The sequence below is a fragment of the Oncorhynchus clarkii genome, chromosome 9, assembly GCF_045791955.1.
Source record: "Oncorhynchus clarkii lewisi isolate Uvic-CL-2024 chromosome 9, UVic_Ocla_1.0, whole genome shotgun sequence".
Lineage (NCBI taxonomy): Eukaryota > Metazoa > Chordata > Actinopteri > Salmoniformes > Salmonidae > Oncorhynchus > Oncorhynchus clarkii.
The window spans coordinates 43,959,248-44,085,480 of record NC_092155.1 but is presented as its reverse complement, the minus strand read 5'-3'; the positions used below and the strand labels follow the sequence as shown (position 1 = coordinate 44,085,480).

Here is a 126,233-nt window from a genome sequence, read left to right as displayed (position 1 = left end):
ACCTATATTTTACATTAAGTTCACTGGTAACACTTTCCATTAATGTACACTGTAGCCCTGTCCTGCAGTCAATCACCAAAAGCGCCCTCTTTGGCCTCATGGGTGGAATTGTATTAATATTTTTCATAATTTCATAATTAATAAAGCTTATTGTAAAAAAAAAAAACGGACAAATCCGATCTTTCTATGTCAAACAGTTTTGTTATATTTCAGTCTTCTGTGATGTATACAAATATTAGGATGCAAACTCAAATTTGTAATGAGTCCTGTGTGTAGCTGGTGAGGGAGTCAGGCGCAGGACAGCAGATACGAGTAAATAAACGTGCTTTACTCAAAAAATACAAATATACAAAGTAACATCTTGAGCACACACAGATGGACCGAAATTACAAATAAACAATCACTCACAAAAACCATGTGGGGAACAGAGGGTTAAATAATGAACAAGTGATTGTGGGATTGACAACAGGTGTGTGAAACAAAGACAAAACAAATGGAAAATGAAAAGTGGATCGGCAGTAGCTAGAAAGCCGGTGACGTCGACCGCCGAACACTGCCCGAACATGTCAACTCTATATCTGACATGGTACAGGTGTCTTCTTTTTTTAAGCCCATACATGTGTGTGTGAGGTATATACTTTTTTTCAAAATAGATTTGTTGAAAACTAGCAAGAATCACAATGATTTAGTTAAGGGGTTGTAAATGTTTTATAAGTCATTTATACACATGCCTCCATACACCCTGCCTATACAATACTAGCTGTCATGTTCTGTGTTAGCAAAACACATGATCCACTGGCAAAATGAGTGAAATAGAAAGACAACAAGCAAATCCAATCTTATGTTCATAACTGTCACTTTTCAATTAATTGTCAATTACCCTTTTTCTAAGAACACGCTTAAAATGTATGCAAAGTCATATTGGGTGAGCCTCCTCAAATCACATTTGACAAGATCCCCTGGTCTAGATCTGCCAGACTGAAGCAGCATCTGGTTGGAAGAGGGCATGTTAAGAGTTTAGAGTTCCCTCAGATGGGACTATAACGTTGCCCCAGGGCCTGAAACATGTCAGACAGTTTGAAGTAGCAGCACACCACTAGACTCCATCCAGATTTCCAACCACCAAGGTAGTAGAGGAATGTACCATAGTGTATAGCCCTTCCTGAAACAGTCTAGTCTACCATCCTGAAATATTTTGCTTAATAGTGTCTCTTCTTACTAGAGCACGCAATACATCAGGTGAGTGGGAGGAGCCAGCTCTCACAACATCCAATCAGACCTTTTCTCCTCATGGGCTCACTGCTAGTGGGAGTTGCCAAACCATGAGCGTACTTTCATCTGGGACCCCATTGGCTGCTGCAGTCCACTCCCGAAGCCTACGGGACCCCCTGTGGCAGCCGAGGTCACCCTGACTTTCCCGCTCCTGGGGGGAGGAGCAGTCCGGTTGAGCATGTCTGGGGACAGGGTGCTGGAGGTGGCCACAGTGAGTGTTTAGAGACGTCATCCCTTTACCTGTGGGACAAACAGCACACAAGGCCTCGGTTAGAAAACACAGGTTGATTGGTTGATTGGTGGGTGGGTTGGTTGGTTGGACACAGTCAAGATGGCGCCGACAGAGAGGGCTGCCTCGCTTATAGTTCTAAGGAAACTTTGCAGATGTTTTTTTTATGTATTATTTCTTTCATTGTTAGCCCAGAAAATGTCATGTCTTATTACATACAGCTGGGGAAGAACTATTGGATATCAGAGTGGCAGTAACTCCCCAGCACTACCAGCATTGCAACCAGGAATACGACTTTCCCAAAGCGGATCCTTTGTTCGCACCACCCAGGGCAATTGAACTGATTCCAGAGGCCAACCCAAAACAAGGCCGACTTAGGAGGTGCGCACACCACCCACCGCTTCCGAGTATATTACTTGCTAATGTTCAGTCCCTGGATAACAAAGTTGATGAGATCAGGGCAAGGGTTTCTTTCTAGAGACATCAGGGATTGTAACATACTCTGTTTCACGGAAACATGTCTCTGGATATACTGTCGGAGTCAGTCCAGCCATCTGGATTCTCTGTTCATCGAGACAACAGGATACACATCTCTCCGGGAAGAAGAAGGGCGGGGGTGTATGTTTCATGATTAACGACTCATGGTGTAATTGTGATAACATACAGAAACTCAAGTCCATTTGTTCACCCGACCTAGGACACCTCACAATCAAATGCAGACCATATTATCTCCCAAGGGAATTTACTTTGATTATAGTCACGGCCGTTTACATCCCCCTCAAGCCGATACCACGACGGCCCTCAAGGAACTTTACTGGACTTTATTCCAACATGGAAACCATTTATCCTGAGGCTTCAGTTATTGTAGCTGGGGATTTTAACGAATCAAATTTGAGGAAAAGACTGCCTAAATTCTATCAGTATATCGACTGTAGTACTCTGCTAAAACACTAGACCACTGTTACTCCAACTTTATCCGGGATAAATACAAGGCCCTCCACCGCCCTCCTTTCAGCAAATCTGACCACGACTCTATTTTGCTCCTCCCTTCCTATAGGCAGAAACTCAAACAGGAAGTACCCGTGCTAAGAACTATTCAACGCTGGTCTGACCAATCGGAATCCACGCTCAAAATTGTTTTAATCACGCGGGCTGGGATATGTTCCGGGTAGCTTCAGAGAATAATATTGACAAATTCACTGAAACAGTAACTTAGTTTATCAGGAAGTGTATAGGAAATTGTACCCACTGTTGTACCCACTGTGACTAATAAAACCTACCCTAACCAGAAACCGTGGATAGATGGCAGCATTCGTGCAAAACTGAAAGCGCGAACCACCGCATTTAAACATGGATAGGTGACTGGGAATATGGAAGAGTACAGAGTAGTCATTCCCTCCGTAGGGCAATCAAACAGGCAAAACATCAGTATAGAGACAAAATGTCACACTGCAATGGCTCAGACATGAGACGTATGTGGCAGGGTCTACAGACAATCATGGACTGCAAAAGGAAAACCAGCCACATTGCGGACACCGACACCTTGCTTCCGGACAAGCTTAATACGTTCTTTGCCCGCTTTGAGGATAACACAGTGCCATCGCGGCCCGCTCTCCTTCTCCGTGGCCGATGTGAGTAAGAGATTTAAACATGTTAACCCTCGCAAGGCTACCGGCTCAGACGGCATCCCTAGCCGTGTCCTCAGAGCATGCGCAGACCAGCTGGCAGGACTGCTTACGGACATATTATATCTCTCCCTCTCCCAGTCTGTTGTCCCCACATGCTACAAGATGGCCACCATTGTTCATGTACATAAGAATGCAAAGGTAACTGAACTAAATGACTATTGTCCCGTTGCACTCACCTCTGTCATCATGAAGTGCTTTGAGAGACTAGTCAAGGATCAAGGATCATATCACCTCCATCTTACCTGTCACCCACAATTGAGAGCATCCTGTCGGGCTGATCACCCCCTGGTACGGCAACTGCACCGCCCACAACCGCAAGGTTCTCCAGAGGATGGTGCAACCGCGCAATGCATCACCGGGGGAAAACTACCTGCCCCCCAGGACACCTACAGCACCCGATGTCACAGGAAGGCCTAAAAGATCATCAAGGACAACAACCACCCGAGCCACTGCCTGTTCACCCCGCTATCATCCAGAAGGCGAAGTCATTACAGGTGCATCAAAGCTGGAACCGAGAGACTGAAAAACAGCTTCTATCTCAAAGCCACCAGACTGCTAAATAGCCATCACTAGCACAGAGAGGCTGCCGCCTAAATACACAGACTTGAAATCATTGGCCACTTTAACAAATGGAACACTTGTCACTTTAATAATGGCACTTTAATAATGTTTACATTTGTTCCATTGCTCATCTCATACAGTGCCTTGCGAAAGTATTCGGCCCCCTTGAACTTTGCGACCTTTTGCCACATTTCAGGCTTCAAACATAAAGATATTCCCATTCCTCCTTGCAAAACAGCTCGAGCTCAGTGAGGTTGGATGGAGAGCATTTGTGAACAGCAGTTTTCAGTTCTTTCCACAGATTCTCGATTGGATTCAGGTCTGGACTTTGACTTGGCCATTCTAACACCTGGATATGTTTATTTTTGAACCATTCCATTGTAGATTTTGCTTTATGTTTTGGATCATTGTCTTGTTGGAAGACAAATCTCCGTCCCAGTCTCAGGTCTTTTGCAGACTCCATCAGGTTTTCTTCCAGAATGGTCCTGTATTTGGCTCCATCCATCTTCCCATCAATTTTAACCATCTTCCCTGTCCCTGCTGAAGAAAAGCAGGCCCAAACCATGATGCTGCCACCACCATGTTTGACAGTGGGGATGGTGTGTTCAGCTGTGTTGCTTTTACGCCAAACATAACGTTTTGCATTGTTGCCAAAAAGTTCAATTTTGGTTTCATCTGACCAGAGCACCTTCTTCCACATGTTTGGTGTGTCTCCCAGGTGGCTTGTGGCAAACTTTAAACGACACTTTTTATGGATATCTTTAAGAAATGGCTTTCTTCTTGCCACTCTTCCATAAAGGCCAGATTTGTGCAATATACGACTGATTGTTGTCCTATGGACAGAGTCTCCCACCTCATCTGTAGATCTCTGCAGTTCATCCAGAGTGATCATGGGCCTCTTGGCTGCATCTCTGATCAGTCTTCCCCTTGTATGAGCTGAAAGTTTAGAGGGGCGGCCAGGTCTTGGTAGATTTTCAGTGGTCTGATACTCCTTCCATTTCAATATTATCGCTTGCACAGTGCTCCTTGGGATGTTTAAAGCTTGGGAAATCTTTTTGTATCCAAATCCGGCTTTAAACTTCTTCACAACAGTATCTCGGACGTGCCTGGTGTGTTCCTTGTTCTTCATGATGCTCTCTGCGCTTTTAACGGACCTCTGAGACTATCACAGTGCAGGTGCATTTATACGGAGACTTGATTACACACAGGTGGATTGTATTTATCATCATTAGTCATTTAGGTCAACATTGGATCATTCAGAGATCCTCACTGAACTTCTGGAGAGAGTTTGCTGCACTGAAAGTAAAGGGGCTGAATAATTTTGCACGCCCAATTTTTCAGTTTTTGATTTGTTAAAAAAGTTTGAAAGATCCAATAAATGTCGTTCCACTTCATGATTGTGTCCCACTTGTTGTTGATTCTTCACAAAAAAATACAGTTTTATATCTTTATGTTTGAAGCCTGAAATGTGGCAAACGGTCGCAAAGTTCAAGGGGGCCGAATACTTTCGCAAGGCACTGTATATTTCCCCACTATGAGGTTGGCATAATACTGTGAAATTGTTTAAGTTATGATACTGCCCATTTAGTGTAAGAGTTGTTTGAAAAGACTGCCTGAAATTTCTGCCTGTTTTGATGGGATGGAATTTTGGCCTGCCTGGTGAATGAGTTAATAGACCAATAGGAAAGAGAGTTCCAAACATCTCTGCCAATAACAGCTAGTTTTCCGTTTTCCCCTCCCCACTCAGACCAGAGAGATTGCTCTTTGCTAAGAAGACAATTTTAGTAAAAAACAATCTCAGCAAGGTACTTAATTGTTACCCAGAAATGATTTGATATTGAGATAAAAATGACTGCATTGGACCTTTACCATTAGAATTCAAATTAGATTTGGTTCTGGGTGCTGAGATTACAGGGTCGATTCAAAAAATAAGTAGTGTAACTTGTAACTTAGTGTAATTTTAACATTCTGTCAGGACGAGCACATGTTCAACATAATAAAAAAAACATGGTTTCCCATCTCAGGAGGTAAAATAAAAAATACTATATTAAGTGCCTATTAAGTGCCAAATAAAATAACAGGGTTAACGATGTAATCTTAAATCAGCCATCAATCCCCGTGTGACAGGGGGAATGGAAGCTTGTCGTATGCAACAGGGAGGGGCAATTGAATGCAAGCTTCACAAAACTTTTGAATTGTTAAAACATTTCTAGCCTGTCCATCTATGGCAGGTCTGCCCAATTCCAGTCCTGGAGGGCCAAAACACTTCTAGTTTTCATCCTCTCCTTCTAATCAGGGACTAATTCAGACCTGTCACACCAGGTGAATGCAATTAACTACCACGTAGATACAAAAACCAGAAGCACGTTATGCTCGACCCACTCAGTTTTCCACAAAACAGGAAAAAGGTCAAAAAGAGTAGAACCAACTCACCTGCTTTTACACTATGATTTGACTATTAGATGTTCAATGTTTCTTTTGTAAAAATGAATTTATATTTTACTTTCACCATTATAAAACGAGAGTTCAGTTCATGTTACAGGGTTGACCTTAAAACAAGGGACAGTTGTTGTTGTTTTTTTACCTTAAAATGAATCACTAATCACATGAAATAAATAATGATCTTCTGAAATGACTTTGTCAGACCAACAAAATAACTAGGGCTTTACAATAATGGTGAAAACTTAATGTTGCGGTTAACCGTCTACTGCAGTGGGCTAAATCAGGGTCACACAGAGTGTTTCTTGGTAGTCTTGGATGAATCTACTTTGAAACAAAATTGTCTACACATGGTTATGGGCTTAAAAAAAAGAAGACACCTGTACCATGTCAGATATGGATGTTGAGTTTGCATCCCAATATTACATCACAGAAGACTAAAATATAACAAAACTGTTTGACGTAGAAACACTAGACTTTCGGGGTAAAAAAAAAAAAAAATGCTAATCGTGAAAAATATTAATAACATTCCAACCATGAGGCCAGTAGGTCAGTTGACTGCAGGAAAGGGCTACGTGGGTTAAGGTTTTCCGAAAGGTCATAGAGAGCACACAGGGGGACATGTCAAAATGTTGGATTTTTAGCACTTTAGCAGATTTATTGACTTTTTCCATGTGGTCTATATTAAAAGGGCACTTTATTTAATATAACAGGCTTTTTAAAAAATCTAATATTGCTGCACAATTTCTATCAAAGGGATGCAAAAGGGACTCATTTCGTGGAACGAACCTACACTCTGAGTGGCAGATTGTTTTGTTGAATACTCGTATTGAAACAAGCATTTATATTTGCAGATAAAGACAAATGAGATTTCCGATGAGGTTTGATGGGACGAGGCCCGATGGTATTAGACGAACAGGGATAACAAAACAGACATAGTGGGGTTGAGCTGCAATATGATTACACACACTCACACACTCTGGGTATCAGTCAGAATGAAGACATAAAGAGTTTGGTCACATTACTAAGCTACATATGGATGAAAATTGGAACATTGTAGATCAAACACAGGGACAAGTTCATCATCTCCAAGCACCCTGCAGAGGTTCGCAGTCTCCAGGTAACTGGCCTCTGCCACTGCTTCTGCATTTCCATACAAATTGTGTAAATGTATTTTCCTTTGAGCTTGCCATCCATCGCACACAATTTCTCCTTTCAGAGACGGAGGCATCTGAATTTCAAATAGTTAAGATGAAGGGAATAGTGGTGTCCAGTATGTAAGAGGTCGGAGGAGCGGAGGGAGATGGAAAGAACACTGGGATGCATCCAAAATAGCATCCTATTCCCAATACAGTGCACTACATTTGACCAGAGCCAGCGCACTATACGGGAATACGGTGACATTTTGGACGCAGGCTGGTCTGTGATTTACTGTTTACTTGTAATGTATGCAGGAATATGTATGCAGGAATATGTGTGGGACATGGGCCATCAGTCTTTCAATCTCAATTTGGAAAGATTCATTTGAATACCATCCAGCAGCATTTGCCTCGCTTTATGGATTATCGTCAGGACTCAATGGCCTCAGCCGAGTCACCAGAAATAAGGTGCTTACCCTTTGATCTCTCCTCTATCCCTAGACACAGAGACTGTGAAAGAGGGGAAACTGAGAGAGAGTGTGTTGATACGGTATCGGCAGTATATGTGTTGAAAGGGGGGGGGGGGGCAACACAGATTATCACTACATCTGACAAATGACATGACTCCAGATTAAAACAAGCCATGTCATTCATTTTGTGGGACTTCCGAGGCTGTGGGGGATTTCACTTTGCTCAAACAATGAGAGAGAATAATGATAGCATCCCATCTCCTCTACAGGACACACGTAAGCATGCATGAATGCATGAGGGCACACACACAGGCTTACTTTCACTTTACAGAAGGTTTCCTTTCATCTTAACTGCATTATTCTATTATAATGAGTTAGTTTTGCACATTCACAGAGCCAACAGTGCATATTTGATATCCTCTTCAACATCCTTTGTTACTTTAACCCTGCCAGGCAAACTATGTGTTAGCGCGGCATAATAACTGGAAGAGCACATAATATCTTTCATCTTAACATACCTGCCTTTTACTCGGTAAAGAGCTATTTTGTAACAGCTTGAAATACTGCTTTAGGTTATAGTGCTATTTTTTGCCCCTCGGGGATATATGTAGGTAAGACCAAGGTCGCATATCATTATACCAATGATGTTATAAATGAACTCAACTCAACAAATGTTGAATTATAATAAACCCACTGGGCAAAAACTGGTTGACACAATGTTGTTTCCAACATGGGAAACTGATTGGATTTGTAAAAAGTCCTCAACGTAAGGGATTTTTTTTTAATACAAATATATATATACATATATTCATATACAGTGCATTTGGAAAGTATTCAGACCCCTTGACTTTTTCCACAATGTGTTACTTTACAGCCGTATTCTGAAAAATAAAATAAAATAAAAATCATCAATCAACACACAATACACCATTGTGACAAAGCAAAAACAAGTTTTTTAGATTTTTTTTTGTGCAAATTTCTTAAAAATAAAAACAGAAATACCTTATTTACATAAGTAGTCAGAGCCTTTGCTATGAGACTCGAAATTCAGCTCAGGTGCATCCTGTTTCCATTGATCATCCTTGAGATGTTTCTACAACTTGATTGCAGTCCACCTGTTGTAAATTCAGTTGATTGGACATGATTTTGAAAAGGTACACACCTGTCTATATGAGGTCCCACAGTTGACAGTACAGGTCAGAGCAAAAACCAAGCCATGAGGTGGAAGGAATTGTCCCTAGAGCTCCGAGACAGGATTGTGTCGGGGCACAGATCTGGGGATGTGTACCATAACATTTCTGGAGCATTGAAGAATACAGTGGCCTCCATCATTCTTAAATGGAAGAAGGCTCTTCCTAGAGCTGGCCACCTGGTCAAACTGAGCAATAAGGGGAGAAGGGCCTTGTCCAGGGCGGTGACCAACAACCCTATGGTCACTCTGACAGAGCTCCAGAGTTCCTCTGTGGAGATGGGAGAACCTTCCAGAAGTACAACCATCTCTGCAGCACTCTACCAATCAGGTCTTTATGGTAGTGGCCAGACGGAAGCCACTCCTCAGTAAAAGGCACATCAGTAAAAGGCACAAAGTTTGCTTGGAGTTTGGCAAAAGGCACCTAAAGGACTCTCAGGCCATGATAAACAAGATTCTCTGGTCTGATGAAACCAAGATTGAACCCTTTGGCCTGAATGCCAAGCGTCACTTCTGGAGGAAACCTGGCACCATCCCTACAGTGAAGCATGGAATGGCAGACTGGGAGACTAGTCAGATTGAGGGAAAGATGAACGTAGCAAAATAGCGTTCCTTGATGAAATCCTGCTCCAGAGCGCTCAGGACTTCAGACTTGGGTGAAGGTTCACCTTCCAACAGGACAATGACCCTAAGCACACAGCCAAGACAATGCAGGAGTGGCTTTGGGACACGTTTCTGAATGTCCTTGAATGGCCCAGCCAGAGCCCGGACTTGAACCCAATCTAAAATCTTTGAGACCTAAAAATAGCTGTGCAGCGACACTCCCCATCCAACCTGACAGAGCTTGAGAGGATCTGCAGAGAAGAATGGGAGAAACTCCCCAAATACAGGTGTGCCAAGCTTGTAATGTCATACCCAAGAATAATTGAGTCTGTAATGTTGTCAAAGGTGCTTAAACAAATTACTCAGTATAGGGTCTGAATACTTATGTAAATGTGAGGTTTTTATTTGTAATACATTTGCAAAGATTTCAAAAAAACAGTTTTTGCTTTGTCATTATGGGGTATTGTGTGTAGATTGATGAGGGAAAAATACAATTTAAGTAATTTTAGAATAAGGCTGTAACGTAACAAAATGTGGAAAAAGTCAAGGGGTTTGAATACTTTCTGAATGCAGTGTTATATATATATAAAATGCAAGAAATAACAAAGGGTGTTGTTTTTATATATATATATACTGTATCTCAGGAGGTTGGTGGCACCTTAATTGGGAAGAATGTGCTCGTGGTAATGACTGGAGTGGAATTAGTGGAATGGTATCAAATACATCATACACATGGTTTCCAGGTGTTTAATGCCATTCCATTTGCGGCTGCAAGTTTCTCTGAATAAGAGCGTTTGCTAAATTACAGGAAATGGCCAAGTAAAACATTTTCCTCTGGTAATTTAGTGGTCTCTTAGATGAGCAAGGACTGCTATTCTCCTCATGTGAGTGAAGGATTCCATTTTCTTTATCAAACAGCTTCCACAATCTTATCAGTCAATTTGGCTGACTTGTCCAGCTCAGCTGCCAGGAAATGTTAGAGATATCGACACTGACTGAACGAGATGTAACCTGCTAATCATAGCCTGCGACACACAAAGGAATCCCAGTCACACTACTCTAATTGCCAATTATTCTATTTTTTTCTGCTCTCTGTTCAAGCGCAAATCCACCAATGTACCAGATACCTTCAGAGGAACTCAAACTTCATTTCTCACTTTACTTTATTACAGTGTCATCTGACCCAAATTGTTTTCTTCATAAAACCATAAAACATGTCTTTCCGTTGTCTACGATCGCTTTCCTACTCTCTTAAATGGCATAACTTTGCTGTCAAAATATGTCCACTCCACCACTGAGCTTCCTCACAGCTATAGCTGCTTACCTCTAGGTCTTGAGTTTTGGGGGAAAAGATGGGGAGTAGTCAGGCTAGAAAGGGACACCAGAATGGAGGTCTAGTCTTCACAACATCCTCCGCACATACCCAGCCCGGCGTGTTCTCTTCCCCTTGGTCAAAAGAGATACGTTTAGCTGTACACCTCTACAACATCCATCAGTGGGCAAAACATATACGATGACCAATATGCGACAAAGCTTAAATATGTATTAGGTCTGTATTAGGAGTGGGCTAGCTAAGCTCGTAGGCTAGCTATACTGTTAAAGATTCACCCAGGAGAACTTGCTGAGGGGACTGGCGTTGTTGGAAAACCATTAAACTGACCGGCCGTCCAGATCCGAGGGACAATAAAATAAATGCATTGACATATAGGCATACAGGCTCACACGTGTCTGCAAACAGACATAAACAGACAATCACAAGCAAGAATGATGCAGATGGGAATGGAGAGGGGCTTTGTGAACATCCAGACTATACTCCAGGTCTCCCTGACCTAGCCCTGACCCTGCATTCTAGGGCTATGAGCTAGTGGATCATGTTGCTAAGGCTGGACCTTGGATTGCTTTAGTAGAGAATGAGTTTCCATCAGAAACATGAAAAAAAGCACTAACTGCCTATTTGGCATTTAAATGACTGGCTGTAGTTGTAAAGGGCACCAATATTCCAATATCAAACCACACAGGAATAGACTAGCCACAGCTTGGCAGTAGACTAAGAATGTGCCAGTCCATGCCACCCACTCCAAGCTGCCCTGCCATCTGCTACCCACCTAACCAAGGGAGGTCCCAAAGACCAACCACCCACGCACACACACATAGTAACACAAGGAATAAATACACAATGAGTAACGCTAGCTTGGCTACATACATGGGGTAACAGTACTGAGTCGATGTTCAGGGATACAAGGAAATTGAGGTACATATGTACATATAGGTAGGGGTAAAGTGACTAGGCAACAGGATAGATAATAGACAGTAGCAGCAGCGTATATGATGAGTGTGAAAGTGTGTGTGTTTGTGGCGAATGTGTGCCTGTGTTTTATGTGTGAGTGAGTGTGTGTGTGTGTGTATGTGTTGGCGTGTCAGTGTAAGTATGTGTGAGTGTGTAGTGTGGGTAGAGTCCAGTGGGTGTGCATAGAGTCAAAAAGAGTTAGTGCAAAAAGGGTCAATGCAGATAGTCCTGATAGCTATTTAGTTAGCTATTTAGCAGTCTTATGGTTTGGGAGTAGAAGCCTTTTGATCGCAGAATTGGCGCTCCGGTACCACTTGCCTTGCAGTAGTAGAGAGAACAGTACATGTTTTACTTCCTCTGACACCGGCTGGTATAGAGGTCCTGGATGGCAGGGAGTTCGGCCCCAGTGATGTACTGGGTTATATGCACTAACCTCTGCAGCGTCTTGCGGTTGAATGTCAAGCAGTTGCCGTACCAAGTGGTGATGTAGCCAGTCAAGATGCTCTCAATGGTACAGCTGTATAACCTTTTGTGGATCTGAGAGCCCATGCCAAATATTTTCAGCCTCTTGAGGGGGAAGAGGCATTGTTGTACCATCTTCAGGACTGTGTTGGTATGTTTGGATCAAGATAGGTCCTTAGCGATGTGGACACAGAGGAACTTGAAGGTCCACTACAGCCCTGTCAATGTGAATGGGGGGCGTGTTTGGCCCTCCGTTTCCTGTAGTCCACGTTAAGCTCCTTTGTCTTGCCCAAGTTGAGGGAGAGGTTGTTGTGCTGGCACCACACTGCCAGGTCTCTGACCTTGTCCCTAAAGGGTGTCTCATTGTTATTGGTGATCAGGCCCACCACCATTGTGTCAAACTTGATGATGGTGTTGGAGTCGTGCAAGGTCACGCTGTCGTGGGTGAACAGGGAGTACAGGAACAGACTTAGCACGCACCCCTGAGATCCCCGTGTTGAGGATCAGAATGGAAGATATGTTGTTGCTTACCTTCACCACCTGGGAGTGGCCCGTCAGGAAGTCCAGGATCCAATTGTAAAGGGAGGTGTTCAGTCCCAGGGACCTTTGCTCATTCATGTGCTTGGAGAGCACTATGGTGTTATGTACGCTGAGCTGTAGTCAATGAACAGCATTCTCATGTAGGTGCTCCTTTTGTCCAGGTGGGAAAGGGTAGTGTGGAGTGCAATAGAGATTGCGTCATCTGTGGATTTACATGGGCCGTATGCAAATTGGAGTGGGCTTGTTGGTGTTGTTGTGAGCCATGACCAACCTTTCAAAGAATTTCATAGTTACAGATGTGAGCGCTATGGGGCGGTAGTCATTTAGACAAGTTACTTTAGTGTTCTTGGGCACAGGGTTGAAACATGTAGGTATTACAGACTGGGTCAGGGAAAGGTTGAAAATGTCAGAGAATACACTTGCTAGCTGGTCAGCACATGCTCTGAGTATGCGTCCTGGTAATCCGTCTGGCCCTGTGGCCTTGTGAATGTTAACCTTTTTAAAGGTCTTACTCTCTCGGATACGGAGAGTGTGATCACACAGTCGTCCAGAACAGCTGATGCTCTAATGCATGTATCAGTGTTACTTGCCTCGAAGCAAGCATAGAAGGCATTTAGCTTGTCTAGTAGGCTCTCATCTGGGTTTCCCTTTGTAATCCGTGATAGTTTGCAAGCCCTGCCACATCCGACGAGCGTCAGAGCCGGCGTAGTAGGATTCTATCTTTGTCCTTTATTGACATTTTGCCTGTTTGATGGTTTGTCTGAGGGCGTAGCTGGATTTCTCCTAAGCGTCCGGATTAGTGTCTCGCTCCTTGAAAGCGGCATATCTAGCCTTTAGCTCAAATCAAATCAAAGTTTATTTGTCACGTGCGCCGAATACAACAGGTGCCGACCTTACAGTGAAATACTTACTTACAGGCCCTAACCAACAGTGCAAATTTTAAGTAAAAAATAGCTATTAGGTGATCAATAGATAAGTAAAGAAATAAATACAACAGTAAAAAGACATAGAAAAATAACAGTAGCGAGGCTATATACAGTAGCGAGGCTATATACAGGCACCGGTTAGTCGGGCTAATTGAGGTAGTATGTTCATGTAGGTATGGTTAAAGTGACTATGCATATATGATAAACAGAGAGCAGCAGTAGCGTAAAAGATGGGTTGGGGGGGGACAATGTAAATAATCTGGGTAGCCATTTGATTACTTGTTCAGGAGTCTTATGGCTTGGGGGTAAAAACTGATGAGAAGCCTTTTGGTCCTAGACTTGGTGCTCCCGAACCGCTTGCCATGCGGTAGTAGAGAGAACATTCTATGACTGGGGTGGCTCGGGTCTTTGACAATATTTAGGGCCTTCCTCTCACACAACCTGGTGTAGAGGCCCTGGATGGCAGGTAGCTTAGCCTGCCCTCTGTAGTGCCTTGCGGTCGGAGGCCAAGCAGTTGCCGTACCAGGCAGTGAGGCAACCATGCTCTGGATGTTGCAACTGTAGAACCTTTCGAGAATCTGAGGACCCATGCCAAATCTTTTTAGTTTCAGGATGCTCTGGATGTTGCCGCTGTAGAACCTTTCGAGGATCTGAGGACCCATGCCAAATCTTTTTAGTTTCAGGATGCTCTGGATGTTGCCGCTGTAGAACCTTTCGAGGATCTGAGGACCCATGCCAAATCTTTTTAGTTTCCTAATATATAGGCTTTGTTGTGTGCTCTTCACGACTGTCCTGGTGTGTTTGGACCATTCTAGTTTGTTGATGATGTGGACACCAAGGAACTTGAAGCTCTCAGCCTGTTCCACTACAGCCCCGTCGATGAGAATGGGGGGGGGGGTGCTTGATCCTCCTTTTTCTGAGGTACACAATCATCTCCTTTGTCTTGATTATTTTGAGGGATATGTTGTTATTCTGACACCACCCGGCCAGGTCTCTGACCTCCTCCCTATAGGCTGTCTCGTCGTTGTCGGTGATCTGGCCTACCACTGTTGTGTTGTCTGCAAACGTAATGATGGTGTTGGAGTCGTGCCTGGCCACGCAGTCGTGGGTGAACAGGGAGTACAGGCTGGGACTGATCACGCACCCCTGAGGGGCTCCAGTGTTGAGGATCAGCGCGGCGGATATGTTGCTACCTACCTTCACCACCTGGGGGCAGCCCATCAGGAAGTCCAGGATCCAGTTGCAGAGGGAGGTGTATAGTCCCAGGATCCTTAGCTTAGTGATGAGCTTTGAGGGTCCTATGGTGTTGAACGCTGAGCTGTAGTCAATGAATAGCATTCTCACGTAGGTGTTCCTTTTGTCCAGGTGGGAAAGGGCAGTGTGGAGTGCAATAGAGATTGCATTATCTGTGGATCTGTTTGTGCAGTATGCAAATTGGAGTGGGTCTAGGGTATCTGGGATAATTGTGTTGATATGAGCCATTACCATTCTTTCAAAGCACTTCATGGCTACGGACGTGAGTGCTATGGGTCTGTAGTCATTTAGGCAGGTTGCCTTAGTGTTCTTGGGCACAGGGATTATGGTGGTCTGCTTGAAACATGTTGGTATTACAGACTCAAGCAGGGACATGTTGAAAATGTGGACACCAAGGAACTTGAAGCTCTGCCAGTTGGTCAGCACATGCCCAGAGCACATGTCCTGTTAATCCATCTGCTTACGGAGAGCTTGATCACACAGTCGTCCGGAACAGCTGATGCTCTCATGCATGCCTCAGTGTTGCTTGCCTCGAAGCGAGCATAGAAGTGATTTAGCTCGTTTGGTAGGCTTGTGTCACTGGGCAGCTCGCGGCTGTGCTTCCCTTTGTAGTCTGTAATAGTTTGCAAGCCCTGCCACATAAGACGAGCATCAGAGCCGGTGTAGTGCAATTCAATCTTAGCCCTGTATTGACGTGTTGCCTGTTTGATGTTGCCTGTTTGATGGTTTGTCGGAGGGCATAGCAGGATTCCTTATAAGCTTCCGGGTTTGAGTCCCGCACCTTGAAAGCGGCAGCTCCACCCTTTAGCTCAGTGCGAATGATGCCTGTAATCCATGGCTTCTGGTTGGGGTATGTACATACAGTCACTGTGGGGACAACGTCATCGATGCACTTGTTGATGAAGCCAATGACTGATGTGACGTACTCCTCGATGCCATCGGAGGAATCCCGGAACATATTCTAGTCTGTGCTAGCAAAACAGTCCTGTAGCTCAGCATCTGCTTCCTCTGACCACTTTTTATTGATCTAGTCACTGGTGCTTCCTGCTTTAATTTTTGCTTGTAAGCAGGAATCAGGAGGATAGAATTATGGTCAGATTTGCCAAATGGAGGGCGAGGGAGAGCTTTGTATGCGTCTCTGTGTGTGGAGTTATTTTTCCTCTGGTTGCACGTTAATCATGTTGTTAGAAATTTGGTAAAACAGATTTAAGCATTCAAATCCTCGGCCTCTAGGAGCGCCGCCTCTGGGTGAGCGGTTTCCTGTTTGCTTATTCCCTTATACAGCTGACTGAGTGCAGTCTTAGTGCCAGCATCAGTCTGTGTTGGTAAATAAACAGCCACGAAAAGTATGGATGAACACTCTCTTTGCAAATAGTGTGGTCTGCAGCTTATCATAAGATGCTCTACTTCAGGTGAGCAAAATCTAGAGACTTCCTTAGATTTCGTGCACCAGATTTACAAATATGCACAGACCCCCCCTCGTCTTACCGGAATGTGCTGTTCTATCTAGCCGGTGCAGCGTATATACCGCTAGCTGAATATCCATGTCATCATTCAGCCACGATTCCGTGAAACATAAGATGTTACAATTTCTGATTGTCCAATTGTCCAATGATTGCATGTTGGCAAGTAATATTTCGGTAATGGTAGCTTTCCCACTCGCCTTCTGCGGATCCTTACGAGGCACCCCGCTCTGTGTCCTCTGTACCTGCATCTCTTTCTCTTGCCAATGACGGGGATGTTGGCCTTGTCGGGTGTCTGAAATACATCCTGTGCGTCCTGCTTGTTGAAGAAAAAATCTTAGTCTAACCCGAGGTGAGTAATCACTGTCCTGATATGCAGAAGCTCTTTTTTGCCATAAGATACGGTGGCAGAAACATTACAAAATAAGTTACAAATAATGCAACCACGAAAAAACACACAATAGCACAATTGGTTAGGCGCCCGTAAAACTGCTGCCATTTTTTCCGGCGCCATGAATGTACTTGTCGGGCTTGCCTGTAATCCATGGCTTCTGGTTGGGATACAGTGCCTTGCGAAAGTATTCGGCCCCCTTGAACTTTGCGACCTTTTGCCACATTTCCGGCTTCAAACATAAAGATATAAAACTGTATTTGTTTGTGAAGAATCAACAACAAGTGGGACACAATCATGAAGTGGAACGACATTTATTGGATATTTCAAACTTTTTTAACAAATCAAAAACTGAAAAATTGGGCGTGCAAAATTATTCAGCCCCCTTAAGTTAATACTTTGTAGCGCCACCTTTTGCTGCGATTACAGCTGTAAGTCGCTTGGGGTATGTCTCTATCAGTTTTGCACATCGAGAGACTGACATTTTTTTCCCATTCCTCCTTGTAAAACAGCTCGAGCTCAGTGAGGTTGGATGGAGAGCATTTGTGAACAGCAGTTTTCAGTTCTTTCCACAGATTCTCGATTGGATTCAGGTCTGGACTTTGACTTGGCCATTCTAACACCTGGATATGTTTATTTTTGAACCATTCCATTGTAGATTTTGCTTTATGTTTTGGATCATTGTCTTGTTGGAAGACAAATCTCCGTCCCAGTCTCAGGTCTTTTGCAGACTCCATCAGGTTTTCTTCCAGAATGGTCCTGTATTTGGCTCCATCCATCTTCCCATCAATTTGAACCATCTTCCCTGTCCCTGCTGAAGAAAAGCAGGCCCAAACCATGATGCTGCCACCACCATGTTTGACAGTGGGGATGGTGTGTTCAGGGTGATGAGCTGTGTTGCTTTTACGCCAAACATAACGTTTTGCATTGTTGCCAAAAAGTTCAATTTTGGTTTCATCTGACCAGAGCACCTTCTTCCACATGTTTGGTGTGTCTCCCAGGTGGCTTGTGGCAAACTTTAAACGACACTTTAAGAAATGGCTTTCTTCTTGCCACTCTTCCATAAAGGCCAGATTTGTGCAATATACGACTGATTGTTGTCCTATGGACAGAGTCTCCCACCTCAGCTGTAGATCTCTGCAGTTCATCCAGATCATGGGCCTCTTGGCTGCATCTCTGATCAGTCTTCTCCTTGTATGAGCTGAAAGTTTAGAGGGACGGCCAGGTCTTGGTAGATTTGCAGTGGTCTGATGCTCCTTCCATTTCAATATTATCGCTTGCACAGTGCTCATTGGGATGTTTAAAGCTTGGGAAATCTTTTTGTATCCAAATCCGGCGTTAAACTTCTTCACAACAGTATCTCGGACCTGCCTGGTGTGTTCCTTGTTCTTCACGATGCTCTCTGCGCTTTTGACGGACCTCTGAGACTATCACAGTGCAGGTGCATTTATACGGAGACTTGATTACACCCAGGTGGATTGTATTTATCATCATTAGTCATTTAGGTCAACATTGGATAATTCAGAGATCCTCACTGAACTTCTGGAGAGAGTTTGCTGCACTGAAAGTAAAGGGGCTGAATAATTTTGCACGCCCAATTTTTCAGTTTTTGATTTGTTAAAAAAGTTTGAAATATCCAATAAATGTCGTTCCACTTCATGATTGTGTCCCACTTGTTGTTGATTCTTCACAAAAAAATACAGTTTTATATCTTTATGTTTGAAGCCTGAAATGTGGCAAAAGGTCGCAAAGTTCAAGGGGGGCGAATACTTTCGCAAGGCACTGTATGTACATACTATCACTATAGGGACAATGTCGTGAATGGACTTATTAAAGAAGAGGTGACTGATGTAGTATACTCCTCAATGCCATTGGATGAATCCCGGGAACATATTCCAGCCTGTGTTAGCAGTCACTGGTACATCCTGTTTGAGTTTTTGCTTGTAAGCAGAAATCAGGAGGAAAGAGTTATGGTCAGATTTTCCAAATGGAAGGCGAGGCAGAGCTTTGTATGTGCCTCTGTGTGTGTAAAGGTGATCTAGAGTTTTTTCCCCTCTAGTTATACAGGTAACATGCTGCTAGAAATGAGGTAAAACGGATTCCAGTTTTACTACATTAGAATCCCCGGGCACTAGGAGTGCCGGCTCTGAATGAGCATTTTCTTGTTCGCTTATGGCCTTATACAGCTCGTTGAGTGCTGTTTTAGTGCCAGCATCGGTTTGAGGTGATAAATAGACAGCTACAAAAAATATAGTTGAAAACTCTCTTGGTTAATAGTATGGTCTACAGCATATCATGAGGTATTCTAATTAAGGCGAGCAGGATCTCGAGACTTAATATTAGAGATCGCGCACCAGTCTTTGTTGACAAAGCAACACGTCCCACCGCCACGGATCTTACCAGACTCTGCTGTTCTGTCCTGCCAAGGCATGGAAAACCCTGCTAACTGTATATTATCCATGTCCTTGTTCAGCCATGACTCCAAAAAGCATAGTATATTAAAGTTCTTAATGTCCTGTTGATAGAATAGTCTCGAATGGAGCTCGTTCCATTTGTTCTCCGACAATTGCACATTCGCCAATAGAACAGAGGGTAGGGGCGGTTGATTCACTCGTCGCCATAGTGTCATCAATGTGCTGTCGTTTTTTCCTCTTCCGAGTGTCAGGATTAGAGCCTGATCTAAGGTGAGCAGTATGTTCTGTGCCGAAGACTCATTGAAGTAGAAGTCTTCGTCCAGATTGAGGTGAGTGATTGCTATTCTGATGTCCAGAAGCTTTTTGGTCATAGGAAACGATGGCGTAAACATTATGTAGAAAAAAGTTAAGATCAGAGCAACAAAAAAACACACAAAATAGCAGAATTGGTCAGGAGTCCATAAAACGGTGGCTATGCATCCTAGCACCATCTTTCGTCACTTCTGTATACCCCTTTTAACTTCCAGCCGCAGGTGGTACTTGTTGGCACACTGGATCTCGTCCTCTTTGGTGCGGATGAGCCTCTGCATTGCTAGGCACATCCTACCATACTGTTGTGTTCAGATAAAAAAATATATATATATTATTTTACCTTTATTTAACAAGGCAAGTCAGTTAAGAGCCTAGGAACAGTGGGTTAACTGCCTGTTCAGGGGCAGAACAACAGATTTGTACCTTGTCAGCTCGGGGGTTTGAACTTGCAACCTTCCGTTTTCCAGGCTACCCTGCCACCCCGGGAGGAAATGGTGGTAGAGGAATGATATCACATAATAAACATAATAACTGTCAAGGTGACAATGTCTGTCCAGGAAGCAGTGTTGAAAAGTAAACGTTAATGTATGTCCATGTGTGTCTAACCTGGTAGGTGCCTTGTAATGTCCTGACTAGCAGGGTGACCTGTTCAACAACAGACAGGACGTATTGAAGCTACTCCAGCTCCTGGTACAGTCAGGGAGGGACCAGGAACACTTTACCTGGCACACACAGTCATATCTTTATCATCGGTGTCATCATCATTATCATCATCACCACCACCTTCATCGTCATCATCCATCTCCTCTTACTCCTCCTAAAGCAAGTTTCAAGTTTTAATGTCACGTGCACAAGTACAGTGAAAAGCCTTTCTCGCAAGCTACAAACCCAACAATGCAGTAATCAATATCAAAATGCACAAAGGGCTGTTGTGGGTGAAGGCTTTCTCAAGCCAAAGAGGTACAGTAATACATCTGATTCAGTTTTAAGTCTTTCTTGAGGAGTGAACTGTGATTAGTTGATCAGCGGAATCGGGCGGCTGGAGCAAAAGACTACACCTACACCTGCTCTTTGCGGATAAGATAGACAAAACATCCCTGTAACTGTCCCTGTCACCATCATTCTCTGGCATTTCAAGAATTAGTAAATATCCTGCTGGGTTTCTCCACCAAAACACTTCCACACATCAACAGTAACTCCAAATGAGACTGAACCTCAAAATAATACAGGGATGTTTATCTCAGACATGTGAGACTCTAGGGAGAACATCTGACATACTCCCAGAGGGTTACATGTAGCCTTTATTATCACTCAATTAAGGCAATAAAGCCTTTAGAGATTTAAAAACGAGTCAGTTCTCCCCAAGCAGGTAGCGGTAGAGACAGACTTGCTGAGCTCATACCCAGATAACTGACAGGCTAGTATTAGTTGGAACAAGTGCTTGGAGATAGAGTGGGAAGGCTTGCTTACAATGGGTATTTTGTCTTGAATGTGAAGGTGAAGGTGTACAATGCATTTAATTTGAATTGGACGAATTGAATGTGTTTTTACCTGGAACATTCGCAACGTTTGCCCGTTTCCCTGTATCTTTGCGCTGAAAGCTCTCCTGTCCCACCTCTACTACCTGCGTCTGCAGCAAGGGGGCGCTCCACTTCACTGTTTATTTAGGACCAATAGGAACTAGGCTGCTGATATCAGGGGTACCCCTAGTTGAAGAAACAGCAACACATTTCAATGGCCTGAAGATAGAGACGGATAGAGGTGCACATGCCCCAGAGCCTATTTTCAATAGTATTTCCCATGCTGTCCTAGAAGCCATCATTGCAAAGATAGTGCCCTCTCTTTTCCATATCTATGGGCCTGAACAAGATGCTGGACAAACATTGAGGGTTCTATTTTAACAAACCTAACACAATGGCAAATCTTAGCGCTTGAATTAACACTATATGTCTTGGGGTGTGTCAGAAATATCTTTGCTATTTTCACTGCGGGAATTATGAGCACAATAGCTGGCGGTGGAGCTGGCGTTTTGATTAATAAATAAATTGTGTAATGAGCGATTGCCTCTGACCCTATTACGGGGGCTTAGTCACTTGCTTACTAGTGCTCTTCCATGCCGTCCCTAGGAGGGGTGTGTCACTTGAGTAGGTTGAGTCACAGACTTGATCTTCCTGTCCGGTTTTCCACCACCTCGGGCTTGTGCGGTGGAGGAGATATTAGTGGGCTATACTCAGCCTTGTCTCAGGGTAGTAGGTTGGTGGTTTGAAGATATTCCTCTAGTGGTGTGGGGGCTGTGCTTTGGCAAAGTGGGTGGGGTTATATCCTGCCTGGTTGGCCTTGTCCGGGGGTATCGTCGGACGGGGCCACAGTGTCTCCTGACCCCTCCTGTCTCAGCCTCCAGTATCTATGCTGCAATAGTTTATGTGTCGGGGGGCTAGAGTCAGTCTGTTATATCTGGAGTATTTCTCTTGTCTTATCTGGTGTCCTGTGTGAATTTAAGTATGCGCCCTCTAATTCTCTCTCTCTCCCTCCCCTCCCGGAGGACCTGGGCCCTGGGGCCATGCCTCAGGACTACCTGGTCTGATGACCTGGCCTGATGACTCCTTGCTCCTAACCCTAACCCTAAGGACACACTTCAGATATTGCCACCCTCCCTTCTCAGCGCAAGCGAGCTCATATAAGACAGGTAAATTACCAACCCTTGCGCAAGTATTTGAAAATAGCCCAGCGCAGGTTGATATTGCCAACGAGCGTGCGTGTTCCAATTGCGCTGGCATAACGCCAGCCAAAAATAGAGCCCTCCATGTAAGATAATGCATTCAGCAATTGAAAAATCATCCAAATGTGTCAGGGCTCTTTGAATCAACAATATGAAAGGGGGTCAGGAATACATTGTAATTACAGTCCTTCTGATCAGTTGAATATCTCTCCAAACAGCGGACCCCCTACTGATTTTTGGGTCACATTATTATTCATATATTCCCCATAATCATGCATGGGAAGCATTGTGAAACATTGCGATCCCTTTCACAAGTTAAGGGCAAAGTTGGCATGAGGCATGAGCTGAATCAAGTTGGGTGCAATGAATAATTTGTGAGGTTCACTGATCAAAACGGAAGATTTTAAGATGTGATGTTGGGTGAAACTTGGGGAAAACTTGACCTTTCTTCGTTAATGACATTATCCAAATATTTATATATTCTTAATTCCGTTCCTTTACTTTAGATCTGTGTGGATTGTTGTAAAATTGTTAGGCATTACTTGTTACATATTACTACACTGTTGGAGCTAGAAACACAAGCACACAACACAAGTATGCCTCATCCATAGAGAATCTATTTCTATGGTTGCATCCTGGTAGTGCTGACTCACTTTACACTGATGTTTGCACAGATGAGGGTGTCGTTACTGAGGAAGACATTTGCGCTCCTTGGACTTGAAGACCTGTCCTTATGTACGTAAGACCTGTCCTTACGTACACCATCTCAAGCAGCACCTCACACAGTATCAGCTGCATCTAGTCACAAATATCACACAACATTACACACTGTCGCCACACAACACAACTAAACAAAACACTCACTCATTTACTCTTACACAAAGTAGAATTAACAAAATTGACCTTAAAATATATTTCGAGAAAGACGGACAGATGCACAGACCTTGCTCAGTTGGCGGTCACCAACTCTGCGTGTCAGCTGCTGGATTTCAGCGACCTGGTCTGCTACTTGTTTCTGCTCGTTTAGCCTCTCGGCTAACGTCTCCAGCTCAGTGAGGGCCAACTGCAGGGGCATACAGTCAGGGTGGGCCCAGGGAGTGTTCTTCAACATGTCCTTGATGTCCTGGGGGGGGGGGGGGGGGGGGGGGGGAGATAGAGACAGGAACAAAAAGAGTAAGTGAGAGAGAGAAAGGGGGAGGGGGGGGGGGCATCAGGGAACATTAAACCAGATATTAACACAAAGGATTCCTCCAAGAGATCTGGGTTTCCACCTGACATGCTTAACAGAGCAAGCTACTGTATACTATGGCCGTTATGTGCAGTGGTGGAAAGTACTTAAGTAAAATACTTTAAAGTACTACTTAAGTAGTTTTTTGGGGTATCTGTACTTCACTTCACTATTTATATAACTTTTTATATAACTTTTACTATATAACTTTTTACTTAACTTTACTTAAGTTTTATAACTTTTACTTCACTACATTCATAATGAAAATAATGTACTTTTTACTCCATACATTTCCCTGACCCCTAAAAGCACTCATATTTTGAATGCTTAGCAGGAAAGGAAAATGGTCCAATTCACGCATTTATCAAGAAAACATCTCTGGTCATCCCTACTGCCTCTGATCTGGTGGACTCACGAAACACAAATGCTTTGTTTGTTAATGTCTGCGGGTTGGAGTGTGCCACGGGTTATCCGTACATTAAAATAACAATAAAATGGTGCCGTCTGGTTTGCTTAATACAAGCAATTTGAAATGATTTATACTTTTACTTTTGATAGTTAAGTATATTTAAAACCAAAAACGTTGTCTTTTACTCAAGTAGTATTTTACTGCGTGACTTTCACTTTTACGTGAGTCATTTTCTATTAAGAATTCTTTACTTTTACTCAAGTATGACAATTGGGTACTTTTTCCACCACTGCTTATATGTTTCCAAATACATGTTTTGAGAAGCTATATAGCTTTTTTATTTATGTGTTCCTCTTCTCTCACATGATATGTTTATTGGTGCTTATTACTGAATATTTTGCATGTAAAAACAATCTAGATGTATACAGTATATAAATCATGAACAGCAGGCATTATACATGTATTATCTTTAAGTTGGTAACACTTTATTTAAAGCCTGCAGGCGGTATGCATTATTATGCTGTTACAATGCATTTTAAAACTTATCATCTTATCATCATCTTGGAACTAACCTTTAGCAGCAGGATAAACTGAGGGAAGCGCTGGATTGGTTTAACCATAAAGCCATAAAGCATGATTCTCTCAGGACTGAACGCTTGCGTCTTATGTAGGGTAACAACCACAGGGCCTGGGTCAACAGAGTCCATTACATCAGATCGCAGTCAATAGAGCATTCTATATATGGAAGTCAGGCGTTGCCGAACACAAATTAAAACGCAGGATGAACCTTGTATGGCTGGCGACAATCTGACTGACTGTTTCACCAAAAGCTACTAGAAAACGAGGAATGCAAATAGATAATGGGCTATGAATGCGAATAGATATACTGTATCAGCAAACATGTCTACAGCCTTGGGAGAGGAAAGAAGACTAATTCATTGTAAACAGACTGATCAAATAGGAAAGCGTAGCCCACCTACAGAAACTCCAGGAAAGCTGTCTTGGAAATGCAGGCTTTCTTCATGAGAACGTTAGTGAAGTTGTTGACACAATTGCTGTACACGTCTAGTACTATTGACCTGGAAAACTGTGGAGAAAAATGGATTCAAAATCCAGTAATGTACTATAAAATCAGTGGAAGGATACATGGAAGGAAGGGGTGGGGGTGGGGGGGGGGGGGGGGTTGCATTTTTTAAAGTATCCCAAAATGAGTGCCTCTTGCGTCCCTAGAAATTGTGCACCAATATTGAAAGCCTATTATATTAAATAAATAGTCCTTTAATATAGACCACATAAATAAATCTAAATGTTTCTGAAGTGTCAACATTCTCCGTCAACCCTGTGTCACTTCTAAGAAGATTTTAACCCATTTATTACCATCATTTCTCCAAGTTTCACCATCATTGTAAAGCCTAGTTATTTTGTTGCTTTGTCAAAGTCATTTCTGAAGAATATTATTTACATCATTACGTCTATCCCTAATTGTAAGGTCAATCCTGTTATGTGAACTGAACTCTCGTTTTGATATGGTGAAACTAAAATATTTTTCAAAAGAAACATTGTACAGCTAATAGTTAAATTATAGAGTAAATGCAGGTGAACTGGTTCTACTCTTTTTGGCCATTTTCTGGTGGAAAACTGAGCAGGTCAAGCATAACATGTCAACCTTGTTACCCGTAGATAGACAGGCTAGAAATGTTTTATCATTTTTTGTATTCAATTGCCACTGCCTGTTGCACCCACAAGCTTCCATTCCCTGTCACAAGAGAATTTATGGCTGATTTAAGAAGAACTCATCAACCCTGTTACGGTCATCCCTGTTACTTCATTTGGCACCTATTAAAAACTAGGCACTTACTAGTTTTTTATGAAGTTGAACATGTGCTCTTTATGACAGAAATATACACTTCTCAACACACCGAATTGGTGGAATGACCCAGGTACCAAACAAAAGAAAACAGACTGAAACAGGAAGACAAACCCTCATTTTCATTGGACCTAATAAACATGAACCTGGTCCCTAAATTTGGATAGAGCCATCCTCCATACTGACCGAGGCCACAAAGAGGTCTCTGATCTTCTCACTGAGGTCCCACTCGGCCACGGGAGGTGCCAAGGGTATCTGACGGGCCTCCGGCTCTAGCAAGGGCTTCTGGTACTCCTGGGAACAGTGAGAAGGGTAACCAATCAGAGTGATGCTCACTAGTATCTGGCTAGCTGGATTAAGGGGGGACAATGTAAGCAGACAATGAAAGCTCTTACAATATATAACATTTCTCAAAAACAGAAGAAATGAAGAGGTGAAAATAGACCAAATTATTAGGGTGAGGCACATGGGCTACTAACAGCTTACTACACAACATACTTAGTATCACTGTCTTAGCTACAGTATTCATATCTCCCTGGCATATTACATCATTTTTATGCAGCAGCAAAGAAGACATTTTTGCACTCACCTTGTTGTGCTATGCTCACTTGAACAGAAAGGTGGTGTGGCGGTCCTTAGTGGGCAAATTTTGTAATCAAAGTCCGGCATTCTCTGGATTTAAGACAACTGGGAACTCAGTTGTGCACCAGGGCTTCCCACTTCTCTTTCTATTCTGGTTAAGGCCAGTTTGCGCTGTTATGTGAAGGGAGTAGTACACAGCATTGTACAAGATTTTGCAATTTCTTGCATGGAATAGCCTTCATTTTTCAGAACAAGAATTGACGAGTTTCAGAAGAAAGTACTTTGTTTCTGGCCATTTGGAGACTGTAATTGAACCCACAAATGCTGATGCTCCAGATACTCAACTAGTCTGAAAAAGGCCAGTTTTATTGCTTCATTATCAGAACAACAGTTTTCATACTTGCAAAGGGGTTTTATAATGATCATTAACCTTTTAAAATGATAAACTTGGATTAGCTAACAACGTGCCATTGGAACACAGGAGTGATGGTTGCTGATAATGAACATCTGTACGCCTATGTAGAGATTCCATAAAATATCAGCCGTTTCCAGGGTTGACGAAATTATGTCAATTGGAGGTTGATTTGTTTTAGAAAGTGCAGAGAAGCTTAAATGTACACCGTCCTATCGTTCTCCTTAGATAGTCATTATATAAAGACATTGGTCCTACTTTGGTTCCATGGTATTCAGGAAAAAATATATTTTGAATTGTCTTTCCTTTAGCAGACAAAGACAAGTCATTTGTGTTGCCCTCCTTTGCAATAGACAATTTCCCCTTGCTCCTAAGCCTAACACACAAAAAATAAATATACAGTATATATATATAGTTTCAAAACTCAAATAAATAAAAAAATCAGTTTAAAAACATGCATATCATCGATACCTCATATTATAGAAACCATACTCCTGTCTGATCATAACCAACACAGACTCAGAGGAGAAATAAACTTTAGCAGCAGCAGTAGGAGGAGCAGCAATGTGTAGATAAAGTCCCAGAGAAGAAGAAGAGGAACCAAGAGAGACTGCTATAAAGTCCCAGAGAAGAAGAAGAACCAAGAGAGACTGCTATAAAGTCCCAGAAAAGAAGAGGAACCAAGAGAGACTGCTATAAAGTCCCAGAGAAGAAGAGGAACCAAGAGAGACTGCTATAAAGTCCCAGAGAAGAAGAAGAGGAACCAAGAGAGACTGCTATAAAGTCCCAGAGAAGAAGTGGAACCAAGAGAGACTGCTATAAAGTCCCAGAGAAGAAGAAGAGGAACCATGAGAGACTGCTATAAAGTCCCAGAGAAGAAGAAGAGGAACCATGAGGGACTGCTATATAGTCCCAGAGAAGAAGAAGAGGAACCAAGAGAGACTGCTGACAAAACCACTAACTACTAAACACACAGCAAGGCAGTGCATTTAAACTAGCTGTGTACATATGCTCCTCAGTATAGGATGAGTGTGTGTTAATTAACCCAACTGTAGTTGAATTAAACTCTCATACCTTTTCAGTGGAGGCTGCTGAAGGGAGGACGTCTCATAATAATGGCTGGAAGGGAAACCATGTGTTTGATGTTGTTGATAGCTTTCCACCTATTCCGCTCCAACCATTACCACCTCCCCAGTTAAGGTGCCACCAACCTCCTGTGGTTTGTAGAGTCAAGTGTTAGCATATTACACCATAGGGCTACTAGTAAAGTTGGACATGCATACTAAAATGCTACTACAACGAAAACCTTTATTGGTTACAATTTGGGATTGAATAGTGATCTGCATTTGACTTCATAATATGCTTTTCATATGATATTTGAGCCTACATAGTACTGCTATATTTTGAAAAAGACATAGCAACATACCATAGAGACCAGTGGAGGCTGCTGAGAGGGAGGACGACTCATAATATTGTCCGGAATGGAGAGAATGGAGCGGTATCAAACACTCCATTCCAGCCATTATTATGAGCCGTCCTCCCCTCAGCAGCCTCCACTGACAGAGATGTACAGAGATTGCAATATGGTAACTGTCCCATTATGTTGTGTGCGAGCGCACAAGCAGTACCATTTTGAAGTAGTTAGCTGAAAGGGTACGTACTGCCACCTGTAGTGTGTTGTTTGAACAGGTATAAAGCCAAGATTGGCGATTTACTGCCACCTGTAGTTATGGAATGTTTGCTCACGAGTATAATTAATTGGTTGATCCATCCTGATGACCCGGATGGAATTATGTGATCCTTCCTTAACCCATAGGAAGTTCTACCCAGTTGACTACTTCAAAATGGTGAAAGTTCTCAATGAAAGTTCTCAATTTAGCCAATGCTAAAACAGGCTTTTGGGCACTAGAGTCCTCAATACATCTCCATTCAAAAAACAACAATGCTTACATTGACGCAACAGACATCCTTGGGTGTCATTAAATAATTGTAGCACCAAGTTATGTATAGTATCAAGGTCTGAATAACACATACAAAAATATATAGAGATTGCAAAAGCAGCTGAGTATACAAAATAAGAGCCCTCCATATCTTACTACTGCTGTGGGCCATGCAGGGTCTTGACTTTGGTCCCGCTGTCTGACTGCTCATCATAGCTCTCAAACTCACTGCCGCTCCAGCTGTTGTTGGTGCCATGATGGTCCACTTGCCTCTGAACGTTCTTATAAATGCAATCTGACACACAACTGGGGAGACATTAATCACATACATTATTTTCTCGCACACATGCATCTGCAGATGCGCACACACACACACACACACACACACACACACACACACACACACACACACACACACACACACACACACACACACACACACACACACACACACACACGCACACACACACACACACACATGCGTGCACTTACACACACACATGTGCACACGCACCCACCACTGTATGAGTCCCCACCTTCCACAGGAGAGAGGAGGCTCTCACAGGGCACGTCATCATAGTTGACCTCTGGACGACTGGTCCTGAAAATGACGTCTGGACTGGTCATGTAGGGCAGGTCGGGCTATTCAGGATGTCATAGCGGCTGGTCGGATTGGTTGTGATGACGTCATCGGGGCCAGTGGGGCCAGGTGGGCTGTCTGTGCAGGCCATACCATCTGGACTTTGCAGGCCCTCCGGACTAGACACGTTTTCATTTTCAGAACTTGCTGCATCACCTGGACCTCCTACATCAAGCGTGGGGGAGGTTTCCCTGCAAGAGAGCAGTGCATCATTCCAACCTTAGTTAATTGGTTTGAAGGCATTCAGATCAGGGGTCAGCAACAGGCGTTCTTTTGGGCCATTGTCAAAAAGTTGTTACATTTTGGTGATTTTAGTTTTTGGTAAAGCAAAGACTACAATTATCAGAAATTCAGGTAAAACGTAGTTTAATTTAAGAAATCTGTTCACCATTCCCACAAATAAAAGAGACGTGATCGTGTAATCAAGGTATGAAATTATTGTTATTTTCAATACAATCAATCTCATTTCGGGCTCAGTTGTTGTCAATTTGCAGTGTATAAATGATCAGAATTATCTTCCAGCCTCCAGACCATCTGCTCCGACAGAAATTCTCCCCCGGCTGAATCTAGTTGCCTACCCCTGAGTTAGAGCATGCTACATTGGACACTACTACCACTCCCCAGGGTTTTTAGCCATGGGTGATTAGCTAAGTAAAAATAGTGACTAGCTAAGTAAACAGATACAAATTGTGGGTTACAGGTCAAGAGAGGACTTTCAAGGTTACCAATGCAAGGTCAATCTGGTGTACAATCCCACTGGATTTTGGGTATCGTGGGAATTTCTACCCAGCATCAAGAGCACTTACAGACAGGAGACTGAAAATCAAAACTATCCCTACAGCCCTGACTAGTGTGGAGCGAATTAGCTTTGGGCCCCTCAGGTTTGAGAGAAAGCCTGTTTCCATGTGGAAAAGTCTGCCCTATCGCTGAAGAATAGGGTTCATGTCCTGGTCAATATAGCATGGTCAATAAATGCACTCCTATTACAAAGGTGAAGGTGACAGCTGTCTCTTGCCCTTATAGGAAATCAAGTTGTATCTCTCCATATGTAGGATCATAATTTGATCACTCTTTTGTTGCTGAGAATGATGATGATGCATTTGAGTTTTAAAAAGGCTTCTAAAGTTTGTAATTTCCACTGACAATTAAGACTTGATTTGCCCTAACAAAAAATGTATCACCCCAACAAAGATATCCATCAATTATAATCCACTGAATAATTTGCATTTCATGTTGCTGCTGAATTATTTTTCCTATTGTAGCACACTGGCTCAAATTAAGATCCTACATCTGTAGCTCTATTGTACTTGCATGTTTTGTATCTATATCAGGGAGTATTCCGTTTGCAAAGGGGTGTAATATGTCAAATATCCAATAATTGTCACACCCTGATCTGTTTCACCTGTCTTTGTGCTTGTCTCCACCCCCCTCCAGGTGTTGCCCATCTTCCCATTATCCCCTGTGTATTTATACCCGTGTTCTCTGTTTGTCTGTTGCCAGTTTGTTTTGTATTGTCAGGTCTTACCAGGGGGCTTTCCTGTCTTCCTTTTTGTCAAGTTCTGTTTCCTCGGTTCTGACTATTCTGCCTGCCCTGACCCTGAGCCTGCCTGCCGTCCTGTACCTGTTTGACTCTGACCTAATCACAAACCCCTGCCTGTCCTCAACCTGCCCTTTGCCTGTCCTGTGTTTACAATAAATAATCTGAGAACTGTACTATCTGCCTCCTGTGTCTGCATCTGGGTTATATCCTGAGGTGTGATAATAATGAGGTTGGCTACTTTACCCACCAAGAAAGACTATTGTTAATTCCCAATTTCACAAAGTTACTTAACAATAACAATGGTCAATTATTTTCTAAATTAATTTGGCAAGGCCGACATTGGGTATGATTGTGCTACACTGTGTAGGATTGAGGTTGAGATTATAGTGACAGAGACAGGTGGCTTATACTAGAGGAGCTCAGGACTGTGGATCATGTAGGGCGGCTAGACTAGTCTGGGGTTTAGTAAACGTTTATGCAGTCGCAGAGTGAGCTCTGACACCACACTGAACCACTCCTTGGCTGAGGTGGCTCTGTACGGTGCTTGAACTGAACAAATAATGCACACGCTGCTGTGAGGAAACACACCACTGAGCTCACACACGCACGCAACTGGGATATCTCATACACTTCGCTCGCATGCATGCACGCACACACTCCCACATGACTGAGATCACACGTGTAACTGAGATTCTCATTGACATGCACACCAGTGGAGGCTGCTGAGGGGAGGACGGCTCATAATAATATCTGGAATGGAGTCAATGGAGTGGTATCAACAACATCAAAGACGTGGTTTACATGTGTTTGATACCATTCCATTGACTCCATTCCAGACATTATGACCCATCCTCCCCTCAGCAGCCTCCACTGATGCACACGCACGGCTGAGAGAGAGAGACGACCCCGCTGTGTTCTAAATGGGACTTGTAGCCTGTCATGTACTATTATATTTAAATAGATGTTTCCTGCTTTAGAGCAATGATTCGTCTGTACTTAATTGATACAGCTTTGATTTGTCTGCATTTGATTGATAAGGCATCCATTTTCATTTGTTTGATGAGGATCTGATTAGTCCTGGTTTGATTTGTTCAGTGAGATTCTGGGTTGGTGTCCCAGGCAGTGCTGATGTCGTGCTATATTCGTGATTGTGCTGCTTGTAAATCTGTATGATTGTAAAAGTAGGGGAGTGCCCAATGTGTGACACCACAGCCCTGCTGGAAGATGGTCACGAACCTGTCTGAGTGTCTATGCGGTCAGCCTTTTTTAAGACAGGAGTGTACTAGCACTCATTCACAGAACCTACAGGATATGGCATTGACAGACACAAGGCTAGATATTGGGTAAACATAACAATGTGTACTGGCTTACAGCATTGCATCACACAATGCTAAATTGCAAGGGAAGGTTTTGCCCCAATAGACCATGAACGACAAGGAACATTTTAACGTTACTTCTAAATATAACCATATAATACAGTAGATGTCCTTCACACACAGTGTCCCTTACTTTCATAAATGTTATTTCTTCTCCCGGAGCTCTCGGTCTGTCCTAACACTCCCAGCTCAGAGCGGCTGAAACATTGACAACAAATATGGGAATCAAAACATCTGGGAGTGACATTGCTTCCATGGATGGTTCATTAAGGAGAGAATACAGCATCAGACCAACATAAAAAGTCATTTGAGCAGTAATTGATGTCACAGCCCATGACATTACAAGAGTGTGTAAAGCTGTCATCAAGGCAAAGGGTGACTACTTTGAAGAATCTCAAATATAAAATATATTTTGATTTGTTTAACACTTGTTTGGCTACTACATGAATCCATGTGTTATTTTATAGTGTTGATGTCTTCACTATTATTCTACAATGTAGAAAATAGTCAAAATAAAGAAAAGCCCTGGAATGAGTAGGTGTGTCCAAACTTTTGACTGGCACTGTACGATAACATACAGTTGAAGTCGGGAGTTTACATACACTTAGGTTGGAGTCATTGTGTCTCCTGACCCCTCCTGTCTCAGCCTCCAGTATTTATGCTGCAGTAGTTTATGTGTCGGGGGGCTAGGGTCAGTTTGTTATATCTGGAGTACTTCTCCTGTCCTATCCGGTGTCCTGTGTGAATTTAAGTATGCTCTCTCTAATTCTCTCTTTCTCTCTCTCGGAGGACCTGAGCCCTAGGACCATGCCCCAGGACTACCTGACATGATGACTCCTTGCTGTCCCCAGTCCACCTGGCCGTGCTGCTGCTCCAGTTTCAACTGTTCTGCCTGTGATTATTATTATTTGACCATGCTGGTCATTTATGAACATTTGAACATCTTGGCCATGTTCTGTTATAATCTCCACCCGGCACAGCCAGAAGAGGACTGGCCACCCCACATAGCCTGGTTCCTCTCTAGGTTTCTTCCTAGGTTTTGGCCTTTCTAGGGAGTTTTTCCTAGACACCGTGCTTCCACACCTGCATTGCTTGCTTTTTGAGGTTTTAGGCTGGGTTTCTGTACAGCACTTTGAGATATCAGCTGATGTACGAAGGGCTATATAAATAAATTTGATTTGATTTTATGATTAAAACTCTATTTTTCAACCACTCCACAAATGTATTGTTAACAAACTATAGTTTTGGCAAGTCGGTTAGGACATCTACTTTGTGCATGACACAAGTAATTTTTCCAACAATTGTTTTACAGACAGATTATTTCACTTATGATTCACTGTATCACAATTCCAGAAAATAATGTAATGGCTTTAGAAGCTTCTGATGGGTGAATTGATATAATTTGAGTCAATTGGAGGTGTACCTGTGGATGTATTTCAAGGCCTACCTTCAAACTCAGTGCATCTTTGCTTGACATCATAGAAAAATCCAAAGAAATCAGCCAAGACCTCAGAAAGAAAATTGTAGACCAGAAGTCTGGTTCATCCTTGGGAGTAATTTCCAAACACTTGAAGGTACCACGTTCATCTGTACAAACAATAGTACGCAAGTATAAACACCATGCGACCACGCAGCCGTCATACAGCTCAGGAAGGAGATGGTTTCTGTCTCCTAGAGAAAGTACTTTGGTGCGAAAAGTGCAAATCAATCCCAGAACAACAGCAAAAGACCTTGTGAAGATGCTGGAGGAAACAGGTACAAAAGTATCTATATCCACAGTAAAACGAGTCCTATATCGACATAACCTGAAAGGCCGCTCAGCAAGGAAAAAGCCACTGTTCCAAAACCGCCATAAAAAAGCCAGACTATGGTTTGCAACTGCACATGGGGACAAAGATCGTACTTTTTGTAGAAATGTCCTCTGGTCTGATGAAACAAAAATATAACTATTTGGCCATAATGACCATGTTCGGAGGAAAAGGGTGGAGGCTTGCAAGCCGATGAACACCATCCCAACCGTGAAGCACGGTGGTTTGTCACATCCTGAGCTTATTTCCTTTTTTATGTCTCTATTTTTGGTTTGGTCAAGACGTGAGTTGGGGTGGGCATTCTATGTTTTTGTTCTATGTTTTGTATTTCTGTGTTTGGCTTGGTATGGTTCTCAATCAGAGGTCTATCGTTGTCTCTGATTGAGAACCATACTTAGGTAGCCTGTTCCCACCTGTGTTTGTGGGTAGTTGTTTTCTGTTTTGTGTGTCTTCACCTTACAGAACTGTTTCGTTCTCGCTGTTGTTTTTTTTTGGTTATTGCAGTGTTCAGTTTATTTATTAAAATTAACATGGACATTTACCACGCTGCGTTTTGGTCCGATCTTGACTACTCTTCATCAGACGAAGAGGATTGTTACAGGGTGGCAGCCTCATATTGTACGGATGCTTTGCTGCAGGAGGGACTGGTGCACTTCACAAAATAGATGGCGTCATGAGGACGGAAAATTATGTGGATATATTGAAGCATCATCTCAAGACATCAGTCAGGAAGTTAAAGCTTGGTTGTAAATGGGTCTTCCATATGGACATTGACCACAAGCATACTTCCAAAGTTGTGGCAAAATGGCTTAAGAACAACAAAGTCAAGGTATTGGGAGGGGCCATTACAAAGCCCTGACCTCAGTGCCATAGAAAATTTGTGGGCAAAACTGAAAAAGTGTGTGCGAGCAAGAAGGCCTACAAACCTGACTCAGTTACTCCAGCTCTGTCAGGAGGAATGGGCCAAAATTCACCCAACGTATTGTGGGAAGCTTGTGGAAGGCTACCCAAAACGTTTGACCCAAGTTAAACAATTTAAAGGCAATGCTAACAAATACTAATTGAGTGTATGTACACTTCTGACCCACTGGGAATGTGATGAAAGAAAGAAATAATTCTCTACTATTATACTGACCTTTCACATTTTTAAAGTAAAGTAGTGATCCTAAGACAGGGGCTTTTTACTTAGATTAAATGTCAGGAATTGTGGAAAAACTGAGTTTTTAAATGTATTTGGCTAAGGTGCATGTAAACTTCCGACTTCAACTGTAGTTTCCTAGAGTGAACTATCCAGTAAACAACTCCATGAGCTATTGTTGCTTCATGTTATGGTGACTAAACACTGCACAGCAAATTGGCTAGTGTTACATTGGTGTTAGAAGCCTGTAATTGGTTGGAATACCAACCAGTTTTACATCTTACATCATGCTTCCTTTTTTAGCATTCTGAATCAATGGCATTATTTAGAATGCATAAGACAGAAGCTTATACTAAATAAAACACATTTATTTGAACAACAGAGCAGAAACCATTTTCAAAATAGTTTGGCTTCAACAGGATTCAAACTCATACCGTCACATCGCTGAATGTTCCATAGTTCCCTACTCTACCTGCTAAGCTACTGGGCAGCTGGAAGTATTTGTACAAAATCCTAACTATATTTGTAAGTACGGTGTCCAAATAGATGTCAGTGTTTGAAAGCAGTTTTGAGTTGAAGAAAGCACTGGAACCAGGGCAAAAACAGTGGGATCTCACATTTTGTGACACACGGTTTGAAAAAGCATGTGATCAAACAAAGCTTCGGACGTCATTGATGACACACTGCTTCAAAGTTAGCTGCTTAGCGATTGCGACGCATTCCTCGGAGCTCCCGTATCAAATGTAATATCACTAGTAGTCTCCTTTATCAATGTTTATAACCCTGACAGTCATTCTGAATGCAGCTTGCGGGTGACTGAAAATTCCAACTGTTGGCTATCCTAACTCAACAGGAATTACACATCACTTTGTAAGCCAGCATAATGTGTCTTACAGGCCTGATGTGGCATGTAAACAAAGAGTTTCAGGCCACTGTATTAGCGTAAAACTAGGCCTCAAAATAAGGCCTCATGATATACACTACCGTTCAAAAGTTTGGGGTCACTTAGAAATGTCCTTGTTTTCCATGAAAACATACGTAAAATGAGTTGCAAAATGAATAGGAAATATAGTCAAGATGTTGACAAGGTTATAAATAATATTTTTTTATTTAAATAATAATTGTGTCCTTCAAACTTTGCTTTCGTCAAAGAATCCTCCATTTGCAGCAATTACAGCCTGGCAGACCTTTGGCATTCTAGTAGGTAATCTGTGCTGGCCACTCCATTATAGACAGAATACCAGCTGACTGCTTCTTCCCTAAATAGTTCTTGCATAGTTTGGAGCTGAGCTTTGTGTCATTGTCCTGTTGTAGGAGGAAATTGGCTCCAATTAAGTGTCGTCCACAGGGTATGGCATGGCATTGCAAAATGGAGTGATTGCCTTCCTTCTTTAAGATCCCTTTTACGATGTACAAATCTTCCACTTTACCACCACCAAACCACCCTAAAATCATCACATTGCCTCCACCATGCTTGACAGATGGCGTCAAGCACTCCTCTAGCATCTTTTCATTTTTTCTGTGTCTCACGAATGCCCTTCTTTGTGATCCAAACACTTCAAACTTAGATTTGTCTGTATATACACCTTTTTCCAATCTTCCTCTGTCCAGTGCCTGTGTTCTTTTGCCCATCTTAATCTTTTATTTTTATTGGCCAGACTGAGATATGGCTTTTTCTTTGCAACTCTGCCTAGAAAGCCAGCATCCCTGAGTCGCCTCTTCACTGTTGACGTTGAGACTGGTGTTTTGCGGGTACAATTTAATGAAGCTGCCAGTTGAGGACTTGTGAGGCATCTGTTTCTCAAACTAGACACTCTAATGTACTTGTCCTCTTGCTCAGTTGTGCACCGGGGCCTCCCACTCCTCTTTCTATTCTGGTTAGAGCCAGTTTGTGCTGTTCTGTGAAGGGAGTAGTACACAGCGTTGTACAAGATCTTCAGTTTCTTGGCAATTTCTTTCATGGCATAGCCTTCATTTTTCAGAACAAGTTTCAGAAGAAAGTACTTTGTTTCTGGCCATTTTTAGCCTGTAATCGAACCCACAAATGCTGATTCTCCAGATTCTCAACCAATGTTAATTTCTCTACCATAAGCCGCTTCTCATTTTAGAGAATTTGGCAGTACGTCCAACCGGCCTCACAACTGCAGACCACGTGTATGGCATTGTGTGGGTGAAGCGGTTTGCTGGTGCTCCATGGTGGCAGTGGGGTTATGGTATGGGCAGGCCTAAGCTATGGACAACAAACACAATTGCGTTTTATCAATGGCAATTTGAATGCACAGGATACGGTGACGAGATCCTGCGGCCCATTGTTGTGTCATTCATCTGCCACCCTCACCTCATGTTTCAGCATGATAATGCACGGCTCCATGTTGCAAGGATCTGTATACAATTCCTGGAAGCTGAAAATCCCAGTTCTTCTATGGCCTGCATACTCACCAGACATGTCACCCATTGAGCAAGTTTGGGATGCTCTGGATCTACGTGTACGACAGTGTGTTCCAGTTCCTGCCAATATCCAACAACTTTTCACAGCCATTGAAGAGGAGTGGGACAACATTCCACAGGCCACAATCAACAGCCAACTCAATGCGAAGGAGATGTGTCATGCTGCAAAGGCAAATGGTGGTCACACCAGATACTGACTGGCTTTTGGATCCACGTACCTTTTGTTGAGGTATCTGTGACCGGGCCTCCCGGGTGGCGCAGTGGTTAAGGGCCACCAGAGACTCTGGGTTCGCGCCCAGGCTCTGTCGTAACCGGCCGCGACCGGGATGTCCACAATTGGCATAACGTCGTCCGGGTTAAGGAGGGATTGGCCGGTAGGGATATCCTTGTCTCATCGCGCACCAGTGACTCGTGTGGCGGGCCGGGCGCAGTGCACGCTAACCAAGGTTGCCAGGTACACAGTGTTTCCTCCGACACATTGGTGCGGCTGGCTTCCGGGTTGGATGTGCGCTGTGTTAAGAAGCAGTGCGGCTTGGTTGGGTTGTGTATCGGAGAACGCATGACTTTCAACCTTCGTCTCTCCCGAGCCCGTACGGGAGTTGTAGCGATGAGACAAGATAGTAGCTACTAACAATTGGATACTACGAAATTGGGGAGAAAAAAAGGGGGTAAAAAATAATAATAATAAATCAAATTAAAATAAAGGTATCTGTGACCAACAGATTCATATCTGTCTTCCCAGTCATATGAAATCCATAGATTAGGGCATAATGAATGTATTTCAATTTGACTTCCATATATGATCTGTAACTAAGTAAAATCTTTGAAATTGTTCCATTTATATTTTTGTTCAGTATAGTTAGTTTAGTTTCACCTGACCGGTAACTTAGCAAGTAGAGTAGGGAACTATGGAACATTCAGCGATGTGAGGTTATGAGGTCAAATCCCATTGAAGGCACATTATTTCAAAAATTGTTTTATGTGAAACCAAACTTTCTGCACTGTTGTTAAATAGTTTTATTTTATTTAGTATAGTATAAGCTTATATGTTAAGCATCATAAATAATGCCATAGATTCCTTTTTTTAAATACACTGCTCAAAAAAATAAAGGGAACACTAAAATAACACATCCTAGATCTGATTGAATGAAATATTCTTATTAAATACTTTTTTCTTTACATAGTTGAATGTGCTGACAACAAAATCACACAAACATTATCAATGGAAATCAAATTTATCAACCCATGGAGGTCTGGATTTGGAGTCACACTCAAAATTAAGGTGGAAAACCACACTACAGGCTGATCCAACTTTGATGTAATGTCCTTAAAACAAGTCAAAATGGGGCTCAGTAGTGTGTGTGGCCTCCACGTGCCTGCATGACCTCCCTACAACGCCTGGGCATGCTCCTGATGAGGTGGCGGATGGTCTCCTGAGGGATCTCCTCCCAGACCTGGACTAAAGCATCCGCCAACTCCTGGACAGTCTGTGGTGCAGCGTGGCATTGGTGGATGGAGCGAGACATGATGTCCCAGATGTGCTCAATTGGATTCAGGTCTGGGGAACGGGCGGGCCAGTCCATAGCATCAATGCCTTCCTCTTGCAGGAACTGCTGACACACTCCAGCCACATGAGGTCTAGCATTGTCTTGCATTAGGAGGAACCCAGGGCCAACCGCACCAGCATATGGTCTCACAAGGGGTCTGAGGATCTCATCTCGGTACCTAATGGCAGTCAGGCTACCTCTGGCGAGCACATGGAGGGCTGTGCGGCCCCCCAAAGAAATGCCACCCCACACCATGACTGACCCACCGCCAAACCGGTCATGCGTGCTCAGTGTGAACCTGCTTTCATCTGTGAAGAGCACAGGGCGCCAGTGGCGAATTTGCCAATCTTGGTGTTCTCTGGCAAATGCCAAACGTCCTGCACGGTGTTGGGCTGTAAGCACAACCCCCACCTGTGGACGTCGGGCCCTCATACCACCCTCATGGAGTCTGTTTCTGACCCTTTGAGCAGACACATGCAGATTTGTGGCCTGCTGGAGGTCATTTTGCAGGGCTCTGGCAGTGCTCCTCCTGCTCCTCCTTGCACAAAGGCGGAGGTAGCGGTCCTGCTGCTGGGTTGTTGCCCTCCTACAGCCTCCTCCACGTTTCCTGATGTACATGCTCTGGACACTATGCTGACAGACACAGCAAACCTTCTTGCCACAGCTCGCATTGATGTGCCATCCTGGATGAGCTGCACTACCTGAGCCACTTGTGTGCGTTGTAGACTTCGTCTCATGCTACCACTAGAGTGAAAGCACTGCCAGCATTCAAAAGTGACCAAAACATCAGCCAGGAAGCATAGGAACTGAGAAGTGGTCTGTGGTCACCACCTGCAGAACCACTCCTTTATTGGGGGTGTCTTGCTAATTGCCTATAATTTCCACCTGTTGTCTATTCCATTTGCACAACATCATGTGAAATGTATTGTCATTCAGTGTTGCTTCCTAAGTGGACAGTTTGATTTCACAGAAGAGTGACTGACTTGGAGTTACATTGTGTTGTTTAAGTGTTCCCTTTATTGTTTTGAGCAGTGTAGTAAACTTGAAAGCAAAAAAGTGAAGAATGATGTAAACCTGGTATTCCAACTGATTATAGGCAACTATTGCCAACGATTTACCGCTGCGCAATGGAGTTTTGATGAAAACAGTGGAGAATTTTTTTTTACATATCTGATAATCACAACCTACTATTTATTGCTGACCAGCAAATGTCATGAATGTGAATTGAGTACAGATAATGAAGCTCTGAGTAATGAACCATTTTCCAGCACATTTGGTGAAAGCCCGAAGCCTTCAGAAATCCTCAGGTTCACATCACTAGTGGAAACACACCAATGGTGGGAAAATGCACATATTTTCTTTATGCATATTTTAGAATATGGGTATGAAAATATGTCGCCACTAACAAATGCAGTCATGGATGGTAACTCTACATTTCACTCAAAAATGCAATGAACACTAGGAAACTATATTGGAGGTGTGGCTTAGTCGGGGCATAGCTTTCAGTTAGTTTTTTTGGCCACCCGTGAGTGAAAGTGTTGTATCAGTTTAAGTGGTCTATCGTTATGTTAATACACTGACAAAGTGTAATAGTGTCAGCACTAAGCACAGTGTTAATTTAACACTGAAAAGTGTGGACCCATATACACACTGGCTCAGTCTTAAATGTAACACTTTCAGTGTTGATTCAACACTGTATAATTTTCTGTGTGAACAACTCCCTCACATGCTCTGTAATAGTTTTGACACTTCATCTCTCTCAACCTCAAAACTACTCTGTTTTCATCTGAGGCTGTAGAGGCTACATGTACAGTACAAACACATATAATAATAACTTTATTTGTATGGTGATTTTTAATACAAGTAACAAAGTGCTTCCCATCTTAAAATAATAAAAAGTACAAACAAATAAACAAAAACAAGAGGAAAGAGAAATTAAGAAAAAGAAATATGATTAATTCAAATCACACATTGAAATCATACATTAAAAGCATGTCTCCAACAAGTATATAAAAAGAGGCACTGAATCTGCAAGAAAGTGACATTTGCTGACCATTCCAAAGTCTAACCCAAATGGCAAATTCCCAGTCTCCTTTAGGTCTCAACCTAGACTTTGGAATGGTCAACAGTGCCCTGCCAGAGGATCTCAGGCTGCGTCTTGGCTCGTGGGGTTATAAACGATCTGAGATATAGGATGGTGCTAAACCAAGCCTAGTCTTAAACGTGATTAATACCATTTTAAAATCTATTCTAAAAGTGACTGGTAGCCAGTGTAGAGAAGCTAAAATAGGTGTGATATGATTACATTTCCTGGTGCCTTGGGGTTCTATGTATACTGAGCTGTAGCGTTCTGAACTTACTGTGGACGATGGAGTGATTTCTGACTGAGACAGCAAATAAAAACATTGTATGCGTTTCTCTAGATCAATGACTGAGATAAAAATACTTGACTTTAGATATATTTCTTAGATGATAAAAGCAGGACTGGACAACCGTCTTTACATGCAGCTCACGGTTTAGGTCAGGGTCAAAGAAGACACCAAGGTTTTTGGCCATATGATTTACATTTGTGGACAATTGACAAAGGTTATCTACAATCTGAGTTATAGCATGGTGGGGGCAAAATACAACAACCTCAGATCTTTTTTTTATCATTGAGCTGGAGAAAATTGTCAGACCACATTTGATGTCATCAAGACACTTGTGATGGATAGCTACGCTAGCTTGGTCACTGGGTCTGATTGGTTAATAGAGCTGCGTGTCATCCGTATAGCAGTGAACCTGAATGCTATGATTGCAGATGATACAGTATCACCAAGGGGAAGCATATACAGTTGAAGTTGGAAGTTTACATACACCTTAGCCAAATACATTTCAACTCAGTTTTTCACAAATTCTGACATTTAATCCTAGTAAAAATTCCCTGTTTTAGGTCAGTTAGGATCACCACTTTATTTTAAGAATGTGAAATGTCAGAATAATAGTAGAGTGAAAGATTTATTTCAGCTTTTATTTCTTTCATCACATTCACAGTGGGTCAGAAGTGTACATACACTTAATTAGTATTTGGTAGCATTGCCTTTAAATTGTTTAACTTGGGTCATGTTTCGGGTAGCCTTCAGCAAGCTTCCCACAGTTACTACTGACAGAGCTGGAGTAACTGAGTCAAATTTTCTATGGGATTGATGTCAGGGCTTTGCGATGGCCACTCCCAATACCTTGACTTTGTTGTCCTTAAGCCATTTTGCCACAACTTTTGAAGTGTGCTTGGGAGTCATTGTCCAAATGGAAGACCCATTTGTAACCAATCTTTAACTTCCTGATTGATGTCTTGAGATGTTGCTTCAATATATCCACATAATTTTCCGTCCTCATGCTGCCATCTATTTTGTGAAGTGCACCAGTCCCTCCTGCAGCAAAGCACCCCCACATGCTTCATGGTTGGGAGGGTGTTCTTCGGCTTGCATGCCTCCACCTTTATCCTCCAAACATAACGATGGTCATTATGGCCAAACAGTTATATTTTTGTTTCATCAGACCAGGGGACATTTCTCCAAAAAGTATGATCTTTGTCCCCATGTGCAGTTGCAAACCGTAGTCTGTCTTTTTTATGGTTTTGGAGCAGTGGCTTCTTCCTTGCTGAGCGGCATTTCAGGTTATGTCAATATAGGACTCGTTTTACTGTAGTTTCCTCCAGCATCTTCACAGGGTCCTTTGATGTTGTTCTGGGACTGATTTGCACTTTTCGCATCAAAGTACGTTAATCTCTAGGAGACAGAACGCATCTCCTTCCTGAGCGGTATGATGGGTGCGTGGTCCCATGGTGTTTATACTTGCGTACTATTGTTTGTACAGATGAACGTGGTACCTTCAGGCATTTGGAAATTGCTCCCAAGGATGAACCAGACATGTGGTGGTCTGCAATTTTTTTCTGAGGTCTAGGCTGATTTTTTTTCCCCCCATGATGTCAAGCAAAGAGGCACTGAGTTTGAAGGTAGGCCTTGAAATACATCCATACATACATCCAATTGACTCAAATGATGTCAATTATCCTATCAGAAGCTTCTAAAGCCAAGACATCATTTTCTGGAATTTTCCAAGCTGTTTTAAGGCACAGGTAACTTAGTGTATGTAAACTACCCATGGAATTGTGATACAGTGAATTATAAGTGAAATAATCTGTCTGTAAACAATTGTTGGAAAAATTACTTGTGTCGTGCAGTACGTATGTCCTAACCGACTTGCCAAAACTATAGTTTGTTAACAAGACATTTGTGGAGTGGTTGAAAAACTAGTTTTAATGACTCCAACCTAAGTGTATGTAAACTTCTGACTTCAACTGTACAGGGGAAAATAGATGGGGCCCAGAATTTACCCCTGAGGGACACGATAGTGAATAGGTGCTGGGGACGATTCTAAACCACCCACGCTCACTGAAAAACGTCTGCCACATATACATGACCTGAACCAGTCGAGAGAAACGCTGGAGATTCCCAACCACCTCCTCCAGCTGGTCAACAAGGATGTTTTGATCAATTGTGACAAACGCGGCAACTAAAATAGAGAATGAATCGGTAGCCAACAGAAGGTCATTAATGACTTTCAAGAAAGCAGTTTCCGTGCTGTGAAGTGTGGGGAAGCCCGACTGGAATTTTTCAAATACGTTTTTCATACTCAAATTAGCCACCAATTGCTTGAAAACAACAGTTCATTGCATCCTTGCAGCTGACTGTTCTGCCATAAGATACCTGAGTGTGTTACATTCCTCAGAAGTATATGGCAGATCCAGACATGCAGTACAGACTGAGTCAACACCATCGTGAGATGGGCAAGGCAGGCAGAGACCTTAAACACAAATAACACAGGATGACTAGCCGCTCAGGCATAAAATATCATATATACTCTTACAATCAAGATGGCTCCCAACACGGTGGACCTTTTCATTCTAAAGACACACCTACAGTTTGACTTACTAACTAGGGCCTTGAGCTAGCCTACAGCACCAGGTCTGGTCTAGTAGGGCTTTCTCACTGACAACAGACAATTGACTTGTGAACCCTCTCAATCACGTGTGAATGTCAAAAACAAGACTACATGGTGAGGCAGCAGCAATGATTCCACCGGTGGAATTAGGGTGACCACATCTAAAATGCCCAAATGCAGGACAAGGAAAAGATTCTGTGGGACATTCGCGGAACAGGGGACAGAATACATTTTTGGGGCAGGTTAATGGATCACGTTCAAATGGTGACATAGTTCTGCTGTATGAAGGTCACTGCCTGTTAAAAGGGCAACCCTTAGTTGCTACATACATTTTTGGACTTATAAATGAATGATATGTACCCATTGATTCTTGAAGAATATAACGAGTAAATGCCTCATGAGCATAGTTCAGCTGTCGTACCCCATCAAAACCCAAAATATAACTTGTTTTATTGACTCCAATGTTTGTAAACAAACTAAATGTAAACAACCTAAAAATCTGATTAAAACTATTGATATCATGGATGGTCAGCCCTTGCACTCATAGCGTAGTGGGTGGATTCGAGAGTGGTTGCATTTCTCAAGCCCCATCCCTCAGCTTTTTACTGAAACTGTGGCGGGGAGGACACTTTGTTAATGTTTCAGTTAAGGATTGCTGCTTTAAACACCTTTAATAGAGTCATAGTGTTATTACATGGTGCAATCCTCTAGTGAGTGAGTTACTTTTGTGCTGTTAATATCAAGCAACGTTGAGAAAGAAATTCTTAGTATTGCAAACAAAAATGATGATATTGAAGGCAAAACATAAACCCAAAGGTATTGATAGCAAAACTAAATATTGCAAGGAGTTTCTTTCAAAATGTGAGAACAAATGAACGTATATGGATGCCCCAAAAATAGTTTCCAATTCTTTTTTTTGTATGATAACGCAATGAAATAAAATGTCTTTGGTTATGTTACCCTGGCCTTTGCTTTTGCTGCCTTTTCTTTCCAGTTGCAAGTTTTGGCACATTCCAACAACATAGTACCCTATATCCCACTGCTGGTTGGTCCCTAGATGGGACACCAGATGTAGGTGAAATGTACATATGAAACTTCACACACGTCCGACAACCACGTGTCTGATTCGTGAAGATTCCCCCCCCACCCCCCAAAAATGTTTTATAAGGGCTCTCTCTGAACAGTCAAAGGGAGTTAACTTCAGGCATTTGAAGACCCTCTGCAGTATTGCAGAATTATGTTTTTCCTCTTTGTTATCTACATCCATTTCAGAATGCACATCTCCTCGCAATTGGTTGCTCTGTAAGCCTATCAAATGCATCAGGTCACTCTCCTGAAATCTGGAGGTCACCCCCCACCACACCACAGGAGGTTGGTGGCACTTTAATTGGGAAGAACAGGCTCATGGGAATGGTTTCCATGTGTTTGATGCCATTCCATTCACACCATTCTGGCCATTATTATGAGCCGTTCTCCCCTCCACTCACTAGTGGGGTCCAGGCTCTATTGCAATGTGATGATGCAGAGTGTAATGGACAGACACAGACAATGAGGTCTCACCACCTTGTTCTCGGTTCTCACCTTGTTCTCGGACAGTTTTCGCTTCATGAACTTAGTGCAACTCAGCTTACCCTATCATACAAATCTAAGGCTGTTTTGCCCCCCATTTTGTTTTTACATTGTCTACAATGTATAGCTCCAAATATGTTTCCAACGATCATGTCAGTCTATTTGACCTTCAGGCATTCTGAATTTTAGAGTGGTTACCTAAGCCCCATCCCTAAGCGTACTAGCTTAGCAAACAAAGTGGAAGGGTCAGGCTGTTGAAATTAAGACTTTCAAGTATGTAATTCACTGACATTTAGCAATGAGCTCCAGTCAAAGATTTCCTCTTTCATCTGTAGCTCTAGCCTAGATAATACAAAAATGTGCTTTTGGATGGTATGCACATCCCCGTCACAAGAGGGCGACATGATACTTTGGTCGCTTCATGGGTTGTAGTTTTCTTGACATTTTCCAAGTCCCGTGTATTTCTATTTTGTAGTACCCGCCAGGCCGGCATGTCACGTCTCGGCACATATTCACATTTTAACAAAAAAGACAGACGACAAAGGGGGAGGGATCATAGCGATAAAGCAGACCATCAATCAAAAGATTTATAGGCCAGACATCCACAGCAAACGAATCCCAGGTAAACATTGAAACATATACTGAACAAAAATATAAACGCGACATGCAACAATTTCAAATATTTGAGTGAGTTACAGTTCATAAATTCATTAGGCCCTAATCTATGGATTTCACATGACTGGGAATACAGATATGCATCTGTTGGTCACAGATACCTTTTTAAAAAAGTTAGCGGTGTGGATCAGAAAACCAGTCAGTATCTGGTGTGACCACCATTTGCCTCATGCATGCAGTGCATGCTACACATCTCCTCCACATAGAGTTGATAAGGCTGTTGATTGTGGGCTGTGAAATGTTATCCCAGTCCTCTTCAATGTCTGTGCCAAGTTGCTGGATATTGGCGGGAACTGGAACACGCTGTCGTACACCTCGATCCAGAGCATCCCAAACTTGCTCAATGGGTGGTGATGTCTGGTGAGTATGCAGGCCGTGGAAGAACTGGGACATTTTCAGTTTCCAGTAATTGTGTACAGATCCTTGCGAAATGGGGCCATGCATTATGCTGAAACATGAGGTGATGGCGGCGGATGAATGGCACGACAATGGGCCTCAGGATCTTGTCACGATACCTCTGTGCATTCAAATTGCCATCAATAAAATGCAATTGTGTTTGTTGTCCGTAGTTTACGCCTGCCCATACCATAACCCCACCACCACCATGGGGCACTCTGTTCACAACGTTGACACCAGCAAACTGCTCGCCCACACAACGCCATACACATGGTCTGTGGTTGTGATTTTGGAGGCGGCTTATGGTAGAGAAATAAACATTACATTTTCTGGAAACAGCTCTGTTGGACATTCTTGCAGTCAGCATGATTTTGCATGCTCACACAAAACTTGAGACATCTGTGGCATTGTATTGTGTGACAAAACGGCACATTTTAGAGTGGCCTATTATTGTCCCCAGTACAAGGTACACCTATGTAATGATCATGCTGTTTAACCAGCTTCTTGATATGCCACGCCTGTCAGGTGGATGTATTATTTTGGCAAAAGAGAAATGTTCACTAACAGGGATGTAAACAAGTTTGTGCCATGTCTGGGGTATTTTATTTCAGCTCATGAAACATGGAACCAACACTTTACATGTTGCGTTTATATTTTCGCTCAGTGTATATGTTACAACTTTTATCACAAGCTGTAACGTATACATAAGGGAGAGTTATGGCTTTTTGCATTATCCAACTGTAGTTAATTATAAATGTAGGCAGTACTCACGTGGTTTCATCGAGCCGGAGACTGCAGATTCTTTTGTTCAAAAAAATCCATCAAAAAAAACGAGGAAGACGGACAGACACTAGAGAATCAGGAAATCCTTCTGCAGACGTTAATTAGTCACCGAATTAGAAGTCAAATAATCGGAACTCAAGAGGTTTAGCAACTTTTAGTTGGAGAAAGCGAAAGTTTTTCATCGGTGTATTAGCTAGCTAACGTTAGTTAACGTTACCCAAGGTTTGTGTCTTCGTTGAGATATCGATAGCTCACACTAGCTGGCCTTAGTTAGTGACGTTAGCTGGCTAGCTAAAATAGCTAGCTAACTAATTCATTTTTTTTAATCCAGTGAAACCGTGCTCTGTGTGGCTATTTTCGTATTTTCCCGTAGTTTAATAGTTGTCTGTTGCTCAGTAGGTAGTAGCCTCAGATTATTTTAGCACAAAGAAATGCGGACAACTGAGTGCTAGAATTCATTACTAGCGCAAGTTGCTATGTTAATCGTGCCAAAGATAGGTGGCTTTCTAACTTGTGTGTACTTGGACTTGAATTTAACGTGTAAATGACAAGCCATTTACGCATAGTTTTCCTTTGACTGTTCACATGTAATTCCTCTCAAGAGCATTGCGTTGACAGCAATTCAGCAATAATAGTTTGGTTTCGGTTGTATTGATATCTAAATGCATGTCTTTGTTTTCACCCCCACTTTAATACAGATATTTTGACAAACATGCCACGCAAGAAGGTAACAGAAGTCTCAGGGAATGGTGGGATCAAGAGGAAGAGGGCAGGAGGCAAAAAGAAGGAACGGGAGTTCAGCAGTGATGATGAGTTTGACGATTATGAAGAGCAGGAGAACACAAAGAAACCTGGCAAGCCTGCTACAAAGTCAGGCCTTCAACCAGTCACTGTCGCAGACGATATCAAGGAAAAAATAGTAAGTCCTCCTGACCTGCATTAGGTTGTCGAACATTGTTAAGGTAATCAAGGGAGGGGGTTTGTGATGTGACTATAGAATTGGGGTTAATGTGAATGAAAAATGTGTGTTATTAGTATGTTATTAGTCACTTGTAAATCAAGGGTGCTTATGCAGTGCTAGAACAAAACATCAGGAGAAACATTAAGATAAAGCTGATCCCTGTATTGTCATTTCTATAGAAACTTGACTTACCTAAAGTCAAAGGTCAACTACTCATTTTCGGCGCCACCAACTGGGATCTCATCGGAAGGAAAGAGGTGCCAAAAGCACAAGGTATAACCCTGCCCAGTCCTGTACATTGCTGTATGCAATACTCCACTTGGTTGTCCCTCAATAGCACTCGTGCTACCAACTTTGAAAGTAGTTTTTCCTGTCTTTCTACTGACAATCTTGAAGCAATCCTCATAATTGACTGCAGTATTGAACTGTTCCTGTTTCTTATCAAATCAAACTTTAAAGTGCATTTACAATCGCAGCAGACTTTACGTTAAAATTGTGGTGTGTGGGGTCTCGCAGCGGCCTTCAGGAACCTAGGCCAGAACTTGTGGGGTCCTCACCGCTACGGCAGCATGAGTGACGTGCAGGTCAGCAGTGTGGTGTCTGGGCCCTGTGCTGCCCACAGCCTCCTAATCACCACTGAGGGCAAGCTCTGGAGCTGGGGTAGGAATGCTATACTGTAATAGCTCATAGTTTGTACTTGTATGTATATGTTTCATAGATGTAATCATTCTAGCTTGTTTGAGTCCAGGAGAAAGGATCAATATTGACTTCTTTCTCCCTTTGTCAGGTCGAAATGAAAAGGGTCAGCTGGGCCACGGGGACACCAAGCGCCTGGAGGCCCCAAAGCTGATTGAGGCCCTCGCAGACGAAGTGGTGGTGGCTGCAGCCTGTGGACGCAACCACACCCTGGCATTGACAGAGGGTGGCACCGCCTACTCGTTTGGAGAGAACAAGCTGGGCCAGCTGGGCCAGGGCAACCAAACAGATGCAGTCCTCAGTCCAGCCCTGGTAAGCAACATCAACCTCATTATTCATCAGCCTAATTATTGTGGCTGATTTATTATAGGTTTAATATGGCCACATGCTGAGCTTGTGCTTATCAAAGCTTCTCCTTTCCCCTCTCAGATCCAGTACAATGGGCAGCCCTTGGTCAAGGTGGCGTGTGGGGCAGAGTTCAGCATGGTGGTGGACTGCAAAGGAAACCTCTACTCGTTCGGGTGCCCAGAGTATGGCCAGCTAGGTATGTATGCAACTAACGAGCAGGACTGGACAGATTTAAACTGTAAAAATGTTTTTCTAATGACACATTTTAAAGATTCACAATGACCCCTTCAAAAATCTTTCTAGATCAAACACTGGCATTGCACTTATTTTTGTTTTGTTTTGGGTCACAGGACACAACTCTGACGGCAAGTTCATTGCCCGCGCCCAGCGCATCGAGTTTGACTGTGAGACCATTGCACGCCGCGTGGCCATCTTCATCGAGAAGAGTAAGGACGGCCAGGTGACGCCTGTACCTAACGTGGTGGTCCGAGACGTCGCCTGCGGAGGCAATCACACGGTGAGGAGGGAAGACCAGGATGCGTATTCAGTCTTGGAGAACGATCAGTTTGGCCTTCTTAGATCATAATGAATAAAATGACATGTGGACCTGATTCTAGATCAGCACTCCTACTCTGAGACACTTTATAAATACAGGCTCTGATCCCTATTGTCACAAATACCCCTTGAGCCAGAAATGTGCATTTTAGAAATAGAAATCAAGCAAGGGTATAGAGCTTTATGTCTCGCAATAGTGTTTGTGTATATTAGTGATGTTAGCGCGAGGTGTGTGTGTTTCCAGCTGATATTGGACTCCCAGAAGCGGGTGTTTTCCTGGGGCTTTGGTGGTTATGGACGGCTGGGTCACACGGAGCAGAAGGACGAGATGGTTCCCAGACTGGTGAAGCTCTTCGACTTCCCCGGGCGCGGGGCATCCCAAATCTACACTGGCTATCAGTGCTCCTTCGCTATAAATGAGATGGGTATGGGACACAATGCTTAACCCCTTGAATGTCGCACTGATGAGTAAATCTTTTTAGAATTCTTTTATTTATTACCCCTATTATCAATTTATACCACTTTAAACCAAGAATACTACCGTTACTTTCCCACGTCTGTTGCTCTACCTGATATACACTCTGTACAAAACATGTCTCTTTCCATGACAGACTGACCAGGTGAAAGCTGCTATCTCTTATTGATGTCACCTGTTAAATCCACTTTAACCAGTGTAGATGATGGGGAGGTCTGGTTAAAGAAGGATTTTTAAGCCTTGAGAAAATAGAGATGCGGATTGTGTTTGTGTGCCATTCAGAGGGTGAATGGGCAAGAAAAAAAAGTGCAGTTGGAACGGTATGGTACGGGTATGGTAGTAGGTGCCAGGCGCACCGGTTTGAGTGTGTCAAGAACTGCAATGCTGCTGGGTTTTTCACGCTCAACTGTTTCTCGTGTGTGTCAAGAATGGTCTACTACCCAAAGGACATCTTGCCAACTTGACACAACTGTGGGAAGCATTGGAGTCAACATGGGCCAGCAGCCCTGTGGAACGCTTTCAATACCTTTTAGAGTCCATGCCCCAACGAACTGAGGCTGTTCTGAGGGCAAAAGGTGGTGCAGGTCAATATTAGGAAGGTGTTCTTAATGTTTTGTACACTGAGTGTATATTGTAGTGATTTTCAAGGGGTGTGCCAACTGATTTTGAACCTTACATCTGTCAGTCTAAACAGTGTAGCCATTACGCCAAAGAGTTGGACAAATTTTGCTGGTGTTTTTTGATAAGGAAGCTACAATATTAACATTTTGTGTGCAGGAGGGCTGTTTTTCTGGGGGGTCACCAATACCTCGCGGGAGTCTACCATGTACCCCAAGGCTGTGCAGGACCTGTGTGGCTGGAAGGTCCGCAGTCTGGCGTGCGGGAAAAGCAGCATAGTTATCGCTGCAGACGACAGCACCATCAGCTGGGGACCCTCCCCCACCTTTGGAGAACTGGTAAGTTTTAATTGGTGTATTTATAAAGCAGACTTCTCGCACCCAAAGTGCTGTAGCATTATAGAAATGTACTTGTGTGCTCAAGAGACTGCTGAATTTGCACACCTGTTCCGGCTTCACCACTTATGACATGGGTTTTGTGTTTTGTTACAGGGATACGGAGACAACAAGGCCAAGTCCTCCACTACTGCTCAGGAGGTGAAGACCCTGGATGGAGTTTACACTGAACAGGTGTGGAGCAGCAACAGAGAATGAAAACAGTGATGAATTTGAATTCCCACTCATGTATTCTGAAGATAGGAACTGCATTTAGGTACATGTTCACTCTGAAACTTTTTGTTGTTTGTGGTTGCAGGTGGTGATGGGATACGCACACTGCCTGGTCATCGCCAGACAGGATACTCCACAGGAACAAGACAAGCTCAAGAAGCTGCCAGAGTACAACCCACGCACGCTCTGATAGGGCACCATCCAGCTGTCTCACTTTTTATTTTATTTTTTACTCCAGAGACAACTGATTCTCTCCAGAATGCACCCGCCCTTTAGGTCACCTTTGTAAGTCATGATGGATGGCTGGGGAGGGTGGGCTCTCATGAATATGTATGCATACACTTTGAAAAACAAGTCGGGTCTAGGCCATAGATTCAGAGGTTAAATGAACAAAAATGTGCCACAACTAAGACTGAAAGAAATCTACTCTGGACAGAATACATCCTGCTCACAACGCCTGTCCGATTTCTACAGCTGGATAGAGGAACTCTACCACTCAACTCTCCCAAGCACATTATTCCTCTCTGGGTTCTACTCCTACCCCAAAATCCATGCAACTCCACTGAAGCGTTCACTATATTTTCATGAAGTCTTTTTTGCTGTTGTTATTATCCTTCTGTTGAACTGATCAATGTCCTCTCCCTCACCATAACAGGTGCTACATCAGTCCTTCATTGGGCAGATTCATTTCCAAGTGAGGGATCACTTCAAGACCAACACTTCATGCCTTTTGAAATTGTTGTTTGGGGGTATGGAGTAAATGTGTTTGTTCCCAAAGACCAATTGCTGAATTTAGTTTAATTTGTTCATGAAGTCCGTGGCAGTATTACTCTTTGTCAGGTCGATCTGTATGCATTGTCAAAACACAATGGGGATCTGAGACATTTGTGCCACCAAGTTGATGCTCTCCAGCCATTGACTTGTGTTTCATTCCTTGGTTTCTCTTCACTTGTATGATTAAATGTTGGCGTTGAGGATGCGCAACTGTCCCTCAAAGGCCAGTGTCTGCTTGTTGTCATTCCTGATGTTTTTTTTCTTAGTGACTCCTTTTTTAGCCTGGGAAACCAGCTGTGGACATTGAAGTCTTGGGAATGAAAACCAGCATGAATGTGATTTTGGGAGGACTTGAGTTGTGTGCCTCTGTTTTAGTGTGAAACTACACTTTCTGCACTGCTGTTAAAATTATTTTTCATAAACTTCTGTGTTGAGCATCCTAAATAATCCCATAAATTGTTATATTTGAAGGGGGGGGAGCATGATGTATGACGCTAACCTGGTATTCCAAATGATGTGTTGGCTACTAAAGCCAACAACTTACTGCTGTGCCATGGAGTTTTGATAAACAGTGGAGCGGAAAAAATCTGAATCAAATGCTACTATTTATGCTACCCTAATTTGAATTGTGTACAGAAAATGAAGCTCTGAGTAGTCTGTTTTTCTGGCACAATTTGGTGAAAGCGCCGATGCCTTCAGAAAGCCTTGGTTTCCCCATTTACTAGTGGAAACACCACTGGTAGGAAAATGCACATTTTTAATTTGTCTGTAGATCTCTCAATTACAGTAATCTAGGCGTGAGCAAAAAAAAGAGCATTGTTGTACAGTGCATTCGGAAAGTATTCAGACCCCTTTTTCCACATTTTGGTAAATTTGTATTCAAATGAATTCAAATTGTTTTCCCCCCCTGCAATCTACACTATCACATAATGACAAGGCAAATGCAGGTTGACATTATTGCACATTTTATTATAAAAAAAAAAAAAATCACAAGTATTCAGATCCTTTACCGAGTACTTTGTTGAAGCACCTTTGGCAGCAATTACAGCCTCGAGTCTTCTTGGGAATGACGCCACAAGCTTGGCACACCTGTATTTGGGGAGTTTCTCCCATTCTTCTCAGCAGATCCTCATGCTCTTTCAGGTTGGATGGGGAGTGTCGCTGCACAGCTATTTTCAGGTATCCAGAGATGTTCGATCGGGTTCAAGTCCAGGCTCTGGCTGGGCCACTCAAGGACATTCAGCGACTTGTCCCAAAGCCACTCCTGCGTTGTCTTGGCTGTGTGCTTAGGGTCGTTCTTCTGTTTGAAGGAAACTTTCACCTCAGTCGGAGGTCCTGAGCGCTTTAGAGCAGGTTTTCATCAAGGATCTCTACTTTTCTACGTTCATCTTTCCCTTGATCTGACTAGTCTGCCACCACCATTCTTCACTGTAGGGATGGTGCCAGGTTTCCTCTAAACGTGATGCTTGGCATTCAGGCCAAAGAGTTCAATCTTGGTTCCATCAGACCAGAGAATCTTGTTTTCATGGTCAGAGTCCTTTAGGTGCCTTTTGGCAAACTCCCGAGTGGGCTGTCATGTGCCTTTTACTGAGGAGTGGCTTCAGTCTGGCCGCTCTACCATAAAGGCCTGATTGGTAGAGTGCTTCAGAGATGGTTGTCCTTCTGGAAGGTTCTCCCATCTCCACAGAGCAACTCTGGAGCTCTGTCAGAGTGGCCATCGGGTTCTTGGTCACCTACCTGACCAAGGCATTTTCCCGATTGCTCAGTTTGGCTGGGCCATCAGCTCTAGAAAGAGTCTTGGTGGTTCCAAACTTCTTCCATTTAAGAATGGAGGCCACAGAGTTCTTGGGGACCTTCAATGCTGCAGACTTTTTTTGGTACCTTTCTCCAGATCTGTGCCTCGACACAATCCTGTCTCAGAGCTCTACGGACAATTCCTTCGACCTCATGGCTTGGTTTTTGCTCTGACGTGCATGGTCGACCTTAAACATGTGTGTGCCTTTCCAAATCATGTCCAATCAATTGAATTTACCACAGGTGGACCAAGTTGTTGAATAATCTCAACGACGATCAATGGAAACAGGATGCACCTGAGTTCAATTTTGAGTCTCATAGCAAATAGTGAATATTTATGTAAATATCAGGTATTTCTAAAAGAAATATATACATTTGCTAAACTTTCTTAACCTGTTTTTGCTTTGGAAGCTTAGAGATAGGTCTATAATTATTCTGTGAGGCGGGATCTAGATTGGGATTTTTAATGAGGTTGGACCAGAGCAGTTTTAAAGTAGCCTGGAACATAGCCAGAGGTCAGACAGAATGTTGGGGCCAACAGTATGCATAAACCTCTTTCAGTAGTCTAGTAGGGACGATGTCACAGGGGTAGGAAGAAGTCGTCACACCACATACACTAGGCGACAGTTCCTTGCATTCTCGCCATTGACTCTTCTGCCATATGCTACCTGCGTGTGTTACATTCTTCAGGGGTGTGTGGCAGATCCAGATATGCAGTACAGACTGATTCCACAGGCAGGCAGGGACCTCAAACACACAACACAGGATTCCTATCCTCTCAGGCATGAAAAATCATGACACCTAATACTCTTAATCAAAATGGCTCCCAACAAGGTGGACTTTTTATTTCTAAAGACATGCCCAGAGTATACTGTGGTCTTTATCTCAAGAACGCTTAGCAACAAAACGGCTGTAGCAGAATGCAAACGTTCTGATAAGTGAACGTGGTACCAGTGTGCTGTTTGAGGGGTCATATTACATTCCTGAGCTCAGGCCAAAAGTAGTGCACTATGTAGGGAATATGGTGCAATTTGGAATGCAGTTCTTAGGAATAATTCACAAGGCTTTTGGGAGAAGGACGACCATAGATGGAGTGGTCTTATGATTAGACCCCAGCAGAGAGAAGCCTACGTGATCTACGCTTAGTCAGAACAGTGCATGGATTGTTTGGCCGAAGGGAATCCCAGTCAGTGGCTGGCTCTATACTCCCATACCAAGGACGTTACTCAATCAAAACCTCTATCCTGGTTTCTGGGATGTAGGTCGTAAACAACATTACCCCACTGCAGCAAGAAAGTAAAAACAATATATATATATATATATTTATTTTTTTAATTCACCCAAAAGTTGTGTTGATAACATGAACCCAAATGTGCATTCTTGCAGCACACAAAGAATGTTGTTTTGAACCTGGGGACCAAGTTTGACTTACTAAGGCTTGCTCTGTAAGCCTATCCAGTCACTTTCCTGAAATATGGAGGTCACCCCCACCACCATACACACCTTCCCATCCTCACTAGTGGGGTCCAGGCTTTGTTGCAATATGATGATACAGAGAGTAATGGACAGTCACAGCATCCAGGGAGGGCTGTAGATGTCATCTGTACGGTCCACTCTCACACAACAGGGTTAGCCCTGAGCTCCTGGCTCTAACCACACAAAGGCAGTCACTAGTTGCTGCTCCCACACTAGGATTAGGAAACGATCCTCTCTCTATGGTTTAGCGCTCTCCCTCCGTTTCCCTCTCTCCCTGCAGTGCATTAACAGGCGCAGAACCTACACTACTGAGGTACAAATACTCACAACACCCCATCAGCCAATCAGGAGCATAGGTTCAGCATTTCCACCAATCACAGCTTTGTGTGAATCCTGGGACCTCATTCTCAAAACATGGGCTGGGATAAGGAGGAGAGCATTGTCAGAGGCAAGACTGGCACCTATAGGCCTTTACTAAGTAACGCTGGCACAATGTATCAACTCATTATACTATTGAAGTCACATTAAGATTTCCCACTGTTCAATGGTCAATTACTTGACGATACCCACTGATTCTTGAAAAATATGTGTATTGTTTATTGTTTTACCTTAACCTATCATACAAATCTATAGTTTTTTTGCCCCATTTTTTGTATACATTATCTACAATGTATAGCTCCAAATATGTTTCTAACGATCATGTCAGTCTAATTGACCTTCAGGCATTCTGAATTTTAGAGTGGTTACCTAAACCTCATCCTAAATTTAGTAGCTTAGTAAACAAAGTGTCAGGGTCAGGCTGTTGAAATGAACACTTTCAAAGTATGTAATTCACTGACATTTGGCAATAAGTATAAGATTTCCCCTTTCATCTTTGGCTCTAGCCTAAATAATCTCGAATTTGCGTTTGTTAAAAATAAATAAAAATCCACTCTTGGATGGTATGCACATCCCCGTCACAAGAGGGCGACATGATACTTTGGTCGCTTCATGGGTTGTAGTTTTCTTTACATTTTCCAAGTCCCATTCTATTTTGTAGTACCCGCCAGGCCGGCATGTCACGTCTCTGCACATATTTACATTTTAACAAAAAAGACAGACGACAAAGGGGGAGGGCTCATAGCGATAAAGCAGACCATCAATCAAAAGATTTATAGGCCAGACATCCACAGCAAACGAATCCCAGGTAAACAGAAAAACATGTGTTACAACTTGCATCACACGCTGTAACGTTAATATATATAAGGGAAAGTTGTACGTATTTTACGAGTTATGGCTTTTTGCATTTTATGACTGTAGTTAATTATAAACATAGGCAGTACCCATGTGGTTTCATCGAGCCGGAGACTGCAGATTCTTTTGTTTAAAAAGAAATATTTTAAAAACTAGGAAGACGGACAGGTACGAGAGAATAAGGAAACCCCTCTGCAGACGTTAATTAATTAGTCACAGAATTAGATTGAAGATAATCGGAAGACTGGTTCCTATATAGTTCAATGAGCTTGTTACACAGGAATCTGAACAGATTCGAGGGAGTGGGTGTGCATTTGTAACGACGAACAGCTGACACAAGCTTAGTTAATTTTCATTGTTTACTATCAAGATATAATTTCGAATCGGTTTTTGCATTGACGAAACGTGAATAAATCCGGTGGAGGTGGTTGAGCAACACTGGGCTGTGACTGGAACAGAGATGGATGGAAAGGTAGGCGGGTTAGGAGTTGAGGAGGACCGGATGGAGTGGAAAAGGTGGAGGTAGAGTAGTAAAGGTTAAGAAGAAGAGGACGCCTGAGGAGCCTTTGCAGGTCTTGTGGGGGGAGAGTAGTGATGACAGAGGTTCGGTTCGCAGTGTTGTATTGGCGTTCAAGGTGTTCAGATGGTTTAATTGTCGCCTGTACAGGTTGCAGGTGTGATTACAGGGCACAGTGGAAATCTTAGGCTTTGAGCTCCAAAATGCAGGACTAGGGAAATAAAATAATGAAAATGGTAAAATAAACAATATGCATAATAAAAGGTGGCAGTGATGAATAAATACATTTCTATTGGGGTGGAGGCAGAGTAAAGACTATTGAGGGGGTGGGGTGGAATGACCATAGGGGGACAGCAGCATGATCATTGAGTGAAATAAAAACAAAAAAGTAATAATATACATATTAACAACTACAACAGTGATGAATGTCATTATGGGGAGAGGGGGTAGCTGGTAGCAGGTGAAGGTCCATACGGGGAGTAGCGGGGAGCAGGTAGCTGACTAGTGGTGGCTATTCAGCATCCTGAGGGTATAACTGAAGGACTGGACAATAGTTTTTGCCATGATGCTCCTGTTCTACCTGCGTCTGAGTGATTTGAAGCGGGTAGAACAGGGCATGGCTTGGGTCGCTGGGGTCCCTGATTATCTTCTTTGCCTTCCTGCGACACCTGGTGGTGTAGGTGTCCTGTAGGGCAGGGAGTGTGCTCCCAGTGGTGCGTTCGGCTGCACGTTTTAACATCTTCTGAAGAGCCTTGCGGTCTGCAGCGGTGGAGTTGCCGTATCGGACTGTGATGCAGCCCGACAGTGTGCTCTCGATGGTGCTCCTGTAGAACACTGTGAGCATCAGCATCCTTAGGTTAAATAGTCGCTGTCGTGCCTTCTTCACTACGGTGACCGTGTGTTTAGACCATTTCAGATTCTCTCAGATGGTTACGCAGAGGAATTTGAAGTTATTGATCACCGTACACAGCGGCGCCCCGTTGATGAGGTGGAGTCACGGCGGTCTGTACAATCATTTTGACTAGGGATTTGGAGAGTAAAGTAGGAGAGGATGTGTCTGCCGAAGATCTTCTTGATGGAAGTTTGGTGGTGCTGTGTTTCAATGTTAAACAGTATGAGAAGGAGCTCAAACTCAAGCAGGTGTGTAAACGTGTGGTTGATAGTAGCATGCCGGATCAAGCTGGACAGCAGTGGGTGAAGGGACTTATTACAGGAGTTCCATAAATTAACGTGAAAGAAATAAAGGACCACTTGAAGGGAGGCTCTCTTATTGAGGCAAAGTGCCTGCAGGTGACACAAAATGGGAAGAAGGTGGATAGCTTGTCAGTGCTACTAAGATTGGGTTTATGAGTTACTATGTGCGACCATGCCAAAACCATTGCGTTGCTATAACTGTCAACGGTTTGGGCACGTTGCGGCGGTGTGTAAAGGCAAAATGATATGTGTGGGGGAGAACATGCATGTGGAGATGGGGTCCAGTTAAAGTGCTGGTAAAAGTCATCTGTCCTCGTTTGCAACACTCACTACCGAGTTCAAAACTGCCTCTGGAAGCAATGTCAGCACAATAACAGATCGTCGGGAGCTTCATAAAATGGGTTTCCATGGCCGAGCAGCCGCACACAAGCCTAAGCTCATCGTGCACAATGCCAAGTGTCGGCTGGAGTGGTGTAAAACTCGCCGCAATTGGACTCTGGAGCAGTGGAAACACTTTTTCTGGCGTAATGAATTATGCTTCACCATATGTCAGTCCGACGGACAAAGCTATGTTTGGCGGATGCCAGGAGAACGCTACCTGCCTGACTGCATAGTGCCACTACCAACTGTAAAGTTTAGTGGAGGAGGAATAATGGTCTGGTGCTGTTTTTCATTGTTCGGTCTAGGCCCCTTAGTTCTAGTGAAGAGAAGTCTTAATGCTACATTATACAATTGCATTCTAGACGATTTTGGGCTTCCAACTATGTGGCAACAGTTTGGGGAAGGCCCTTTCCTGTTTCAGCATGATAATGCCCCCCATGCACAAAGCGAGGTCCATACAGAAATGGTTTGTCGAGATTGCTGTGGAAGAACTTGACTGGCCAGCACAGAGCCCTGACATCAACTCCATCGAGCACCTTTGGTGTGAATTGGAACACCGACTGTGAGCCAGGCCTAATCTCCCTACATCAGTGCCACTAATGTTCTTGTGGCTGAATGGAAGCAAGTCCCCACAGTAATGTTCCAACATCTAGTGGAAAGCCTTCCCAGAAGAAGAGTGGAGGCTGTTATAGCAGCAAAGAGGGGACCAACTCCATATTAATGCTCATGACTTTGGAATGAGATGCTTGACGAGCAGATGTCCACATACCTTTGGTTATGTAGTGTAACTTGGGATCACAGGACTGACATGGGAAAATGTACAGGATGACCTCCATAAGATTATCAGTCCAGCCAGGAATCATGTATTGGTTAATTATCATAATGGTGTTAATCCCTCAATGGAATGCCAGAAGTTTGATGGCTAATGGTGTCTTGAGGAGTTACCAGCCGAACCTGACGTGATATGTCTCCAGGGGAACCTGGCTTAAACCTACTCTCAATTTTGTATTACAAGGTTGTGTTGCAGTCTGTAGAGATAGGGTGGCAGGGGAGGAAGAGGGTGTGTATCCTTTATAAACGAGGGATCCCATATAGGTGTGTGGGAGTTGAACAGGAGTATGTAGTGGTTGGCAGGGGGGGGGGGGGACTTTTAATCAAATCAAATTTATTTATATAGCCCTTCGTACATCAGCTGATATCTCAAAGTGCTGTACAGAAACCCAGCCTAAAACCCCAAACAGCAAGCAATGCAGGTGTAGAAGCACGGTGGCTAGGAAAAACTCCCTAGAAAGGCCAAAACCTAGGAAGAAACCTAGACAGGAACCAGGCTATGTGGGGTGGCCAGTCCTCTTCTGGCTGTGCCGGGTGGAGATTATAACAGAACATGGCCAAGATGTTCAAATGTTCATAAATGACCAGCATGGTCGAATAATAATAATAAGGCAGAACAGTTGAAACTGGAGCAGCAGCACGGCCAGGTGGACTGGGGACAGTAAGGAGTCATCATGTCAGGTAGTCCTGGGGCATGGTCCTAGGGCTCAGGTCCTCCGAGAGAGAGAAAGAAAGAGAGAAGGAGAGAATTAGAGAACGCACACTTAGATTCACACAGGACACCGAATAGGACAGGAGAAGTACTCCAGATATAACAAACTGACCCTAGCCCCCCCGACACAAACTACTGCAGCATAAATACTGGAGGCTGAGACAGGAGGGGTCAGGAGACACTGTGGCCCCATCCGAGGACACCCCCGGACAGGGCCAAACAGTATAACAATATAACTTTTAGTGAACTTTTACAACCCGTGTAAGAGACTAGAGTTGATGGCCCTTGGGAATGTAGAAGGTCAAGATAGGAGACTGGTAATGTGGTGTGGGGATGTTAGTGCTCATAGTACACTCTGGGGAGGGTTACGGACTGATGTAAGTGGACAAGTGTTGGAGGAACTACTGGATGAGAAAGGGCTTGTGAGTCTTAATGCCGGCCGGGGAATCAGGATTGACCTAGTAACTGGAAAGGAATCTGCTCTGGATCTTACCTTGATCTCAAGTTCAATGGCAGGCAGATGTAATTGGGAGGTTTTTTGGAGTAGGAAATGGATTGAGGGGATGGAGATTTGGGAAAGCAGAGTGGGCTTAGTTTCAGGAGTTGAGTAAACAGGCGCTGTCTAAGGTCGATCTCAATTCAGATACAGAAAGAGTTAATGATGCAGTAAGAGGAGCAGCAGTAGGAGCGACAAGGCAGGCGATTCCTATGGGTACAGGGGGGAGAAAGAGTAACGCAGTCCCCTGGTGGACTGAGGAGTGTAGAGAAGCAGGGAAGAGTAGGAACAGGGCTTTCAGAATGTTGAAATGGTCCCATAATCACCAGCACCTGATTCAGTATAAACAAGCACAAACAGTAGTAAGGAGGATCATTAGGACAGCTAAGAGGAAGTGTTGGTGCCGTGTTCTGTATACATAGGCAGGACCACTCCTATGGGGGATGATTAAGAGGATGAGTGGGGTCAGATGGGATTGGGATCTCCCTGTGCTGTGGGGAGATATGGAGAAGGCAGATATGTTAGCCCAGGCATTTTAAGGTGCATTACTAAAATAATCTGACAGCAGCGTCGGAGGAGAACATCCTGCGGTCCTGGATCAGAGAGAGATGGTGGTGGGGGGGGATTCATTGAATGGCCCTTTTCCGTTGGCTGGGATGAAGAAAGCTTTAGCTAAAGCTGGGGTAACATCTCCTGGGAAGGATGAGATGTGTTACATCATGATGGCTCATCTCCGCGACACTGCAATGAAGAAAGTATTGGGCCTTTACAATAAGGTGTGGCAGGAGGAGAAACTGCCTGGAAGTTGTAAGCAGGCTGTAGTGGTGCCGCTACGGAAACCAGGGAAAGACCCAACTAGCCCTTTTAATAAGCTGTAGGCCGATAACGTTGACATCTCATGTATTTAAACTTATGGAAATGGGAAATGCTGACTTACTTTCTGGAGTGTAGAAGACTAATGTCACCAGATCAAAGTGGGTTCAGGAAAGGCAGGATCCTGTACTGTGCCTTGAGTCAGTCATACGGAAGGCACAGGCAATAAGGAGGTGGTGGTAGCCGTTGTCTTTGATGTAGAAAAGGCTTATGATGTGGAAGGAAGGCCTACTCATCAAGCTGGATAACATGGGGGTTGGAGTAGAGGTGGACCGATTATGATTTTTCAACGGCGATACCGATTATTGGAGGACCAAAAAAGCCGATACCGATTAATCAGACAATTTTTCTATTTATTTGTTATAATGACAATTACAACAATAATGAATGAAACACTTATTTTAACTTAATACATCAATAAAATCAATTTAGCCTCAAGTAAATAATGAAATATGTTCAATTTGGTTTAAATAATGCAAAAACAAAGTGTTGGAGAAGAAAGTAAAAGTGCAATATGTGCCATGTAAGAAAGCTAACGTTTCAGTTCCTTGCTCAGAACATGAGAACATATGAAAGCTGGTGGTTCCTTTTAACATGAGTCTTCAATATTCCCAGGTAAGAAGTTTTAGGTTGTAGTTATTATAGGAATTATAGTACTATTTCCCTCTATACCATTTGTATTTCATTAACCTTTAACTATTGGATGTTCTTATAGACACTTTAGTATTGCCAGTCTAACAGTATAGCTTCCGTCCCTCTCCTCGCTCCTCCCTGGGCTCGAACCAGCAACACAACGACAATTAGCGCGTGCTAACTAGCTAGCCATTTCACTTCGGTTACACGAGCCTCATCTCGGGAGTTGATAGGCTTGAAGTCATAAACAGCGCAATGCTTGACACACAACGAAGAGCTGCTGGCAAAACGCATGAAAGTGCTGTATGAATGAATGTTTACGCGCCTGCTTCTACTAACCACCTCTCAGTCAGATACTTGTATGCTCAGTCAGATTATATGCAACGCAGGACACGCTAGATAATATCTAGTAATATCATCAACCATGTGTAGTTAACTAGTGATTATGATTGATTGTTTTTTATAAGATACGTTTAATGCTAGCTAGCAACTTACCTTGGCTTACTGCATTCGCGTAGTGGAGTGCAACGAGAGAGAGGCAGGTCGTTATTGCGTTGGACTAGTTAACTGTAAGGTTGCAAGATTGGATCCCCCGAGCTGACAAGGTGAAAATCTGTCGTTCTGCCCCTGAACAAGACAGTTAACCCACCGTTCCTAGGCCGTCATTGAAAATAAGAATGTGTTCTTAACGGACTTGCCTAGTTCCATAAAGGTATAAAAAAATAAAAAATCGGCGCCCAAAAATACCGATTCCCGATTGTTATGAAAACTTGAAATCGGCCCTAATTAATCGGCCATTCCGATTAATCGGTCGACCTCTAGTTTGGAGGAAGGGTTTTTAACTGGATAATGTGTTTTCTTTTTGGGCGATCATAAAGTGAGGGTGGGGAGCTCTGTCAGAAAGCTATGAGGTAGATAATGGTACATCCGGGAAGTGTCATTAGTCTTTTGTTGTTCTCTATTATGATTGATGATGCATTCTCCCAGGTGAGACCTGATATTGGAAGGTCGTTAATTGCGGATGATGGGGCACTGTCTTTGTATGGAAGGAATCTGGAGAGGGTGGGATGGTTTAGGTTCTTGGGGGTCTGGTTTGACACTCGAGTGACATGGGCAGAGCATATTAACAGAGTACTTGTCAAAGGAAAGAAAATATTGAATGTGATGCGTTGCTTGTCAGGAGTGGGGGGGGGGGGGGGGGGCAGATAGAATGGTGTCAAATGCTATATATAGTGCTGTTAAAGTCATCACTGGATTATGGAAGTATGGCATATGGATCAGCAGCTCAGACATCTTTTAAAAAAGCTAGATGTAATCCAGCTTCAAGCCCTAAGAATATGTTGGGGAGCACTCGAGACCTTTCCGGTGGCAGCGATGCAGGTAGAGTTGGGAGAGATGTTGTTTAAAGTTAAGAAGACATTCCCTATTGGGTAAATCTACAAGGACATAAGGTTACACACGCTACAAAAAATGTACTCCTAGAACATTAACGAAATCTGAAACAATTATTTGGGTGGATAGGCAATGGTATGGCGAGAGAGATGGGGCTGTTTGGGAGGGATTTTTGCCCCTCTGTGGCTCTTCCTACTATCCCAACTTGGTTTCTACCTCAGCCAGTGATTGATCAAGGGTTGATTGCGAGGGTAAGATATGGGAGGACAGGTGCAGAGAGGACAGGTGCAGCTTTTAGTGTTACTGAGTTTAAGGTGGCAGTGACAAAAAGAGCAACGGATAATTTATCTGTTTGCACAATGGAGTTGTTGGCCATACTGTTGGCTGCAGAGTGGGTGGAGGAGGAGTGGTCTTCTGCTCTGACTCCTGTGCAGCACTGATGAGAGTAACTTAATACACCCTGTCTGCTACGAGATGCAAATGATGAGGTTTTGCAGTACTTGTATAGGGTGAAACAGGTTGGGGGTATTTGTGATGTTCCTCTGTGTACCAGCTCCAGTGGAAGTAGAGGGGAAGGAGGAGGTAGGTGGGTGTTATCACCAAGCAGGCTCTTAAACATCCTAATGTTGAGATGGAATTGTCAATTAGTAAAGCAGAAGCCAAGCGGTTTAATAAGAGCAGTGGTTAAAAACAAATGGCAAGAGTTGTGGAACAGGGAGAGGAAGGGAAGACGCCTGTTTCAGATCCAGCAAAAGGTGGGGGCAGGGAGGTCCTCAGGCCAAGAGAAAAGGGAGGGAAGTGTAATCACAAGGCTGAGACTGGGACACAAAAGGCTCAATAGTACATTGAAATTGGTGGGGAAACATCTGACTAGGAGGTGTGATCATTGTCAGGAGGAGATGTAGACAGTGGAACATGTTCTATTTCAGTACCAGAAATATTGGAGGGAAAGGGAGTAATTGTTATTAGATTTGAGATGTAATTTGAGGCGGCAGGTAGCCTAGTGGTTAGAGCGTTGGGACAGTAACCGAAAGGTTGCGAAATCGAATCCCTGAGCTAACAAGGTAAAAAAAAATCTGTCGTTCTTGAATGGCAGGAAGCTTGGCCCCAGTGATGATCCGTAATGTAGCGCCTTACGGTCAGATGCCGAGCAGTTGCCATACCAGGTAACCGGTCAGGATACTCTTGATGGTGCAACTGTAGAACTTTTTGAGGACCGGGGGACCCATGCCAAATCTTTTCAGTGTCCTGAGTGGGAAAAGGTGTTGTAGTGCCCTCTTAACGACTGTCTTGGTGTGTTTGGACTATGATAGTTTGTTGGTGATTTGGATACCAAGGAACTTGAAACTCTCGACCCGCTCCACTACAGCCCTGTCCATGTTAAGGGGGGCCTGTTCGGCCTGCCTTTTCCTGTAGTCCACGATCAGCTCCTTTTGTCTTGCTCACATTGAGGGAGAGGTTGTTGTCCTGAACAGGGAGTACAGGAGGGGACTAAGTACACACTCCTGAGGGGCCCCATTGTTGAGGATCAGCGTGGCAGACGTGTTGTTGCCTACCCTTGCCACCTGGTTGCAGAGAAAGGGGTTTAGTCCCAGGGTCCTTAGCTTAGTGAAACAGTTTGTGGGCACTATAGTGTTGAACGCTGAGCTGAAGTCAATGAACAGCATTCTCACGTAGGTGTTCCTTTTGTCCAGGTGGGAAAGGGCAGTGTAGAGTGCGATTGAGATTGCGTCATCTGTTGGGGAGGTATGCGAATTGGAGTGGGTCTAGGGTATCTGGGAGAATGCTGTTGATATGAGCCATGACCAGCCTTTCAAGCACTTCATGGCTACTGACGTGAGTGCTACGGGGCAGTAATCATTTAGGCAGGTTACCTTTGCTTCCTTGAGAACAGGGACTATGGTGGTCTGCTTGAAGCATGTTGGTATTAGACTCAATCAGGGAGAGGTTGAAAATGTCAGTGAAGACACTTGCCAGTTGGTCCGTGCATGCTTTGAGTACATGTCCTGGTAATCTGTCTACCCACGGATTTGTGAATGTTGACAGGTTTTAAGGTCTTGCTCACATTGGCTACCGAGAGCGTTATCACACAGTCTTCCAGAACAGCTGGTGCTCTCATGCATGCTTCAGTGTTGCTTGCCCCCGAAGCAAGCATATAAGGCATTTAGCTCGTCTGGTAGGCTTGCATCACTGGGCAGCTTGCGTCTGGGTTTCCCTTTGTAGTCTGTAATAGCTATGGTTAATCATGGCTAGGATAGGTGGCTTTATAACTTTTGTGTACATGGACCAGATCATTGCAAATTGCGTTGTCAGCAGTTCAGGTAGAAGACTTTGGTTAAGGTTGTATTGATATCACAATGCATGCCTGTTTTGTTTTCGCCCCAACTTTTCTCCAGTGACAAACATTGGCAGTAGAATGGTCCGTACTAAAGAGCTCAGTGACTTTCAACGTGGCACCGTCATAGGATGCCACCTTTCCAACAAGTCAGTTCGTCAAATTTCTGCCCTGCTAGAGCTGCCCCGGTCAACTGTAAGTGCTGTTATTGTGAAGTGGAAACGTCTAGGAGCAACAACAGCGCAGCCGCGAAGTGGTAGGCCACACAAGCTCACAGAACTGGATCGCCGAGTGCTGAAGCATGTAGCACGTACAAATCGACCATCCTCTGTTGCAACACTCACAACTGAGTTCCAAACAGCCTCTGGAAGCAAAGTCAGCACAAGAACTGTTCGTCGGGAGCTTCGTGAAATGGGTTTCCATGGCCGAGCAGCCGCTCACAAGCCTAAGATCACCAAGTCAGGCCTTCAAGCAGTGACTGTCGCTGACGATATCAAGGAAAAAGTAGTAAGTCCTCCTGACCTGCATGGGGTTAAGTCAAACATTGTTCAGGTAATCAAGGGAGGGGGTTTGTGATGTGACTATATAGAATTGTGGTTAATGTGAATGGAGAATGTAACAACATGTTATTAGTCACTTGTAAAACAAGGGTGCTTATGCAGTGCAAGAACAAAACATCAGGAGAAACGTTAAGATAAAGCTGATCCCTGTATTGTCATTTCTATAGAAACTTGACTTACCTAAAGTCAAAGGTCAACTGCTCATTTTCGGCGCCACCAACTGGGATCTCATCGGAAGGAAAGAGGTGCCAAAAGCACAAGGTATAACCCTGCCCAGTCCTGTACATTGCTGTATGCAATACTCCATTCGGTTGTCCCTCAATAGCACTCGTGCTACCAACTTTGAAAGTAGTTTTTCCGTCTTTCTACTGAAGCAATCCTCATAATTGACTGCAGTATTGAACTGTTCCTGTTTCTTATCAAATCAGACTTTAAAGTGCATTTACAATCGCAGCAGACTTTACGTTAAAATTGTGGTGTGTGTGTGGGGTCTCGCAGCAGCCTTCAGGAACCTAGGCCAGAACTTGTGGGGTCCTCACCGCTACGGCAGCATGAGTGACGTGCAGGTCAGCAGTGTGGTGTCTGGGCCCTGTGCTGCCCACAGCCTCCTAATCACCACTGAGGGCAAGCTCTGGAGCTGGGGTAGGAATGCTATACTGTAATAGCTCATAGTTTGTACTTGCATATACACTACCGTTCAAAAGTTTAGGGTCACTTAGAAATGTCCTTGTTTTTGAAAGAAAAGCTATTTTTTTGTCCATTTAGAAGAAACTCAAATTGATCAGAAATACAGTGTAGACATTGTGAATGACTATTGTAGCTGGAAACGGCTGATTTTTAATGGACGATCTACATCGGCATACAGAGGCCCATTATCAGCAACAATCACTCTTGTGTTCCAATGGCACGTTGTGTTAGGTAATCCAAGTTTTAATAAGCAATTAAACTGTCTTTTTTAAACTAGTTGAGTATCTGGAGCATCAGCATCAGGGTTCGATTACAGGCTCAAAATGGCCAGAAACAAATGACTTTCTTATGAAACTCGTCAGTCTATTCTTGTCCTGAGAAATAAAGGCTATTCCATGCGAGAAATTGCTAAGAAACTGAAGATCTCGTACAATGCTGTGTACTACGCCCTTCACAGAACAGTGCAAGCTGGCTCTAACCAGAATAGAAAGAGTGGGAGGCCCCAGTGCACAACTGAGCAAGAAGACAAGTACTTTAGAGTGTCTAGTTTGAGAGGCGACAGTGAAGAGGTGACTCCAGGATGCTGGCCTTCTAGGCAGAATTGCAAAGAAAAAGCCATATCTCAGACTGGCCAATAAAAATGTAAGATTAAGATGGGCAAAGAACACAGGCACTGGACAGAGGAACTCTGCCTAGAAGGCCAGTATCCCGGAGTTGCCTCTTCACTGTTGACTTTGAGACTGGTGTTTTGCGGGTGTTCTGCTTCTGTGAAGGGCGTAGTACACAGCGTTGTACGAGATCTTCCGTTTCTTTTCAATTTCTCACATGTAATAGCTTTCATTTCTCATAACAAGAATAGACTGACGAGTTTCAGAAGAAAGTTCTTTGTTTCTGGCCATTTTGAGCCTGTAATCAAACACACATGCTGATGCTCCAGATACTCAACTAGTCTAAAGAAGGACAGTATTATTTTTTCTAATGATCAATTAGCCTTTTAAAATGATGAACCTGGATTAGCTAACACAACGTGCCATTGGAACACAGGAGTGATGCTTGCTGATAATGGGCATCTGTATTCCTATGTAGATATTCCATAAAAAAATCAGCCTTTCCAGCTACAATAGTCATTTACAACATTAACAATGTCTACACTGTATTTATGATCAATTTGATGTTAATGTAATGGACAAAAAAATGTGCTTTTCTTTAAAAAACAAGGACATTTCTAAGTGACCCCATACTTTTGAACGTAGTGTATATGTCTCATAGATGTAATCATTCTAGCTGAGTCCAGAAGAAATCGTCAATATTGATTTATTTCTCCCTCTATCAGGTCGAAATGAAAAGGGTCAGCTGGGTCACGGGGACACCAAACGCCTGGAGGCCCCAAAACTGATTGAGGCCCTCGCAGACGAAGTGGTGGTGGCTGCAGCCTGTGGTCGCAACCACACCCTGGCATTGACAGAGGGTGGCACCGCCTACTCGTTTGGAGAGAACAAACTGAGCCAGCTGGGCCAGGGCAACCAAACAGATGCAGTCCTCAGTCCAGCCCTGGTAAGCAACATAAACCTTGAAAAAGAAAGGAGAGCCGCACACTCTAGGAGCTCAGATGCAATAATTGAATGACCTAATAACCAACGTTTCGACAGACAAGCTGTCTTCATCAGGGTATAATGACAAACACTGCGGTCACTAGTTTATATAGTGTCAAAGGACACACACAAGTGTCTGTAATCATGGCCGGGTGTGGCTTGATATCATTGGTTCATTTACAGATATAAGTAGAACATATAAACATAAAGAACATAAATGGAGAGCATACGATCATAGATTCAATTTGGCTACATAGGCCTACAAACATGTACAATGAATAGCAAAATCACAATGGCTTCAGATCAAAGTCTACGTTGAGACTGAAGGGAGAAAGTGTCTTTTAAATGAAAGATCCAGGCAGCCTCTCGTTTTAACAATAAATTGTCGACGTCACCCCCTCTCGTAGGGAGGGTGACATGTTCGATGCCGATATAAAGTAGGGCCGAAATCGAGTGGTTCGCTTCCGAAAAGTGGGCCGCAACTGGGTACGTCGAATTTTTGCACCTACTGGTGCTACGATGCTTCGTAGTTTTAATTCACACATCGTTTTACCCACATACTTTTTACCACAAGGACAAATGAAAAGATAAATAACTGTCTTAGTGGAGCACGTAAGCACACCTTTGATTTGTTTCCCTGTTTGGGGTTGTTTGAAGGATCTACATTTGTAAGTGCCATTGCATTGAGTGCAGCCACTACACTTGTAGTTTCCATCTGGTAGAGGCACAAATAGATGTTGTGTAGGGATATATTGTGGCAGTAAATCAGAGTTTACCAATTGATCTCTGAGATTTCTTCCCCGCGAGAATACGACCAAGGGAGGGTCGGAAAACACATGACTGATACTGTCATCGGATCTTAGAATGTGCCAATGTTTGTGAACGATTCCCTTAATTTGCTCAGAGCACTTTGAATAGCGGGTAGTAAGAACACAAGAATGCTTATTTTTGGGAGACTGTCCTTGAAAGAGATCATGTCTTTATTTAGGATTTTCTCAATGGCAGTATTAATCTGACCATTTTTGTACCCCCTCTCCTTGAATTTTCTTTGCGTCTCAGCAATATTTCGGTCAATCCGATTGTTTTTTGCAAATTCTTTTGATTTGACAGAATTGGCTAAAAGGAAACTGTTTTTCAATGGAAGCTGGTGACAACTACCTATAAAGATCAGTGTATAGAACATTATCCTCACACAAAATCAGAAGATCAAGGAAACTGATTTGATGTGTGTCAGATTGCATAGTAAATCTCAGGTGCTCAGAACGAGAGTTAAGAAAAGCATGGAACGCCTGGAGCTGTTTTGCATCACCCCTCCATAGAACAAAAATATCATCAATGTACCGTTTCCAAATAATTATGTTAGGCAAGAAAACATTTTTGAGATTGAGAATTGACTGTTTCTCCATGTAACCCACATACAAATTAGCATAGTTAGGAGCCATAGGGGATCCCATAGCAGTACCCTTCATCTGAATAAAGTAATCGTTTAGAAACATGAAATAGTTGTGTGTGAGTACTATTTCAGCCAATTTTATAATGCATGCACTGGAAGCAACATCAACCTCATTATTCATCAGACTAATTATTGTGGCTGATTTATTATAGGATTAAAATATGGCCACATGCTGAGCCTGTGCTTATGAAAGCTTCTCCTTTCCCCTCTCAGATCCAGTACAATGGACAGCCCTTGGTCAAGGTGGCGTGTGGGGCAGAGTTCAGCATGGTGGTGGACTGCAAAGGAAACCTCTTCTCGTTCGGTTGCCCAGAGTATGGCCAGCTAGGTATGTATGCAACTAACGAGCAGGACTGGACAGATTTAAACTTCTAAAAAAGGTTTCTCCAATGACACATTTGAAGAGTCACAATGACCCCTTCAAAAATCATTCTAGATCTAACACTGGCGTTGCACTTGTAACAGGGTTATATTGGTGATTCCCCTTGCCACTTTATTGTTAAGCCAATGGGTTTTTGGTTTTAGTTTTGTCTTGCCTTCACCTACTCAACATGGCATCTTATTGGCTGGTTTGCGTAGCTTGCTTACGATGGAGGATGTTTCAGTTAGAATCGTCCCAGTGAACAAGCACCAAACCAGCGGAAAGTTGTTGGTTACAAAGCACTGTATGTCGAAAGTGTTTTTTATACTCCCAAGTGATGATTTAAATGTACAATTTACAGTGGGGAGAACAAGTATTTGATACACTGCCATTTTTTTGCAGGTTTTCCTACTTACAAAGCATGTAGAGGTCTGTAATGTTTATCATAGGTATACTTCAACTGTGAGAGAAAATCCAGAAAATCACATTGCATGATTTTTAAGTAATTAATTTGCATTTTATTACATGACATAAGTATTTGATCACCTACCAACCAGTAAGAATTCCGGCTCTCACAGAACTGTTAGTTTTTCTTTAAGAAGCCCTCCTGTTCTCCACTCATTACCTGTGTTAACTGCACCTGTTTGAACTCGTTACCTGTATATAAGACATCTGTCCTCACACTCAATCAAACAGACTCCAACCTCTCCATAATGGCCAAGACCAGAGAGCTGTGTAAGGACATCAGGGATAAAATTGTAGACCTGCACAAGGCTGGGATGGGCTACAGGAAAATAGGCAAGCAGCTTGGTGAGAAGGCAACAACTGTTGCCGCAATTATTAGAAAATGGAAGAAGTTCAAGATGACGTTCAATCACCTTCGGTCTGGGGCTCCATGCAAGATCTCACCTGTGGGGCATCAATGATCATGAGGAAGTTGAGGGATCAGCCCAGAACTACACGGCAGGACCTGGTCAATGACCTGAAGAGAGCTGGGACCACAGTCTCAAAGAAAACCATTCGTAACACACTACACCGTCATGGATTAAAATCCTGCAGCGCACGCAAGGTCCCCCTGCTCAAGCCAGCGCATGTCCAGGCCCGTCTGAAGTTTGCCAATGACCATCTGGATGATCCAGAGGAGGAATGGGAGAAGGTCATGTAGTCTGATGAGACAAAAATAGAGCTTTTTTTGTCTCATCACTCGCTGTGTTTGGAGGAAGAAGACGGATGTGTACAACCCCAAGAACACCATCCCAACCGTGAAGCATGGAGGTGGAAATATCATTCTTCGGGGATGCTTTTCTGCAAAGGGGACAGGACGACTGCACCGTATTGAGGGGAGGATGGATGGGGCCATGTATCGCGAGATCTTGGCCAACAACCTATCAAATCAAATCAAATTTTATTTGTCACATACACATGGTTAGCAGATGTTAATGCGAGTGTAGCGAAATGCTTGTGCTTCTAGTTCCGACAGTGCAGTAATAACCAACAAGTAATCTAACTAACAATTCCAAAACTACTGTCTTGTACACAGTGTAAGGGGATAAAGAATATGTACATAAGGATATATGAATGAGTGATGGTACAGAGCAGCATAGGCAAGATACAGTAGATGGTATCGAGTACAGTATATACATATGAGATGAGTATGTAAACAAAGTGGCATAGTTAAAGTGGCTAGTGATACATGTATTACATAAGAATACAGTCGATGGTATAGAGTACAGTATATACGTATGCATATGAGATGAATAATGTAGGGTAAGTAACATTATATAAGGTAGCATTGTTTAAAGTGGCTAGTGATATATTTACATCATTTCCCATCAATTCCCATTATTAAAGTGGCTGGAGTTGAGTTCCCTCAGTAAGAGCATTGAAGATGGGTCGTGGCTGGGTCTTCCAGCATGACAACGACCTGAAACACACAGCCAGGGCAACTAAGGAGTGGCTCCGTAAGAAGTATCTCAAGGTCCTGGAGTGGCCTAGCCAGTCTCCAGACCTGAACCCAATAGAAAATCTTTGGAGGGAGCTGAATGTCCGTATTGCCCAGCGACAGCCCCGAAACCTGAAGGATCTGGAGAAGGTCTGTATGGAGGAGTGGGCCAAAATCCCTGCTGCAGTGTGTGCAAACCTGGTCAAGAACTACAGGAAACATATGAGCTCTGTAATTGCAAACAAAGGTTTCTGTACCAAATATTAAGTTCTGCTTTTCTGATGTATCAAATACTTATGTCATGCAATAAATTGCTAATTAATTACTTAAAAATCATACAATGTGATTTTTGGGATTTTTGTTTTAGATTCCGTCTCTCACCGTTGAAGTGTACCTATGTTAAAATTACAGACCTCTACATGCTTTGTAAGTAGGAAACACTGCCGATTTTGCAGGTTATCAAATACTTGTTCTCCCCACTGTATATCAATTTGTTTGTAAATGTTATATCACACATAAGATGCAGCGTTTTTTGGTGCATATTTGTTATGCATTTTGTTGTAGAGAATTCCAGCTAATACTAGCTAGCAACTTACTGTGTCTGGGGGGGGGTTCGTATATTTTGTACAGTGCGGCACGTGCAGAGTTGGATGGTGAGCTGTGCATTGCATGACGTGCAATTTTGTGCTGTTTTTATCAGGTACATTGTTCAAAATATTATATTGTAATTGTTATATTATTTTGTTAACTACATTGCCCAGTGAACAAGCACCAAAGCAGCGTGCGGTACGTGCAGAGTTGGATGGTGAGCTGTGCATTGCATGACGTGCAATTTTGTGCTGTGTCTATCAAAATAAAGCTCCATGACTGGTGCTACAAATTGGAGCTCGTGTCGATGATTGATTGTACACAACGCAAGAAGAGTACTGTTACAGTGGTGCCGTGACCATCCGTCGCTGGATTTCCATCTCAGAACTTCGCCATGGTTGTCGTTGAAGAATCAGATAAGACGTCGCTGGTGCAGTTTATGGCGATATCGCATTTCGCCACAAGAGGGCGTTACTGCAACGTTTTATTATCGAATTTGGTGATTTCTCTGGCTGAGACTCTCTTCACAGATAAACGATATAACTTTTGTGTTACTTGTTTATTTGCAATTCTAACGTATATCTGAAATAAGTCGGGTGAGTTTTACCAGTGTACTAGATATAGGTTAGATTTTGAAGTGAGGTTGAAAATATATATAATTTTTTGCTATTTACATTTTAATTAGTGTGTTGATTTCCCATTGTTAAGATGGAAGGTGTTGGTAGGGGGTTCCTGTCATTTAATCTGTCACCATCTGTTGGTAGGGGTTCAGCCAAAATTCCATTTGCTTCTACACCTATGCCTAAACTGGAGGTTTTTGGGAGAATTGATGATAGTTTACCCATGGAAACGCCCAAGGATGTGTGTGATAGAGTTTTGCCAAATAGAGGGAGTGGGGAGGTCTCCATGGATTTCATAGCAGACATAGTACAGCAGATTGGTCATTCCATTGGGGAGAACATTGCCTCCTGTTTGGAGTCAAAGGCAATCGTTGGACATGTTGGGGACAATGTTATGGGGAGTGTATGCAGCTCTAGGGTTATGGATGTGTCAGGCCTGAACCTGGTATTGAAGTCTGATATCAGGGAACCGGTGTACTTTTGGGGGGATGGCTCTGAAAAGTGCACAGTAGATGAGTGGGAGGATATGGTCATGGTTTACATGCGTAAGAGGGGCGTGTCTGTGATGGACCAAGCAGTTGAGGTTATGGGTAAGCTTATGGGAAGGGCCCGCAATGTTGTTAAAGTGGGCATACGCAGCAATCCCTCCGTTGATTTATCTAAAGGCCCGAGTCCCATCTTTGACATACTGAAACAACATTTTAGTGACACTGCTTTTTCAAGCATGCCCCTCGCAGACTTTTATGCCACATTACCTCTGACTGATGAACAACCATTTGAATATTGGCTCAGACTGAACAGGGCTATGGAGGTTGCTGAAGATTGTCTAAAGAGACAGAAAAAAAGTGTTGAAGACCCATCTCGTGAGCTCACAGTCATGTTCATCAGACATTGCCCTAACGCTGAACTGTCGCTTATCTTTAAGTGCAAGCCATTTCAGCAGTGGACCGCTGCAGATGTTCATGAGAGGTTGAATGAATACAGGAGGTACTCTCACTTATCTAAGGTGACCCCAGCCATCGCAACAATGAAGCAGGAAGTTGGTGCTGTCTTGCCAATCACCATGCCTGCTGTGAGGCCCCACATGGAAGTACCTAATGCGTTGCCTTACCCAGCCCAGACTATTCAGGGCTCAGCTGAGCCGATGGAACGTATCCTTGCAATGCTGGAGCGTGTGCTGGAGCAGAGGCCACAACAGTCTGACCGTAAGTTCCAAAAAGGGAATAGGAGCAAATTGAAGTCTAATGGGTCATGTAACGTGTGCAGGGATGCTGGACATGATACTTACTTTCACTGCAGGGCCAATCACCTCTGCTTTCTTTGTCATGTAGCTGGCCACGCACGCTCTCAGTGCCCCAAGGCCGCAGCTCTGAGCACAGCTGGTGGAGTCCCTACAGTAACTACTGCTCAGCTCCTGGAAAACTAGTAGGCCTGCATGTAGAAGGGGAGAGTGTTGGGCCTTTTGTAGAGTCCCCATCGGTGAGAGCTGTTGATTTGGAGTCTGTATATAAAAGTGTTTGTGACGAAATGGAGACTGAGAAGAGTATCATAATGCAGAACACACAGAGACTTTCCCCATATGATGATTTATTCTATGCCAAGGTGTTAATAGGAGGGGAAGTAGAAGTGAGAGCTATGCTTGACAGTGGATCCATGGCTTGTACCTTGAGCTCTAGGGTCTTACCTGAACTGTTGCATGCAGGAGGAGTGTTGAAAAGTCCATCATTGAGTCCTACAGAGGTAGTCTTGGTTGGTTGTGGTGGGTTGAAGACGAGGCCTTTGGGAGTATGTGAGCTGGAGATGGAGGTGTAAGGATGTAGAGTTGCCGTGCCTACACTGGTGGTTGAAGGCCAGAGTGATGACCTCATCTTGGGCAGCAATCTTCTAAAGCACTTGATTCGCCACCTGAAGACGGATGGAGATCTCTGGAAGAGTGTTTATACTCCTGTGTGTGACGGGGTGAGGAGAGCAAGCTAATCGATATGATGGCTAATGTGGAGAGATGGAGAGACAGTGAAGTACCTGACAAAGTTGGAACTGTGAGACTAAAAGGGGCTGTGACTCTAGAGCCTATGCAGGAGCACTTAGTCTGGGGCAGACTACAAAACACTCAGACTCTATCAGCGGGCAGTGCTGTTCTCATTGAGCCCAGCAGTTCAAGGTCAACACCAAGGTCAATACTGGTAGGGAGGACAGTAGCTCTATTGCGGGGGAATGGGTGGCTCCCTGTTAGAGTGATAAACCCTTTTCAGAAGACAGTGACTTTGAGACGAAACGCCACTCTAGCCGATGTCTTTCCTTGCATGGCTCTAGAGGACTTTGACTGTTCGTGTGTGAATGATGATTCATCAGCAGCTTTACAGCAGCAAGTGCAGAGAATGGCTGATATTCTCCCTGACTGCCAAGATGACTTGACACTGACTGATGACGGTTCCAGCCAACTTCACGATACTGACGGACCTGACAGTTCAAGCGATCCTGAGGTCTTACGTGACTTAGGTTTGACTGATATTGATGTCGACTCCTGTCAAGTGTCTCCTGCTGGTAAGAAGAAACTCATCCAGCTCATAGCTGAGAACCAGCGCATTTCTTTCCAGGCACAAGTTGGATTGTGGAAAAGCTTCCGGATGTCTTCACCGCATTCAACTGAGTGATGAGAAACCCTTTCGGATGCCCTACTGACGCCTTTCACCAAATCATTATGAGAAGCTCAAACAAGCATTGAATGAGATGGAAGAACGTGAAATCATAAGGAAGTCTAGTAGTGAGTTCGCCTCTCCCCTTGTCCTTGTATGGAAGAAGTCTGGAGACCTGAGACTCTGTACTGATTTTCGTTTGCTCAATGCTCGTGCCATCAAAGACGCCCACCCACTCCCTCACCAGAATGACGTGCTGGCTGCTTTAGGTGGAAATGCCTTTTTCTCGACAATGGACCTTACCTCTGGCTACTACAATGTGGAAGTGCATGAAGATGACCGGAGATTCACAGCTTTTACATCGCCATTTGAATTGTACGAATACAATCGTATGCCACAGGGGTTAGGTAATAGTCCTGCAACCTTTATGAGGATGATGCTAAACATCTTTGGGGATCAGAACTTTCTTAGTCTGCTGTGTTACCTTGACAATGTCACTGAAGATCTGGCTATACAGCGCCATGGAAATGATTTTTGAGCGTCTCAAGACGGCATGGTAGCCTAGTGGTTAGAGCGTTGGACTAGTAACCGGAAGGTTGCAAGTTCAAACCCCCGAGCTGACAAGGTACAGATCTGTCGTTCTGCCCCTGAACAGGCAGTTAACCCACTGTTCCTAGGCCGTCATTGAAAATAAGAATTTGTTCTTAACTGACTTGCCTGGTTAAATAAAGGTAAAATAAATAAAAATAAACAACCTGAAGTTGGCGCCAAAAAAGTGTAACTTTCTGCAGAGGTCTGTGAAGTTTCTGGGTTATATCATTAGTGCGAATGGTGTAGCTACAGACCCTGAGAAGGTGAAGGCCATTACAGGAGTAACAGAAGCTGATCTGATGGAAGATGGCACTGACATTCCATCTCAGAAGAAATTGAGGTCATTCCTTGGGATCTTTGGATTGACTACTGGACACAAGGCTCCACGCTGGAAAAAGAAGCGACGCTCACCTGTCAGGAAGTGGACGGCTGCCGACTGGACAACAGAATGCAGACAGGCCTTATTCCAGCTAAAGCAAGCCTTACTGAACCAGGTTTTGTTGGCCCACCCCAACTTCGACAAACCCTTTCTACTCTCAGTAGATGCGTCCAGCAATGGCTTAGGTGCTGTGCTGTCCCAGGTGCAGGAACAGGGAGCTACAGCGAGACCTATAGCCTTTGCGAGCAAGTCCCTCAGTAATGCGCAGTTATGCGCAGTTGAGGTATCCTGTGCACAGGCTCGAGTTCTTTGCCATGAAATGGGCTATATGTGACAAGTTCCACCACTGGCTACGGGGACAGCAGTTCACGGTATGGACGGATAATAATCCCTTGACATACATTCTGACCAAAGCTTGATGCTTGTGAACAGAGATGGGTCGCCAAGCTGGCACCGTACGAGCTTGACATCAAGTACATCCATAAATGTTGTTGCAGATGCTTTGAGCAGAGAGCCCTTCGTACGACCCAGTGCACTCCATCGCCTGACAAGGGTCCCCTACGAGACCTTACTAGCTGAAGCTAACGCTGTACGCACAGAGTGCAAGATGTGTTTGACAAAGCCTCTGACTCCAACGAAGTGGTCATTAGCTGTCTGGCTACTGTTGACCCCCCATCTGGTGCTTTATCAAGACATGAAGTTGCAGCTGTTCTTCATTCACACAGGTGCTGGGTGGGTGAAGTGGGCTCACATGCACGGTTATTGCCACAGCTTACACAGGCTGTTATGCCATCAGAGCAGATCGATGTCGATGTTCTGCCACACGACCTACTGATGAGTAAGCAACGTGATGACAATGTGATCAGCAGAGTCAACTTCTTTGTGGAGAGGGGGAGAAGACCATCCCGGAGGGAGCGTGCCCATGAGTGTTGAGGTTTTGTGTCTTCTCAGAAGTTGGGACAAGTTGACCATGAAGATGGGTGTACTGTATCGTGTTTCGAAGAATGTGGTTACAATGAGGAAAACGTATCTGTATGTGGTTCCAGCCTCCATGAACACAATGGTGTTGAAGGGTGTCCATGATGAAGGTGGCCAACAGAGAACAGTCTACCTGACAAGACAGAGGTTCTTCTGGCATGGCCTGGAGAGGGTGGTAAAAGCTTATGTGAAGTGCTGCAGGAGATGCGTCGTGAGCAAGACTCCTGATCCGGAAGCAAGAGCTCCTCTTGAGAGCATAATAACAACTGAGCCTCTTGAACTAGTGTGCAGACTTCTGGTCTTCAGAAGATTCTTCAAACAAGTCCTTGGATGTGCTCGTTGTTACTGACCACTTTACCAAATTGGCTCATGCCTTCTTGTGTCCGATCCAGTCTGCTAAGTCAGTAGCTCATCAGTTGTGGAACAACTATTTCTGTGTCTACTGGATGCCTCACCGTATACACTCAGATCAAGAAGCCTTTGAGAGCGCTTTAATAGCCGAACTGTTGAGTGTTGCAGGTGTTCAGAAGTCTCACACCACGTCGTACCATCCAATGGGGAACGGTTACTGCGAAAGGATGAATAGGACGTTGGGAAACATGATCCGGGCCCTGCCGACGAGAGCAAAGCACAGATGGCCTCAGGCGCTGAAGTCCCTCACGTTTGCGTACAATTGTACAATACACGAGACCACAGGCTTTGCCCCTTTCCTGCCAATGTTTGGGAGGACGCCAAGACTGCCTGTTGACATCTGTCTCTGTCATAGAGAACCCAGAAGTTGTCTTCTATGACCAGTTTGTTCAGTCTTTGAGGAGAGATCTGAAAGAAGCCATGAATACAGCATAGGCATCTGCAGCGAAGCAGTTGAAGAGGCATGATGACCTTTATGACAGCAGAGTCAGAGGAGCACCAGTGGAGATTGGGGATCAAGTATTGCTGGCTAACAAGGGGGAGCGAGGAAAGCGGAAGCTCGCTGATCGTTGGGAGGATACTGTCTACCTTGTCACTGAATTGAATGCTGACAGTCACACTTTTAAGATTCAGAACAGCTCCACTGGACAGGAGAAGACGGTACACCGCAACCTGATAATGCCAGTCAACTTTCTTCCTCTTCCCCATGCTGCCGTTGATGAGGGAACTAATTAACAGAGTCTGAGGACATGAATGACAGCCTTGTGGTCTCAGCTGCCAGGGACACTGCAGTGGATGATGATGCTGAGTACAGAACAAGAGTGTGGGTGTCGGAGGTGCCTTCTGAAGGAACAGGTGACACAAGCCTGGAGGGTGATGTGCGATCCTTGGATGCTCAGTATATTCCACCTTTGGATTCTGTGGATGATATACTGCAGCTGGAAGGTCTGCCTCGATCAGAGAGTCTTCAAGAATCTGACCGAGACCGTAACAGTGTAGTGAGTGAGCTAATTGACCAGTCTGCTTACGATATCCGTACTGACCTACCAAACGCAGACCATTCCTTACCTGATCAGTTACGTATTGACTGTGTTGACGAACCCACTATTGCAACAGTACACAACACTGTTACCCCTTATGCAGTTGAAGGTAGTCGGGGTCGTATTAGGTCAAGGGCAGGAAGGCTATTTAAACCTGTGTCAAGACTGATTGAGATGATGAATCAGCAGAAAGTTAGCTCTTGAAGGTTAAATAAGTGAATAGAGGGACAATGGTGTTGACATATTTTATTTGTTTTGCTTTTACATCATTGTGACCGTGATTAGAGGTTGCAGGATGGTAATGTGACGGATATGATAAAGTCTCTTATGGTTGTTTATTTTATTACTTGGATGTTTTAAAGTCACTGAGTGTACTTAACATGTAACAGGCATGTTTACCTATGAGGGCTAAGGGGATTGATCAACCACTTTTCACTCTAATTCTCATGGAGTATAGTCTGACTAGAATATTTAGTGACTGTTTTAAAGCAGGGTCTGCATCCTCGATATACATAGCTTTACCAACGCAAGAAGAGTACTGTTACACACTTATTTTTGTTTTGGGTCACAGGACACAACTCTGACGGCAAGTTCATTGCCCGCGCCCAGCGCATCGAGTTTGACTGTGAGACCATTGCACGCCGCGTGGCCATCTTCATCGAGAAGAGTAAGGACGGCCAGGTGACGCCTGTACCTAACGTGGTGGTCCGAGACGTCGCCTGCGGAGGCAATCACACGGTGAGGAGGGAAGACCAGGACGCGTATTCAGTCTTGGAGAACGATCAGTTTGGCCTTCTTAGATCATAATGAATAAAAGGACATGTACATGGGGAACTTGATCCTAGATCAACACTCCTACTCCTGAGGCGCTTTTATGAATACGGACTCTGATACCTACTGCCACAAATACACCTTGAGCCAGAAATGTGCATTTTAGAGCCTCCCGGGTGGCGCAGTGGTTAAGGGCGCTGTACTGCAGCGCCAGCTGTGCCACCAGAGACTCTGGTTCGCGCCCAGGCTCTGACGCACAATTGGCATAGCGTCGTCCGGGTTAGGGAGGGTTTGGCCGGTAGGGATATCCTTGTCTCATCGCGCACCAGCGACTCCTGTGGCGGAACGGGCGCAGTGCGCGCTAACCAAGGTTGCCAGTGTTTCCTCCGACACATTGGTGCGGCTGGCTTCCGGGTTGGATGCGCGCTGTGTTAAGAAGCAGTGCGGCTTGGTTGGGTTGTGTATCGGAGGACGCATGACTTTCAACCTTCGTCTCTCCCGAGCTGCTACTAAACAATTAGATACCACGAAATTGGGAAGAAAAAAACACACAAAAAAAGGAAATCAAAGAATGATATAGAACTTTTGCATCTCACAATAGTGTTGGTATATATTAGTGATGTCTCCATCCCCCAACCTTTGCATAATCACTGAATGAAGAATGTACACTTGAGTCATTCAACAGACGCTTTTATCCAGAGCAAGCTACAGTGTTCCCTTCATGTTTAATGAATGAACCTGCAGATGGAGACCTCTTCACTCTGGTCCTTAAATCTGGACACTAATAGGGAGCTGAGCGGGTCTGATAACATTTGGCACCAGCCTGTGTTTAAAGGGATAGTCCACTCTAAGTATGAGTTTTCACTTATATTGGCCGTAGTTGATTCGCCAAGTCAGGTTTTTTTTCTTCTCACTTTTTGGTTTTGTTAGCGTGAGGAATGTAAACTGTGTTTGTGTGTGTCCCCAGCTGATATTGGACTCCCAGAAGCGGGTGTTTTCCTGGGGCTTTGGTGGTTATGGACGGCTGGGTCACACGGAGCAGAAGGACGAGATGGTGCCCAGACTGGTGAAGCTCTTCGACTTCCCCGGGCGCGGGGCTTCCCAAATCTACACTGGCTATCAGTGCTCCTTCGCTGTAAATGAGATGGGTATGGGACACAATGCTTATTAACCCCTTGAATGTCGCACTGATGAGTAAATATTTTTAGAATTATTTTTTTTTTTTTATTTATTACCCCTATTATCAATTTATACCACTTTAAACCAAGAATACTACCGTTACTTCCCCACGTCTGTTGCTCTACCTGATATACACTCTGTACAAAACATGTCTCTTTCCATGACAGACTGACCAGGTGAAAACTGCTATCTCTTATTGATGTCACCTATTAAATCCACTTTAACCAGTGTAGATGATGGGGAGATCTGGTTAAAGAAGGATTTTTAAGCCTTGAGACAATTGAGACAAGGACTGTGTGTATGTGCAAGACAAAATATTTAAGTGCCTTTGAACAGGTTATGGTAATAGGTGCCAGGCACAACGGTTTGAGTGTGTCAAGAACTGCAATGCTGATGGGATTTTCACGCTCAGCAGTTTCCCATGTGTATCAAGAATGGTCCACCACCCAAAGGACATCCAGCCAACTTGACACAACTGTGGGAAACTATGCAGTCAATATTGGCCAGCAGCCCTGTGGAACGCTTTCGACACCTTGTAGAGTCCATGCCCAGACGAACTGAGGCTGTTCTGAGGGCAAACGGTGGTGCAAGTCAATATTAGGAAGGTGTTCTTAAGGTTTCGTTGTGTATGTTGTAGTGATTTCAGGGCGTATCCCAACTGTGATTTGAACCTAGCACCTGTCAGTCTAAACAGTGTAGCCATTACGCCAAGAGTTGGACAAATTTTGCTAGTGTTTTTTGATAAGGAAGCTACAATATTAACATTTTGTGTGCAGGAGGGCTGTTTTTCTGGGGGGTCACCAATACCTCGCGGGAGTCTACCATGTACCCCAAGGCTGTGCAGGACCTGTGTGGCTGGAAGGTCCGCAGTCTGGCGTGCGGGAAAAGCAGCATAGTTATCGCTGCAGACGACAGCACCATCAGCTGGGGACCCTCCCCCACCTTTGGAGAACTGGTAAGTTTTTAATAATAATTCATTGGTGTATGTATAAAGTACATTTCTAACACCCAAAGTGCTATACAATTACAGTGCCTTGCGAAAGTATTCGGCCCCCTTGAACTTTTTTAACAAATCAAAAACTTAAAAATTGGGCGTGCAAAATTATTCAGCCCCCTTAAGTTAATACTTTGTAGCGCCACCTTTTGCTGCGATTACAGCTGTAAGTCGCTTGGGGTATGTCTCTATCAGTTTTGCACATCGAGAGACTGAATTTTTTTCCCATTCCTCCTTGCAAAACAGCTCAAGCTCAGTGAGGTTGGATGGAGAGCATTTGTGAACAGCAGTTTTCAGTTCTTTCCACAGATTCTCGATTGGATTCAGGTCTGGACTTTGACTTGGCCATTCTAACACCTGGATATGTTTATTTTTGAACCATTCCATTGTAGATTTTGCTTTATGTTTTGGATCATTGTCTTGTTGGAAGACAAATCTCCGTCCCAGTCTCAGGTCTTTTGCAGACTCCATCAGGTTTTCTTCCAGAATGGTCCTGTATTTGGCCCCATCCATCTTCCCATCAATTTTAACCATCTTCCCTGTCCCTGCTGAAGAAAAGCAGGCCCAAACCATGATGCTGCCACCACCATGTTTGACAGTGGGGATGGTGTGTTCAGCGTGATGAGCTGTGTTGCTTTTACGCCAAACATAACGTTTTGCATTGTTGCCAAAAAGTTCAATTTTGGTTTCATCTGACCAGAGCACCTTCTTCCACATGTTTGGTGTGTCTCCCAGGTGGCTTGTGGCAAACTTTAAACAACACTTTTTATGGATATCTTTAAGAAATGGCTTTCTTCTTGCCACTCTTCCATAAAGGCCAGATTTGTGCAATATACGACTGATTGTTGTCCTATGGACAGAGTCTCCCACCTCAGCTGTAGATCTCTGCAGTTCATCCAGAGTGATCATGGGCCTCTTGGCTGTATCTCTGATCAGTCTTCTCCTTGTATGAGCTGAAAGTTTAGAGGGACGGCCAGGTCTTGGTAGATTTGCAGTGGTCTGATACTCCTTCCATTTCAATATTATCGCTTGCACAGTGCTCCTTGGGATGTTTAAAGCTTGGGAAATCTTTTTGTATCCAAATCCGGCTTTAAACTTCTTCACAACAGTATCTCGGACCTGCCTGGTGTGTTCCTTGTTCTTCATGAGGCTCTCTGCGCTTTTGACGGACCTCTGAGACTATCACAGTGCAGGTGCATTTATACGGAGACTTGATTACACACAGGTGGATTGTATTTATCATCATTAGTCATTTAGGTCAACATTGGATCATTCAGAGATCCTCACTGAACTTCTGGCGAGAGTTTGCTGCACTGAAAGTAAAGGGGCTGAATAATTTTGCACGCCCAATTTTTCAGTTTTTGATTTGTTAAAAAAGTTTGAAATATCCAATAAATGTCGTTCCACTTCATGATTGTGTCCCACTTGTTGTTGATTCTTCACAAAAAAAGACAGTTTTATATCTTTATGTTTGAAGCCTGAAATTTGGCAAAAGGTCGCAAAGTTCAAGGGGGCCGAATACTTTCGCAAGGCACTGTATACACTGAACAAAAATATAAACGGAACAAGTGTTGGTCCCATGTTTCATGAGCTGAAATAAAAAAATCCCAGACATTTTTCATATGCACAAAAATATGCACAAAAATCTTATTTCTCTCAAATTTTGTGCATAAATTTGTTTAAATCCCTGTTAGTGAGCATTTTGTTGTTTGACAAGATAATCCATCCACCTGACAGATGTGGCATATCAAGAAGCTGATTAATTATACAACTGCACCTTGTGCTGGGGACAGTAAAAGGCCACTTCAAAATGTGCAGTTCATAGTCACACAACGCCATGCCACAGATTCCTCAAGTTTTGAGGTAGTGTGCAATTGGCATGCTGACTGCAGGAATGTCTACCAGAGCTGTTGCCAGATACTTGAATGTTAATTTCTCTACCGTAAGCTGCCTCCGTCGTTTTCGAGAATTTGGCAGTATGTCCAATCGGCCACGCAACCACAGACCACGTGTAACCACGCCAGCCCAGGACCTCCACATCCGGCTTCTTCACCCGTGGGATGATCTGAGGTGGGCAGGGCTGAGGAGTATTTCTGTCTGTAATATAGACTTTTGTAAGGAAAAACTCAATCTGGTTGGCTTGGCCTGGCTGCCAAGTGGTTAGGCCTATGCCCTCCAAGGCCCACCCATGGCTTCACCCCTGCCCAGTCATGTGAAATCCATAGATTAGGGCCTAATGAATTTATTTCAATTGACTGATTTCCTTATATGAACTGTAACTCTCAAATCTTTGAAAATGTTGCGTTTTATATTTGTGCTCAGTATAGAAATGTACTTGTGTGCTCAAGAGACTGCTGAATTGGCACACCTGTTCCGGCTTCACCACTTATGACATGGGTTTTGTGTTTTGTTACAGGGATACGGAGACAACAAGGCCAAGTCCTCCACTACTGCTCAGGAGGTGAAGACCCTGGATGGAGTTTACACTGAACAGGTGTGGAGCAGCAACAGAGAATGAAAACAGTGATGAATTTGAATTCCCACTTATGTATTCTCTAGATGGGAACTGCATTTAGGTGCATGTTCACTCTGAAACTTTTTGTTGTTTGTGGTTGCAGGTGGTGATGGGATACGCACACTGCCTGGTCATCGCCAGACAGGATACTCCACAGGAACAAGAGATGCTCAAGAAGCTGCCAGAGTACAACCCAGGCCCCCTCTGATGGGGCACCATCCAGCCACCTTACCATTTGTCAACAGATTCTCTCCAGAATGCATCTCCCCTTTAGGTCACCTTTGTAAGGCTTGATGGATGGCTGGGGAGGGTGGGCTCTTGTATGTATGCGAACACAAACAAGTCAGTTCTTTTTGTGTTTGTTCCCAAAGACCAATTACATTTTCTTTGTTCATGAAGTCCATGGCAGTATTACTTTTTGTCAGGTCGATCTGTATGCATTGTCAGAACACAATCGGGATCTGAGACATTGTGCCATCAAGTTGATGCTCTCCGGCCATTGACTTCTGTTACATTCTTTGGTTAATCTCTTCACTTGTATGATTAAATGTTGGTGCCAAGGATGCGCAACTGTCTCTCAGGCCAGTATCTGCTTGTCATTCCAGACTTTTTTTCACCTCAGTGACTCCTTTTAGCCTGGGAATCCAGGTGTGGGCACTGCAATCTTGGCAATGAGAATCAGCATGAATGTGGTTTTGCGACTCTCTTTTAGTCCAAATGGTTAACAGGGTGTGGTTATCCTAGTTTTAAATCAAGACTGGTTGTTTTTCTTAATTTGTTTTGGTCAAAGGCCCGCATGTTTTTTACATTTCAAACGTGGAAATGGTAAAGGTTAATTAAATTGGTTGATTTTGTTCAGTCTGTTCTGACATTGCCTCTCTCCAGCACCAAGAGGGGTTAAAAGCTTTTGTTGGCCAGTACATCTTGTCATCACTGCTGTAAACAGCCTGGTTTTGACCACTGTATGTAGCAGTTAGTATGCATCCATCTGCTGACCAATCATCCACCGTAATTTGGGTGAGCTAGGAGTAGATGACTGGGATCGTACAGATGGGCAAGTTTCTTGTACATACTGATGACGTGCACTCTATGGGTTGATTTCGGGCCACACTTCTAGCACCAATCTGATTTAACCAATTCTGACAAGCAAATTTCCCCATTTACCAATGAGCATATCACACCTTACACAGGTTCTGAGCTGCCAAATACTTGAGATTCATTTACAGATGGTTATGCTGGATTAACATTGTGGAAGCTTGACTGTTTTATCTGCATTTTGGGAGTTATGGCTAGCTGAATCTAGTGCCTTCAGAAAGTATTCATACCTCTTCACACAGTTGTTTCAGCCTGAATGTAAAATGTACTACATTGTTTTTTTTACACTTGTATACAAACACCCCATAATGTCAGAATTGTTTAAATGTCTTGATTCATAAGTATTCCACCCCTTTTGTTATGGCAATCCTAAATAAGTTCAGGAGTAAAAATGTGCTTAAGTCACAAGTTATGTATAACATGATTCTTTAATGACTGCCTCATCTCTGTACCCCACACATACAATTATCTAAGGTCACTCAGTTGAGCAATGAATTTCAACCAAAGACCAGGGAGGTTTTCCAATGCCTCGTAAAGGACACCTATTTGTAGATGGATAAAAATTACAATCTGACATTGAATATCCCTTTGAGCATGGATAAGTTAATGACACTTTGAATTCTGTATCAATACACAAGTCACTACAAGGATACAGGCGTCCTTCCTAACTCAGTTGCCGGAGGGGAAGGAAACCATAGATTTCCCCATGAGGCCAATGGTGATTTTAGAGCTGTTTAATGGCTGTGATGGGAGATAATGGAGGATGGATCAACATTGTTACTTTACAATACTAACCTAGTTGACAGGGTGAAAAGGAAGCCTGTACAGAATATTCCATCAAGGCACTAAATACTGTCCTGAATACAAACGGTTATGTTTGTGGCAAATCCAAAACTGCACTTTAGAGTACCACTCTCCATATTTTCAAGCATAGTGGTGGCTGCATCATGTTATGGGTATGCTTGTAGTCATTAAGCACTGGAGTTTTTCAGGATAAAAATATGAAACATAGGAGCTACGCACAAGAAAAATCCTAGAGGAAACCTGGTTGTCTGCTTTCTAGAAGTTGAATTCACCTTTCAGCAGGACAAAAGCGATGTTCGAGTGGCCGAGTTATTGACTTAAATCTGCTTAAATCTATGACAAGTCCTAAAAATGGTCTAGCAATGCTCTGCTAATTTGAGAGCTGGATGAGTTTAAAGAATGGGCAAATGTCACAACCCAGGTGTGGAAAGCTTAGCCAGAAAGACTTCTACAAAGTTTTGACTCAGGGGTGTGAATACTTATGTAAATGAGCTATTTCTGTATTCCTTTTTCAATATATTTGCAAAAATGTCTAAAAACATGTTTTCACTTAGTCCTTATGGTGTAATGTGTGTATATGGGTGAGAAAGTATATTTAATAAATTTTGAATTCAGGATGTAACAAAATGTGGAATAAGTCCAGGGGTCTGAATACTTTCTCTAGGCACTGTACTGCATTGTCACAAGAAGGTTGAGTGATCGTCACCCACAGTGTGTATTCAGGAGTGCACACCACAGCAAAACGTTTTGCAATGAAAATGTGTTTCTTGTTGGACAAATTCAGGTAGGTCCCTCCCTGTTTTATACCTTTTGTGTCCTAGTAAATATACCCGCTCCATGTCTTGTCACCGTAGAGAAAAAATAAAAAACAGGAGTACTCTAAGAATTTATTGAATGTACAAAATCCAGCAGACAATGTTTAATCCTCATCCTCTTCCTCCTCCTCATCCTGGTTGATCTGGAAGTAGCGTAGCTCGTAGCTCTCCTTTGTGTTGGCCACAACACGCAGCCAGTCGCGAAGGTTGTTCTTCTTCAAGTACTTCTTGGTCAGATATTTCAGATATCTGCAGACAGAAGACAGATGGCATTCAGATGTGAGAGGTTGGGCTTTTCCCCCAATGCAATACACATACTAACTTAGTAAAGAAAACAAATATACACACACAGTACCAGACAAAAGTATGGACACCTACTCATTCCAGGGTTTTTTATTTTTTAAATATGTTCTACATTGTAGAATTATAGTGAAGACAAACACATATGGAATAATGTAGAAACCAAAAAAAACTGTTAAACAAAGCTAAATATATTTTATATTTGAGATTCCTCAAAGTAGCCACTCTTTGCCTTTGACAGCTTTGCACACTGTTGGCATTCTCTCAACCAGCTTCATGAGGTCATGTTAAAAGTTAATTTGTGGAATTTCTTTCCTTCTTAATGCATTTGAGCCAATCAGTTGTTGTGACAAGGTAGGGGGTATACAGAAGATAGCCCTATTTGGTAAAAGACCAAGTCCATATTATGGCAAGAACAGCTCAAATAAGCAAAGAGAAATGACAGTCCTTCATTACTTTAAGACATGAAGGTCAGTCAATCTGGAAAATTTAAAGAACTTTAAAAGTATCTTCAAGTGCAGTCGCAAAAACCATCAAGCGCTATGATGAAACTGGCTTTCATGAGGACCGCCACAGGAAAGGAAGACCCAGTTACCTCTGCTGCAGAGGATAAGTTCATTAGAGTTACCAGCCTCAGACTGCAGCTCAAATAAATGCTTTAGAGTTCAAGTAACAGACACATCAACATCAACTGTTCCGAGGAGACTCCATGAATTGCTGCAAAGAAACCACTACTAAAGGACACCAATAAGAAGAAGAGACTTGCTTGGGCCAAGAAACAAAAAGCAATGGACATTAGACCGGTGGAAATCTGTCCTTTGGTCTGATGAGTCCAAATTTGAGATTTTTGGTTCCAAAAGCCGTGTCTTTGTGAGACGCAGAGTAGGTGAACGGATGATCTCTGCATGTGTGGTTCCCACTGTGAAGCATGGAGGTGGTATGATTGTGTGGGGGTACTTTGCTGGGGACACTATGTGATTTATTTAGAATTCAATGCACACTTAACCAGCATGGCTACCACAGCATTCTGCAGCGATATGCCATCCCATCTGGTTTGCACTTAGTGGGACTATCATTTGTTTTTCAACAGGACAATGACCCAACACACCTCCAGGCTGCCAAGAATGTACAAAGCTGTCATCAAGGCAAAGGGTGGTTACTTTTAAGAATCTAAAATATATTTTGATTTGTTTACTAAACCTTTGACTGGTACTGTATGTATGTGTATATGTATAAAAAGGTTATGAAATACACCATCTTGGAAGTGAAATTCTCAATTTGGAAGGATTTTGGAGTCATTGTGGACAAGGACAACAACCCGGTAGATGGATGCAAAAAGTGCAAGAAGGTATTTGTTTACGATAAACTATATACGCCTATTAACAAATTAGTATAACGTTAAATCAGTCTTTCATTCATTTAGACCAGTGGTCACCAACCGGCCGATCGCGATAGGTGCCCTTGACTCAAGTCAGGCGCTCCGGGTAAACAAAGTGTTCCCATGAGACAAACTCCACCTACCCGGTGGACCAGCAAATCTGTGACTAAGTCGAGTGCACCTACTGCGCTGCCCAATCGGATAGCTCAAATCACAGTGGCTACAGAGCTTCCATGACCCTGGCCACAGCCAAGTCGAATAGGCTACTAGCCTATGTAAGATTTAATAACTTTTAAAACCATGACCACAGACGGACTGTCAACGAATACAGCAAAGAGCTGCTGTTTTGATGAGTGAGTTAATGTTTAAGTTTATATTCAGCACTGTCACTGTTTTTATTCAACACTATTACAAAACATGCTTCTCCGTACTTCCGCTTAGGCTGCAGCTGCAATGAATGAGTAGCCAAGTATTGATAGCCCTGCGTTTTATTATTATTAGCAGCTCGTCGTGCCGATGTTAATATTAAGGAATATTTAACTTTCTCTGGTCATAGGAACAACATGAATTTGTGCATGAGGCAGATGTGGTGCAACTCGAGTGGAAGAGTGTCCCCTCTCTGGTCAGTCTTACCAAAGGAAAGGAAGGAGAGAGCAGGGACCGTGAGGGGCGCATGGGAAAAATGGTTTTGAATGGTCATCCAACTCGGAATTCCAAGTCGGAAACGATGGCATCTTTCTAGAGCTGACTTTTCCACCTTTCCAAGATCACTGACGTCGTGATTTGACCTCATTGACCATCAGATGCAGGTACCATCAGTCCAGGAAAATAAAAAAGCTAATTATTTAAATTCATGCTCCACAGTGCCTCACAAGTGCTAAACCAATGGATCTATTTTGTTATCAAAGCTCGAGTTTTGAAATATAATATGGTCTGATTAACAATATTGGCAGGCCAATCATATAGCCAATATGCTGTGATAATGTATTAAGCCTACTGCCCAAACCTCATTCCTACAAAACTGTTTGTTTGAGGTAAAGATATATATATATATTATTTTAATGTGAGCAGTAGATCTCAGCTTGCTTTTTGATAGCGAAAGTGATCTTGACTTTGGTTGGTGACCACTGATTTAGACCATACGCAGGCCATATCAAGTTTAAACCGGTATGGCTGGTAAATGTTTGAGTATAGCCTACTAAAATGCATTTTTGCAGCCTAGATTCTGGGATTTGTTGGTTTCAATTAAACTATTGGATTATCTAAACAGTATTGAATGTAAAGCTTTGTCAGCTATAGTCTTTCATTCGGTAAGAAGACTAATTAGAAGGCCCTTTTTCCCCCAGAGTGATTTCAGTTGTCAATGTGCCGCATTTCATTGTGAAAATATAATTGTCGTTCATGGCATTGTTTCTTTTCATCCAAATGTTGAGTAGACACGCAGACCAATTCATGCAGGGAATGGAATAATAGCCTAGGCTACTACTCTGGAGTCATACAAATTATACAGTAAATTGATGTTATTCGACAAGTCACGGATCGGCCCTAGAATTAGAACAGTTCTAATCAGGTGGGTTGGATTGCGGTGAAAAACCTGTCCTGGTATTGGGTGGAGCTCGGAATTTATGTGACGGCGGGTTGGGCGGGTGCGGCTCCAAACAACACCCGTGCAGGACTCTAAACGTGCAGGGGAGTCTATGATTTGATAGAGCAGTCTGACTGGGCGGTGGTAGGCAGCAGCAGGCTCGTAAGCATTCATTCAAACAGCACTTTACTGCATTTGTCAGCAGCTCTTCGCAATGCTTCAAGCATTGCGCTGTTTATGACTTCAAGCCTATCAACTCCCAAGATTAGGCTGGCAATACTAAAGTACCTATTAGAAAATCCAATAGTCAAATAGTCAAAACTTCTTACCTGGGAATATTGAAGACTCATGTTAAAAAGGAAACACCAGCTTTCATATGTTCTCATGTTCTGAGCAAGGAACTGAAACGTTTTTGCTTTTTTACATGGCACATATTGCACTTTTACTTTCTTCTCCAACACTTTTGTTTTTGTATTATTTAAACCAGATGGAACATGTTTCATTATTTGAGACTAAATTGATTTTATTGATGTATTAAGTTAAAATAAAAGTGCTCATTGTTCAGTCAGTATTGTTGTAATTGTCATTATTACAAATATATTTTTTAAAAATTACAAAAAAAAAAAAAAAAAAAAAAAAAAAAAAATCGGCTGATTAATCAGTATCGGCTTTTTTGGTCCTCCAATAATCGGTATCGGCGTTGAAAAATCATAATCGGTCATCCTCTAGTTGAGTTGCCAGTGCAGTCACCATACCTTTTGGAGAAGGGGACCTCAGAGGACACAGTGATCTTGCTCTTGCTCCTCTCAATAGACACCACACCACCACCCAGGTTGCCAGCTTTCCCGTTCACCTTGATGCGCTCCTGAAGGAACTGCTCCTATAACCATTAAGACATGCTGTGTAAGCGTATACTTCTAATTTCCCCAAAACCAAAGATTGACAGCTGCCCAACATGACTAGTGAAGTGCAGGGTTTCCCAAAGTTGGTCCTGCCCCCCCCTGGGTTTTTTGCCCTAGCACGACACAGCTGACAGCTGGCTGGAGTACATCAGTGACATCACACCTTCCTTTAGATCATGGAGTGACCGACTAGTCTCTTGCACTGTCAGCAAACAGGGTTAGCTTTGAGTTGTGTAGGTTGCTAGTTAGTTCGAACCCCGCTTGGGATGTAACAGAATGCACTCTTACATTAGCATAGTAATATTCTGTTCAACATATCTCATGTCGATCTCATGGACTGTAAAATCCTTAGATCTGTATATGAATTTGAGAGTGATTACATTTCGCAAGCTCCATCTGTCCCTCAGCTTTATACTAAATCAAGTGGTAGGGGTGCCACTGCCTGTGACAGGCTGAAACACAATTCAAGATGGTGGCTAAAGTAAAGGGGATTCAAAGAAGGGTGTTTGTGAAACTTTTTTAAAAGTTGACATTTTCACTGCAACCTGGCACAGGTAAAAATCTACTTACAAAGTTGGCAGCATCCATGATGCCATCTTCAACAGGGTGGGTGCAGTCAAGAGTGAACTTCAGGACCTGCTTCTTCTTCTTGCCACCCTTGGAGCCTTTGTTGCTCTGTTTCTTCTGCAAATCAGATTAACAAATAAAATGAGACCGTCCACCAACGCTTCTCCGATTAGCTAAATGTCTAGGTCATTAGCTAGCTGTCGCTCTAAAAGGCCACCCTGCTAGTTCTAGTAATCAAGTTAGGTAGCTGTCTAGAATCTAACTAGCTAGGCTTCTAGTTCAAACATACGCGCAACAACCGCTCAGACATCAACTCAATTAGCGATCTATTGTCAGTTAATGCCCAATTCAGAGAAAAGCTTTAGTCAGTTAGCTAACCAGACCTATACTTTTATCACTTAACTATTAAGTACTGCTGACTATGAAGCGAACTGGAAAACGATAAGCTAGTTTTCTGTAGCTAGCTACAACGTGGTGGATCTCTAGGCTAGCTAAATTAGCAGGCCTCGTGAATAACAAAACCCAATGCAGTATTAACCATGACATAAGCCCCCCCTCCAAATATGTCCCTATTCATACGAATATGACACAAATCAAGTACAGTCGTTTGAAGTGTGCAACATGTATATATTTGGACACTTGTTCACACGCGATTGTACCCACCACAGGAGCCATGGCGAAGAATTTAGCAGAAAGGAAGAACTAGGTTTGCGCGTGCGTTACATTTCGGGCCTGTTAAATCAATCGCTGATTGAGTCGATACAATCACTGAATCAGAGTTCGATTACTATTGTTTTCAACAAACATTATTTTATTTAAATTCCATACATTTTGAAATATGAATTAGTACCATAGAAACAATGCATAATTCTACAAATTGTAACACAACATACAAACACTGGATAAAAGAGCATCTTCTAAATGACTAAAACGTACAGCCTTTTACATTCAAAGATTTTTGAAAAGTAGCTATACAATTAGCTACACACTGCGGTGATACAGTATGTGAATGCCTCCATACAGCTGTTACATCTTAGCTAACCTTCTCAATTGCAGGTGGTACTCCAAAAAACAGAATATTCAGAGACGAGTTCTCATCATTTTAGTTGCCAGACATATTGCATTTCCCAACGTATTTGATTTGATATTTGCAGGAACTAGTCATTTCTATGCGATGCGGCCAAATTGTATTAGTCACTGTGCGACCAGAACAAAGATCGACACACGTACAAGAGGCATTTCTCATTGGAAACAAAAAGTGGATTCAATATTTGTAGAAAAATTCATTTTTTTGGAGTTCCACCTGCAACTGAGACGTGCTTCTTCCGAATTAAGAACAATGAAAGTATTGCTGCAGCGGCTTTCCACTAGCTACGCTAAGGTGTAGGCCTAACGGCTGTATGAAATACCGCGTTGAGGGGCTAGTCGGAACTAGGAAACTTGCTAATTGGTTGTAGTTATACACCTGCTGCGTTCAATCAGTTAGCAATTCGGACATTTCCGAGTTTCTTAGTTCCAACTAGCACGTGAACTTGGCAGAAGCCTTCCCATTACACGGTTACAGTGTGTAGCTACTATCTGGTGCCCGAGTGCCAGTCAATGACGTAGCATGCAACCATTGGTTGATTTATTCAACGTCTGAGCAGAGGATTTGACACTCGTCGATGGGAGGGATCGAGTAAACTGACCCGCGGGGCACTGGTCTATGGCCCGTGACTGGAACTGACAAAAGCTGAAAGGGAGGAGCACCTTCTCAAATCGAACATTAATTTGCGCCACTTGGTCATGTTATCAACATGGTACATCGTCCAGAAACATGCATAATCTCTTTTCCATAAAATATATGTTTGAATTGTCAAACTGGTTTTCATTGGGAAGGCAGATAAACCTTTTTTTATCAATAGCAATCACTTTTGAAAGTATAAACACAGAATCTTACTCATTACTCCTCTTAAGTCACTTTTGTTTTGGGGGCACCTTGCTCATCAATGCAATCAACTTTCACCAGGTGCAAAATACCTGGGTGCCGGGGCGAATCCCCTCAGTTTAATATGTATCATAATGCAAATTATGATTGGTCCATCATAATGACTGTCAAAACCCAGCTCTCTGATTGGTCCTTCATAAGGTTGCTCTCTGATCAGTCCCTTAATTATGATAGCGGCATGTCATAACCCTGCTCTGATTGGTGCTTCATAATGACATTGTAATAAGCCTACACTCTGATTGGTTCCTTCATTATGACATCTCATAACCCTGTTCTCTGATTGATCCCTTCATTACGACATCATCATGACCGTGGTCTCTGATTGGTCCCTTCATTACATCATCGTCATAACCCTGCTAGCTGATTGGTCCCTTCATAATGACATTGTCAACCCTGCTCTCTGATTCGTGCTTCGTGACATCGTCATAACCCTGCTCACTGATTAGTCCTTCATAACGCTGCTCTCTGATTGGTACTTTCATAATGACATCATCATAACCCAGCTCTCTGATTGGTCCCTTCATTACAACAGCGTCATGACCCTGCTGTCTGATTGGTCTCTTCATAATAATATCTTAAAACCTGCTCTCTGATTGTTTCTTTAATAATGACGTCGTCATAACCCTGCTCTCTGATTGGTCCCTTCATAATTGTCAAAACCTTGCTTTCCCATTGTTCATTACAATCAACCCATACTGGGCTATAGTTCCTTGCCAAAAGTTATGTAATGAACTCTGGCATAGTGAGCAGGGAGGCTGACATCAAGGTGACATAACCTTTGACAAATTAAAATATACAGTTGAAGTCGGAAGTTTACATACACCTTAGCCAAATACATTTAAACTCAGTTTTTCACAGTTTCTGACATTTAATCCCAGTAAAAATTATCTGTTTTATTTTAAGAGTGTGAAATGTCAGAATAATAGTAGAGAGAATGATTTGTTTCAGCTTTTATTTATTTCATCACATTCCCAGTGTGTCATAAGTTTACATACACTTAATTAGTATTTGGTAGCATTGCCTTTACATTGTTTAACTTGTGTCACGCTTCCCACAATAAGTTGGGTGAATTGTGGACCATTCCTCCTGACAGAGCTGGTGTAACTGTCAGGTTTTTAGGCCTCCTTGCTCGCACAAGCTTTTTCAGTTCTGCCCACAAATTTTCTATAGGATTGAGGTCAGGGCTTTGTGATGGACTTTCCAATACCTTGACTTTGTTGTCCTTAAGCCATTTTTAAACAATTTTGGAAGTATGCTTGGGGTCATTGTCCATTTGGAAGACCCATTTGTGACCAAACTTTAACTTCCTGACTGTCTTGAGATGTTGCTTCAATATATCCAGGTAATTTTCCATCCTCATGAAGCCATCTATTTTGTGAAGTGCACCAGTACCTCCTGCAGCAAAGCACACCCACAACATGATGCTGCCACCCCCATGCTTCACGTTTGGGGTGGTGTACTTCAGCTTGCAAGCTTCCCCTTTAACCTCCAAACATAACAATGGTCATTATGGCCAAACAGTTCTATTTTTGTTTCATCAGACCAGAGGACATTTCTCCAAAAAAGTACGATCTTTGTCACCATGTGCAGTTGCAAACTGTAGTCTGGCTTTTTTATGGCAGTTTTGGCGCAGTGGCTTCTTCCTTGATGAGCGGCCTTTCAGGTTATGTCGATATAGGACTCGTTTTACTGTGGATATAGATACTTTTGTACCCGTTTCCTCCAGCATCTTCACAAGGTTCTTTGCTGTTGTTCTGGATTTGATTAGCACTTTTCCCACCAAAGTATGTTTATCTCTAGGAGATCGAACTCATCTCCTTCCTGAGTGGTATGACGGCTGCGTGGTCCCATGTTGTTTAGACTTGCGTACTATCGTTTGTACAGATGAACGTGGTACCTTTTGGCGTTTAGAAATTGCTCCCAAGGATGAACCAGACTTGTGGAGGTCTACAAGTTTTCTGAGGTCTTGGCTGATTTCTTTTTCCATGATGTCAAGCAAAGAGGCACTGAGTTAAGGTAGATCTTGAAATACATCCACAGGTACACCTCCAATTGACTCAAATGATGTCAATTAGCCTATCAGAAGCTTCTAAAGCCATGCCATCATTTTCTGGAATTTTCCAAGCTGTTTAAAAAGGCACAGTCAATTTAGTGTATGTTAACTTCTGACCCACTGTAATTATGAATTATAAGTGAAATAATCTGTATGAAACAATTGTTGGAAAAATTACTAGTGTCATGCACAAGTAGATGTCCTAACCAACTTCCCAAAACTATAGTTTGTTAACAAGAAATGTGTGGAGTGGTTGAAAAATGAGTTAATGACTCCAACCTGTCACGGCTTTTGAAAGATGAGGACCAAGGTGTGCGTACATTTTCTATTTTATTTGAAATGACGCCAACAAACCGTGAAGCTTCAGGCTATGTGCCATCAAACAAAGTTAACTTCCCACAAACACAGGTGGGAAAAAGGGTACCTAAGTATGGTTCCCAATCAGACAACGATAGTCAGCTGTCCCTGATTGAGAACCATACCCGGCCAAAACATAGAAATAGAAAATCATAGAAACACAAAACATAGAATGCCCACCCCAACTCACGCCCTGACCAAACCAAAATAGAGACATAAAAAGGATCTCTAAGGTCAGGGCGTGACACAACCTAAGTGTATGTAAACTTCCGACTTCAACTGTATGCTATTTCCAAAACGAATATTCATTGCTCAATTGTCCCCTTTATTGTTCCATTCTGAATTAGCAACCAATGCATGACGTTTGACAGGAGTCATTGGAGGCTGCAGTGGGGGAAATAGAGGGATTAGAGAGAGTAATGTATTTTGGTCACCTGTTGACAGATGAGTGGTGTCTGGTTACTCTGTTGTCATCCAGTACTGCCGTGCTATGGTCACACCTCCTCCTATACCCACTGAGTACTCTGACTTGACGTCAGGGCCGGCACTGCATCCCCTCCACGCACACTCAAAGACCCTCCACATATCTGTCATTCCTGCTTGGGACAGCAGCTAAGGCAGCAAGCAATAAGGTAATGCTTCAGCTTTACTTCCATATTCTTATATTATTAAGTATCTGCTGCTTGGCTCATTCATTAAGTATATGCTTAAAAGGAATGTACTTTAATGTACTTCCATGGAGTTGAAGGTTGGGAGTACTGATTGAATATTGACTTCCCTGGAATACTTTCAATTATATGATGTGTTTGTAACAGTATATCACAGTTGATACGTCATGGAATGATTAGGGTGTCTGTTGAAATGTGCATTTTCACTAATTCACTCAAATGTCACTAACATAGATCAGCATCACTCTGATGGGCTTTCCTGTGTTGTTTTTACAGATGTCTGGAGGAATCTTCTGCCCTTTGGAGAACCTATATGACCCAGACAGTGCCAACTGCCACCCCTTGGTATGCCACTTGTGCCATGAGCAGTACGAACACCCCTGTCTACTGGATTGTTACCACACATTCTGCGCCAGTTGTCTGCGTGGCAGGGCAGTGGAAGGCAGACTCTCCTGCCCCCTCTGTGGGTAAGTAAGAATGGGCATTCCATTGATTTACTGGATGGCATAAATCATGAAAAACAGTACCAGTCAAAGTTTGGACAAACCTACTCATTTTTCTTTATTTTTAATATTTTCAATATTGTAGAATAATAGTGAAGACATCAACACAATGAAATAACACATATGGAATCATGTAGTAACCAAAAAGTGTAGATTTTTAGATTCTTCAAAGTAGCCACCCTTTGCCTTGATGACAGCTTTGCACACCCTAGGCATTTTCTCAACCAGCTTCACCTGGAATGCTTTTCCAACAGTATTGAAGGAGTTTCCACAAATGCTGAGCACTTGTTGGCTGCTTTTCCTTCACTCTGCGGTCTAACTCATCCCAAACCATCTCAATTGAGTTGAGGTCAGGTGATTGTGGAGGCCAGGTCATCTGATGCAGCACTCCATCACTCACCTTCTTGGTCAAATAGCCCTTACACAGCCCGGAGGTGTGTTGGGTCATTGTCCTGTTGAAATACAAATGATAGTCCCACTAAGCCAAACCAGATGTGATGGCGTATCGCTGCAGAGTACTGTGGTAGCCAGGCTGGTTAAGTGTGCCTTGAATACTAAATAAATCACTGACAGTATCACCAGCAAAGCACCCCCACACAATCACACCTCCTCCTCCATGCTTCACGGTGGAAACCACACATTTGGAGATCATCCGTTCACCTACACTGTGTCTCACAAAGACAAGGCGGTATCGCGTTTTAGGGAAGACCCGGATGCAGTGTCAAAATAACAAAAGTGTATTACTAGAACAGCAGCAAGCAAAATGACAGGTCAAGGGCAGGGCAGTAATCCAGATCAGAGTCAAAGGGACAGAACGGCAGGCAGTCTCAGGGTCAGGGCAGGCAGAATGATCAAAACATTTTGGAACTATAGAACAAATTTGGAACTATAGAAAAAGACAGGAGCAAGGGGGGAAACGCTGGTAGGCTTGATAGACAAAATGAACTGGCAACACACAGAGAACACAGGTATAAATACACTGGGGATAATGGGGAAGATGGGCGACACCTGGAGCGGGGTGGAGACAAGCACAAAGACAGGTGAAACAGATCAGTGTGTGACAGGCGGTTGGAACCAAAATAAAAAATTTGGGCTCATCAGACCGAAGGACACTGGTCTAATGTTCATTGTTTGTGTTTCTTGGCCCAAGCAAGTCTCTTCTTCTTGGTGTCCTTTAGGAGTTGTTGTGGTTTCTTTGCAGCAATTCGACTATGAAGGCCTGATTCACGCAGTCTCAACTGACCAATTGATGTTGATATGTGTCTGTTACTTGAACTCTGTGAAGCATTTATTTGAGGCTGGTAACTCTCATGAACTTATCCTCTGCAGCAGAGGTAACTCTGGGTCGTCCTTTCCTGTGGCGGTCCTCATGATAGCCAGTTTCATCATAGTGCTTGATGGTTTTTGCAACTGCACTTGAAGAAACCTTCAAAGTTCTTGACATTTTCTGGATTGACTGACCTTCATGTCTTAAAGTATTGATGGACTGTCGTTTCTCTTTGCTTATTTGAGCTGTTCTTGACATAATATGGACTTGGTATTTTACCAAATAAGGCTATCTTCTATATACCACCCCTACTTTGTCACAACACAACTGATTGGCTCAAACGCATTAAGACGGAATAAAATTCCACAAATTAACTTTTAACAAGGCACACCTGTTAATTGAAACGCATTCCAGGTGACTTCCTCATGAAGCTGGTTGAGCGAATGCCAAGCGTGTGCAAAGCTGTCATCAAGGTGAAGGGTGGCTACTTTGAAGAATCTCAAATATAAAATATCTATTTTTGGTTACTACATTATTCCATGTGTTATTTCATAGTTTTGATGTCTTTACTATTATTCTACAATGTAGAAAATAGTAAAAATAAAGAAAAACCCTTGAATGAGTACATGTGTCCAGACTAGGTATTTGAAGTTCTTATGGAACAAATTAGCTTTGATTTATCATATCAATGACCAACTCAGTGGCTTTGTGGTTAACATTTAAGCCCTAAGATTGGAAAGTTGGGGGTTTGTTCCACAGTCGAGTCATTCCAAGGACTGGCCCAATGGGACCTGATGCCTCACTGCCTGCCACTCAGCATTAAGGAGATGGATTAGGGGTAAGGCCCTGGAACAGACTAGCATCCAGGGCATGTACATGTACAGTGGCTTGCGAAAGTATTCACCCCCTTGGCATTTTTCCTATTTTATTGCCTTACAACCTGGAATTAATATGGATTTTGGGGGGGTTTGTATCATTTGATTTACACAACATGCCTACCACTTTGAAGATGCAAAATATTTTTTCTTGTGAAACAAAAACTAAGACAAAAAAACTGAAAACTAGAGAGTGTGTAACTATTCACTCCCCAAAGTCAATACTTTGTAGAGCCACCTTTTGAATCAATTACAGCTGCAAGTCTCTTGGGATATGTCTCTATAAGCTTGGCACATCTAGCTACTGGAATGTTTGCCCATTCTTCAAGGCAAAACTTCTCCAGCCCCTTCAGGTTGGATGGGTTCCACTGGTGTACAGCAATCTTTAAGTCATACCACAGATTCTCAGGTCTGGGCTTTGACTAGGCCGTTCCAAGACATTTACATTTTTCCACTTAAACCACTCAAGTGTTGCTTTAGCAGTATGCTTAGGGTCATTGTCCTGCTGGAAGGTGAACCTCCGTCCAAGTCTCAAATCTCTGGAAGACAAACAGGTTCCCCTCAATAATTTCCCTGTATTTAGCGCCATCCATCATTCCTTCAATTCTGACCAGTTACCCAGTCCCTGCCGATGAAAAACATCCCCACAGCATGATGATGCCACCACCATGCTTCCCTGTGGGGATGTTGTTCTCGGGGCGATGAGAGGTGTTGGGTTTGCACCGGACATAGCGTTTTTTCTTGATGGCTAAAAAGCTCAATTTTAGACTCATCTGACCAGAGTACCTTCTTCCATATGTTTGGGGAGTCTCCCACATGCCTTTTGGCGAGCACCAAATGTGTTTGCTTATTTTTTTCTTTAAGAAATGGCTTTTTTCTGGCCACTCTTCCGCAAAGCCCAGCTATGTGGAGTGTACGGCTTAAAGTGGTCCTATGGACAGATACTCCAATCTCCGCTGTGGAGCTTTGCAGCTCCTTCAAGGTTATCTTTGGTCTCTTTGTTGCCTCTCTGATTAATGCCCTCCCTGCCTGGTCCGTGAGTTTTGGTGGGCGGCCCTCTCTTGGCAGGTTTGTTGTGGTGCCATATTCATTCTATTTTTTAATAATGAATTAATGATGTCTGTGGGATGTTCAAAGTTTCTGATATTTTTTTATAACCCAACCCTGATCTGTACTCCTGAATACTTCTGCAAGGCACTGTATGGTAGTTTAAGCTGCCTCATGCTACAGAAACAGGAGATGGGCTCCTGCCCCTATGGACAGTTCTGGCTCGGACAAGGCAAACTTGTTCTAGGCTTACTTTATCATATCAATAGCTTTTGTAGTGAAATGTCCCATGGACTCTTCAACTCCATTTTCTACATCATGCCTGATGTCATTGGAAGGGCTGAAGTATTTATCATTGATGCGTGTATACTAAAAGATACCTAGAACAACATAGCCTCTCCAGTTAGTAGTGCCAGGATGAAAGTCTTACGGGATTATATGGGGGAAATAGACAGCTGCAGTGTAAATCCTGCCTTTGTTTCATCCTGCCTGGCATTGAGAACAGCTTGGTCCTAGATAGCTGGCAACTCTCAGTAAGAAGATAAAGAGAATTTGGACACCTTGACATTTGAATGATTGATCCCTCTGGGCTCAGATTACGTTAATTAAGTCCCTCCAGGACTGGATTATGTAACAGTGTTGTCATTATGCAGTACTGTGGATATGGATATGGTAATGTAAGTACAAACTAGTTTAGATGAGATTGTGGTGGTATTTCCAGGACGCCTATGAGTTTATTTTTGCCTGAGTCACATGAAGCTTAACTAGTACATGCTCTGTAATAAAGGATACATGCTTTGCTTTCTATGACAGCCTGTACATTTGAGATTAAGTATTCATTGGAGGTCTTCTTATGTAAGGGTGAGAGGCTACAATGGACCTTACTAAGTGTAGGACACGCCTAGTCAATAATCTAGCCCCCTTTTAAACAAAGGAAATTTGCTTTAAGCAAACTGTTTGTTTGTGACATTCATTAAATGAATGACATGGGAAATCACACTGTTATAAAGCAATAGTGTAGTTGTTGCTATTCTTGTCATTGACATTACCTTGTGTAATCAGAATTCAGAGCGATGCTATTTGTGGCTGTGTTGCCGTGAAGACTAGGTGAATACTTGGTAATGGGAGAGGCAATAGCCTACATGAGGACAATAGTTCAACAGCTGTAGCATAAGATATCCAACCCACACAGAACAAAGGGTAAAACTGCAAACACAATCACTTTGAAATATATTAGTTTGTTTCCATTTACTTTTCAGGGATCTCTTCACTTTAAGATTGTTAGTAGCTAAATGTGTTGGATCCTATTTGTAAGTTTTATGTAACCACTCTTGGTTTTGGTACAGACAACAGTCCATTGTCAAAGGCCTAAGTGCCTTACCCCAGGAGGACCGCCTGCTCAAATTCCTGGTGGATAACTCTACTGACTGTGAGGAGACTGTGCAGTGTTCAAACTGTGATCTGGAGTGCAAGAAGCAGGTATTAAGGTTTTATTAACTCTGAATGATTTATTTGAACCATAGCCATGTATGCAAAAAGGCTCCTAACAAACACAGGTTTGGATGATCACATAATTGGCGTATATATATTACTCTTACAGAATTTCCACGTGGGCGAGGATATTGGAAATGTAATCAAAGCCTACTGGACGATAACTTGGTTTTAACTAGGACAGACAAATTTATAACTGACTTTTTCCTGACATAACATAGGTACAGCAGATCTCCTTATTGTATGGGACACTTTTAAATGTGCCTTTAGAGACTATGCAATTCAGTACTCATCTATAAAATAAAAGCAATTTAGGTCAAAAGAGACCATATTAATAACAAAGGAAATTGAAAGACTAAGAGTACAGTTAGATAGCAATAAAAACTGCACCATAGAGGCACAGAATAAGTTAGAGGAAAAACAAAAAGAAATGGAGGAACTTATTCAAGAAAGTAATATATTCTAAAAATAAAGCGAACTGGATGGAATATGGGGAAAAATGCATCAAATTCTTTTTCAATCATCAACATAGAAATACTACCCCAAAAAATGTATTGAAACTTGTTACTAATGATGGAGTCACGCATGATTCACCAAACAATATTTTGAAAGAGGAAGTAAAGTACTTTAAGAATATTCCTCCATCTCCACTAACCGAAGCTAATTGTATGGATTTTTTTCCTATTAATAATGTAGAATTAACATCTGTACAAAAGGACTCATGTGAAGGCCAAATTACACAGGAGGAACTTCTTGATGCAATTAAAGCCTTTCAATCCAGGAAAACTCCAGGGCTGGATGGCATACCAGGGGATGTATAACAAACTTTAAAAAATATATTCAGAGGACCACTATTAGCATGTTTTAACCACTCATATATAAACGGTAGATTAACGGACACGCAACAAGAAGGTCTGATTTCATTAATACTGAAACAGGATCCAAGCGGTATATATATAGATCCAGTCCATTTAAAAAATTGGAGGCCTCTTACACTTCAGTGTTGTGATTAAAAATTATAGCTAAATGCTTGGCGCATAGAGTTAAAAAGGTATTGTCAGATATTATTCATCCTAATTTTTTTACATGGATGATACATTGGAGATAATATAAGACAAGTACTGGAAACAATAGAATACTATGACATTTTCGGGAAACCAAGCCTGGTTTTCATAGCTGATTTTGAAAAGGCTTTTGATAAAGTACGACTGGAGTTTATATATAAATGCCTGGAATATTTCAATTTTGGAGAATCTCTTATAAAATGGGTTAAAGTTATGAATAGTAACCCTAGGTGTAAAATAGTAAATAATGGCTACATCTCAGAAAGTTTAAAACTGTCAAGAGGAGTAAAACAAGGTTATCCACTATCGGCATATCTATTTATAATTGACATCGAAATGTTAGCTGTTAAAATTAGATCCAACAATTATATTAAGGGATTAGAAATATGTGGCTTAAAAACAAAGGTGTCATTGTACACTGATGATTCGTGTTTTCTTTTAAAACCACAATTAGAATCCCTCCACAGCCTCATAGAGGGTCTAGATACTTTTTCTAAACTCTCTGGATTAAAACCAAATGATGATGCTATATTATGTATTGGGTCTTTTGCCTTAACGTGTAGTTTACCAATAAAATGGTCTGACAGGGATGTGGACATACTCGAGATACATATCCCGAAAGAAAGAAATGATCTCTCTCCAATACATTTTAATAGAAAGTTAGCAAAAAATAGATATGATCTTGGAAAGGAAAATACCTGTCTATTTGTTCAAAAATCACTCTAATTAACTCTTTAGTCATATCACAGTTTACCTATTTGCTTATGGTTTTGCATACACCTTAGTGACCTGCTTTTTAAATTATATGAACAAAAAATATTCCATTATACTTGGAATGGCAAGCCAGACAAAATGAAAAGGGCCTATTTATATAAAGAATATGATTTTGGAGGGCAGAAATGATTAAATATTAAAGCATTAGACCTCTCACTAAAGGCATCAGTCATGCAAAAGTTATACTTAAATCTTAAATGGTTCTCTCGTAAATTAGTAAGAATGTCTCACCCCATGTTCAAGAATGGCCTTTTCCCCTTTATTCAGATTACAAATGCTCACTTTCGGTTATTTGAAAACGAAATCATCTCCAAAATATTGTTATTTTTTAAACAAGCCTCAAAAAGTTGGTTGCAATTTCAGTTCAATCCACCTGAAAAGATTGAACAAATAATACAACAAATATTGTGGTTAAACTCAAATACACTAATTGATAATAAAAATAAAAAAAATTGAGATTATAAAAAAAAAAAGGTATAATCTTTGTAAATTAGATCATAAATAGGACTGGTGGAGTTATGTCACACATGCAGCTAACACATACATATGGAAATGTCTGCTCTACCCAAAATTACAACCAACTAACTGCAGCATTACCACAAAAATGGAAGAGGCAAGTAGAAGGGGGAAAAAGTAAATACATATCAATTTCATTTAAGGACCAAAAAATTGACAACTGTGCCATATAAATTGTAAAATAGTTGGGAAGACATGTTTGATGTACCGATTCCATGGCACATTGACACACAAAACATGAATTGACACGCAAAACGACGCCAGATTCAAAACTTAGAATTTTTCAATTTAAGTAATTATACAAAATTCTTGCAACCAATTGAATGTTTTATATATATGGGAGATACAATCTTCCCAGCTCTGCAGATTTTGCTGTGACGAGGCAGAGTCATTAGATCATTTATTTTGGTACTGTCCATATGTACAGTGCCTTGCGAAAGTATTCGGCCCCCTTGAACTTTGCGACCTTTTGCCACATTTCAGGCTTCAAACATAAAGATATAAAACTGTATTTTTTTGTGAAGAATCAACAACAAGTGGGACACAATCATGAAGTGGAACGACATTTATTGGATATTTCAAACTTTTTTAACAAATCAAAAACTGAAAAATTGGGCGTGCAAAATTATTCAGCCCCTTTCAGTGCAGCAAACTCTCTCCAGAAGTTCAGTGAGGATCTCTGAATGATCCAATGTTGACCTAAATGACTAATGATGATAAATATAATCCACCTGTGTGTAATCAAGTCTCCGTATAAATGCACCTGCACTGTGATACTCTCAGAGGTCCGTCAAAAGCGCAGAGAGCATCATGAAGAACAAGGAACACACCAGGCAGGTCCGAGATACTGTTGTGAAGAAGTTTAAAGCCGGATTTGGATACAAAAAGATTTCCCAAGCTTTAAACATCCCAAGGAGCACTGTGCAAGCGATAATATTGAAATGGAAGGAGTATCAGACCACTGCAAATCTACCAAGACCTGGCCGTCCCTCTAAACTTTCAGCTCATACAAGGAGAAGACTGATCAGAGATGCAGCCAAGAGGCCCATGATCACTCTGGATGAACTGCAGAGATCTACAGCTGAGGTGGGAGACTCTGTCCATAGGACAACAATCAGTCGTATATTGCACAAATCTGGCCTTTATGGAAGAGTGACAAGAAGAAAGCCATTTCTTAAAGATATCCATAAAAAGTGTTGTTTAAAGTTTGCCACAAGCCACCTGGGAGACACACCAAACATGTGGAAGAAGGTGCTCTGGTCAGATGAAACCAAAATTGAACTTTTTGGCAACAATGCATAACGTTATGCTTGGCGTAAAAGCAACACAGCTCATCACCCTGAACACACCATCCCCACTGTCAAACATGGTGGTGGCAGCATCATGGTTTGGGCCTGCTTTTCTTCAGCAGGGACAGGGAAGATGGTTAAAATTGATGGGAAGATGGATGGAGCCAAATACAGGGCCATTCTGGAAGAAAACCTGATGGAGTCTGCAAAAGACCTGAGACTGGGACGGAGATTTGTCTTCCAACAAGACAATGATCCAAAACATAAAGCAAAATCTACAATGGAATGGTTCAAAAATAAACATATCCAGGTGTTAGAATGGCCAAGTCAAAGTCCAGACCTGAATCCAATCGAGAATCTGTGGAAAGAACTGAAAACTGCTGTTCACAAATGCTCTCCATCCAACCTCACTGAGCTCGAGCTGTTTTGCAAGGAGGAATGAGAAAAAAATTCAGTCTCTCGATGTGCAAAACTGATAGAGACATACCCCAAGCGACTTACAGCTGTAATCGCAGCAAAAGGTGGCGCTACAAAGTATTAACTTAAGGGGGCTGAATAATTTTGCACGCCCAATTTTTCAGTTTTTGATTTGTTAAAAACGTTTGAAATATCCAATAAATGTCGTTCCACTTCATGATTGTGTCCCACTTGTTGTTGATTCTTCACAAAAAAATACCGTTTTAAATCTTTATGTTTGAAGCCTGAAATGTGGCAAAAGGTCGCAAAGTTCAAGGGGGCCGAATACTTTCGCAAGGCACTGTACCTTGTATTTCGTCACAGGTCCAGGAATGGCTGAATAATTGCAACATTTACCCAGAACTAACACTGCAGATAGTGATTTGAAAAGTCATAGTCAATCGATCAATAATATAATCATTATTTTTGCAAAAAATGTTATAATTATTTTACAATCTGTAGAAGCTATGAGAATTGAAAGGTTCAGTACTTTTGTGAAGCATCACAGCACAGTTGAAAATATATGGAAAATATAAATTCTAAATGGATGGGGTTAAGAGATAGATTGGAGGGGTTGAATGGAGCTAAAGGGTGGGACTAATAACAACAAGATAACCAATGTAAAACATACGGGGTCTGTAAAATGTATATAGGTTCAGAAATGTTGTGAAATACCACAGTTACAAATAGAAATCAAACTGGATCGACATCAGAAATAGAGGAAGGCCAGGACTAAAAACAAACAAAATATAACTATTGTAAAATAGATTGTGTCTGTAAAATGTGTATAGTAAGTATAAACTGAATGAAGAAGCCTAAGTGTTATTGTTTATTAGTTTACTCCAATTGGGGGAAGGGTGGTAGGGTTTGAAGGGAATAATTAAGATATATTCTTTAAAAAAGTGTGTATGTGTGTATATATGTATGTGTATATGTAATGTACAGTATATGGGTATGTGTATGTATATATGTATGTATGCATGTATGTATGTAGATATATATATTTACCCCCCCCCCCACCCCAAAATATGGGGGATTGGAAATTACGCATACAATTACATTGATGGAAGAAACAATCTCCGCAATATTAAAGCTGATCCACCCCCTGAAGAAAATAAAACAGTTTTGGTTTCATACCTGTAGTTTCTGTCTGCAGTACAAGCTTTTGAATATGTTTGTGGTCTTGTGTGTTGACAGGATGTGGAAGCAATGCACTATTGCAACACTTGTAGCCAGCCGTTGTGTGGAGCTTGCAGGGAATCAACCCACAAGGCCAAAATGTTTGCCCGCCATGATATTGTCTCCCTTGCCAAACGCACAAAGGAGGTCCACAAAAAGTGTGGTGTGTTTAAAGTCCAATCTTCTTCAAATACAGCTAGACACCTTTTATGAATAAACTAGCAGGTGCACATAACTTTTTGGTTAAGTTAAATCCAAGGCTCTCCAGCTCATATTCTCTCCTCTGAGATGACATTGTAATGACTGTCTCGCTCTCCCTGTCTGTTTGTCTGTCTGTCTACCCACAGCCCTCCATGACGAGCTATACATAATGTTCTCCACAGAGAAGAAGTCCATGCTGTGTATCAACTGTTTCAGAGACATGCAAGTGTGAGTTACAGTCAGCTCCTATCCCCAATATTGTATCACTTAAATAATTCAATCAACCATTAAGCAATTAAGCAATGCTTTTTGTGTGTGTCCTTCAGGGAGAGCAGAGCACACTGCATTGATATTGAGACAGCATATATGCAAGGCTGTGAAAGGCTGGACCAAGCTGTCATCGTGAGTGCATTCTCTTCACACTCTGTATTACCTACTTATTCCATATTGCTGTAGAGTATACCTATAGACAATTCATGTGGGGGAACATGGTGAAGTTTAGTTTGTTGGGTGGGTGTGTGTGTATGTGGTGGTGTCCAGTGCCCTCTCGTGATGTGACCCCTGACCCCTAGGCGGTAAAAGAGCTTCAGACGTCTGCCAGGGAAGCCATCATCCTGCTGAAGGCGATGATCAGGGAGGTTCGAGAGAACGTGGATGAGGAGGAGAGCGCTATCAGCACACTGTTCAACAACATGCAGGTGAGCTGACACAGGCATCGGCCATTTTGAAAACATTCAACTCAACTCAAAGCTGGAAATGTCCCTCCATTCCAATGACAGTTTTTTTTCAATCAATCAATGTTCTTTAAAAAATTGTTGAATGTTTTTTTTGTTTTCTGACTGCAGTTTATTCTACCACAAGGTGTCACCCTTCGTGTCTTATCTCCTAAAGTAGCTGAAAGTTCAATACATTGCGCATTTACATCAGAGCAAAATTTGATCAAATTGGAATGCTCAAGTAGTGCTTTTCATTTACAAACTTAACACTGAGAGGAAATGAATGTCATGTTTTATTGTAATAGTTTTAATTAGGCAGTCTAAATAATTTCATTTCATCATTTAATCTTGACACAGATAATATTGTCCTCTTTTGAAGGAAAAACTGGCAGAAAGAAAAAAGATTCTCCTGAAAGCAGCTCAAAGGTGAGAATGAATTTGACTTCAGGCTACCGTGCTTGAAAACAAGTAAAGGTGGGCGCCACAGGAGGTTGGTGGCACCTTAATTGGAGCGAACAGGCTCGTGGTAATGACTGGAGCGGAATCAGTGGAATTATATCAAATAGATCAAACACATGGTTTCCAGTTGTTTGATGCCATTCCATTTGCGCCGTTCCGACCATTATTATGAGCTGTCCTCCCTTCAGCAGCCTCCACTGCTGGGCGCAGAGTCAATCATGTTTATAATGTAATGTATAGCCTGTGCTCAGAGAAACTGTGAAATATTTGGTACTTACCGGTCATTGTTTGAATGGGCCATCCGAATACAGAACACACAGATTCAGCCTCAATGGTTGCATATAGCCATTAAAAATCACTGTAAACTCAATGAACTCTCAGGGCAGGAAGTCTTTCCACAGACAGACACCACTTGCATCCCAAATGGCACCCTTATCCCTTTATAGTGCACTACTTTTTTACCAGGGTCCATAGAGTAGCGCACTCTACAGGATATTTGGGATGCACCCAGAGATATTGAACAGGCTAATGGCTCATCTAATGCCTGCCTATGTATCCTGTTCCACATTTATAGATCCTGCTGGGAGATTAAGGTATCCATGGCAGCAGACCAATCTAGATAAAAGCCTAATTAATGATAATAATGTGTCAAACTAGCAACATCAGGCTTGCATGGCACCACTTTGAACCCTCTAGCAGAAATGTTTCCCGAAAAGCTTTGCTTATGCTGCACAAGCTAAAGAGTAAGGATGATAATCACATGAGATTCTTCCTATTGACACGTGGGTTAAGATCATGCATGTTGTTCCAGTTAGATACGGTAAGAGATCCATTTCAAATGGATTCTCTCTTGTTTTTAACAGTCAGCATGAGGAGAAAGAGAGAGCCTTCAAAGAACAGCTGTCTCATCTGGCCGCACTCTTACCCACTCTCCAGGTAATGTCCTGTCTATGGCACGCCTTTCTATCCTGGAGTGGTGATGCATCTGTTGCATTTGTCATCCAAACGGATGGCCCATCTTGAGCAGGTGTAATATGCTCAACTCAAGCCAATGTTCTCTGCCTTTCCTCTCTCTAGGTTCATCTGGTCACTTGCTCAGCCTTTCTAAGTTCAGCCAACAAGTTTGAGTTTCTTGACATGGGATATGTATGTACAATACAGTATGATAAATAATGCCCAATCTGGTTCCATGAATCCAGAAGAGCACATACCAAAACATGAAATGTAATACTAGCAATTGTGAATACCGTTTTGAAGCAAATGACTTTAATATATGTTATCCAGCAACTGATGGAGAGACTGAAGAAGATTGTCAAACTTCCACACAGACTGAGACCAGCTCAGAGTAGCAAGGTAAGGTAAATAATTAGATGGGTGCTTATATTTGTCCTCTTTCACACATGTATACGTGTGTATTAATATGCATGTGTGATTTGGAAATATCCCAATTCCACCTGAGACACCCTCGGAGAGTGGGGTCACGGCCAGAGTCGGCCATTATCAACGGTGACTCTGGATCAGTTAGGGTAAAGTGCCTCGTTCAAAGGCACGTCGGCAGATTTTTCACCTAGTCAGCTCGGGGATTCGAACTAGTGACCTTTCGGGTTAATGAAAAGACCCTCTCTTGTCATATGCCTTTTCAACTGATGTTTTGTCATATCACATCCCAAATATACACCCCATTCTATATTTCTGGTTTAGATCAACACAGAGTATCGGTCCGAGTTTGCTCGTTGCCTTGAGTCTCTGTTACTGCTGGGCCAAAGACGCTCTGTGTCCATTGCTGGGAGTGTGACTGGATTGAGTTTGGGCAATGCCAGCGGACTGTGAGTCATATTTCACTCCTACCATATGGAAATAGTGCAGACCTACACACTCAAAGGGAACATGTCATCAGCATGTTATTGGTGCTCCCAATGAGTGAAACCTCAAATTTCAAGACAGTATGCTTGTACTTCCCAAGTATGCGCTTGTCATGTTGTAAAATATCCATCGGAAATATGAGGACCCCCTGTGCCTGATGCCCAAACTTATGTAAAGATATCGATTTATTAATTGTTTTGTGTAACTGTCCCCTCAGCCTACAGTCGTCCCTGTCCATGCCCTGCCACTCCCCAGCCATCAGTGACATGTCCCTGGGCTCGTCCGTGGTGCGGAAGCCCACCCCCCACCGCTATTTCAGCACCAAGGTCCTCCTGGCTGAGGGGGGAGAGACCCCCTTCACCGAGCACTGTCGCAACTATGAGACCAGCTACAGGGTGTGAGCTTCTACGACTCTTTTCAGTTACTGTACAGCTCTTACGATATTACTGAGGACTTTCACAGCCAAACGCAATGTTTTGGTGTGTGTATTGGAAATAAATTAGAGATGCATGGTCTATTGATTTCAATCAAGGCGCTACCCTGATTACTATACCCTGATGTAGCCCATTAAAAACCTTGCCTTCTCCTGACTCCAGACGCTGCAGATGTCCATTCAGCAGTTGAAGGACCAGGTGCAGGAGACCCACAGGGATCTGACCAAGCACCACTCCCTCATCAAGACAGACACCATGGGAGACATCCTGGATACCTCCGTGCAGATGGACAGACAGATCTCCTCTGAGTACTCTGCAGTGGAACTCATGAGGGCCATGTTTGAGGAGGTGGGAATCACTAAAGCGATCAATCAAATGTATTTATAAAGCCCTTTTAACGTCAGCTGATGTCACAAAGTGCTGTACAGAAACCCAGCCCAAAAAAACCCAAACAGCAAGAAATGCAGATGTAGAAACACGGTGGCTAAGAAAAACTCCCTAGGAGTTAGGATTATGAAAAGGTATTCACACAACATTGTTTATTAATGTAACCCGGCTTACCTTTTAGAGCTCATGTCCATCTTGTTATCCTTCACCATAGGTCTGGGAGACAACCTTTCAGAGGGTTGCAAATGAACAGGAAATCTATGAAGGTAATGGGGATTTTGTTTTTCTGTTAGCTGTGAGATAGCTATGGTCAAGTTGGTGTTTTATCTACTGCATTTGTCCATTCTGGTTTCAGCCCAGCTTCATGATCTGACCCAGCTAAGGCAAGAGAACAGTTATCTGACCACCATCGCCAGGCAAATTGGCCCGTATATCCGATCCATCGCCAAGGTGAAGGAACGCCTTGAACCCAGGTACTGGAGCTCAATGTCACAAACTACAATGTCTTGACTAACAAGATAGTTTGGCAAATGTACAATTTACTCTGTCGAGCGGTCACAGACTGAGACGTTTCTTTCTGTCATGGTGACTGTGCAAGACATGGTTTACCACGAAGTGTTCCCTTTTCAATGTTCCCACAGACTGAAAGAGCCTAAGGAGCTGAAAGACGACCGTACAGAGGCCATGCTGAAGATCTATGAGGACACCACTGCGGCCAAAGATACTAAACTAACCATTTCAACAACACTGACGTAAGCTAGTGAGGAGATTACTGAATAACTTGTTTGGAGGATTAATCTGACTGATTTCAATGAAAACCATACAACGTCTTTGTTAAACCTCTACTTTTATGCTTTACCTCAACAGAAATGACCTGACCTGTCAGCCTACCACAGATGACAACCACACTCTCAGCAACCTCTCTGATGAGGCTGCCCTCAATAATAATTTCTACTGGCCAGGGAAGCAGAAGACCACAGAGATAGCCATTTGGAAGGAGTTGTCTCCCTAAACAATTGGATAGGGGCATGGGACTTCACCAACAAAGTGCTCACCCTTGACTTACTGGATGTAAATTATATTGAATATAAAATCCAATATTTCCACATTGTGTGTAACAAGGTGTAATGTATGCTATGGTAACACCGTCACTGTGTTCAGGTTGGCTTCTTGTAATAATTTAAGCATGCATCCATTATCCATATTAGGACTACATTGGCAACAACATGAAAGACAACCTAATGAGGAAGACAATTTTCTTAGGATAAACTTTTGATTTTATTTGACAGGACAATGGTGTTCATTCAATTCAGAAAATGTCAGTAAAGTGAAAAAAAGTTATCAACCAAGAGTTAGATAAGTACACCCTCTGCATGATAAATTTTTTATTTACCTGTAATAAACTGTAGTATTGTTATACTGTAGTGCAACACAACTGGATTTTTCCACCTTCAGCTCAGCTGTATCATGCTTTGAGCAGCAAACTATCATATGTCTGCAGCCAACTGAATGTGCTCTTATATTTATTAAAACAGAATCTCATCTGTATTCATGTAACACATGACTTTTACAGTGCTCTAGACTGTCCTAATTTCAGAAACTAACTCACACACACTCATCTTGCACAACAGTTAAGTGCTTTTGACAGTTCTAATTTCGCAAATTCTCTTTCACTCGCAGACATACTCCTCTTGCACTCCATACAGTCTGGGCATACAGAGTGGAGGGCAGAGGCGACCTTTCACCTGAGACAAGCTGCGGTAGTTCAGAAGGAAGCCATGTTGGGTGTAGCTCTCTGAACCCCTTAGCCATAGGAATGCATCTTTTGGTTGGTTTTAATACACAGTGAGCATGAGGAGACAAGCACACAGAACAAATAAATAGATGGAGTGATGATCAAGTGGGGGTAGAGAGAGACCGTGTGAGAGCGAATGCATTTTAAAGATGACTATTAGTGAGTGCCCCCATTACTAAAAACCCTATGGAAGAACACCCCTGATTCATAGTCTATACCCAGGGGACATTAAGACTTACAGCAGACTGGAATAGAACAGTGAACGGATTGTCAGTGTTCCTTATGTTTTAAATGACTTACAAAGTAGATGTTTCTGACTTATTACGCCGAACCGATTGGAGAAATCCGAGAACCAGGCTACAACTTGCTCAGGTTGTCAAATTTGCAAAAGATTTCTGATAGTACAGCCTTTTGATCCTGAGTGGACATGGGATATGTGAATTTAAAATCAGGGGTTGGAACCAAAGTTTTCTAAAAAAATAATAATTTCCCCCATTCCATTCCACAGTTCCGATCAGCAAAATACATCTCTGAACCGGTTTTAAACCTGTGACATTTTTTTATATATTTTTTTACATTTAGCTCATTAGAATGACTTCAGCAATCAGTGCAGATAGAGCAGGCAAGCTAGTTGTTTACATGCGTGATGGACAGACCAGTGTAGCCTATGGCGCAAGATGCTACTTAAAATTTACAGGTGGGGGGAGAGCGAGAGGGTTGAGCAGGCTTGAAGCGCTGGCCCTCTTTAAGACATGCATTATCTGAATTAGGTTCACAGAATTTTCCCTAGGAGAGACTTTGAGCTAGCTAGCTCACACGCTTGTGTGAAGAGCAGCACCAGAATTAAACACACAGCTTACCTTTTTGTAGTTAACAAATCCAATCTAAAACTCAACTAGGCCTATAGTATCTTTAACTAGCATTGAAAAAGTTAATCCACTTCTCTAATTAAAAAGATCTCTCCCTATCTTCTCATGCTTCTAAGTTCAGTACAGTAGCCTATGCTTCAGATGGGGGAGGGGCAGGTAACCTAAACATGCACAGGCAAAGATTTTCAGTTTGCAGGCAGACGCTGGAATAAGTTTCAGTGATAGAGAGGGCTCTGCACATGCGCTTTGTTTCGTTTCTTTTGTGGGACGAAAAAAAAAAAAAAAAAAATGGCTAGAATGTTAACCGGTTCGCATGCTTTTAAAATAACGGTTCTGTTCCGGAACAGTATGGATTGCTTTCGTTCCCGATTCAGTTCATTCATTTTATTTTCCAGTTTTGTTCCCTGAACCGGGTCCAACACATTTAAAATAAATCATTTTGGGTAAGGATGCATCAGTATAGAAATTCTGGGCTGTTCCTATAACCAATATTTTCTCATGGCATATTTTGACATTTGATTACCATCAAAAGGCATTTTATAATTTATGAAAAGTTCATTAACTTATGGGGCAAAGACCATGTTGCAAGCAACCACTTTGCTGCCATTTTGGGAAATTTTTGTAAATGTACAACAGTCACACAGAAATAAATGCTTCTTAGCGCAGATTTACCTACTGGGAAAGAATATGTACGAGGGCAGTTGAAATTGTGCATCCCTAATCTTGTGTAAAACTATTGTTGTAAACGCTGAGACCTAATAATGATGACTTAGTGATAAGCCAGACAAACAAGGAATAGCAGACACTCGACCAGGCTCATTACAGCACTTTGATTCAGTAACACAAGCTAAAAATCCATTCAGCATCCACTGAAGAAACTCAACTCCTCCCTATGGAAAACACAGAAAAGGGAAACATTGGAGATGAAAAAAGATGAAGAAAAAAAATAACTCTTAGTAGTCAAACTAACCAAACCAAAGAGGTGGTTGGATGTGTGCAATAGATATACAACATTGGGGGGTGTCGTTTCTTTTTGAGTGAGTCCGTCTACCCAGGTTTTTGGGGAGCCCTTTACCACGCTCGTAGGTGTCAGTCTCCGTGAGCTCTAGACCCCCCCAGGGCGGGCGACCACAAGGGCTAATCCACAGTATGCTGACCAGGGCTGCCCCTCACAGTGCCTGTCTGTCTGCCATGTTCATACATCCAGGACCCCATCTCTCACACCTAGGAGCTATTGATGCGGATGCCTGAAATAAAGGGCAGGCCAGTGCCCACCTTCTTCTTGTATTCCAGGTAGTCCTCTCCAAAGAAATGGAGGAGAGAGAGCTCCTCCTCCTCAATCCGTTCACGGAAGAAGCGCCAACTGGCCATGGTGTAACCCGCGATGCAGACAGGGTTGCACAGCATCACCTGGAACATTGGACACGGAAAAGTAAAATCAGTGGAGTGGGCTTGATTGTAACATGTTTTAAGAAAAATTGACATTTTAGGCATGTACCTGTGTGCCAATGCTCCAGTAGAACCAGCCCACGTAGGACGGGTGTCTGAAGAAGGCATAGACCCCATCGGTGACCAGCACGTGGCTCTGGGCCTTCTCGTTCTGGACGATGTGGTTAAAGTTAGAGCCAGCCGTCAGCATGGCAGACTTACGCAGGAAGTCCCCACACAGCACCATCACCAGGCCCACCAGGCTGAGCCAGCTCAGCTGCTTCAGCTCTGAGACAAGAGGGAAATGGTTCAGAGACAATTGAGACATTTCACTCCTCCTGTGACAACATGTCATGCCATTTCAACTGACATGAAAAGTCATTGGCTGCGTTCCAGGCTGACTACGGCTCAATCCCAATACCCCCTAGCCCTCCCCTCCATTTTGCACGATCCCGCGAGCCACATTGAGTCGGAGTGGTGTTCCAATTCAAATTTGAGTGAGGGGGTAGAGCCTTTTCAGCCCTCCAAATGAAGAAAATCAACATGCAGACTTCCTATTGAGTGGTTATTAAAACTACCATAAAGTCCTGCGACCCAAGGCTCTAAAGTTGCTTCAGGAAGGTGGCTGACAAGAATACTAGGATGGAAGGAAATGTAATTAATTATAACTTCCCAACAAATCATGCAAAGTATTTACATTTAAGATGAATATGTTAGTTCATGTAGAGAACAATTATAATGCACATTTCTTGGTCATAAAGTTAATTTACAAAAATAACTATTTAACAAGCTAGCAACAACTAGCTAACTAACTATACATTTAGGTTTCTATACAGGCATTTTACATGTGTATGAATTGTAATTCATGTTGTAGGGACTCCTGAGCAAACCAGGCTGTCATCTGTGAAACCCAATGTATGTAAAAAATCTCGCTAACGAAAGCATCTACTGCAAATGTTATGTACAATTTTGTAAGCTTGCCTTCCTGTTCATAAAAAAATTCAAAAATAATACTTCAATCACTTGTAATTGTTCTTTATTGTAGTTAGTAACATAAGACTGAAGATATTTGCCAATGCAGGTAACGTAGCAGTAGATAACTATTTTCTTCCTTATTGTATAGTGGAGGATAAAAAGACCGGTATGCTATGGATGTGTCGGTGTATGGACCCTTACATATTTGGTCAAAAATTATTTAAAAAATGTTCAGAACAGTGATTTTAATTGTTCTAGCTACAATGCCTCCACTGTTAAGGACTGAGTGAAGGGAACGCAACTGTTACATGCCAAACTGCTATGGAATGAAAGTCCTGCTTCAGTACTACTCCACATTGAACCACCGCCAGAGGATGGGTACATTACAGGCACGTTGTTTTTCATTTGATGCTCATTTGGTAAGTATGTATTTGCTGCATGAGACATATAAGAAAAGCTATTACTGCAGCCAGTACTGGCTCATCGTCAGTTAATTGCGTGGTATCCGTTGGCAGTATCTGACGAGTGAAAGGGAAAAGTGGATACCGAGCCAGTTGTACAACTGAAGTGTCTAACGCATTTAACCCAACCCCTCTGAATCAGAGAGGTGCAGAGGGCTCCCTTATATCGACATCCATGTCATCGACACAAGCGATGTAATGATGTCCCATTCCCTAGGCCTAATTAGTTGCTCCGTTTTCGAGTGTCACTCCCTCCCCAAACGAGAGACACTCGAAAACAAAGGGGAGGGCTAACGGGAGTATTGGGATTGAGCCTACATTGCAGACGCCTGCCTGCGCAGAATGACGTGGTATGCAACCATTGGTTGATGCAATGCAATACCAGCTATGTAGTCAGGCTGGAACGCAACCATTGAGCACAAGTGTGGTATGAGGAAAGACCTGGGATAGAGAGCTTCTCTATAGTGAACTCCACCCATGAGGAGACGGCAGCCACGGTGTACTCCACACTGTGGTTGAGCAGGAATGAGTCCAGAGACAGGCTGCGGGGGTTAATGATGGCCGTCACCAAGTACTCAGAGTAGTGGAAGAAAGACATGGAACACATGTACCTGCAAATACATTCATTGACTGAGAACTATGCATAAACAGGTATCAAACTAACATCAATTAGTTTTGTGTGTGACAGAGAGTATGTACAGGTGCTGGATGCTTACCAGCCAAAGTGTGTCCATGTAGTTTGGGAAAAGCTTATGATCAAGCCACACCCAAAAGTAAAACCAAGGAAGCAGGCTCGCACAGCAACCTGGGAGATAAGAGCATGCTCCGATAACCTTTCTAACTTGAACTTGTGAAACTACAAAGCTGGCTCCAAATCAACAGCTAAGACAATAACATAAGTGGGCCATGCCGAAGGTTGACTTCAATAGTGTTATCTAGCTTACCGTTAAATTAGAGTTCTACTTTAGGCAATCAGGGTGACAGCTGTCTCAATCCAATTCAGCTAATAGGATTAGCCAGCTAACATTAGCGCAATACATTGTCAGAAAGAAGCGCGCCAATTAATAACTGATCATTTAGAATAAGCCTAGCTAGCCGAATGCCGTTTTGAATGGGCAAATACAACATAAAATCAAGATGGCTAGCTAAGTAGCTTAGCTAATGTTACTGCTAGCCATCTTGTTTCAGACGTTAGCTAGCTACTACTGTAGCTCTTACCTTATATAGAGGTCCCTTATATATGATTAGCAAGAAGCCATTGAGAACAGCGATGTACACCGCAATAGCTATTTTCCCCCTCACTCCAGTGAGATAGTCGAATACCCAGTCAAGGTGTCCAGCGAATGTTCTAATAAGGGGAATTATAACAACGCCAAGCCCTAAAAGAAAGCTTATAATACTTATTTTTCCCTCTAATGCCAACTTATTGCCTGCCATGATGAAGTAACGTTACTCCCTATGGGCTCTCGCGAGTTTTCCACAATCACAGAACTTCCTCATTAATCTTGGCTCAGTTCCAGGAGGTGACGCTGCGTAGATGATCAAATCAGATTTTATTTGTCACATGCTCCGAATACAACATTGAAATGCTTACTTTACAAGCCCAACAATGCAGTTAAAAAAAAAAAAAATACGTGTTAAGAAAGTATGTACTAAAATAAACTGAAGTAAAAAAATATATATATATAATAATAATATAATAAAAATAAAATAACAGTAATAATGCTCTATGCAGGGTCAATGTGGGCACAGGTTTGTCGAGGTAATTGAGGCACTATGGACAGTACCAGTCAAAAGTTTGGACACACCTACTCATTCTAGGGGTTTTCTTTATTTTTACTATTTTCTACATTGTTGAATAATAGTGAAGACATCAACAGTATGAAATAACCCACATGGAATCATGTAGAAACCAAAAAAGTGTTAAACAAATCAAAATATATTTTAGATTTTTCAAAGTAGCCACCCTTTGACAGATTTGCACACTACAAAGTAGAAAATAGTAAAAATAAAGAAAAATCATTGAATAAGTAGGTGTGTCCAAACTTTGTATTAGTACTGTACATGTAGTTAGAGGTAAAGTGACTATGCATAGATAATTAACAGAGAGTAGCAGCAGTGAACATAGTCTGTGTAGCCATTTTATTATCTGTTCAGGAGTCTTATGGCTTGGGGGTAGAAGCTGTTAACCTCCACGGGATTGGGTCCCAGGACATAGACATATCTGATATGGGCAGAAAGCTTAAATCTTGTTAACCTAACTGCACTCTCCAATTTACAGTAGCTATTACAGTGAAATAATACCATGCTATTGTTTTAGGAGAGTGCACAATTATGAACTTTAAAAGGCATTAATAAACCAATTAGTCACATTTGGGCAGTCTTGATACAACATTTTGAACAGAAATGCAATTGTTCATTGAATCAGTCTAAAACTTTGCACATACACTGCTGCCATCTAGTGGCCAAAATCTAAATTGTGCCTTGGCTGGAATAATTAGGGACTTTCTCTTGCATTTCAAAGATGATGGTACAAAAAAACAAATGCACATGTTTTTTTCTTTCTATTATCTTTTACCAGATCTAATGTGTTATATTCTCCTACATTAATTTCACATTTCCACAAACTTCAAAGTGTTTATTTTCAAATGGCATCAAGAATATACATATCCTTGCTTCAGGTCCTGAGCTACGGGGAGTTAGATTTGGTTATGTCATATTAGGTGAAAATTTAAAAAGGTTTGGATCCTTAAGAGGTTTAAGAAGCCTTTTGGACCTAGACTTGGTGCTCCGGTACCACTTGCCGTGCAGTAGCAGAGAGAACAGTCTTTGACTAGGGAGGCTGGAGTCTTTGGCAATTTGTAGGGTCTTCCTCTCACACCGCCTTGTATGGAGGTCCTGGGTGGCAGGAAGCTTGGCCCCAGTGATGTACTGGGCCGCTAACACTACCCTCTGTAGTGCCTTGCGGTCGGAGCCCGAGCAGTTGCCATACCAGGCGGTGATGCAAGCAGTCAGGATGCTCTCGATCGTGTAGCTGTATAACCTTTTGAGGATCTGAGGACCAATGCCAAATCTTTTCAGTCTCGTGAGGGGGAATAGGCATTTTCGTAACCTCTTCACGGCTGTCTTGGTGTGTTTGGACCATGATAGTTAGTTGGTGATGTGGACACCAAGGAACTTGAAGCTCACAACCTGCTCAACTACAGCCCCGTCGATGAGAATGGGGGTGTGCTCGGCCCTCCTTTTCCTGTAGTCTATGATCATCTTCTTTGTCTTGATCACATTGAGGGAGAGTTTGTCATCCTGGCACCACACTGCCAGGTTTCTTGACTGTAGATGGGGCTATAAAGCCATATAATCAAACCTCTCTCTACTTGAGGTCTAGCTAATCTTTTTTGACCAGGCATCACTTTTTTTAAATGGAGGGGAACTGTTTTTAGTAATGCTTAGGCTGTCTAGCAGAGGACATAGCACAGACTGAGATATCTCATCTGTCATGAATTTACCATACTGTTCACAGGAAACAAATTCAATAAATGGTAGTGGTCAGTCCAACAGACAAATTAGACTGCTGCTTAATTTTTGTGAATGGGAACAAGATTTGATACTCAACAGCCTGTTGAAACCAAAATGTATCATTATTCAAAATGTACTGTATGAAGCAAACATTGCATTTATTACCCAGATAAGACGGAGTATCATTCACATAAAATAATAGACAGATAAACATTACATCTCTCATTTGCTTGTTTTGGCTACTAGCAATATGCAAACAGTGTGTGTTTTGTGTATGTGTGTGTGTGTGTGTGTGTGTGTGTGTGTGTGTGTGTGTGTGTGTGTGTGTGTGTGTGTGTGTGTGTGTGTGTGTGTGTGTGTGTGTGTGTGTGTGTGTGTGTGTGTGTGTGTTGGGTTGAATTTGTGACTGCTTGGATGAATAGGTTACATGGACATATGCAAAGACTGGTGGGCTGGTAGAGCTGAAAATTGAGAACTATTATGTACTACCGGTTATTAGGGAAACACTTATTGAAGAAATCCTGATCCATAGATGTTGAGGTCATTTTTGGTGGATTTAAAATATTTTAAGTTGTCAAGTTATTTAGTAAGCAATGGTGCAGAAATTGACAACATCAAAAATAACAAAAAAAGCAGACATCATCAGTTTTTTTACAACAAAATGTTTACATTGAATATCAAAAATATAATTTCCCTTGTGATTTAACCTACCACGAGTCTCTATTATTTAAGCTTCATTTAACTCGGCAAGTCAGTTAAGAACAAAGTCTTATTTACAATGACTGCCTACTGTACCCCGGCCAAACCCTAACAATGCCGGGCCAATTGTGCGACGCCCTATGGGACTCCCAATCACGGCCGATTGTGACACAACCTGGAATCAAATCAGGGTCTGTAGGGACGCCTCTAGCACTAAGATGCAGTGCCTTAGACCGCTGCGCCACTCGGGAGCCCACCATAGCTCTACCATAACCTATACTTATTTCAACACATTGTTCCTTTGTATACATGCAGGAATATGGTTTTCAGTAATAACTCTTTCCTCAGAGAGTAGTCTTCATGTGACCATCTCAGCAAAAAAATATTAAAACAAAATGGCATACAATGAACGGCATATACATACAGCACAGACTAAAATCTCTGTCTTTACAAAAGACCATTAACTTTGAATCTATTGTTTAAAAAATATATGTCTGGAAATATATACACATATTGTTGAAAAATTATCCCAATCATTTCAGTTGCAAAATAGTACATATCAATTGAAATAGTCCAAATAATAGTTAAATAAAGGTTACATTTAAAAAAATATATAATAATAATCTTTAGCTCTTCCAGGTGTGTAGAGATGACGACATATTTGGTGTGAGAGTAACTTTGCATAGGGTACAGAAACTGCTCAGTGTTACCATGCTCAGTCCCACTGCTGGTCTTGGTGTTTCCATGGAGATCCACACTGGATCAACAGTGGGGCAATATCTTCAGCAGGTAATGGAGACAGTCATAGAGTATCTCTGAAGTACTTTGAGTAGTTGTTGTGGAAGAGCAGGGGCCTCCTGACTGAGAAGAAAAAGTCTGTGCTGGAGACCCTGTTGTGGAGTTGGCTCTCGAGTGCCGTGCGAAGCTTCTCCACCCTATCAGTGTATTTCCTCTCAAGGATCATAACTTTACCCGTGTGGGAGCAGAGAAAGGAAACATGAGTTAAACAGCCCTACAACATATAGCTCCTGTATGCTTAATTGAAAGACATCCTCATCAGTTCAATATGGTCCATTTGATGTCGTCCCTTATGTTGGATGTGCTGTAAGGTTTTTGTATATTGCCTGCTTTGAAATGAGGATGACTCAGTGTGCTTTCAGTGTGCGATGTCTCTGATTTTTAACCTCATTTTCCTTTACCTTTATATCAGCTCTCACTACGCTTTAATGTGATGCAGCTTCTCATAGTATAGCAATCACGAGGCCCTCGTGACAATAGAAAGTGCACAAATTGCTTGAATTAATTCAATACAATGGCCCTGATCCAAATGAACAGGTGGGAGCTGCCCTTAAAAATGCCCGCTTCCCCCCTCCCATTCGTAGCATGATGTGTTATGGATGGGAACTAACCAATGAGCATTGACTACAACTGATACGTGGTGGGAACGTAGTGAGAACATGGAGTACATCCTCTGTCTGTGGACATTTCACATGTTCATTGGAGAAGTTAAGCATGAAGTGTCCATGGCAGAGAAAGGCATTTTCACTCCAAATTCCTTTACTGTGAACATTGCTAGAGTACTCAAGTAAGATCCATTTCATTGCATCATATAAACTATTAAATAAAAATAATTGAATACAAATTGACATTGTAGTGCTAATACAATTGTAATAAGGGTGGTATTGGTATTAGTAATTTGTGTTGACTATTTGATTCGGTGGTAATAGTATAACACAACATGTTTTTTTATCTTGTATTTTCATATATTTAGTCAAAAAGTCATTATAATATCTAAAAGACTTTGAAGTTTGACTTTTTACTTGCCCTTTTCCTACATTCTCACGCTTTCTATTTCATCTCCCTGAACAAGTCTCACGTGGCCCATTGGGTGATTATAGTGTCCCATCTGTCCAGATGGTGTGCCTGTGAAAGCCTTGTGAGAGCCTGGTTGACTGCACTGTGGCTGGGCAGGAGGGAGGAGGGAGTAGAAGGGCCTTGGTCACTTGAGCTTTGTGTGACGGGGCACACTTCCTTTGTGTGTCCGCCCCAGTGTCATTAACACTGAAGTGTGGGAAACTCGGGACCATGGCAGCTCTCACGTTCCACTTGGGTAGGAAGGGAGCTTGTGACTGGGACGCAGCCAGCGGCAGGCAGGACGGGCAGCTGTGTGTGTGTTTGTGTCTAAAAGTTGTGGTGCCTGCATTTCTATCAGTAAACGTGAAAGTGTGCTAAGAGAGTAACAGTCCATATCTACATGTGGAGCTTTCCAAAACTAAATTCTGGATATATTAATGGGTTGATGTGAAGACTTTTCATGGCAGTAACTGCTACAACTGTGCAATGTTTATAACTCACAGAAATCTATTACCTGACAAATATACAGACCACACCAAAGACTACCGTTATTTATTATTTTTTTTTTCACCTTTATTTAACCAGGTTGGCCAGTTGAGAACAAGTTCTCATTTACAACTGCGACCTGGCCAAGATAAAGCAAAGCAGTGTGACACAGACAACAACACAGAGTTACACATGGAATAAACAAACGCACAGTCAATAACACAATAGGAAAAAAAAGTCTATATACAGTGTGTGCAAATGGCATGAGGAGGTAAGGCAGTAAATAGGCCATAGTAGCAAAGTAATTACAATTTAGCAAATGAAACACTGGAGTGATAGATAAATGTTGTCCTATCATTACATCATTACATCTTTACATGACATTACACCAAAGACCCAAGGATTTTGAATAGCTCATGGATATGAACAATTTAGGCTATTGGAAACAACCTGCTCCATGAAGCTAGTGGACAACACAGTAGCTCCATGTGCTGTTAGACTCACAGCCCTGCCCCAGATCTCTCAGTCTCACACCTACTGTATGTGTGCCCTGTGCCGAAACACTTTGTGCTCACTCTTTATTCTGTGATAATGGCAGAAGATGAGCAAACTCCTTCCTCTGGGGTCACCACTTTCTCAGATCCATAACGACACCATGTCAGCCCCTCTCCCTCCCCATCTATTCAATTCAATTCAAGGGGCTTTATTGGCATGGGAAACATATGATAACATTGCCAAAGCAAGTGAAGTAGATAATATACAAAAGTGAAATAAACAATAAAAATGAACAGTAAACATTACACATACAGAAGTTCCAAAATAATAAAGACATTACAATTGTCATACAGTGTTGTAACGATGTGCAAATGGTTAAAGTACAAAAGGGAAAATAAATAAACATAAATATGGGTGGTATTTACAATGGTATTTGTTCTTCACTGGTTGCCCTTTTCCTGTGGCAATAGGTCACATATCTTGCTGCTGTGAATGGCACACTGTGGTATTTCACCCAGTAGATATGGGAGTTTATCAAAATTGGGTTTGTTTTCGAATTCTTTGTGGATCTGTGTAATCTGAGGAAGATATGTGTCTCTAATATGGTCATACATTTGGCAGGAGGTTAGGAAGTGCAGCTCAGTTTCCACCTCATTTTGTAGGCAGTGTGCACATAGCCTGCCTTCTCTTGAGAGCCAGGTTTGCCTACGGAGGGAGGCCTTTCT

The 126,233-nt window shown here is 42.6% G+C and overlaps 5 protein-coding genes and 1 pseudogene across 6 annotated transcripts; 3 read left to right on the top strand and 3 right to left on the bottom strand.

Annotated features, from left to right (window-relative positions):
- Positions 1–19,824: 19,824 nt before the first annotated feature.
- LOC139417556 (rho guanine nucleotide exchange factor 10-like protein) lies at positions 19,825–38,089 on the bottom strand (annotated as a pseudogene).
- A 9,585-nt stretch (positions 38,090–47,674) lies between these two features.
- LOC139416372 (protein RCC2 homolog) lies at positions 47,675–52,956 on the top strand. Of its 2 annotated transcripts, XR_011635089.1 has the most exons (12): positions 47,693–47,921; positions 48,398–48,618; positions 48,840–48,933; positions 49,177–49,320; positions 49,448–49,668; positions 49,786–49,900; positions 50,055–50,221; positions 50,504–50,684; positions 51,512–51,690; positions 51,844–51,921; positions 52,046–52,245; positions 52,616–52,956. XR_011635089.1 is itself a non-coding variant. In XM_071164915.1 (11 exons), exons 2-11 carry the CDS (start codon positions 48,412–48,414, stop codon positions 52,148–52,150), a joined length of 1,491 nt encoding a protein of 496 aa, XP_071021016.1. In that variant the 5' UTR covers positions 47,675–47,921; positions 48,398–48,411; the 3' UTR covers positions 52,151–52,956. The 2 variants fall into 2 exon arrangements, 1 of the variants encoding a protein (XP_071021016.1); XM_071164915.1 differs by having other exon boundaries at positions 47,675–47,921; positions 52,046–52,956.
- A 4,178-nt stretch (positions 52,957–57,134) lies between these two features.
- On the top strand, positions 57,135–86,523 carry LOC139416370 (protein RCC2 homolog). Its single transcript, XM_071164912.1, has 11 exons — positions 57,135–57,190; positions 66,663–67,108; positions 67,329–67,422; positions 67,660–67,803; positions 69,182–69,402; positions 71,107–71,221; positions 81,011–81,177; positions 82,178–82,358; positions 83,166–83,344; positions 85,800–85,877; positions 86,002–86,523. The coding sequence occupies exons 2-11, from the start codon at positions 66,683–66,685 to the stop codon at positions 86,104–86,106; spliced, it is 1,710 nt and encodes a 569-aa protein (XP_071021013.1). The 5' UTR covers positions 57,135–57,190; positions 66,663–66,682; the 3' UTR covers positions 86,107–86,523.
- An 879-nt stretch (positions 86,524–87,402) lies between these two features.
- On the bottom strand, positions 87,403–94,085 carry LOC139416371 (large ribosomal subunit protein eL22-like). The gene is made up of 4 exons (XM_071164914.1): positions 94,008–94,085; positions 93,348–93,461; positions 92,631–92,755; positions 87,403–88,861 (listed from the first exon to the last, which is right to left on the bottom strand). The coding sequence occupies exons 1-4, from the start codon at positions 94,017–94,019 to the stop codon at positions 88,717–88,719; spliced, it is 396 nt and encodes a 131-aa protein (XP_071021015.1). The 5' UTR covers positions 94,020–94,085; the 3' UTR covers positions 87,403–88,716.
- Positions 94,086–98,258: 4,173 nt separating this feature from the next.
- Positions 98,259–116,263, top strand: LOC139416368 (RING finger protein 207-like). The gene is made up of 18 exons (XM_071164910.1): positions 98,259–98,373; positions 98,686–98,876; positions 103,448–103,580; positions 108,889–109,033; positions 109,218–109,299; positions 109,398–109,473; positions 109,644–109,769; positions 110,167–110,213; positions 111,110–111,182; positions 111,324–111,392; positions 111,531–111,599; positions 111,948–112,072; positions 112,327–112,504; positions 112,706–112,891; positions 113,145–113,196; positions 113,286–113,403; positions 113,572–113,682; positions 113,798–116,263. The coding sequence occupies exons 2-18, from the start codon at positions 98,686–98,688 to the stop codon at positions 113,940–113,942; spliced, it is 1,926 nt and encodes a 641-aa protein (XP_071021011.1). The 5' UTR covers positions 98,259–98,373; the 3' UTR covers positions 113,943–116,263.
- Positions 114,185–119,945, bottom strand: LOC139416369 (protein-S-isoprenylcysteine O-methyltransferase-like). Its single transcript, XM_071164911.1, has 5 exons — positions 119,677–119,945; positions 119,175–119,263; positions 118,900–119,069; positions 117,093–117,310; positions 114,185–117,004 (listed from the first exon to the last, which is right to left on the bottom strand). The coding sequence occupies exons 1-5, from the start codon at positions 119,893–119,895 to the stop codon at positions 116,819–116,821; spliced, it is 882 nt and encodes a 293-aa protein (XP_071021012.1). The 5' UTR covers positions 119,896–119,945; the 3' UTR covers positions 114,185–116,818.
- Between the last annotated feature and the right edge of the window lie 6,288 nt (positions 119,946–126,233).

Excerpts from the sequence above, each read along its gene's own strand:
- LOC139416372 (XM_071164915.1), top strand. The coding sequence starts at position 48,412 with ATGCCACGCAAGAAGGTAACAGAAGTCTCAGGGAATGGTGGGATCAAG. Across the intron at positions 50,222-50,503 it reads CCTGCGGAGGCAATCACACG|CTGATATTGGACTCCCAGAA; the intron begins GTGAGGAGGGAA and ends GTGTGTTTCCAG. Across the intron at positions 51,691-51,843 it reads CCCCCACCTTTGGAGAACTG|GGATACGGAGACAACAAGGC; the intron begins GTAAGTTTTAAT and ends GTTTTGTTACAG.
- LOC139416370 (XM_071164912.1), top strand. The coding sequence starts at position 66,683 with ATGGTCCGTACTAAAGAGCTCAGTGACTTTCAACGTGGCACCGTCATA. Across the intron at positions 71,222-81,010 it reads CCCAGAGTATGGCCAGCTAG|GACACAACTCTGACGGCAAG; the intron begins GTATGTATGCAA and ends TTTGGGTCACAG. Across the intron at positions 81,178-82,177 it reads CCTGCGGAGGCAATCACACG|CTGATATTGGACTCCCAGAA; the intron begins GTGAGGAGGGAA and ends GTGTGTCCCCAG.
- LOC139416371 (XM_071164914.1), bottom strand. Across the intron at positions 92,756-93,347 it reads TCATGGATGCTGCCAACTTT|GAGCAGTTCCTTCAGGAGCG; the intron begins GTAAGTAGATTT and ends TAATGGTTATAG. Across the intron at positions 88,862-92,630 it reads GAGGTCCCCTTCTCCAAAAG|ATATCTGAAATATCTGACCA; the intron begins GTATGGTGACTG and ends TTCTGTCTGCAG.
- LOC139416368 (XM_071164910.1), top strand. The coding sequence starts at position 98,686 with ATGTCTGGAGGAATCTTCTGCCCTTTGGAGAACCTATATGACCCAGAC. Across the intron at positions 109,770-110,166 it reads CACTGTTCAACAACATGCAG|GAAAAACTGGCAGAAAGAAA; the intron begins GTGAGCTGACAC and ends CCTCTTTTGAAG. Across the intron at positions 112,505-112,705 it reads ACTATGAGACCAGCTACAGG|ACGCTGCAGATGTCCATTCA; the intron begins GTGTGAGCTTCT and ends TCCTGACTCCAG.
- LOC139416369 (XM_071164911.1), bottom strand. The coding sequence starts at position 119,895 with ATGGCAGGCAATAAGTTGGCATTAGAGGGAAAAATAAGTATTATAAGC. Across the intron at positions 117,311-118,899 it reads AGAGAAGCTCTCTATCCCAG|AGCTGAAGCAGCTGAGCTGG; the intron begins GTCTTTCCTCAT and ends CTCTTGTCTCAG. Across the intron at positions 117,005-117,092 it reads ACTGGAGCATTGGCACACAG|GTGATGCTGTGCAACCCTGT; the intron begins GTACATGCCTAA and ends CCAATGTTCCAG.